At 46.0% G+C, this 144,179-nt stretch overlaps 3 protein-coding genes across 6 annotated transcripts in view; 2 read left to right on the forward strand and 1 right to left on the reverse strand.

Moving 5' to 3' along the window:
- Nucleotides 1-2,270: 2,270 nt before the first annotated feature.
- Nucleotides 2,271-74,323, forward strand: DNM2 (dynamin 2). 4 transcript variants are annotated; one of them, XM_069767123.1, is made up of 21 exons: nt 2,271-2,517; nt 16,151-16,224; nt 19,632-19,781; nt 31,349-31,552; nt 31,716-31,814; nt 42,308-42,468; nt 43,394-43,536; nt 43,766-43,901; nt 44,193-44,260; nt 44,337-44,475; nt 49,028-49,114; nt 49,413-49,483; nt 52,558-52,609; nt 53,110-53,121; nt 54,544-54,657; nt 56,277-56,386; nt 57,036-57,147; nt 59,615-59,779; nt 59,862-60,097; nt 60,181-60,432; nt 73,311-74,323. In XM_069767123.1, the coding sequence occupies exons 1-21, from the start codon at nt 2,357-2,359 to the stop codon at nt 73,351-73,353; spliced, it is 2,589 nt and encodes an 862-aa protein (XP_069623224.1). In that variant the 5' UTR covers nt 2,271-2,356; the 3' UTR covers nt 73,354-74,323. The 4 variants fall into 4 exon arrangements, with proteins under 4 accessions (XP_069623224.1, XP_069623222.1, XP_069623225.1 ...); XM_069767121.1 differs by lacking the exon at nt 73,311-74,323 and adding an exon at nt 61,387-62,671; XM_069767124.1 differs by lacking the exon at nt 53,110-53,121.
- Nucleotides 74,324-79,672: 5,349 nt separating this feature from the next.
- On the reverse strand, nt 79,673-93,321 carry TMED1 (transmembrane p24 trafficking protein 1). Its single transcript, XM_069767125.1, has 4 exons — nt 93,099-93,321; nt 90,782-90,879; nt 81,739-81,922; nt 79,673-80,798 (listed from the first exon to the last, which is right to left on the reverse strand). Exons 1-4 carry the CDS (start codon nt 93,258-93,260, stop codon nt 80,580-80,582), a joined length of 663 nt encoding a protein of 220 aa, XP_069623226.1. The 5' UTR covers nt 93,261-93,321; the 3' UTR covers nt 79,673-80,579.
- A 32,078-nt stretch (nt 93,322-125,399) lies between these two features.
- C4H19orf38 (chromosome 4 C19orf38 homolog) overlaps nt 125,400-144,179 on the forward strand; it is a 19,268-nt gene continuing 488 nt past the window's right edge. Inside the window, exons 1-8 of the mRNA XM_069767127.1 lie at nt 125,400-125,490; nt 127,427-127,462; nt 135,956-136,258; nt 138,656-138,742; nt 139,418-139,442; nt 142,840-142,880; nt 143,109-143,146; nt 144,164-144,179. The exon at nt 144,164-144,179 is cut by the window's right edge and continues 488 nt beyond it. Coding sequence (XP_069623228.1) covers nt 125,469-125,490; nt 127,427-127,462; nt 135,956-136,258; nt 138,656-138,742; nt 139,418-139,442; nt 142,840-142,880; nt 143,109-143,146; nt 144,164-144,179 — 568 coding nt within the window. The 5' untranslated portion in view covers nt 125,400-125,468. The remainder of the gene's footprint in view (nt 125,491-127,426; nt 127,463-135,955; nt 136,259-138,655; nt 138,743-139,417; nt 139,443-142,839; nt 142,881-143,108; nt 143,147-144,163) is intronic.

Raw genomic sequence — 144,179 nt, forward strand, 5'->3', positions numbered from 1 at the left:
AATCACCAGTTCATAACACAATTCTGCATTGAAAAAGTCAAACGGCGCTCCTTCACTTCTAAGTTCTGCGGTGCGCCCAAAAAGTGGTTTACCCCCACATATGGGGTATTGGCATATTCAGGAGAAATTGCATAACAAAATTTATGGTTACATTTCTGTTTTTACACTTGTGAAAATAAAAAAAAGGTTCTGAATTAAGATGTTTGCAAAAAAAAGTTAAATGTTCATTTTTTCCTTCCACATTGTTTCAGTTCCTGTGAAGCACGTAAAGGGTTAATAAACTTCTTGAATGTGGTTTTGAGAACCTTGAGGGGTGTAGTTTTTAGAATGGTGTCACACTTGGGTATTTTCTATCATGTAGACCCCTCAAAATGACTTCAAATGTGATGTGGTCCCTAAAAAAAAATGGTGTTGTAAAAATGAGAAATTGCTGGTCAACTTTTAACCCTTATAACTCCCTAACAAAAAAAAATTTTGTTTCCAAAATTGTGCTGATGTAAAGTAGACATGTGGGAAATGTTATTTATTAACTATTTTTCGTGACATATCTCTCTGATTTAAGGGCATAAAAATATAAAGTTTTGAAAATTGCAAAATTTTAAAAATTTTCGCCATATTTCCGTTTTTTTTCATAAATAATCGCAAGTAATATCGCAGAAATGTTACCACTATCATGAAGTACAATATGTCACGAAAAAACAATCTCAGAATCAGCGGGATCCGTTGAAGCGTTCCAGAGTTATAACCTCATAAAGTGACAGTGGTCAGAATTGCAAAAATTGGCTCGGTCATTAAGTACCAAATTGGCTCTGTCACTAAGGGGTTAAAGCAATATGTCTCCAAAACAGGGAATGCACAACAAAACAAATGAGGAACGAATGGGTGGAATCTGGAGTCAACGTCTGTGACCGAACTGTAAGAAACTGCCTAAAGGAAATGGGATTTACATACAGAAAAGCTAAACGAAATCCATCGTTAACACCTAAACAGAAAATACAAGGTTACAATGGGCTAAGGAACAGCAATCGTGGACTGTGGATGACTGGATGAAAGTCATATTCAGTGATGAATCGCAAATCTGCATTGGGCAAGGTGATGATGCTGGAACTTTTGTTTGGTGCCGTTCCAATGAGATTTATAAAGATGACTGCCTGAGGAGAACATACAGATTTCCACAGTCATTGATGATTTGGGGCTGCATGTCAGGTGAAGGCACTGGGGAGATGGCTGTCATTACATCTTCAAAAAATGCAGAAGTTTATGTTGATATTTTGGACACTTTTCTTATCCCATCAATTGAAAGGATGTTTGGGGAAGATGAAATCATTTTTCAAGATGATAATGCATCCTGCCATAGAGCAAAAACTGTGAAAACATTCCCTGAAGAAAGACACATAAGGTCAATGTCATGGCCTGCAAATAGTCCGGATCTCAATCCAATTGGAAATCTTTGGTGGAAGTTGGAGAAAATGGTCCATGACAAGAATCCAACCTGCAAAGCTGATCTGGCAACAGCAATCAGAGAAAGTTGGAGCCAGATTGATGAAGAGTACTGTGTGACACTCATTAGTCCAGGCCTCAGAGACTGCAAACTGTTATAAAAGCCAGAGGTGGTGCAACAAAATACTAGTGATGGTTTGGAGTGTTTTTTGTTTGTTTGTTTTTCATGATTCCATAATTTTTTCCTCAGAATTGAGTGATTCCATAATTTTTTCCTCAGAATTGAGTGAGTCCATAATTTTTTCCTCAGAATTGAGTGATTCCATAATTTTTCCCCTATTCTTGGTTATAATAAGTAACCATTACTGACTACCACATTGTTTGTTCTTGATTTCTTTTAGAAAGTTGCCATTTGAAATGACTGTAGTTTTGTGCCAGGTCTGCGATCTGCTTTTTTTTCTACAAAATTAAACAACTGACTGAACATCCTCCATCATTTTTGCCGCCAGCGGGTGTATAAGTCTCAGCATTCCCTCAGCATAGTTGGACTCCAGCTGGAAACATAGTCACTTTTAGTTTCCGGGTGTCTAACAATGGGTTAAGGCTACACATCACGTGCTTTGAGTGACAGCTGACTTTATCCAATCAGATCTGTTCCTGTCGTTGACGGACAGCGCAGCGCTCACCAATCAGCGCCCGTGAGTCTGCCCTTTCTGCACGGCACCGCCTTCTGGCTTCTCCGCCCTTCGTTGGTGATGACGTATGAAATGCTAGACCAATCAGAGAGGCGGAATTTTTTCACTGGCATAATTATTGACCAATAGGCATTGCCGGGTGGCGGCCGTTGGGTTGTGTGTGGATGCCTGGCAGAGGAAGCAGAGCGGTAACGGAGAGCTGCCGGAGACCGTGAGCAACCATGGGGAACCGGGGGATGGAGGAGCTCATTCCCCTCGTTAACAAGCTCCAGGACGCGTTTAGTTCCATAGGCCAGTCCTGTAACCTCGACCTGCCGCAGATAGCAGTGGTTGGAGGGCAGAGCGCCGGCAAGAGTTCCGTGCTGGAAAACTTCGTAGGCCGGTAAGTAGTGCCGGCACCGCCTGTCATCGCGGCGTCTGCGGCGTTCCCGAGTGGCGTTTGGTATTCACAGCAGCACTCTGCGCACTTTACGTAGTTTTTCCTGCAGGCTTCTCAATGGGTGACGTCACCGCTCTGCGCTCGGGCTCCTGACACCGGCGGCGGCGGCGGAGCTGTTACCCCAGAGGTGGCCGCTGTCTTCTGTCTCCTCCGGGCGCGGTGCGGTGTATACAGCGCTGTACAGGCTCCATGGACGTCACTGCGCTCCAGCAGATGGGGAACTACAACTCCCAGCATGCCCTGACTGCCAGGTCTATCGGGGGACGCTGGGAAATGTAGTTTTCCTGCTGCTGGTGCAGAGCCTTGCTGTATACAGTGTATCGTGTGTTATCGGCCGGGTGGAGACAGCAGATAATTATATGTATCCTACCTCCACCTGCCTGATCCGCCCGGGTGCCGGCTGTTCCCAGCATATGGCGGGGCTTGGCACATGCCCCTGGTACTTGGCGCACTGTGGGGGGCTCCCGGCACACGGAGGGGCAGTGGCGGCTCTGGTGGGAGGGTACAGGTTCACCTTCCTTGTGCGAGGGGGTCTGGTGGGCACCTGGTTGGTTTGATGTGAATCTGGCGGCAGCGGTGGGACCGGTGTGGATTTGGCGGTACGCGGTTGGTTTGTGGGGGCGCTGGTGTCATGCAGCTGGTCTGTTGGGGAGCTGGCGGCTGCCCTCGGTGGGTCTGTTGGGGAGCTGGCGGCTGCCCTCGGTGGGTCTGTTGGGGAGCTCGCGGCTGCCCTCGGTGGGTCTGTTGGGGAGCTGGCGGCTGCCCTCGGTGGGTCTGTTGGGGAGCTGGCGGCTGCCCTCGGTGGGTCTGTTGGGGAGCTGGCGGCTGCCCTCGGTGGGTCTGTTGGGGAGCTGGCGGCTGCCCTCGGTGGGTCTGTTGGGGAGCTGGCGGCTGCCCTCGGTGGGTCTGTTGGGGAGCTGGCGGCTGCCCTCGGTGGGTCTGTTGGGGAGCTGGCGGCTGCCCTCGGTGGGTCTGTTGGGGAGCTGGCGGCTGCCCTCGGTGGGTCTGTTGGGGAGCTGGCGGCTGCCCTCGGTGGGTCTGTTGGGGAGCTGGCGGCTGCCCTCGGTGGGTCTGTTGGGGAGCTGGCGGCTGCCCTCGGTGGGTCTGTTGGGGAGCTGGCGGCTGCCCTCGGTGGGTCTGTTGGGGAGCTGGCGGCTGCCCTCGGTGGGTCTGTTGGGGAGCTGGCGGCTGCCCTCGGTGGGTCTGTTGGGGAGCTGGCGGCTGCCGGCTGTCGCGGGGCTCTCGTGGCGCCTCGCTGGCGGCTGCCCTCGGTGGGTCTCGTGGCGCCTCGCTGGCGGCTGCCCTCGGTGGGTCTCGTGGCGCCTCGCTGGCGGCTGCCCTCGGTGGGTCTCGTGGCGCCTCGCTGCCGGCTGCCCTCGGTGGGTCTCGTGGCGCCTCGCTGCCGGCTGTCGCGGGGCTCTCGTGGCGCCTCGCTGCCGGCTGCCCTCGGTGGGTCTCGTGGCGCCTCGCTGCCGGCTGTCGCGGGGCTCTCGTGGCGCCTCGCTGTCGGCGGTCTCTGTTGGAGTCTGGGCAGTGACGGCACGGAGCATGAAGGGTGTACGCAGCTTTTGGCCGGTGGTTTCAATATTGTGGCTGATTGGTGTTGTAAATTAATAAAATAATCCTCATTACTTGGATGTGCCAGGTTATCAAATGTTGCGGATTATTAGCCAGTCGTTTTTGCGCTGTATAGCCATTAATACTTTTGCACCATAAAGAGTTCATTATCTACAGCTCTCCGCAGACGTATGTGTCTCCATGGTAACAGGCAGCAAACAAACGGCAGTGAACCCTGCCGTCTGTCTCCCTGACACTGGGTAGAGGCTTGTTTCCATGGAGATGCATTGGCCTGCACTGGAGCTGTACTTGTTATGGCTGTCCGAGAACAGGGACCCCCGCACTATCCCGGACCCCCGCACCGTCAGGAACATGATGCCGTCCTGTTCTCCATCTGGTCACATGATGCTCTGCGGCCATGCTGAGCCTTATGGCAGTGACGCTTGTCTGTCCGGCGTCCAGTATGTGCAGCCATTGCTGACTCCCTGGGTAGGAAACCGTGCACTAAGGATCACACTCACTTCAATAGTCCCTGATCTGCAGTACCAAGAATGGCCACTACACGGTGTATGGCGCTCTGGTGGTCCTGCTCCGTGCAGATGATGGGTGGGGGTCCTGGGTGCTGGACCACCACTGATCTGATATTGCCTATTCCAATGACAGGTCATCTAGGCCGCGAGCCTGGAGATCCCCTTTAATGCCCCCGGCAGGTGAAGGTGGCCATTACCCCGCCTGCTCCGTGCCCATATCGGACCCCCTGGAGTCGCCTCATGTGCCGTCCTGTGAGTGACGCGGCTGTTTGTGGTGGTCTGTACTCTGGCCCTGGCTGCCCGTATTCTGATGGGACGGGGGAATATCAGGGCCATTAATGTGATGGGCTCCGAGCTTTCCTGTGTGCGGATGAGCAGACCCCGCTGTGTACCCGCTCCCCCTGTATCTGGTGCACGCGGCATTGTGCCAAGTCCTGCCCTCCTCTGTGTACAGTACGCTGCACTCACGGGGGTGATGGGACCCGGCCATACAGAGGGGGCGCCATCCGCACCGCACGGTGTGACTGACACAGCCGAGACCACAGGGAAGTGACTGTCGTCCGCTCCTCGCAACGTGCAGCCCCATCAGCAAGCCCCCCATTACTGGCCTGTGTATGACGCAGACCACGGCCCCTGTAAGAGCGAGCTACAGCCTCATCTGTGCAGGGGTCAGTCTACACTGGTATGAACCAGGAGGCCCAGGATGGAGAGACCTGTGCGTCAGTGCAAGAAATCATTAAGGGACGTCATGTATGTACGCAGTGACTGCACCAGCAGAATAGTGAGTGCAGCTCTGGGGTATAATACAGGATGTAACTCGGGATCAGTAATGTAATGTATGTACACAGTGACTGCACCAGCAGAATAGTGAGTGCAGCTCTGGGGTATAATACAGGATGTAACTCGGGATCAGTAATGTAATGTATGTACACAGTGACTGCACCAGCAGAATAGTGAGTGCAGCTCTGGGGTATAATACAGGATGTAACTCGGGATCAGTAATGTAATGTATGTACACAGTGACTGCACCAGCAGAATAGTGAGTGCAGCTCTGGGGTATAATACAGGATGTAACTCGGGATCAGTAATGTAATGTATGTACACAGTGACTGCACCAGCAGAATAGTGAGTGCAGCTCTGGGGTATAATACAGGATGTAACTCGGGATCAGTAATGTAATGTATGTACGCAGTGACTGCACCAGCAGAATAGTGAGTGCAGCTCTGGGGTATAATACAGGATGTAACTCGGGATCAGTAATGTAATGTATGTACACAGTGACTGCACCAGCAGAATAGTGAGTGCAGCTCTGGGATATAATACAGGATGTAACTCAGGATCAGTAATGTAATGTATGTACACAGTGACTGCACCAGCAGAATAGTGAGTGCAGCTCTGGGATATAATACAGGATGTAACTCAGGATCAGTAATGTATGTACACAGTGACTGCACCAGCAGAATAGTGCATGCAGCTCTGGGATATAATACAGGATGTAACTCAGGATCAGTAATGTAATGTATGTACACAGTGACTGCACCAGCAGAATAGTGAGTGCAGCTCTGGCGTATAATACAGGATGTAACTCGGGATCAGTAATGTAATGTATGTACACAGTGACTGCACCAGCAGAATAGTGAGTGCAGCTCTGGGGTATAATACAGGATGTAACTCGGGATCAGTAATGTAATGTATGTACACAGTGACTGCACCAGCAGAATAGTGAGTGCAGCTCTGGGATATAATACAGGATGTAACTCAGGATCAGTAATGTAATGTATGTACACAGTGACTGCACCAGCAGAATAGTGAGTGCAGCTCTGGGATATAATACAGGATGTAACTCAGGATCAGTAATGTATGTACACAGTGACTGCACCAGCAGAATAGTGCATGCAGCTCTGGGATATAATACAGGATGTAACTCAGGATCAGTAATGTAATGTATGCACACAGTGACTGCACCAGCAGAATAGTGAGTGCAGCTCTGGGATATAATACAGGATGTAACTCAGGATCAGTAATGTAATGTATGTACACAGTGACTGCACCAGCAGAATAGTGAGTGCAGCTCTGGGATATAATACAGGAGGTAACTCAGGATCAGTAATGTATGTACACAGTGACTGCACCAGCAGAATAGTGAGTGCAGCTCTGGGGTATAATACAGGATGTAACTCAGGATCAGTAATGTAATGTATGTACACAGTGACTGCACCAGCAGAATAGTAAGTGCAGCTCTGGAGTATAATACAGGATGTAACTCAGGATCAGTAATGTAATGTATGTACACAGTGACTGCACCAGCAGAATAGTGAGTGCAGCTCTGGGATATAATACAGGATGTAACTCAGGATCAGTAATGTAATGTATGTACACAGTGACTGCACCAGCAGAATAGTGAGTGCAGCTCTGGGATATAATACAGGATGTAACTCAGGATCAGTAATGTAATGTATGTACACAGTGACTGCACCAGCAGAATAGTGAGTGCAGCTCTGGGATATAATACAGGATGTAACTCAGGATCAGTAATGTATGTACACAGTGACTGCACCAGCAGAATAGTGCATGCAGCTCTGGGATATAATACAGGATGTAACTCAGGATCAGTAATGTAATGTATGCACACAGTGACTGCACCAGCAGAATAGTGAGTGCAGCTCTGGGATATAATACAGGATGTAACTCAGGATCAGTAATGTAATGTATGTACACAGTGACTGCACCAGCAGAATAGTGAGTGCAGCTCTGGGATATAATACAGGAGGTAACTCAGGATCAGTAATGTATGTACACAGTGACTGCACCAGCAGAATAGTGAGTGCAGCTCTGGGGTATAATACAGGATGTAACTCAGGATCAGTAATGTAATGTATGTACACAGTGACTGCACCAGCAGAATAGTAAGTGCAGCTCTGGAGTATAATACAGGATGTAACTCAGGATCAGTAATGTAATGTATGTACACAGTGACTGCACCAGCAGAATAGTGAGTGCAGCTCTGGAGTATAATACAGGATGTAACTCGGGATCAGTAATGTAATGCATGTACACAGTGATTGCACCAGCAGAATAGTGAGTGCAGCTCTGGGGTATAATACAGGATGTAACTCAGGATCAGTAATGTAATGTATGTACACAGTGACTGCACCAGCAGAATAGTGAGTGTAGCTCTGGAGTATAATACAGGATATAACTCAGGATCAGTAATGTAATGTATGTACACAGTGACTGCACCAGCAGAATAGTGAGTGCAGCTCTGGGGTATAATACAGGATGTAACTCAGGATCAGTAATGTAATGTATGTACACAGTGACTGCACCAGCAGAATAGTGAGTGCAGCTCTGGAGTATAATACAGGATGTAACTCAGGATCAGTAATGTAATGTATGTACACAGTGACTGCACCAGCAGAATAGTGAGTGCAGCTCTGGAGTATAATGCAGGATGTAACTCAGGATCAGTAATGTAATGTATGTACACAGTGACTGCACCAGCAGAATAGTGAGTGCAGCTCTGGGGTATAATACAGGATGTAACTCAGGATATGTAATGTATGTACACAGTGACTGCACCAGCAGAATAGTGAGTGCAGCTCTGGGGTATAATACAGGATGTAACTCAGGATCAGTAATGTAATGTAATGTATGTACACAGTGACTGCACCAGCAGAATAGTGAGTGCAGCTCTGGAGTATAATGCAGGATGTAACTCGGGATCAGTAATGTAATGTATGTACACAGTGACTGCACCAGCAGAATAGTGAGTGCAGCTCTGGGGTATAATACAGGATGTAACTCAGGATCAGTAATGTAATGTATGTACACAGTGACTGCACCAGCAGAATAGTGAGTGCAGCTCTGGGGTATAATACAGGATGTAACTCAGGATCAGTAATGTAATGTATGTACACAGTGACTGCACCAGCAGAATAGTGAGTGCAGCTCTGGGGTATAATACAGGATGTAACTCAGGATCAGTAATGTAATGTATGTATACAGTGACTGCACCAGCAGAATAGTGAGTGCAGCTCTGGGGTATAATACAGGATGTAACTCAGGATCAGTAATGTATGTACACAGTGACTGCACCAGCAGAATAGTGAGTGCAGCTCTGGGGTATAATACAGGATGTAACTCAGGATCAGTAATGTAATGTATGTGCACAGTGACTGCACCAGCAGAATAGTGAGTGCAGCTCTGGAGTATAATACAGCATGTAACTCGGGATCAGTAATGTAATGTATGTACACAGTGACTGCACCAGCAGAATAGTGAGTGCAGCTCTGGAGTATAATACAGGATGTAACTCAGGATCAGTAATGTAATGTATGTACACAGTGACTGCACCAGCAGAATAGTGAGTGCAGCTCTGGAGTATAATACAGGGTGTAACTCAGGATCAGTAATGTAATGTATGTACACAGTGACTGCACCAGCAGAATAGTGAGTGCAGCTCTGGGGTATAATACAGGATGTAACTAAGCTTTGCTCCTATTATACTGGGGAAGTTCCTTGGTGTTTATAGACTATACAATCCTATATAAAAGTCCACACATCATTTAACTATAGTTTAAAAGGTATTTACCCCGCCCCCTTAAGACCAGCAGCAGTTATGACACGTTGGGGTGTTTGGATCCCCCGGCTCCTATCAGTATATGCACACCTATGCGATGTAGTGCACATTCACCATTACTCAGCCGTTTCGCCCCTATAGACTTTCCTCCGTTGCTCTCTGTGCCGCCGGTCGGATCCTGTTCCTGGTGTGAACTTCCTCCCTGGTATCTCCGGGCTTTTGTCAGGAATGTTGTGATTTGTCTTCATTCCTGCTGCTTGATAACGATATGGATGGAGGCCATCTTTATTAGAATTCAATGGGATTGAAAAATTTGAGTTGCAGGTGGAAGTGTCCTCAGCTGGTTTTGTAGACCTGAAAACGTCTACAGCCAAGGTCTGCTCTGCTGCATATAGACGTATAGCTAAAAATACCGCCACCATTGCTGCAGTGTATGATAACATGTATTGTGAGGGTGGAAACAGTCAGCAGTGGAGATTACAGAAATTGGAGAATTAAACTACTATGATACTTCCCCTATGTACAAGAGCATAGTAGTTATATTCTTGTACATAGGAGCAGTATTATCTACTATATAATTGTCTAAGGGTCACTTCCGTCTGTCTGCCCTTCTGACTGTCACGGATATTCATTGGTCGCGGCCTCTGTCTGTCATGGAATCTAAGTCGCTGATTGGTCTCGCCAGCTGCCTGTCATGGCCCGGCGCCCACTCCATACTCCCCGCAGTCACCGCTCACATAGGGTTAATGCCAGCGGTAACGGACCACGTGACATACGTGGCTGGGCAATATACTACGTGGCTCTGTGCTGTAGACTACGTGACTGGGCAATATACTACGTGGCTGGGCAATATACTACGTGGCTCTGTGCTGTAGACTACGTGACTGGGCAATATACTACGTGGCTGGGCAATATACTACGTGGCTCTGTGCTGTAGACTACGTCACTGGGCAATATACTACGTGGCTCTGTGCTGTAGACTACGTCACTGGGCAATATACTACGTGGCTGGGCAATGTACTACGTGACTGGGCAATATACTACGTGGCTGGGCAATGTACTACGTGGCTGGGCAATATACTACGTGGCTGGGCAATGTACTACGTGGCTGGGCAATGTACTACGTGACTGGGCAATGTACTACGTGGACATGCATATTCTAGAATACCTGATGCGTTAGAATCGGGCCACCATCTAGTCTACTATATAATTGTCTAAGGGTCACTTCCGTCTTTCTGTCTGTCCTTCTGTCTGTCACAGATAGTCATTGGTCGCGGCCTCTGTTTGTCAAGGAATCCAAGTCGCTGATTGGTCGCGGCAGAACGCCCACGACCATTGCCACGACCAATCAGCGACAGGTGCAATCCGGCGGCAACATGGCCACTCCTTCCTCCCCGCAGTCAGTGCCCGCTCCGTACTCCCATGCAGTCAGCCCTCACACAGGGTTAATGGCAGCGCTAATGGACCGCGTTATGCCGTGATGTAACACACTCCATTAACGCTGCTATTAACCCTGTGTGACCAACTTTTTTACTATTGATGCTTCTTGTGCAGTATACTACGCGGGCTGTGCAGTATACTACGCGGGCTGTGCAGTATACTACGCGGGCTGTGCAGTATACTACGCGGGCTGTGCAGTATACTACGCGGGCTGTGCAGTATACTACGCGGGCTGTGCAGTATACTACGCGGGCTGTGCAGTATACTACGCGGGCTGTGCAGTATACTACGCGGGCTGTGCAGTATACTACGCGGGCTGTGCAGTATACTACGCGGGCTGTGCAGTATACTACGCGGGCTGTGCAGTATACTACGCGGGCTGTGCAGTATACTACGCGGGCTGTGCAGTATACTACGCGGGCTGTGCAGTATACTACGCGGGCTGTGCAGTATACTACGCGGGCTGTGCAGTATACTACGCGGGCTGTGCAGTATACTACGCGGGCTGTGCAGTATACTACGCGGGCTGTGCAGTATACTACGCGGGCTGTGCAGTATACTACGCGGGCTGTGCAGTATACTACGCGGGCTGTGCAGTATACTACGCGGGCTGTGCAGTATACTACGCGGGCTGTGCAGTATACTACGCGGGCTGTGCAGTATACTACGCGGGCTGTGCAGTATACTACGCGGGCTGTGCAGTATACTACGCGGGCTGTGCAGTATACTACGCGGGCTGTGCAGTATACTACGCGGGCTGTGCAGTATACTACGCGGGCTGTGCAGTATACTACGCGGGCTGTGCAGTATACTACGCGGGCTGTGCAGTATACTACGCGGGCTGTGCAGTATACTACGCGGGCTGTGCAGTATACTACGCGGGCTGTGCAGTATACTACGCGGGCTGTGCAGTATACTACGCGGGCTGTGCAGTATACTACGCGGGCTGTGCAGTATACTACGCGGGCTGTGCAGTATACTACGCGGGCTGTGCAGTATACTACGCGGGCTGTGCAGTATACTACGCGGGCTGTGCAGTATACTACGCGGGCTGTGCAGTATACTACGCGGGCTGTGCAGTATACTACGCGGGCTGTGCAGTATACTACGCGGGCTGTGCAGTATACTACGCGGGCTGTGCAGTATACTACGCGGGCTGTGCAGTATACTACGCGGGCTGTGCAGTATACTACGCGGGCTGTGCAGTATACTACGCGGGCTGTGCAGTATACTACGCGGGCTGTGCAGTATACTACGCGGGCTGTGCAGTATACTACGCGGGCTGTGCAGTATACTACGCGGGCTGTGCAGTATACTACGCGGGCTGTGCAGTATACTACGCGGGCTGTGCAGTATACTACGCGGGCTGTGCAGTATACTACGCGGGCTGTGCAGTATACTACGCGGGCTGTGCAGTATACTACGCGGGCTGTGCAGTATACTACGCGGGCTGTGCAGTATACTACGCGGGCTGTGCAGTATACTACGCGGGCTGTGCAGTATACTACGCGGGCTGTGCAGTATACTACGCGGGCTGTGCAGTATACTACGCGGGCTGTGCAGTATACTACGCGGGCTGTGCAGTATACTACGCGGGCTGTGCAGTATACTACGCGGGCTGTGCAGTATACTACGCGGGCTGTGCAGTATACTACGCGGGCTGTGCAGTATACTACGCGGGCTGTGCAGTATACTACGCGGGCTGTGCAGTATACTACGCGGGCTGTGCAGTATACTACGCGGGCTGTGCAGTATACTACGCGGGCTGTGCAGTATACTACGCGGGCTGTGCAGTATACTACGCGGGCTGTGCAGTATACTACGCGGGCTGTGCAGTATACTACGCGGGCTGTGCAGTATACTACGCGGGCCGTGCAGTATACTAGAATACCCAATGCGTTAGAATCGGGCCACCATCTAGTAGTAGTTATGTTCTTGTACATAGGGAGCAGTATTATAGTAGTTATATTCTTGTACGTAGGAGGCAGTATTATAGTAGTTATATTCTTGTACGTAGGAGGCAGTATGATAGTAGATATATTCTTGTACGTAGGGAGCAGTATTATAGTAGTTATATTCTTGTACGTAGGAGGCAGTATTATAGTAGTTATATTCTTGTACGTAGGAGGCAGTATTATAGTAGTTATATTCTTGTACGTAGGAGGCAGTATGATAGTAGATATATTCTTGTACGTAGGGAGCAGTAGCATAGTAGTTATATTCTTGTACGTAGGGGGCAGTATCATAGTAGTTATATTCTTGTACGTAGGGGGCAGTATGATAGTAGTTATATTCTTGTACGTAGGGGGCAGTATCATAGTAGTTATATTCTTGTACGTAGGGGCAGTATTATAGTAGTTATATTCTTGTTTATTGGGGGAGTATGGTTATTTTAATTTCTGAAACTTTACTGATAAGCCTTTTTTGTGTCGTAATTGCTAGGAAATAATTGTATCTCTCCTGTATGAGATGCATTGAATAGTTTATTAACCCTTGATGCATTGGTGACTAAGTTCTCTTCTATGGGAACGTTGCTCATCATCTTGTGTACAATTCCCAGTAGAATTATAGGGGAAGTTTTGCTTTTCTTTGGCAGTCGCCTGTTGGAGCCTCAGACAGAAGTTCTGTATCTGCCGTATTCCTGTAGTTTGGCCACACGCCAGCAATGTGTGGATCCTCCTTATACACTAAGTGGAGAGAAGTATGTGGCCCCCGTCACTTTATTCTACAGGAGCTTTACCACCGTCCCGTTCTATATTCATAGACGCTAATATGGAGTCGGCCCCTCTGCAGATATAACGGCTCCCGCTCTTCTGGGAAGGATTTCTATAAGGTTTTGGAGCATTTGTAGGGTCAGACCCTGATGTTGGGGGAGGTCCGGCTCATATTTCCTTTATAGGTGTTGGATGGGGCTGAGGTCCGGGCTCTGTGCGGCCCGTCATGTTTTTCCTCTCCATGTCTGTGTGGACCTTGTGTACTGGGCACAGTCATGGGGAACAGAAGGGTCTTCCACAAAGCTGGAAGCTACAATTATCCACAATGTCGTGTACTGAAGAATTAAGATTTCACCTTCGCTAGAACTAAGGGCCCAATGCCGACCCCTGATAACAGCCCATAGCATTATGCTCCTCCACCATATGTACAGTGGACACAATGCAGTCAGGGGGTAACGTCCTCCTGGAATCGCCAAACCCAGACCCCTCCATCAGAAGCAGATAGAGAAGTGTGATCACTGCCCAGTGGTGGCGGCTTTACACCACTGCGTCCGACGGCATTGTGCTTGGTGATGTGCGGTCGGAGGTTATGGGGGATGATGGGGACTGATATTATACATCGGGGACAATGGGACGGAATATAACACCTGAGTTAGGTGATTATGGCGTGAGCCCCAATACTTTTCTCCGTATTGTCGTTGTGTAGGTCCTGTAACATGGCCGCCCCTCGTGATCAGCTGGGAATGTTTTCTGATGTTTGCTGAGCTTCTCCTGCAGCGTCCGATAAGCAGAATGTTACCGGTCACACCCTTCCCAGAATAGCCTGCAGTGGGATAGGTGACGGCTGCGGTATTACATCACAAGTGATAAGAGGGGGGGGAGCCATCACTGCGCAGGGGAGCTGTGAACACTGCGCTCACTGGAGGCATAGTTCTGCCATTATGTGCTCATGTGATGATGAGTCAGCTCCATTATGTACTCTGCAGAGATCAGTCAGCGGCAGCTTGTTGACTGTTTCCACGAAGATGCTGGATTTTAGCTCTGGCAGGTGAAATCCTTGGAGCATCCATGTCCGCTTCGCCGGTCTTATACTTTGTCCTCGGAGGAGAATCATTTACCCTAGCCGGGTGCACACTTTGCTCTTAAAGGGACGGCGACTATGAGCCCTCATTGTCCTCCTTATCGGAGATATGTCTCCCGTACATGTGGTTTCGGCTGCCGGGGTTACACACGGGGGGTCTCGTGGGCTGCAGAGAGGTCACATGACATCCTGTGCAGAGAGCAGCCGTCTGTCGCTTTGTTCTGGGGGGTAAAGTGCTGAGCTCGTGTGTACAGCGCAGCGCGGCTCATTCGCCGCGGGGCGACACAATGCCGCTCCTATGTGTCTGCGTTGGCTTCCTGTTGGTCCGCTGCCCGGCCGGACAATGGACGTAGTGCACTGATGGCCGGGGGCCTGACGCAGCACATGCCTCCTCACCAGGCCGCTCCGCTCCTCACAATCTCCTGACTTCTGTTTCCTTCCTCTCCAGCAGCTAAAAATATATATATTTATAAGAAATGGTACGAGCGTCACGTCTCCTCCTGTGCTGACCGGTTGTCAGGAATGGCGGGGGGGATCCTGCTTTTCAGAAATGGCGGGGTTGGGGGGGATCAGGTGATCGGACGGATGTGTAATGGGGGGGGGGGGATCATGATAAATGCGTGATCATTGAGACCCTACAATCACTAGGAGCCCCCTCCTCCTCGCTGAGGAAGCGTTGGGAATGTAGAATGCAGAGGGGGGCTCGGGACCCCATTCTGATGAACTTCAGGGGTCCAAGCGATCACACAACTGTCATAGGTTTGTCTTCAATTCGTTGTGTGAAGAAGAATAAGTGTAGAATAAATGTTCTCTACTCCGGAGCTGTATTCATAATTCTGCCAACTGTTAAGGGGGCAGTCAGGGACTTCACAAATAATGGCCTGGGGATAAGTGATCAATATGCAACCGGTGGTCTCCGTCGGCCCCTGACCACGTGCTCAGGACACACCGTGCACATTTCTATGACATAATGCACATCGGGAGCAATAAAACCTATAAATAAAGCAATAAAACCTCTGGGTACTATCTCGCTGCCGTCACCGGCCTGGAAATCGCCCTTTGATCCCCTTTTACCAGCATCTACACCGGCGATTTCCCGGCTGTTGGGGGCGTGACAACCAGTTTACTGACTGCTTCCAATAACAACCAGCGGAGTTTCATAAATTTGCCGTTTTTTTGTGGTTCTGAGCGTCCAGTCAATTCTTGCTGACTCGTATTGTACAGTATAAGCGAGTTCCAGCATTGAGGAGGGCTTCAGAGCTGAAATCCGCCGGGCAGCCATTACTGGTTGGACGTGGGGCTTTACCCATGGAGCTCTCTGCGGGTTCTCGCTTTTCTCAGCCCGTGGCGCTGCAGTGACAGCGGTCCCGGGGCGCGTTCACATGATGACATACATGTTTGTGGAGTGTGTGCTCCGGGATCAGGCGGTGACACGCGGAGGGCGAGCGTCCTGTATGTTCATGGCTGGTGAAGAGTCAATAAACAGGGATTAGTCACTTCCCATAAAGGGCCGACGGGTGGGTGGGCGAGGCTGTGTGCGCTGCCCCATGGCCATGATGGGGGGGCTGCCAATGACTGCACACTCTTCCTCCCATGTCCGCTAATGGCGGGACCCCCGTCCTGTCCTATACATACATGTTGTGATCTGACTGTCCCTTTTTCTCTTTCCTTGCAGAGACTTCCTGCCCCGTGGCTCCGGCATCGTCACACGTCGCCCCCTCATCCTCCAGCTCATGTTCAGTAAAACAGGTTGGTGCCTTGTACTGCTTCACTGTGACTGCGAGGGTCACGTCATTTTCACTTGACTGCTGCAGACGATCACCGATTGGCTGCAGCGATCTTGTGACATAACAAGATCACATGACGGCGCCAGAGAGATGACCACAGCAGAGTTGTCAGCCATTGGTAGCGTACTACTCCTCGAAGCCACTCCAAAATTTTCAACTGTTAGTCTCCGTTTTACTTAAAGGGGTGTTCCCATTTCCAAGATCCTATCCCAGTATGTAATAATATTAGCAAATAACTTAAATTCGAATGTAGTGTAGTTCTTCTGATTCTCTCTGTCGCTTACCCCATATGCAGTGCATTATAGTAGCTTAGGTATCCATGGTTACGACCACTCTTCTAGTGACAGTTGTTAGTGGTCGCAGCCATGGATACCTTAGCAATTGGAGTCAACAGCATAGCTAATCAGAAGAACTATAGTGCATTTGTAATTAAAGGTATTTGCTTATAGTATTACTTATTGGGATAGGATCTTGCAGATGGGAATACCCCTTAGTATTCCTCATGCGAGGAGGAATCGTGTTACTCCGTTACTCCTCCTGGAAATGTTTAAACACATTGATAACTTGCAGTTACTATTTCCCACAGAAATGTGACCCTACTGGCCTGGACTGGGAACAGTCAGTTTTCATTTTTTCCATACATTTCCAGGAGGATTAACAGAGTGACAATGTTCTGAGAAGATGATTGATTTCCATGGGGCAGGAATTGTGTGCCCCGGAGTTGTCCCTTGTGAACGGCTGTCGGGCAGGTGTTGCGCGGGTGGCTGTCGGGCAGGTGTTGCGCGGCTGTCTGTCGGGCAGGCAGGCGTTGCGCGGGTGGCGGCTGTCTGTCGGGCAGGCAGGCGTTGCGCGGGTGGCGGCTGTCTGTCATGCAGAGGCGTTGCGCGGTTGGCTGTGTGTTGGGCAGGCGTTGTGCGGGTGGTGGGTGGCTGTCGGGCAGGCGTTGCGCGGTTGGCTGTCTCTTGGGCAGGCGTTGTGCGGGTGGTGGGTGGCTGTCGGGCAGGCGTTGCGCGGGTGGTGGGTGGCTGTCGGGCAGGCAGGCGTTGCGCGAGTGGCGGCTGTCTGTCTGTCGGGCAGGCATTGCGCGGGTGGGGGCTGTCTGCCGGGCAGGCAGGCGTTGCGCGGTTGGCTTGCAGCCGGTCGTCTCCTATGTTGCGTCTCTTCTCTCCAAACAGCAGGGATTACCATCAGACAGTCGTTCTCACCGAGCCGCCTGCCTTCCAGCTGATGCGTATCTGCCCTGCCTGCTGGAACTTGTAGTTCCAGAACCGCCCGGATGTCGCACAGTGGCCATTCCTGTTCTGGGGCGAGAATCCTAAACCTTCACCTTTCGTCTGCTTCCAGCAGGCAATTAAGGGCATCTCCTACAGGTCCGACCTGTCCGACAGTTTCCCGGCGGCTTTTAATAATTCTTTTGGTGACTCAGGTGTAAATTTAGTAACACATTAACAGGAGGAAGCTACCTGCCCTCCGGCTGTTGTGACACTACAGCTCCCAGCATGCCCTGGCTCGGTCTGGTATTACAGCGCAGTTTTCACTTAGGTGAATAGGATGGGGCTGCAATACCACACGTAACCAGCAGGCAGGTGTGGTGCTGTTTGCCTTTCTCTAATATTCTCTCTATACTTCGTGCCTGGGGTGCTGCCTGTACTCGGGGAAACTTCCATGATTGCTGTTTTCTTCTTCCCACCTGTCCGTGTCCCTGCGCTTGCGTCATCCTGCCACTTTCACACCTTGCCGGCCCTAAGGAGTGAGGAGTGGCCGGGTGACAGCGAGGGTCTTCTGACTGGCGATGACACTGGGGCAGGGATACAGATTGATGTCTGTTACCCGGCGGCGGGCAGTGTGTGCAGCCTGTGGTCGGAGGCTCTGTGCCGCCCGCTCCGGGCTCGCCTCTGTGTGCACAGCCACTAGGTAAACACACAGAGCTGCGTGGCATCACTGCCATCACGCGGACATGGCTGCCACCTCGCCATCGGCATGCTTTATTTACTGTCTCGCTCCTCACCGTCCTCCGGTTGTGCTTGCAGTCAGTGAATGAGAGCTCTTTACATTCAGAAGCCACAGGTGCCACATGTCTCTGCTGAGGGCAGCGCTGGCCACGGCCTGGACACGAAGGCTTGTGATGAAGCTCTCTGAGCGAAACGCGTCAGCAGCCGCACAAATCTCTCTCCACTAGTTTGCTACAATGTGTTAATCAGGAGTTTAGCTCACAGAGCATTGTTCACACTGGGACAACCGTGTCCGCTTCTCAGCGGAGAGCAGTGCTAGCTGTGTGCGGGCTACTGCCAGGCATGGAAGTAGGCTTCATCCGCTGGCTGCAAGCACAGACACTGAAAAAATGTATGGAGCCTGCTCATCTCAACACAGGGAGATGTCAGGAGGGAGGAGCTATGTGACAGGGAGACTTCAGGAGGGAGGAGCTATGTGACAGGGAGACTTCAGGAGGGAGGAGCTATGTGACGGGGAGACTTCAGGAGGGAGGAGCTATGTGACGGGGAGACGTCAGGAGGGAGGAGCTATGTGACGGGGAGACGTCAGGAGGGAGGAGCTATGTGACAGGGAGACTTCAGGAGGGAGGAGCTATGTGACGGGGAGACTTCAGGAGGGAGGAGCTATGTGACGGGGAGATGTCAGGAGGGAGGAGCTATGTGACGGGGAGACGTCAGGAGGGAGGAGCTATGTGACAGGGAGACTTCAGGAGGGAGGAGCTATGTGACGGGGAGACTTCAGGAGGGAGGAGCTATGTGACGGGGAGACTTCAGGAGGGAGGAGCTATGTGACGGGGAGACGTCAGGAGGGAGGAGCTATGTGACGGGGAGACTTCAGGAGGGAGGAGCTATGTGACGGGGAGACTTCAGGAGGGAGGAGCTATGTGACGGGGAGACTTCAGGAGGGAGGAGCTATGTGACGGGGAGACGTCAGGAGGGAGGAGCTATGTGACAGGGAGACTTCAGGAGGGAGGAGCTATGTGACGGGGAGACGTCAGGAAAAAGGAGCTATGTGATGAGGAGACTTCAGGAGGGAGGAGCTATGTGACGGGGAGATGTCAGGAGGGAGGAGCTATGAGATGGCGAGGAGCTATGTTCCAGGGAGATGTCAGGAGGGAGGAGCTATGTGACAGGGAGACGTCAGGAGGGAGGAGCTATGTGACAGGGAGACATCAGGAGGGAGGAGCTATGTGACAGGGAGATGTCAGGAGGGAGGAGCTATGTGACAGGGAGATGTCAGGAGGGAGGAGCTATGTGACATGGAGTTTGCCCTGCCTCCCACATAGTGACCAATGAGAGGAACTATGTGTTATGGAGTCTTCTCCCACCACAAGGTAATGGCTGCTGTACAGTAACCCGGACTTTCCATTTTCTACAGAATATGCAGAATTCCTACATTGCAAATCCAAGAAGTTTACAGACTTTGATGAGGTTCGTCAGGAAATCGAAGCAGAAACAGACAGAGTAACTGGAACAAACAAAGGCATCTCGCCTGTGCCCATCAATCTGCGGGTGTATTCTCCAAATGGTGAGTGCCCAATGCATCTGCTCATCCGCAGGCCATCTCACTAATGAAAAAGCAGCTCTTCACAGGAAGCTTCCCTGTGCACCACATTCTAATGCACACATACTATTATAGCAGTTATATTCTTGTATATAGGGGCAGTATTATAGCAGTTATATTCTTGTACATAGGAGCAGTATTATAGTAGTTATATTCTTGTACATAGGAGCAGTATTATAGTAGTTATATTCTTGTACATAGGGGCAGTATTATAGCAGTTATATTCTTGTACATAGGAGCAGTATTATAGTAGTTATATTCTTGTACATAGGAGCAGTATTATAGTAGTTATATTCTTGTACATAGGGAGCAGTATTATAGTAGTTATATTCTTGTACATAGGAGCAGTATTATAGTAGTTATATTCTTGTACATAGGGAGCAGTATTATAGTAGTTATATTCGTGTACATAGGGGCAGTATTATAGTAGTTATATTCTTGTACATAGGGGCAGTATTATAGTAGTTATATTCTTGTACATAGGAGCAGTATTATAGTAGTTATATTCTTGTACATAGGAGCAGTATTATAGTAGTTATATTCGTGTACATAGGGGCAGTATTATAGTAGTTATATTCTTGTACATAGGGGCAGTATTATAGTAGTTATATTCTTGTACATAGGGGCAGTATTATAGTAGTTATATTCTTGTACATAGGGGCAGTATTATAGTAGTTATATTCTTGTACATATATGGCAGTATTATAGTAGTTATATTCTTGTACATAGGGGGCAGTATTATAGTAGTTATATTCTTGTACATAGAGGCAGTATTATAGTAGTTATATTCTTGTACATAGGGGCAGTATTATAGTAGTTATATTCTTGTACATAGGGGCAGTATTATAGTAGTTATATTCTTGTACATAGGAGCAGTATTATAGTAGTTGTATTCTGTACACAGGGGGCAGTATTATAGTAGTTATATTCTTGTACATAGGGGGCAGTATTATAGTAGTTATATTCTTGTACATAGGAGCAGTATTATAGTAGTTATATTCTTGTACATAGGGGCAGTATTATAGTAGTTATATTCTTGTACATAGGGGGCAGTATTATAGTAGTTATATTCTTGTACATATGGGCAGTATTATAGTAGTTATATTCTTGTACATAGGAGCAGTATTATAGTAGTTATATTCTTGTACATAGGGGCAGTATTATAGTAGTTATATTCTTGTACATAGGGGCAGTATTATAGTAGTTATATTCTTGTACATAGGGGCAGTATTATAGTGGTTATATTCTTGTACATAGATGGCAGTATTATTATTATTTATTTATATAGCACCATTGATTCCATGGTGCTGTACATGAGAAGGGGTTACATACAAGTTACAAATATCACATACAGTAAACAAACTAACAATGACGGACTGATACAGAGGGGCGAGGACCCTGCCCTTGCGGGCTTACATTCTACAGGATTATGGGGAAGGAGACAGTAGGTTGAGGGTTGCAGGAGCTCCGGTGTTGGAGAGGTGGTAGCTCCGATAGTGATGAGGCAGCAGCGGTGTCAGTGCAGGCTGTAGGCTTTCCTGAAGAGATGGGTTTTCAGGTTCCGTCTGAAGGATCCGACTGTGGTTGATAGTCGGACGTGTTGGGGCAGAGAGTTCCAGAGGATGGGGGATATTCGGGAGAAGTCTTGGAGGCGATTGGATGAGGAGCGAATAAGTGTGGAGGAGAGAAGGAGGTCTTGGGAGGATCGGAGATCACGTGACTGAAGATATCGGGAGATTAGTTCAGAGATATATGGAGGAGACAGGTTGTGGATGGCTTTGTAGGTCAGTATTAGCAATTTGAACTGGATACGCTGAGGGAATGGGAGCCAGTGAAGAGATTTGCAGAGGGGGGAAGCGGAGGAGTAGCGAGGAGAAAGATGAATTAGTCGGGCAGCAGAGTTAAGGATGGACTGGAGAGGTGCAAGGGTGTTAGCAGGGAGTTATATAGTAGTTATATTCTTGTACATAGGAGCAGTATTATAGTAGTTATATTCTTGTACATAGGGGGCAGTATTATAGTAGTTATATTCTTGTACATAGGAGCAGTATTATAGTAGTTATATTCTTGTACATAGGAGCAGTATTATAGTAGTTATATTCTTGTACATAGGGGCAGTATTATAGTAGTTATATTCTTGTACATAGGGGCAGTATTATAGTAGTTATATTCTTGCACATAGGAGCAGTATTATAGCAGTTATATTCTTGTACATAGGAGCAGTATTATAGTAGTTATATTCTTGTACATAGGGGCAGTATTATAGTAGTTATATTCTTGTACATAGGGGGCAGTATTATAGTAGTTATATTCTTGCACATAGGAGCAGTATTATAGCAGTTATATTCTTGTACATAGGAGCAGTATTATAGTAGTTATATTCTTGTACATAGATGGCAGTATTATAGTAGTTATATTCTTGTACATAGGAGTAGTATTATTGTAGTTATATTCTTGTACATAGATGGCAGTATTATAGCAGTTATATTCTTGTACATAGGGGCAGTATTATAGTAGTTATATTCTTGCACATAGGAGCAGTATTATAGCAGTTATATTCTTGTACATAGGAGCAGTATTATAGTAGTTATATTCTTGTACATAGGGGTAGTATTATAGTAGTTATATTCTTGTACATAGGAGCAGTATTATAGTAGTTATATTCTTGTACATAGGGGCAGTATTATAGTAGTTATATTCTTGTACATAGGGGGCAGTATTATAGTAGTTATATTCTTGTACATAGGGGCAGTATTATAGTAGTTATATTCTTGTACATAGATGGCAGTATTATAGCAGTTATATTCTTGTACATAGGGGCAGTATTATAGTAGTTATATTCTTGTACATAGGGGCAGTATTATAGTAGTCATATTCTTGTACATAGATGGCAGTATTATAGCAGTTATATTCTTGTATATAGGGGCAGTATTATAGTAGTTATATTCTTGTACATAGGGGCAGTATTATAGTAGTTATATTCTTGTACATAGGGGCAGTATTATAGTAGTTATATTCTTGTACATAGATGGCAGTATTATAGCAGTTATATTCTTGTACATAGGGGCAGTATTATAGTAGTTATATTCTTGTACATAGGGGGCAGTATTATAGTAGTTATATTCTTGCACATAGGAGCAGTATTATAGTAGTTATATTGTATATAGGGAGCAGTATTATAGTAGTTATATTCTTGTACATAGGGCGAAGTATTATAGTACGTACATTCTTTTACATAGGGGGCAGTATTATAGTAGTTATATTCTTGTACATAGGGGGCAGTATTATAGTAGTTATATTCTTGTACATAGGGGGCAGTATTATAGTAGTTATATTCTTGTACATAGGGGCAGTATTATAGTAGGTATATTCTTGTACATAGGGGCAGTATTATAGTAGTTATATTCTTGTACATAGGGGGCAGTATTATAGTAGTTATATTCTTGTACATAGGGGCAGTATTATAGTAGTTATATTCTTGTACATAGGGGCAGTATTATAGTAGTTATATTCTTGTGCATAGGGGCAGTATTATAGTAGTTATATTATTGTACATAGGGGGCAGTATTATAGTAGTTATATTCTTGTACATAGGGGCAGTATTATAGTAGTTATATTCTTGTACATAGGGGCAGTATTATAGTAGTTATATTCTTGTACATATATGGCAGTATTATAGTAGTTATATTCTTGTACATAGGGGGCAGTATTATAGTAGTTATATTCTTGTACATAGAGGCAGTATTATAGTAGTTATATTCTTGTACATAGGGGCAGTATTATAGTAGTTATATTCTTGTACATAGGAGCAGTATTATAGTAGTTGTATTCTGTACACGGGGCAGTATTATAGTAGTTATATTCTTGTACATAGGGGGCAGTATTATAGTAGTTATATTCTTGTACATAGGGGCAGTATTATAGTAGTTATATTCTTGTACATAGGGGCAGTATTATAGTAGTTATATTCTTGTACATATATGGCAGTATTATAGTAGTTTTATTCTTGTACATAGGGGGCAGTATTATAGTAGTTATATTCTTGTACATAGGAGCAGTATTATAGTAGTTATATTCTTGTACATAGGGGCAGTATTATAGTAGTTATATTCTTGTACATAGAGGCAGTATTATAGTAGTTATATTCTTGTACATAGGAGCAGTATTATAGTAGTTATATTCTTGTACATAGGGGCAGTATTATAGTAGTTATATTCTTGTACATAGGGGCAGTATTATAGTAGGTATATTCTTGTACATAGGGGCAGTATTATAGTAGTTATATTCTTGTACATAGGGGCAGTATTATAGTGGTTATATTCTTGTACATAGATGGCAGTATTATTATTATTATTATTTATTTATATAGCACCATTGATTCCATGGTGCTGTACATGAGAAGGGGTTACATACAAGTTACAAATATCACATACAGTAAACAAACTAACAATGACGGACTGATACAGAGGGGCGAGGACCCTGCCCTTGCGGGCTTACATTCTACAGGATTATGGGGAAGGAGACAGTAGGTTGAGGGTTGCAGGAGCTCCGGTGTTGGAGAGGTGGTAGCTCCGATAGTGATGAGGCAGCAGCGGTGTCAGTGCAGGCTGTAGGCTTTCCTGAAGAGATGGGTTTTCAGGTTCCGTCTGAAGGATCCGACTGTGGTTGATAGTCGGACGTGTTGGGGCAGAGAGTTCCAGAGGATGGGGGATATTCGGGAGAAGTCTTGGAGGCGATTGGATGAGGAGCGAATAAGTGTGGAGGAGAGAAGGAGGTCTTGGGAGGACTGGAGATTACGTGAGGGAAGATATCGAGAGATTAGGTCAGAGATATATGGAGGAGACAGGTTGTGGATGGCTTTGTAGGTCAGTATTAGCAATTTGAACTGGATACGCTGAGGGAATGGGAGCCAGTGAAGAGATTTGCAGAGGGGGGAAGCGGAGGAGTAGCGAGGAGAAAGATGAATTAGTCGGGCAGCAGAGTTAAGGATGGACTGGAGAGGTGCAAGGGTGTTAGCAGGGAGTTATATAGTAGTTATATTCTTGTACATAGGAGCAGTATTATAGTAGTTATATTCTTGTACATAGGGGCAGTATTATAGTAGTTATATTCTTGTACAAAGGGGCAGTATTATAGTAGTTATATTCTTGCACATAGGAGCAGTATTATAGCAGTTATATTCTTGTACATAGGAGCAGTATTATAGTAGTTATATTCTTGTACATAGGGGCAGTATTATAGTAGTTATATTCTTGTACATAGGGGGCAGTATTATAGTAGTTATATTCTTGCACATAGGAGCAGTATTATAGCAGTTATATTCTTGTACATAGGAGCAGTATTATAGTAGTTATATTCTTGTACATAGATGGCAGTATTATAGTAGTTATATTCTTGTACATAGGAGTAGTATTATTGTAGTTATATTCTTGTACATAGATGGCAGTATTATAGCAGTTATATTCTTGTACATAGGGGCAGTATTATAGTAGTTATATTCTTGCACATAGGAGCAGTATTATAGCAGTTATATTCTTGTACATAGGAGCAGTATTATAGTAGTTATATTCTTGTACATAGGGGTAGTATTATAGTAGTTATATTCTTGTACATAGGAGCAGTAATATAGTAGTTATATTCTTGTACATAGGGGCAGTATTATAGTAGTTATATTCTTGTACATAGGGGGCAGTATTATAGTAGTTATATTCTTGTACATAGGGGCAGTATTATAGTAGTTATATTCTTGTACATAGATGGCAGTATTATAGCAGTTATATTCTTGTACATAGGGGCAGTATTATAGTAGTTATATTCTTGTACATAGGGGCAGTATTATAGTAGTCATATTCTTGTACATAGATGGCAGTATTATAGCAGTTATATTCTTGTATATAGGGGCAGTATTATAGTAGTTATATTCTTGTACATAGGGGCAGTATTATAGTAGTTATATTCTTGTACATAGGGGCAGTATTATAGTAGTTATATTCTTGTACATAGATGGCAGTATTATAGCAGTTATATTCTTGTACATAGGGGCAGTATTATAGTAGTTATATTCTTGTACATAGGGGGCAGTATTATAGTAGTTATATTCTTGCACATAGGAGCAGTATTATAGTAGTTATATTGTATATAGGGAGCAGTATTATAGTAGTTATATTCTTGTACATAGGGCGAAGTATTATAGTACGTACATTCTTTTACATAGGGGGCAGTATTATAGTAGTTATATTCTTGTACATAGGGGGCAGTATTATAGTAGTTATATTCTTGTACATAGGGGGCAGTATTATAGTAGTTATATTCTTGTACATAGGGGCAGTATTATAGTAGGTATATTCTTGTACATAGGGGCAGTATTATAGTAGTTATATTCTTGTACATAGGGGGCAGTATTATAGTAGTTATATTCTTGTACATAGGGGCAGTATTATAGTAGTTATATTCTTGTACATAGGGGCAGTATTATAGTAGTTATATTCTTGTGCATAGGGGCAGTATTATAGTAGTTATATTATTGTACATAGGGGGCAGTATTATAGTAGTTATATTCTTGTACATAGGGGCAGTATTATAGTAGTTATATTCTTGTACATAGGGGCAGTATTATAGTAGTTATATTCTTGTACATATATGGCAGTATTATAGTAGTTATATTCTTGTACATAGGGGCAGTATTATAGTAGTTATATTCTTGTACATAGGGAGCAGTATTATAGTAGTTATATTCTTGTACATAGAGGCAGTATTATAGTAGTTATATTCTTGTACATAGGGGCAGTATTATAGTAGTTATATTCTTGTACATAGGAGCAGTATTATAGTAGTTGTATTCTGTACACGGGGCAGTATTATAGTAGTTATATTCTTGTACATAGGGGGCAGTATTATAGTAGTTATATTCTTGTACATAGGGGCAGTATTATAGTAGTTATATTCTTGTACATAGGGGCAGTATTATAGTAGTTATATTCTTGTACATATATGGCAGTATTATAGTAGTTATATTCTTGTACATAGGGGGCAGTATTATAGTAGTTATATTCTTGTACATAGGAGCAGTATTATAGTAGTTATATTCTTGTACATAGGGGCAGTATTATAGTAGTTATATTCTTGTACATAGGGGCAGTATTATAGTAGGTATATTCTTGTACATAGGGGCAGTATTATAGTAGTTATATTCTTGTACATAGGGGCAGTATTATAGTGGTTATATTCTTGTACATAGATGGCAGTATTATTATTATTATTATTTATTTATATAGCACCATTGATTCCATGGTGCTGTACATGAGAAGGGGTTACATACAAGTTACAAATATCACATACAGTAAACAAACTAACAATGACGGACTGATACAGAGGGGCGAGGACCCTGCCCTTGCGGGCTTACATTCTACAGGATTATGGGGAAGGAGACAGTAGGTTGAGGGTTGCAGGAGCTCCGGTGTTGGAGAGGTGGTAGCTCCGATAGTGATGAGGCGGCAGCGGTGTCAGTGCAGGCTGTAGGCTTTCCTGAAGAGATGGGTTTTCAGGTTCCGTCTGAAGGATCCGACTGTGGTTGATAGTCGGACGTGTTGGGGCAGAGAGTTCCAGAGGATGGGGGATATTCGGGAGAAGTCTTGGAGGCGATTGGATGAGGAGCGAATAAGTGTGGAGGAGAGAAGGAGGTCTTGGGAGGATCGGAGATCACGTGAGGGAAGATATCGAGAGATTAGTTCAGAGATATATGGAGGAGACAGGTTGTGGATGGCTTTGTAGGTCAGTATTAGCAATTTGAACTGGATACGCTGAGGGAATGGGAGCCAGTGAAGAGATTTGCAGAGGGGGGAAGCGGAGGAGTAGCGAGGAGAGAGATAGATTAGTCGGGCAGCAGAGTTAAGGATGGACTGGAGAGGTACGAGAGTGTTAGCAGGGAGTTATATAGTAGTTATATTCTTGTACATAGATGGCAGTATTATAGTAGTTATATTCTTGTACATAGGGGCAGTATTATAGCAGTTATATTCTTGTACATAGGGGCAGTATTATAGTAGTTATATTCTTGTACATAGGAGCAGTATTATAGTAGTTATATTCTTGCACATATGGGCAGTATTATAGTAGTTATATTCTTGTACATAGGGGGCAGTATTATAGTAGTTATATTCTTGTATATAGGGGCAGTATTATAGTAGTTATATTCTTGTATATGGGGGGCAGTATTATAGCAGTTATATTCTTGTATATAGGGGCAGTATTATAGTAGTTATATTCTTGTATATAGGGGGCAGTATTATAGTAGTTATATTCTTGTACATAGGGGACAGTATTATAGTAGTTATATTCTTGTACATAGGAGGCAGTATTATAGTAGTTATATTCTTGTACATGGGGCAGTATTATAGCAGTTATATTCTTGTATATGGGGGGCAGTATTATAGCAGTTATATTCTTGTATATGGGGGGCAGTATTATAGTAGTTATATTCTTGTACATAGGGGCAGTATTATAGAAGTTATATATTGTTGTACATAGGGGCAGTATTATAGTAGTTATATTCTTGTACATAGGAGCAGTATTATAGTAGTTATATTCTTGTACATAGGGGGCAGTATTATAGTAGTTATATTCTTGTACATAGGAGCAGTATTATAGTAGTTATATTCTTGTACATAGGGGGCAGTATTATAGTAGTTGTATTCTTGTACATAGGAGCAGTATTATAGTAGTTGTATTCTTGTACATAGGAGCAGTATTATAGTAGTTATATTCTTGTACATAGGAGCAGTATTATAGTAGTTATATTCTTGTACATAGGGGGCAGCATTATAGTAGTTATATTCTTGTACATAGGGGGCAGCATTATAGTAGTTATATTCTTGTACATAGGGGGCAGTATTATAGTAGTTATATTCTTGCACACGGGGCAGTATTATAGTAGTTATATTCTTGTACATAGGAGCAGTATTATAGTAGTTATATTCTTGTACATAGGAGCAGTATTATAGTAGTTATATTCTTGTACATAGGGGGCAGTATTATAGTAGTTATATTCTTGTACTTAGGGGGCAGTGTAGTGGTAGTGGTTAGTAGTAGTAGTATCTGACAGTGAGAACAGAATGGATCTTCCCCAGAATACAGAGAAGTTTGTGTCCTGAGGATGCTGCAGGAATGTATTACGGTTTTCTGGATTTGTGTGTTACAATCGTGTTCCTTTGTTTCGCTCGGAGCCTCTGGATGTGTCTTGTGTGCTCTGCTGACCTCGGCCTTCCAGTATCCTCTGACTAATGGACATTGTGGGCTGAACAGATTTGTCCTCGGGGAGCGGATAGAATCCATTATTCGCGTCCTGTCCTCTCGGCGTCGCTCGCTCCGCGCCGTCTGGTGAATACATGGGTTTCCCTGAGCCTCTGTCCTGATGTTGAGTTGCCACAACCAGGTGCATTAAAGGGATAAGTGAAAGTGTAACTATAAAATCTGGTGTCGTGTATAAGTTGTCCATCTGTAAGGTGAGGGGATCCCTCCATCAGATTTGACGTCTGCGGCTCTGCGGACCCCGCCAGAATAGAGCCTCGGTCAGTATCCTCTCTCCTGTGCTAAGGGGAAAACTTATAATACGTGGTACAACCCCTTTAAGGTTGAAAGGGTCGTGTCCCGCACAGTGATTTGTACACTCCTCATACTGGTGTCGAAACGCCGCTGAGAACTCAACCTGGCGATGTGGGGAGCAGGGATTCCCCAATATTTCACAGCCCTAGAGGTGAGGGTCCCGCTGCCTGCCCACCTGGGCCACTGGTTGCTAAAATGAAAGGGGTTGTTCTTGTCATAATTTTTTTTTTTTCCTTTAAGCTCTTAGTAATTTAAAAAAAAAAAAATCTCACTCTCCCCAGGTCCAACACTGAGTCTCTGCCGCTGTACTCAGTGCTTTTTTTTTTTTTTTTTTCTTTACTGCAGCACTGACGTCATTGGCAGTCAGGCAGCCAATCGGTGGGCTCGGCAGCTCTGAGCGCCTTCTGATGTCACCGCTGCGCTCGAGAAGCAGCAGCAGAGACACAGCAATGGACCTGGGGAGAATGATTAACCCCTTACCGGCATCGGACGTACTATACCGTCCGATGCCGGCTCCCCTGCTTTGATGCAGGGCTCCGCGGTGAGCCCGCACCAAAGCCGGGACATGTCAGCTGTTTTGAACAGCTGACATGTGCCCGTAATAGGCGCGGGCAGAATCGCGATCTGCCCGCACCTATTAACTAGTTAAATGCCGCTGTCAAACGCAGACAGCGGCATTTAACTACCGCTTCCGGCCGGGCGGCCGGAAATGACGTCATCGCCGACCCCCGTCACATGTCCGGGGGTCGGCGATGCGTCTCCATTGTAGCCATAGAGGTCCTTGAGACCTCTATGGTTACTGATTGCCCGTCGCTGTGAGCGCCACCCTGTGGTCGGCGCTCACAGCACACGTGCAATTCTGCTACATAGCAGCGATCAGCAGATCGCTGCTATGTAGCAGAGCCGATCGTGCTGTGCCTGCTTCTAGCCTCCCATGGAGGCTATTGAAGCATGGCAAAAGTTAAAAAAAAAAGTTTAAAAAAATGTGAAAAAAATAAAAAAAACATAAAAGTTTAAATCACCCCCCTTTCGCCCCAATCAAAATAAATCAATAAAAAAAATATCAAATCTACGCATATTTGGTATCGCCGCGCTCAGAATTGCCCGATCTATCAAATAAAAAAAAGTATTAACCTGATCGCTAAACAGCGTAGCGGGAAAAAAACTCGAAACGCCAGAATTACGTTTTTTTGGTCGCCGCGACATTGCATTAAAATGCAATAACGGGCGATCAAAAGAACGTATCTGCACCGAAATGCTATCATTAAAAACGTCATCTCGGCACGCAAAAAATAAGCCCTCAACCGACCCCAGATCACGAAAAATGGAGACGCTACGAGTATCGGAAAATGGCGCAATTTTTTTTTTTTTTTTTTAGCAAAGTTTGGAATTTTTTTTTCACCACTTAGATAAAAAATAACCTAGTCATGTTTGGTGTCTATGAACTCGTAATGACCTGGAGAATCATAATGTCAGGTCATTTTTAGCATTTAGTGAACCTAGCAAAAAAGCCAAACAAAAAACCAATGTGGGATTGCACTTTTTTTTGCAGTTTCACCGCACTTGGAATTTTTTTCCCCGTTTTCTAGTACACGACATGCTAAAACCAATGATGTCGTTCAAAAGTACAACTCGTCCCGCAAAAAATAAGCCCTCACATGGCCAAATTGACGGAAAAATAAAAAAGTTATGGCTCTGGGAAGGAGGGGAGCGAAAAACGAACACGGAAAAACGAAAAATCCCCCGGTCATGAAGGGGTTAAAGGACAGATTTTTTTTATTTTATTTTTTTACTACTAACGCATTTAAAGGAAAAAGGTTTTCGACAGGTGACAACCCTTTTCAGTCTCCTTCTCCCCAATATGGCGGCTTTCCCTTGGTGTTATATTGCACAGTGCTGTAATACTGAGCCTGCATTTGTTCCTCCCTCAGTTCTCAACTTGACCTTGATTGACCTTCCGGGTATCACCAAGGTGCCCGTCGGCGACCAACCCCAAGACATCGAGTACCAGATCAAGGACATGATCCTGCAGTTCATCACCCGGGAGAGCTGCCTGATCCTGGCAGTCACCCCGGCCAATACTGACCTGGCCAACTCCGATGCCCTGAAAATGGCGAAGGAGGTGGATCCACAAGGTAAGATGGCGGCGATGATGATACTTACACTGCTCCTAGGTTGTGATGGCGGCACTATCTGCAGGACAAACCGAAGAAGAACATCCCAGGAACTGAACATCCGCGACTGTCGCTGGTTGTCTTAATAACTCAAAAAGCGTTAATATCCGTCTCTATGTTCCAGGGTTACGGACTATCGGCGTCATAACCAAACTGGATTTAATGGATGAAGGCACCGACGCCAGAGACATCCTGGAGAACAAACTGCTGCCCCTGAGGAGAGGTAAAGGCCATGCACTGTGACTCTACTAATGTACACAGGGGCGGTATTATAGTAGTTATATTACTGTACATAGGGGGCAGCATTATAGTAGTTATATTCTTGTACATGGGGCAGTATTATAGTAGTTATATTACTGTAAATAGGGGGCAGTATTATAGTAGTTATATTCTTGTACATGGGGCAGTATTATAGTAGTTATATTCTTGTACACGGGGCGGTATTATAGCAGTTATATTACTGTACATAGGCAGCAGTATTATAGCAGTTATATTCTTGTGCATAAGGGCAGTATTATAGTAGTTATATTCTTGTACATAGGAGCAGTATTATAGTAGTTATATTACTGTACATAGGAGCAGTATTATAGTAGTTATATTCTTGTACATAGGAGCAGTATTATAGTAGTTATATTCTTGTACATAGGGAGCAGCATTATAGTAGTTATATTCTTGTACATAGGGGCGGTATTATAGTAGTTATATTACTGTACCTAGGGGGCAGTATTATAGTAGTTATATTCTTGTACATGGGGCAGTATTATAGTAGTTATATTCTTGTACATGGGGCAGTATTATAGTAGTTATATTCTTGTACATAGGGGCGGTATTATAGTAGTTATATTACTGTAAATAGGGGGCAGTATTATAGTAGTTATATTCTTGTACATGGGGCAGTATTATAGTAGTTATATTCTTGTACATAGGGGCGGTATTATAGTAGTTATATTACTGTAAATAGGGGGCAGTATTATAGTAGTTATATTCTTGTACATGGGGCAGTATTATAGTAGTTATATTCTTGTACACGGGGCGGTATTATAGCAGTTATATTACTGTACATAGGCAGCAGTATTATAGCAGTTATATTCTTGTACATAAGGGCAGTATTATAGTAGTTATATTCTTGTACATAGGAGCAGTATTATAGTAGTTATATTCTTGTACATAGGGGCAGTATTATAGTAGTTCTATTCTTGTACATAGGGGAGCAGTATTATAGTAGTTATATTCTTGTACATAGGGGCGGTATTATAGTAGTTATATTCTTGTACATAGGGGCGGTATTATAGTAGTTATATTACTGTACATAGGGGGCAGTATTATAGTAGTTATATTCTTGTACATGGGGCAGTATTATAGTAGTTATATTCTTGTACATATGAGCAGTATTATAGTAGTTATATTCTTGTACATGGGGGCAGTATTATAGTAGTTATATTCTTGCACACAGGGGCAGTATTATAGTAGTTATATTCTTGTACATAGGAGCAGTATTATAGTAGTTATATTCTTGTACATAGGGGCAGTATTATAGTAGTTATATTCTTGTACATAGGAGCAGTATTATAGTAGTGATATTCTTGTACATAGGAGCAGTATTATAGTAGTTATATTCTTGTATATAGGAGCAGTATTATAGTAGTTATATTCTTGTACATAGGAGCAGTATTATAGTAGTTATATTCTTGTACATAGGAGCAGTATTATAGTAGTTATATTCTTGTACATAGGAGCAGTATTATAGTAGTTATATTCTTGTACATAGGGGCAGTATTATAGTAGTCATATTCTTGTACATGGGGCAGTATTATAGTAGTTATATTCTTGTACATAGGGGAGCAGTATTATAGTACTTATATTCTTGTACATAGGGGAGCAGTATTATAGTAGTTATATTCTTGTATATAGGAGCAGTATTATAGTAGTTCTATTCTTGTACATAGGGGCAGTATTATAGTAGTTATATTCTTTTACATAGGAGCAGTATTATAGTAGTGATATTCTTGTACATAGGAGCAGTATTATAGTAGTTATATTCTTGTATATAGGAGCAGTATTATAGTAGTTATATTCTTGTACATAGGAGCAGTATTATAGTAGTTATATTACTGTACATAGGAGCAGTATTATAGTAGTTATATTACTGTACATAGGAGCAGTATTATAGTAGTTATATTCTTGTGCATAGGGGCAGTATTATAGTAGTTATATTATTGTACATAGGGGGCAGTATTATAGTAGTTATATTCTTGTACATAGGAGCAGTATTATAGTAGTTATATTCTTGTACACAGGGGGCAGTATTATAGTAGTTCTAGTCTTGGACGCAGAGGGCGTTATTATATTTCCTTTTTGGATTTCCGCACTGCTGTCATTGAATTTGGCGGCCCATGTGTAATTTGATTCCATGGCTCGTGTTCATTAACATGGTGCTGTAGCTGGTGAGTGTACTGGTCGAGTTCTCGGGTCAGCATCGTCTTCCTTTTCAAAAATGCTGCAGGTCACTGAATAATCAGTGACCTGTCATAGATGCACAGGAGGCAGGGGAAACAGAAGACCCCAGCACCATCCTGATGCACACTACTCGCTGGAAACGTTAGAGGCTGATTAAACAAGAACCACCGGTCGGATTCCTTCACTGCCGGTATAATAATAATCAGTATAGCAGCGCCATTGTGGCCTCTTACTGTATATTGATTTCTGATCTCCTCTTCTCTTTAATAACTTGAGAAATATTTTAGTAATGAAAAAATGTCTTGTTTTCTGTTTAATCCTGATGGGACTCTGGTGATCATTGTGAGATCTGATCTTCACGAATGAGTAGTTTCTGACAATGCTCCCCTCCTTGAATTGGGGGATTAAGTCTTTCAATCATAGAGAACTAATTTGGCACCCCACCCAATCAGCTGTTATCGTTGTCGGTGGCGGCCGCTGATTGGAGGAGTCCTCCCTCGCGGAGCTGCTCCATCTTCTCATAGTGGCCGCCGCAGGGTACTACACATCCGCCTCGATTTGGGCAGATGTCCAGTGCCCATTGTCATCGTTGTTCCACAAACACCATTGAGGGGCGTCCTTGTCCTCCTCCTTTGGTCATAGGGATGTAAAGTGTCGCCGCTTGTACTCTCGGTTGTTTCTCCTGCCAAATATATTTGGAAATAATTTACTTATTTCTTTTAATATCTTCATTGGAAATGCAATGGGAATATTTCAGAATAAATAAAATATCTGGGGGAGTTAAAACATTTTCCCCGATGCTATTCTGCCCCACCAAGAGATATCATGTTTTTTCATACGTAACATGTCGGCTTTTTTTTTTTTCCCCCTTCCTAATTCATTGAAAGCATTTTGTCTAATGAGGGCGTTCACAGTATCCCTAAGTACACAATGCTTTCATTACCACATTTCATGGGATATTTATTTTTAGATCTGTAGAATGTATGATTTAAATTTGGCATTTAGTTTGTAATATGATTCTTTGGTAGAAGGATATTATTTGCATTGCTGTAGGTAGTGATCCTGAAGGATTTGTCAGTGCTAGTATAAACCAATTTTATGTTCCATGTGATATCGTTGGGTGTGACCTCATATTGTTTTTGGGTAGTGATTCAATCACTAGAGCAAATAAAAGCGGTGATAGCGGACACCGGTCTCGTGCCATTACTAATGTAGAATTTGTTTGACATCATTCCGGATACCAGGACCGAAGCTAATGGTTTGGAATATAATAAAATAATGGCTATAGATATGTTACCAGTGAATTCGAATTTGGATAGTACCTCAAATAGGAATCCCCATACATTCAGGATGATATCAACCATCCTTCTTGTGCCGTCAGGTGTTTCTCTGGATTAGGGATGACCGGATCCGTGGAAGTTCAGGCTCTAGTACCCAACCCAAACTTTAGTCCAAAGTTCGATTCAGGTACCAGAACGTCACCCAAACTTGAACCAGAACCCGTTCTCCATTGAAATGTATGAGGACCCGAACATTGGAGCTGGTAAAAATTTGCTCTCTTTCCTGGACTTCCCTTGGTGCAAAGTTCGGAATCCCTCGGAGCTCGAGTGCAAAGTTCGGAATCCCTCGGAGCTCGAGTGCAAAGTTCGGAATCCCTCGGAGCTCGAGTGCAAAGTTCGGAATCCCTCGGAGCTCGAGTGCAAAGTTCGGAATCCCTCGGAGCTCGAGTGCAAAGTTCGGAATCCCTCGGAGCTCGAGTGCAAAGTTCGGAATCCCTCGGAGCTCGAGTGCAAAGTTCGGAATCCCTCGGAGCTCGAGTGCAAAGTTCGGAATCCCTCGGAGCTCGAGTGCAAAGTTCGGAATCCCTGGGAGTAGTCTGTGTTAATAGTTTAGCACCGGACACTAACTTTTAATTTCGTGTTTGTTCCTCTCTACTCTAGATTTGACCAACCCAACTTGGTCTTTATGATGCACCAGGGATGGGATATCCTCTGAAATTCTAGAATTTTAGAATCTAGTTTGAGATCGTTATATTGGCCTGACATTATTCTCGTGATCCGGTGTTGTACCTGGCTTGGGAAGTGGAACTATTGTCGCTTGTATCATTTCATCTGGAATTGTACCTGTTTCAAATAGATTTTGAAAAACAACAGATGTGGAATTAATACTTGATTAGATATGTTAACATATTCAGCAATTATTCCATCAGGGCCTGGAGATTAATAATTTTTAGCCATTCTAATTGCTTGTTTGTATTTCCGTCCGAGTTAAAAAGCCTATGGACGAAGTGCAAGGGCTGCCAAAATTTTGAAGGAGAACTGCAACACCGCCTGGAAGACACGTAGAGGACTGCCTCTGGAAACATTTTTTGATGATTTTAAAAAGATTGTATAAAGAGACAGAATTTGTCAATTTACTCCTGGAACGAAGCAATCATGTTGTGGAGTGCAGAAGAGATTTGTTTGACCACAAGGAACACTCCATTAATGATACTGACGTGAGACAGTGAGAACTAGAACAAGATGGGAAAAATTCAAGACCTTGAATGAAACTTAAGATGGTGGCATGCTGAGTGAAGACTATGTGCAAAGTGGAGATCTTACCACCATTGGTGTATTAAAAATGGAAGAATCGCCCCACATCAACGGTGGGATGGAGATGGCCGTATCCACTGTAACTACCGTAGCGAAGAGCAGAGGGTCAGTTCATTTGGTAAGTGACAGTCAGCGGGCTGGTCCCGGAAGAGAAGGACCTGCGCGCACAGGAAGTGCTTGGCGAGTCACTGTCCAAAAATTACAAGAAGGGACTGCGTGAGGGCCGCATGATGACCCTCTTGATATGGTGGAGGAGGTGGACACGAAATATTAGAAAACAAAAACCGTATACCCTTGTTTGGGTGGGGTGGGATGCATAGGAATACGCCAGGAAAAAAAATAAACATTTTGGTTGACTTTATGTTGCGCTGTTGTAATCCGATGGGGTTGAGAAGTTCGGGCCTATCCACGTCTTATTCATTTTGAGAAGTCAGCTTGTCAGTATTTTCGGTTGACAGGCGGATATGCCTATCAGTTATTATGCCCCTGGCGCCACTAAAATCTTGCTCAGACAATACGCTAGCTGCAGTGCAAGACGTAAAGGGAAAGTCCATGCCACATGTCCAGGTTGGGTACCCAGTAGTGGTACAGCACATAGCAATCACGGAGGACGCTGCTAGTGTCGGCTAGATACTCCCTCACCATCTTCCAAAATTGTTTCCCTCCTTGTCAGAGTAGCCCAAGCATCAAGGGTTGGGCGCTAGAAGGGTCTAATGACACTTTCCCAGACCTAGGATAGTCTTCCCCTGCTTCTGTTGGTCTTGGTGCGTGTCTCCTCCGTCTCTACGTCTCTACTTTTTGGATGTCCAAGGAACTATGACGTCTGGCGCAAGTGTTGTCAGATGGGAATTTTTGTACTGATTGTTTGTCTAAGGCCTTTGGTATTGCACCATTTTACTAGCCTTTTCCGCTGCATGAAGGAAAGATGGAAAGTGCTCCTTGGAGTGTGGATCGAGAAGGGTAAACAACCAGTAATAGGTGGTGCCCAAAATGCATATAATGCGAGGGTCACCGGAAAGGGAGGAACATAAAGTCAACCATGTTTGCCAGACTCCCAACCCGCCAGACTTCCCTGTCCTCACCAGGACGACGAATCTCCATCTACTCCTCTTCCTCCTCCCTCTCCTACTCTTCTTCAGCCCATCCATGCCGAACAGATAAGATGAAGCTAGTGTGGAGGCAACCATCTCCTGTTCCTCCTCCTCATTATCACTAAATCCGGAATGAGAAGGTGAGATGAGGGGAGATGATGCTTGGCTAGGTAGTATCACCCTGTCTTTCATCCTCAATCTCCACCTGGTCCTCATCCAAAACTTTGTCTTATATTGTGAGTAGCGAGTGTTTGAATAGACACCAAAGCGGGATGGTAATGCTGATTATGGTGTCATAGCCGCTCTCCGTCTTAATTAATTCCTTAAAGCTTTGTAGAACCTCACAGATGTCAGACATCCATGCCCACTCTTCATTTATGTGCAGAGGGTGACCGTAATACCAACGGGCATGTTGGAGCTTATATGCAATTACTGCCCTTTGCTGCTTACATAGACTTGCCAACATGTCTAATGTGGAGTTCAAGCTCGTAGAGCCATCGCAAACCAGTCGGTGAGGTGACACTTGCAAACGCTGCTACAGCACTGCTAGACAGACGGTAGCTTTAGGTGACTTGCGGAAATGGGCGCACTTGCGGCGTACCATCACAAGTTGCTCAGGGAAATCTAGGTGGGTTTACAGAAAGCGTTAAACCACTATGTTGACAACATGGGCCATGCGTGGCACCTGTGCGAGCTTTAGAGCCCGCCACCAGAGTGTGGTGGCGGCTCTAGAGACCATCACATTAGACCATGCCTGGTTGTAGAATCAGCGGAGCGAAGATACAGATTAGGTATTAAAAAAAATATTTTTGAAAGTGAGGGTGATCAATGAGTATAAAAGGCTGCCATGAGTTAGTGAGTTCTCCTTCAGTGGAAGCCTTCAGAGGCTGGACAGACATCTGTCTGAGATGGTTTAGTGAATCCTGCATTGAGCAGGGGGTTGGACATGATGACCCTGGAGGTCCCTTCCAACTCTAGCATTCTATGATTAAAGCTTTCAAGAACTCTGGCAGTGTGCTGTTTGTCACCTGAACAAATGAGTTTTAGCAGAGCCGCCTGTTGCAACTTCACTTAGGCAGTGCTTCCAGCTTGTTTTTATGATGGATGACAGTTCGGAGCTGGAGGGGGTGCAGGAGGTGGAGAAAAAAAATGATGAAACTAGGTTCTGCAAGTCTGTGTGTCGGTAGGACATGTGCCGTCTGATGGTCCAACTTGGTCCCAGCCTCTACAAAGTTCACCCAGTGTGCCGTGAGGGAAATGTAGCGTCCCTGGCCACAAGCCCTTGTCCATGTGTCGGTGGTTAAGTGGACCTTCCCAGTAACTGTAATGTTACATAGTTAAATAGTTACATAGTTATTAAGGTTGAAGGAAGACTATAAGTCCATCTAGTTCAACCCATAGCCTAACCTAACTTGCCCTAACATGTTGATCCAGAGGAAGGCAAAAAAAAACCCATGTGGCAAAGAGTAAGCTCCACCTTGGGGAAAAAAATTCCTTCCCGACTCCACATACGGCAATCAGACTAGTTCCCTGGATCAACACCCTATCAAGAAATCTAGTGTATATACGCTGTAACATTATACTTTTCCAGAAATGTATCCAGTCCCCTCTTAAATTTAAGTAATGAATCACTCATTACAACATCATACGGCAGAGAGTTCCATAGTCTCACTGCTCTTACAGTAAAGAATCCGCGTGTTATTATGCCTAAACCTTTTTTCCTCCAAACGTAGAGGATGCCCCCTTGTCCCTGTTTCAGGTCTATGATTAAAAAGATCATCAGAAAGGTCTTTGTACTGTCCCCTCATATATTTATACATTAACATAAGATCACCCCTTAGTCTTCGTTTTTCCAAACTAAATAGCCCCAAGTATAATAACCTATCTTGGTATTGCAGACCCCCCAGTCCTCTAATAACCTTGGTCGCTCTTCTCTGCACCCGCTCCAGTTCAGCTATGTCTTTCTTATACATCGGAGACCAGAACTGTGCACAGTATTCTAAGTGTGGTCGAACTAGTGACTTGTATAGAGGTAAAATTATGTTCTCCTCATGAGCATCTATGCCTCTTTTAATGCATCCCATTATTTTATTTGCCTTTGTAGCAGCTGCCTGACACTGGCCACTGAACATGAGTTTGTCATACACCCATACACCCAGGTCTTTTTCATTGACGGTTTTGCCCAGAGTTTTAGAATTAAGCACATAATTATACATCTTATTACTTCTACCCAAGTGCATGACCTTACATTTATCCCTATTAAAGCTCATTTGCCATTTATCAGCCCAAGCTTCTAGTTTACATAAATCATCCTGTAATATAAAATTGTCCTCTTCTGTATTGATTACCCTGCAGAGTTTAGTGTCATCTGCAAATATTGAAATTCTACTCTGAATGCCCCCTACAAGGTCATTAATAAATATGTTAAAAAGAAGAGGGCCCAATACTGACCCCTGTGGTACCCCACTGCTAATCGCTACCCAGTCCGAGTATGCTCCATTAATAACCACCCTTTGTTTCCTATCCCTGAGCCAGCTCTCAACCCACTTGCACATATTTTCCCCTATCCCCATTGTTCTCATTTTATGTATCAACCTTTTGTGTGGCACCGTATCAAAAGCTTTTGAAAAGTCCATATACACTACATCCACTGGGTTCCTATGGTCCGGTCCGGAACTTACCTCTTCATAGAAACTGATCAAATTAGTCTGACATGAACGGTCCCTAGTAAACCCGTGCTGATACTGGGTCATGAGGTTATTCCTCTTCAGATACTCCAGTATAGCATCCCTTAGAATGCCCTCCAGGATTTTACCCACAGTAGAGGTTAAGCTTACTGGCCTATAGTTTCCGAGTTCAGTTTTTGTCCCCTTTTTTTGAATATTGGCACCATATTTGCTATACGCCAGTCCTGTGGCACAGACCCTGTTATTATGGAGTCTTTAAAGATTAAAAATAATGGTCTATCAATGACTGTACTTAATTCCTGCAGTACTCGAGGGTGTATCCCATCCGGGCCCGGAGATTTGTCAATTTTAGTGATTTTTAGACGCCGCCGCTCTTCCTGCTGGGTTAAGCAGGTGACATTTAATGGGGAATTTTTATCACTTGTCATTTTGTCTGCCATGGGATTTTCTTGTGTAAATACTGATGAAAAAAAGTCATTTAGCATATTGGCTTTTTCCTCATCCTCATCCTCACCCACCATTTCACCCAGACTATTTTTAAGGGGGCCAACACTGGTACTGGTCAGGGCACAGATGATGTTATGGGACACATGACCGGGACGGCACAGCGGGAGAAATAGTGGCGGCTGGGAACTGAATGCCGTGGGATGGCCACACCATGAGTTTGCGGAAAGCCTCCATGTCCACAAGCCTAAACTGCAACATTTCCAAGGCAAGCAGTATAGAAATGTGAGTGGGTAGCTTCATATATCCGCTTGCGTTCCAACAAGAGTCAAGAAAATGGTTGCTGATTGTGCTTGCGAATGTGCAGGGTGAGGGGCATCAGTGCCTGCGTCCAGGACAGATAATTGGCAAGCACATGGCACAGGCGAAGAGGCAGTGGTGTCACCCGCAGACAGTTATTCTGGACCCAAGTGTTTGGCCCACCTTGTCTGGTTCTTGGATGACATGTGCCTGAGCATGCTGGTAGTGGTCAGGCCCTTGGTGATCTTGGTACTAAACAGGTTGCAAATGACCATTTTCTTGTCTTCCGCACTTAATGTAAAAAAAAAAAAAAAAAAGTCAGCGTGAGGAACACCTAATTCTTGGCCTGAGATCTTGCTGCATGTGGGCACTCTGAGGAACAGTTGCTCACCTTCTCCCTCTGACCACCCCACTGCTTCTACCTGTTTCTTGTGGTGGTGCAGAACCCTCTCCCTCTGTGCTGCTGTGCTCGCTCTGCATAGCACCCACCAAGGTTGGGTCAGTGGCTTCATCGTCCACCACCTAGTCTTCCACTTCCACACTCTGGTCCTCCTGGCTCGTTGACTTAATAACATGACTTGTTGGCAACTGTTTCCCACCATCATTTACCTCTTGAGACGCTAATTGCTGTTCCCCTCTATCGTCTTCTTGACAGTGGCTGCTCAAATATTTTGGGCATTGCTAAACACCATCTCCTCATGTCCCTCTTGAAATATGCAGGGTGAGAGGCCAGAATCACTAAATGGATCTGTAAATCACTCCTCGGAGTGTCCGAGTGTAGGATCACTTGTCACCTGGGATTTGCCATGGTGGGAAGGAGGAGGATCAGGGTGAGTATTAGTATTATGTAGTCTAGACTTTTGGCTAGTGGGACTTGAACGTATGTAAGACTGGGTGCGTGGTGCTGGGAAACATACTGGAAGTATCTGCCATACAAGCGACCACCTGTTTGCACTGTTCTGGCTTCAAGAGTGGTGTCCCGCACCCCCCTGAAAACTGGGACAGGAAGCTTGGTCTCGTGGATGAACGTGTTTGTTGTGTTTCTGCAGAAGGCCCAGTATCAGGGTGCACGCAGAGGCCATGGGCAACATCAGGTTTGGAGCATGTTGGATCATAGGACCCGTGTGATTGTCTCCTACGCAGGGTATATTGGAGTGGTGAACAGAAGCCAGAAGGACATAGATGGTAAAAAAGATATCCGGGCCGCCTTGGCGGCAGAACGGAAGTTTTTCCTGTCTCATCCTGGTTACCGCCACATGGCCGAGAGGATGGGCACTCCACATCTGCAGAAGGGCTTAAACCAGGTACAATCCTATCGGCAGCTCTGATTATTTCTTTAGGTTGGGCTGTAATTTGCAGAATTTGCCATTTCTAGCGAAGTTTTGCTGTGTTCAAGGTTGTCCGTAGTTTATGCTTTCACTCAACGATCCTGTGATCCTTGCCAGTCCTGCAGCATAAACGCCCTGTCAGTCAGTCACCTCCCCAGATGCCTCTGTTTGTCACCGCGCCCCACCCTGGGCTTCTCTTTTTGTCCATCCATGTCTTCAAACCCCTCTCCCCCCCCCCATTTTTTCTTTACTGCTCTGCTTGTACTTCCAGGTTCCCCTCTGCCCCGTTCCCAGACTCCTCTGTGTGTCCATCCCCATCTCCCCCCCCCATTCTCGGACTCCTCAGTGTGTCCGTCCCCATCTACACCAGTCCCTGGACTCCTCTGTGTGTCCGTCTACGTCTCCCCCCGGACTCCTCTGTGTGTCCGTCTACGTCTCCCCCCGGACTCCTCTGTGTGTCCGTCTACGTCTCCCCCTGGACTCCTCTGTCTGTCCGTCTACGTCTCCCCCCGGACTCCTCTGTCTGTCCGTCCACGTCTCCCCCCGGACTCCTCTGTGTGCCCGTCCACGTCTCCCCCCGGACTCCTCTGTGTGTCCGTCTACGTCTCCCCCCAGACTCCTCTGTGTGTCCGTCCACGTCTCCCCCCGGACTCCTCTGTCTGTCCGTCCACGTCTCCCCCCGGACTCCTCTGTGTGTCCGTCCACGTCTCCCCCCGGACTCCTCTGTGTGTCTGTCCATGTCCCCTTATTGTAGACCTTTTTAGTCTTTCCATGCAGACTTTTTATCCATAACATATTCTCGGTCAGCGATACTAAGAGGAGCCGCCGTCCGAGTGTCGTCCTCCGGGATCACTTCTCTCCGTCCTGTTCACACTTTATACCTTTTCCTCTCGTGATCTAGCAATTGACCAATCACATCCGGGAGACGCTGCCGGCGCTGAGGAGTAAGCTGCAGAGTCAGATGCTTTCCCTGGAGAAGGAGGTGGAAGAATATAAGAACTTCCGCCCGGACGATCCCACCAGGAAGACGAAAGCTCTCCTCCAGTAAGTGACGCAGCCATCTCCTGCCACTAGGTGGCGCCACAATTCACCTTTTTTTTTCTCTATACAACAGATAATAGCAAAAAACAAAATACAAATGTAAAAAAAAAATGATAAAAATTAAACATCGCAACTCACGGGAAAAATAAAAAAATAATCTGACAAACATTAGCGCATTTAATACTATATGTATAAAAATAAATGCAATGGTTACCGAGCCTTTCCTGTCCAGGATGGTGCAGCAGCTCGGCGTGGATTTCGAGAAGAGAATTGAAGGCTCTGGCGATCAGGTGGACACGCTGGAGCTGTCCGGAGGGGCCAGGATTAACCGCATTTTCCATGAACGCTTTCCCTTTGAACTTGTGAAGGTAACGCCAGGCTCTGATATGGTGGGAATCGCTGGGATTATGAGGGGGTCCCGCAGCCCCCTGTGTGAATGGAGCATATGTGTAGGAGAGGTAGTCACACATCTACTCTACTCCACTGCTTTGCCCATACAGAGGACTGTGGGAACACCGCTCTCAGGATTGGTGGGGGGTCTCTGACAGTTTGGGGGTCCCGCTGGCTTACTTTGAGAGCTCTGCGTTAGCCACCATTGTCCATATCTGAGACCCCCTTTACCATTTCTGTTTAACCCCTTCCTTTTTCTCTTATTGCAGATGGAGTTTGACGAGAAGGATCTGCGAAGAGAAATCAGCTACGCCATCAAGAACATCCACGGCGTGAGGTGAGCGGGCTCCTCGCACCGGTGTCTGGAGCTCCGCCAAACCTCGTCCCCTGAGTCTTCTCTCTCATCCCCACAGGACAGGGCTCTTTACCCCTGATATGGCCTTCGAGACGATCGTGAAGAAGCAGGTGGTGAAACTGAAGGAACCGTGTCTGAAATGCGTGGATCTGGTCATCCAGGAACTGATTAACACTGTGAGGCAATGTACGACCAAGGTGAGCCTGCTGAGGAGTGGTCCTGCGCCATGAGCGAGGGGTGTGCAATTGTGTATGTGTGTTTACGGTATTATATAGTGTGTGTGTATACGGTATTATATAATGTGTGTGTGTGTATATACGGTATTATATAATGTGTGTGAGTCCAGTATTACATAATGTGTATATGGTGTTATATAATGTACAGTATGTGTACGGCATTGTGTGTATACGGTATTATATAATGTGTATATGGTGTTATATAATGTACAGTATGTGTACGGCATTGTGTGTATACTGTATTATATAATGTGTATATGGTGTTATATAATGTACAGTATGTGTACGGCATTGTGTGTATACTGTATTATATAATGTGTATATGGTGTTATATAATGTACAGTATGTGTACGGCATTGTGTGTATACGGTATTATATAATGTGTATGTAGTGTTATATAATGTACAGTATGTGTACGGCATTGTGTGTATACTGTATTATATAATGTGTATATGGTGTTATATAATGTACAGTATGTGTACGGCATTGTGTGTATACTGTATTACATAATGTGTATATGGTGTTATATAATGTACAGTATGTGTACGGCATTGTGTGTATACGGTATTATATAATGTGTATGTAGTGTTATATAATGTACAGTATGTGTACGGCATTGTGTGTATACTGTATTATATAATGTGTATATGGTGTTATATAATGTACAGTATGTGTACGGCATTGTGTGTATACTGTATTATATAATGTGTATATGGTGTTATATAATGTACAGTATGTGTACGGCATTGTGTATATACGGTATTATATAATGTGTATGTAGTGTTATATAATGTACAGTATGTGTACGGCATTGTGTATATACGGTATTATATAATGTGTATATGGTGTTATAATGTACAGTATGTGTACGGCATTGTGTGTATACGGTATTATATAATGTGTATGTAGTGTTATATAATGTACAGTATGTGTACGGCATTGTGTGTATACTGTATTATATAATGTGTATATGGTGTTATATAATGTACAGTATGTGTACGGCATTGTGTATATACGGTATTATATAATGTGTATATGGTGTTATATAATGTACAGTATGTGTACGGCATTGTGTATACTGTATTATATAATGTGTATATGGTATTATATAATGTACAGTATGTGTACGGCATTGTGTGTATACTGTATTATATAATGTGTATATGGTGTTATATAATGTACAGTATGTGTACGGCATTGTGTATATACGGTATTATATAATGTGTATGTAGTGTTATATAATGTACAGTATGTGTACGGCATTGTGTGTATACTGTATTATATAATGTGTATATGGTGTTATATAATGTACAGTATGTGTACGGCATTGTGTGTATACTGTATTATATAATGTGTATATGGTGTTATAATGTACAGTATGTGTACGGCATTGTGTGTATACGGTATTATATAATGTGTATGTAGTGTTATATAATGTACAGTATGTGTACGGCATTGTGTGTATACTGTATTATATAATGTGTATATGGTGTTATATAATGTACAGTATGTGTACGGCATTGTGTGTATACTGTATTATATAATGTGTATATGGTGTTATATAATGTACAGTATGTGTACGGCATTGTGTGTATACTGTATTATATAATGTGTATATGGTGTTATATAATGTACAGTATGTGTACGGCATTGTGTATATACGGTATTATATAATGTGTATGTAGTGTTATATAATGTACAGTATGTGTACGGCATTGTGTATATACGGTATTATATAATGTGTATATGGTGTTATATAATGTACAGTATGTGTACGGCATTGTGTGTATACTGTATTATATAATGTACAGTATGTGTGCGGCATTGTGTGTATATGGTATTATATAATGTACAGTATGTGTGCGGCATTGTGTGTATATGGTATTATATAATGTACAGTATGTGTGCGGCATTGTGTGTATATGGTATTATATAATGTACAGTATGTGTGCGGCATTGTGTGTATATGGTATTATATAATGTACAGTATGTGTGCGGCATTGTGTGTATATGGTATTATATAATGTACAGTATGTGTGCGGCATTGTGTGTATATGGTATTATATAATGTACAGTATGTGTGCGGCATTGTGTGTATATGGTATTATATAATGTACAGTATGTGTGCGGCATTGTGTGTATATGGTATTATATAATGTGTATATGGTGTTATATAATGTACAGTATGTGTGCGGCATTGTGTGTATACGGTATTATATAATGTGTATATGGTGTTATATAATGTACAGTATGTGTGCGGCATTGTGTGTATACGGTATTATATAATGTGAGTCCAGTATTATATGATGTACAGTATGTGTATGGCATTGTGTGTGTAAACGGTATTATATAGTGAGTACAGTATTACATAATGTGTTGCTGTATGGTATTATGTAATGTGCGGTATGCGTACGGTATTTTATAGATCTCAGCAATCGGAGATCTAGAAAATCAAGTTATAGACGTGTGTGTGTCGATAGATATATAGAGAGAGCTGTCCCGCTGGGTCTTGGCCCCATATAACTCTTGCTTGCTGTCAGTGAATAGTAATCTTCCCGCAGGCGAGGGTCCTGTCCCTGGCGTACGGCTCTGTCCTCTCGTGCAGCTGTGTGCGCAGGACGTGGTCAGGACAGGTTTTCCATCTCCTGTGTTGGAGAGTGCATAGTGATGGCAGCCATATTGTCCCCTCAGGCTGTTTCTGTAGTCTGCGCTCCCGTGTGTCGCCCTGCAGGCTGTTTTCCTTGGGTCGGCGGTGCCGCCTCAGGCTGATCTCCACAAGCGGCGGCCGTTCTGTAATGTCCGCTCTCTTTCCTTCTTCCTCCCCGTCACTCTCATGTAATGGAGGTGTGGGGTCATTGACCGGACGTGACGTCCCCATCTGTATTGGGCCCAGGGGTCCGGACAAAGCAGATCAGTGCGATCGTGTTCTGCTCTCCTGAGGGGTTAATGCAATGAATAATGAAGGTGTGGTGTTTGGCGTGGGGTGGATGAGTGGATCCTACTGATATTAACCTCTTCTTTACTTCTCCCTTCTCTGTGCCGGCGGCGCCTCAGATGGAGGGTAAATTAATCTGTGGTCTCCATCTTCAGAACACATTGAGGTATATGTATGAAGACGTATGTACGGCCTCTGCCCTCTAGGTGGCAGCCTCCAAGCCCCGGCCGTAATGCTGGGCTGGCATCCTGTGTAGCCCACCACCATCCCGTATACAGAGGGGCAGTGGTATCGGCCGCCCGCGTTTGTCTTCATACATATATTTGCCATTAAGCAACCATCCGTCCCCATACACAGCCGCCTGTGTGGCTCCAGCATCCGCTAATCATTCATTCACGCCACTTAGGGGGGAAAATGGCGCCACTCCTGTCCAACTCCTGCATCTGGTATTGTAAGTAGCCGGGCAGCCAGTGGACTCGTCCGAGTACTGACCACCTCACCACCATGCTATGGATGAAGAGACTGAGGCACTGAGTTATCTCCCCCCTTCTAAGTAGTTCTGTGCGTAGCTGCGCCCCAAATACAGCGATGCCCCATTGCTGGGGTCTCAGCGGCAGCCCCTTCCATCGAGCCTTACACAACCGTCTCCTGCCAGGAGAGTGCTCAAAGCATCGATTGGGGGAGTCACCATTGTGCCGCATTCTCACCCTCCCCAGGTCCGACGCCGAGTCTCCACTGTCTGTTATTGTCTGCAGGGTTGACGTCATACGGCCAGCGCTGCTGCCAGTCTGTGAGCTCAGCAGCTCCGACTGTGAGAGGGGTTTTCATTAACATTGACATTTTTGTGCTTTTAAGGTTTTTTTTTTATTGTTTTTTTTTTGTACGGGAAAAGTTGTAGTCTTAATTGGTGCCATAAATGTTACCATACAATGCACAGAAAAACGGAAGGGGGGAAAATCCAAGTGCAACTCTGCCGGAGTGTTCTAGCTTTATGGCACTCATTGACCCGGCAGCGCCATTCTCCGGGTTGGTGCGATTGGGCCGGTAACAGACTTATCTGGTCATTTTATTATTGAGGAAAATGTGGGGTTTTTTGGGGGAGGATTCTGCGATATTAGTGCGAAGAGCAGCCACCTAGAGACGTGTAATACTTTATTCTCCCTGCGGGGGCAGTGTAGGGAAATGGAACACTTGCTACCAGAGTTCCCCATGAATTAAAGAGGTTGTAGTGCCATCTGCTGGCTGCTGCCTGGTATTGCAGCACCACTCCTATTTAAAGTCACAGGCATGTTGGATCTTTACCCGTCATCAGCAGCATCCACCTGGACAACCCCTTTAAATCTGATCCTGCAAGCAGGCAGTCGCCTTGTGATCTCCTTGTTTTTCACCCTTCTGACCAGTAGGCTTGTGCAACCCCCTTAAAATAAGCCGGCGCTTGATGTTTCTGTTCACTAGCCGCCATCCATCATGTCACCCATGCATGCTGGCACGGCTGAGTGTCCGCTCCCTGGTACCCGCACACACGACTGAGTCCACGTGATTCTGATCATCGCCATCTTTTCCTCCTGTTTCGCGTAGCTGGCTTCTTACCCCAGACTTCGAGAAGAGAGCGAGAGGATCGTCACGACGTACATCCGAGAGAGGGAAGGAAAAACTAAAGAGCAGGTATGTTCTCCCAGGATCTCTCTTCTCTGGGGGGGTACGTCAGCCATATTTGTAAAGGTTTAGGAAGAGGAGAAGTTAGCTACTTCCCGTCACCTATTTGCCACTCACTTCTGTGCTTGCGTCTCCATTTTGGACGGTAGCAGATATCCCCTTGAAATAAACCAATCAGAGGAGGAGGGATCTCCAGCTGATCCCTTTGTTGACCGGGTGACAGAAAAGATAGCCAATATGGCCGACAATGACAGTTTTATCGTTTTGGGTGTTGCACTTTCTGCTCACGTTTGTGTTGTGTCCGCAGATTCTCCTACTGATAGACATCGAGTTGTCTTACATCAACACTAATCATGAAGATTTCATCGGGTTTGCCAAGTAAGTGCCCCTTCCTCACCTGCTCGTGTCCTGGCTCAGACCCCGATGGGTGAGGTGACCGCATGGGTTTGCTGCTGTCCATAACCTTTCTTACTGTCTACTCGCTCTGTCAGAAAGTCCTCAGTAAATAAGTGTCTGAGAGGGTCCGTACCCAGCCCCTGCTTCTAGCCATTCAGGAGACCAGGACCGCTGCCAACCATTACTGGTGAGCCGGGGCTGGAACAGCGCTCACAGTACTGACCCACCTGTTGGACCGGGTCTTGTGTCACCTCGTACCATCTCTATGCACTTCAGACCAGGGTTCTGACCTGTTGTTGGGGGTCTCAGCACCTGGACCCCCACCGAAAGGCAACACATAATATATTATTATTTTTCAATGATGGTTACTCTTTAAAGCCCCTGTAATTAGGCCCCGGAAGACAAGGTAAAAGCACAGCGGGGGACAGGTCAGACCCCCGGAGATAATGGAGCGATGTGCCGCCTCATACTGAGCTAGAAATGCCGCCCTTATACCACCCTACCCTGATGACCTCGCGGGTGGGTGGATTGTGTCACTAACACGTGTGTTTTTTCCCCACATTGCACGTTGTGTCCAGATGACGCCTCATCGCACGGTCTGACGTCTCGTAATTCACCAGTACAGAATGGTGTGTGTCCGCGTGTCCCCGGCCGTCTGCAGCCTGGGCTGTCCTACCAACTACACCCCCAGCATGCCCTGACCGCCCAGGCTGCGGATTATTAGCATTGTCCTGCTTTTAGGGCTGGTGTAATGCCGCCATGTCGTCTCCATGTTCTCCGGCCTCCTCGTGCTTGTGTTGTCTCGTCTCCTGGTTTTCTTCTCGCTGTCACTTTTCACCTGCACCTTCTCTCTCTCTTTCTCCATCCTCACGGCCGTCGCTCTCTTGCTCCCTCATTCTGTCACATCCCAGCTGTTATACCGAGCAGCTCGTTCCAGGGTGGGTATATCACGTGTGCCACCTGAGTGTGGGGGTCTGTCCGAGTGTTGTGGGGGTCTGTCTGTCCTAGTGTCGGGGGTTGGGTGTGGGGGTCTGTCTGTCCGAGTGTCGGGGGGGTGTGGGGGTCTGTCTGTCCTAGTGTCGGGGGTTGGGTGTGGGGGTCTGTCTGTCCGAGTGTCGAGGGGGTGTGGGGGTCTGTCTGTCCTAGTGTCGGGGGTTGGGTGTGGGTGTCTTTCCGTCCGAGTGTTGGGGGGTTGGGTGTGGGCATCTGTCTGTCCTAGTGTCGGGGGTTGGGTGTGGGTGTCTTTCGGTCCGAGTGTTGGGGGGTTGGGTGTGGGCGTCTGTCCGTCCGAGCGTCAGGGGTGTGGGTGTCTGTCCATCCGAGTGTCAGGGGTGTGGGTGTCTGTCCATCCGAGTGTCGGGGGTTGGGTGTGAGGCTGGGATCTGTCCGTCCTAGTGTCGGGGGCATGGGTGTCTGTCCGTCCGAGCGTCAGGGGTATGGGTGTCGTCCGAGTGTCAGGGGCGTGAGCGTCTGTCTGTCCTAGTGTCCGGGGCGTGGGCCTCTATCCGTCCGAGTGTCAGGGGTGTGGGTGTCGTCCGAGTGTCAGGGGTGTGGGTGTCTGTCCATCCGAGTGTCGGGGGTTGGGTGTGGGGCTGGGCATCTGTCCGTCCTAGTGTCGGGGGCATGGGTGTCTGTCCGTCCGAGTGTCAGGGGTGTGGGTGTCGTCCGAGTGTCGGGGGTTGGGTGTGGGTGTCTGTCCGAGTGTCTGGGGTGTGGGCGTCCGTCTGTCCTATTGCAATACCACAGACAGCCATTGGTCAGTTTCAGCGCTGGTTCTGTTTTTCCGATCCTGGACAACCATCTTGAAGGAGTTTTTGATTTAGTAAACTTATAGTATCTCCCTAGGATATGGCATTGTTTCATGATTGGTGGGTCCTGACCTCTGGGACCCCCACTTATCCAGAGAATGAATGAGGACCTCCCTTTATTTTTTACCGTGCACATTGGCGCCCTCCCCTGGTTGTCTGGCTGTGCAGAGATTTGCTACATCGCCCCATGTGCTTGAGCGAGGTCGTACTACAAGATCCTGGGGCGCTGCTCTGCAGGGAAAAGCTGTTTATGGCCCCCAGTACTAAGTCAAAACTGTGCCCCCGTCATTTTAAAGAACGTCTAGGGTTGAAAGTAGTGCGATGTTCCTACCTGCAGCCACCACTAGAGGGAGCTGCTTGTATAAAATGTATACAGGGAGCTCCCTCTAGTGGCAGCTGCAGGAATACAGAATCCTATAGTTTTTGTCTGCGCAGGGGATTTGGAGCTCTGTATCAAAACAAAAAAAAAACCCTATAAAGCGAAGTTATGAGAAATAAAAAGGAAAGTTGGACCAATAAAACCTGTGATGATAAAAAGGTAAAATGGTTTTGTGAGATATAGAGGACTGCCATTTGCGTGATGGGGGTGGGAGGGAGGTGAATATATACGAGCCCGACACTATTAATTTATAATTGTTCTTTAGTAAAAAATGTTGTACCCTAGTCTAGTATATTGGCTTTTAAGGGGGAACTCCAAAATTGGTGACCTCCATGTGTCTGAAGGGGCTGCAGCTCTCCTCTGATCCATTCATTGGGCACAGTGCCAGGTTTCTAGTAGTGGCCATGTCCGGTATTGCATCTTCGTGTGAATGGGACTGAGTTGTAATACCGGATACGACCACTACTACTTTAAAAAAAAAAAAAAGTCTTTAGCACTTCAGGATTTTTATTTTTTTTTTTTTAAATGGAGGCATAAATTGCTTGCCAGCAGCTCCATGGGTCCAGCACAGGAATGCCTGCTCCAATCGGAAGTCTCAGGACCACTGCAGTCTGTGACAGGCAGCAGCGGGCAGGTGACTAGAAGAGTATGCCATCCGCCAGTCATCTGCCCACTGCTTTGACTTAAGACTGGAGCAGACATCGGAGAGGCCTGCTCTGGATCCACAGTGCCCTTGGCACGTGATCATGCCTCCAATTTTTTTTTATCCTAAGAGCCTTTATATGTCTGTCTTCCCCTCCTGCTCGTTGAGCTCCGGCCATTCGCCTCTCACCTGCTGTATGTTGTTTTGTTTTTTTCTTTTCCTGTAGTGCACAACAGAGGAGCACGCAACTGAACAAGAAGCGGGCCGTCCCCAACCAGGTAACTGTCCGGGCATTATCACACCTGTCAGGGCCGGGTCCCCCATGTCCGTCATCCCTGACTGTGCAGGATCCCTCTCATTCATTCTTGCACCGCCCACTCTGTGGCTGTTGTGGAACTACAACTCCCAGGCCACGGGTCTCTTCTCCCCCACTGTTCCCAGGAACTGCCGGCTCGCCCTCTGTCCTGTCTCTGCGCCCGCGTCCTCTGCGCACCGTGCATGTGCATCTGTGAGATCACGATTCGCATGGACACATAATTTCGCCACTGACCTGGTTGTTGTTTGGGGATGATGGGAGTTTTAATATTAACTGTATATTAATTGCATGTAATTTTCTCCCCCTCTTCTCCTTCTTTTTTTGTTTTTTTGCTGCTGTTTCATCCTGTTTTACTTCTCTCCATTTCCCTTCATAACTCTCTCTCTGGCCATAATCTCCCCCCTCGTCCTGTCCTGCGCTCTCGCGCCCCTAATCTTGTGACTGCTGCTATACTTAACTCAGGGAGAGATCTTGGTAAGTACGTGCTGCGTGTGAGAGCGGCCATGCTTTGCCCATGGAATGGAAACCACTGCATCACTGGGGTACGTAACATTGGGGGGGGGGGGGGGACAAGCACACGCTCGTGTACCCTACAACCAAAGGACTTCAGGCTTCGCCTGCCGGTGGAGGCGTCAAGGTGACCATTCATGACTCTGATGGAAACCTGCCACCGCCCGCCGGAAGAAGCAGCCATGGAGGACATCGGCAGCACTATGGAGGAGCGCCACTCCATGGTCCGTTAGGTGAGCGTGGGCTTTTTATATTTTTAAAGTAAAACTATTACAGAGGACCCCTTTAATGGTCTCCTCCATGCCCAATCAGGGTTATCCATACCAGTGCGTGATGGTTTCCTTTCTTGGCCAAGGAATGGTTCCTTTTTTTTTTTTGCAAAATGGAAATTGGAACTGCTTTGACTGTGCGGCTTCTTCTTGGCTTACGTCCCCCTCTCCCCCTCGCCTTTATATCCATTCACTCTGTGCCAACCGTCCGATTGGTGGTCTGATAATCAGACGGGCAGTGCCCTGCATGCTTCACAAGGACAGTGTGGGCATCACTGATTCTACGGGAAGGGTGTGTGGGATCCGCCATCCACTCAGGTGCAGGAAGGGGCGAATGTGATGGGCGCGGTGCCGGGTGCTAGATTTATGCTCCGTCCCGGTTGGTGTGCCAGGAATGGCCGTAAGTGATCATGCGCTTGATTGGCCGGTCATGTGCTCCTCCGTCAGCTGCACTCTGCGGCGTAACAGGTTTGGAAAGTACGGTAAGTGCCGTCAGTATCACGGGGCTCTTATAGACCAGACCCCCACCAATTCTGGGTCACCTCTACCGTGGTCGTCCACTTTCCCAGACTCCTGAATGGCGATACACTGACACATCTGTGGAGTCATGTCATTCCAGCTAGCTCTCCTCCAGTAGGAAGGAGAATGCCCTACTTTGCTTCCTTCTGGAGGACAGCTTTACTAGGCTGCCATTCAGGATCCTGGTACAGTTTGGTGACAAGTGTCGCTCCAGCAGAGGCCTCGTACGTCAGAGCCGTCCTGCATAAACAGCCATTTTCTTGCCTGTTGCGTCCAATCAGAGATCACTTCTGTGATCTTGGAAAGCTGAGCTCTGATTGGCCGCCACGGCTAATGAGGGGCATCGTCTAACTTCACCCCAGACCCCCGTCTAGTGTTTGGTGTCTGTGGTGTAGGACTTGTGAACTTACCCGCACCGGCGTTCAGGTCACCCATCACTGGGTATACGACAGAATGGCCGCCCGTGTCCTAGAGCCTTTTGTGTAAGCAATGCTCCCCCCTCCAACTGCCTAGGACCCCCAAGTGATGTTTCCTTTTTCCCCATCCCCCCATCTTCCACTTTTTTTTTCCCCCCCCTTCCCCCTTTTTCTCTCCGCAGGTCATCAGGAGGGGCTGGTTGACCATCAATAACATCAGCATCATGAAGGGGGGCTCCAAGGAGTACTGGTTCGTGCTGACGGCGGAGTCCCTGTCCTGGTACAAGGACGAGGAGGTACAAATCAGACGGGGAAGGAGTAGAGGGAGGGGGGTGTACACATTTTTTTTTTTTTTTTTCTTTATTTAAAATCCATATGGTTTCCATCAGTGACACAACGTGTGCACAATCCCGGTGGGCGGCGCGAGCCTCGTCCTCATCCTCTGCGCTCCTCCGTCCCAGTTTAACCAGTGTGTAGACTACTGTTCACTCTGTGTCCAACGAACACGTAGTCTGAACACTGGGAGAACGGGGTCGGAGACTATCCACGTCGGTCATTCCACAGGGGGCTTCTCGGGGTCGATTCCTCACACACAGACACCAGCACCTAGAGCCTGACCAAAAGTGACAGAAGGCTGTGGTTAACCCTTTATAAGCCATGCCCAATTTGCCCTCCCAGAAAAATGCAAATGCAATCATACTGATTTCCCCTTGTTAATTATTGGCATTGTCCTTCCCTCCTCTGCAGTGTGCCCACCAGCGCACCGTGCTCATCTCGTCGTGCCCACCAGCGCACCGTGCTCACCTCGTCGTGCCCACCAGTATGCAGTGCCCACCAGTATGCAGTGCCCACCAGCGCACCGTGCTCCCCTCGTCGTGCCCACCAGTATGCAGTGCCCACCAGCGCACCGTGCTCCCCTCGTCGTGCCCACCAGTGTGCAGTGCTCTCACCAGCGTGACGTGCTCCCCTTGTCGTGCCCACCAGTGTGCAGTGCTTTCACCAGCGGGACGTGCTCCCCTCGTTGTGCCCACCAGTGTGCAGTGCCCACCAGCGCACCGTGCTCCCCTCGTTGTGCCCACCTGTGCGCCATGCTCCCCTCGTTGTGCCCACCTGTGCGCCATGCTCCCCTCGTTGTGCCCACCTGCGCGCCATGCTCCCCTCGTCATGCCGACCTGCGCGCCATGCTCCCCTCGTCGTGCCCACCAACACGCCGTGCTCCCCTCGTCGTGCGCGCCGTGCTCCCCTCGTCGTGCCCAGCAGCGCACCGTGCTCCCCTCGTGCCCACCAGTGTGCAGTGCTCTCACCAGCGCGCCGTGCTCCCCTCGTTGTGCCCACCAGCGCGCCGTGCTCCGCTCGTCGTGCCCCCCAGCGCGCCGTGCTCCCCTTGTCGTGCCCATCAGGTCTAAACGCTATTTTCTGCTGCCCACCTCTCATCTGTAGTCGCAGATGTCGCCAATCCTCGGTTGAGCCGGAGAGCGGCCGCAGGGTCGTCCGGGCTGCCCATGACGTGGCATCGTACTGCTCCGAGGTTCGGGAACACATTTGTGGCTCTGCAGGAAGTGCGGGAGGAGGGGTTAGGAGGCCGCTGGTGGGGGGACCCACCGCCTCCATCACCCTTCACGGGGCCAAAAATCCTCCCAGACACTTAAACTGTTCCAGATGTTTCGTCTCCAGCCCAAACATATGCTCCCTTTCCCTTAACCCCTCGCGCTCCATCCCGGGAATGCTCACATTGGGGAACACCAATAACCTTCTGCACAAGTGTTGGTTTTGTTTTTACCATTTTATTAAAAGTTAAAGAAAAACTAAAAACGAGTAAGTTTCCCGCCAGCGCTGAGCAATGAGGCTCCACATTGTTCCACGCCGCCGTCATGTCTGTGCCGTACCGTGACCGGCTCTTCCGTGCCCCCTGCAGGAAAAAGAGAAGAAGTACATGCTGCCGCTGGACAACCTGAAGATCCGAGACGTGGAGAAGGGCTTCATGTCCAATAAACACATCTTTGCTATTTTCAACACTGAGCAGCGGTGAGTGGTAGATAGGAGGAAGGCGAAGCGATTGTTGCTGCCCATCAATCCGGAAAGGGTCATGGAGCCATATCGCAAAAAAACTACTTGGAGTCCATCATACAGTGATAACGCCAAGTGGGAGAACACTCAGGAGTGGACGTCCCAGCAAATTCAGGCGTGCAATGCTCAGAAATTGCAAAAACAAACAAACCCAAGAGCTATTGCTCAGACTCTAAAGGCCTCAGTTTTCCACCTGCTGCTTCTGTGTGTTTATCTAGATTTTGGTTAATAAGTAATGACATGGTGTCATCGTTATATGATGATGTTTGATGGAGGTTATAGTTACCGATTTGTAAGACAAGACCTTCTAAGGAGCAGATGGTTTTGTTTTTTTTCTATGTTCCGAGAGATAAAACCAAAGAATTTGTAGCATTTTCACAGGACTTTATGTTGCTCCAGCACATCTAAACTAAAAAGTGAAGCAGCTTGATTAAAACGCTCCTGCCGCTTTGTGTATGCAGCCCCTATGCAGACCCCTGTGTTCCCATGGTTGCGGAGTACATGCCCTGTGGTGTCTGACCCTGCAGTTGTTGCTCTTCGGTGGGACCTGAGGGGATGAGGGGTCTCTGCACAGGAGGCTGAACTTCTTCCTCCGCTGCCTTTCCAGGAACGTGTACAAGGACCTGCGTCAGATCGAGCTCGCCTGCGACTCACAGGAGGACGTGGACAGCTGGAAAGCCTCGTTCCTCCGAGCCGGGGTCTACCCCGAGAAAGACCAGGTGAGCCGCCCGCAACCTCTCACCCCACCTGACTGAGGGCGGCACTGTCACATTGGGCGATTCCCTGTACATGCTGTGGGTAGTAGTCCTCTCACATTGGGGCAGTAGTCTGGATGCTGTGGGTAGTAGTCCTGTCACATTGGGGCAGTAGTGTGGATGCTGAGGGTAGTAGTCCTGTCACATTGGGGCTGTAGTGTGGATGCTGAGGGTAGTAGTCCTGTCACATTGGGGGCAGTAGTCTGGATGCTGAGGGTAGTAGTCCTGTCACATTGGGGCTGTAGTGTGGATGCTGAGGGTAGTAGTCCTGTCACATTGGGCGCAGTAGTGTGGATGCTGAGGGTAGTAGTCCTGTCACATTGGGGGCAGTAGTGCGGATGCTGAGGGTAGTAGTCCTGTCACATTGGGGGCAGTAGTGCGGATGCTGTGGGTAGTAGTCCTGTCACATTGGGGGCAGTAGTGTGGATGCTGAGGGTAGTAGTCCTGTCACATTGGGGGCAGTAGTGTGGATGCTGAGGGTAGTAGTCCTGTCACATTGGGGGCAGTAGTGCGGATGCTGTGGGTAGTAGTCCTGTCACATTGGGGGCAGTAGTGTGGATGCTGAGGGTAGTAGTCCTGTCACATTGGGGGCAGTAGTGCGGATGCTGTGGGTAGTAGTCCTGTCACATTGGGGGCAGTAGTGCAGATGCTGAGGGTAGTAGTCCTGTCACATTGGGGGCAGTAGTGCGGAAGCTGAGGGTAGTAGTCCTGTCACATTGGGGGCAGTAGTCTGGATGCTGTGGGTAGTAGTCCTGTCACATTGGGCGCAGTAGTGTGGATGCTGAGGGTAGTAGTCCTGTCACATTGGGGGCAGTAGTGTGGATGCTGAGGGTAGTAGTCCTGTCACATTGGGGGCAGTAGTCTGGATGCTGAGGGTAGTAGTCCTGTCACATTGGGCGCAGTAGTGTGGATGCTGAGGGTAGTAGTCCTGTCACATTGGGGGCAGTAGTGCGGATGCTGAGGGTAGTAGTCCTGTCACATTGGGGGCAGTAGTGCGGATGCTGAGGGTAGTAGTCCTGTCACATTGGGGGCAGTAGTGCGGATGCTGAGGGTAGTAGTCCTGTCACATTGGGGGCAGTAGTGCGGATGCTGAGGGTAGTAGTCCTGTCACATTGGGGGCAGTAGTGCGGATGCTGAGGGTAGTAGTCCTGTCACATTGGGGGCAGTAGTGCGGAAGCTGAGGGTAGTAGTCCTGTCACATTGGGGGCAGTAGTCTGGATGCTGTGGGTAGTAGTCCTGTCACATTGGGCGCAGTAGTGTGGATGCTGAGGGTAGTAGTCCTGTCACATTGGGGGCAGTAGTGTGGATGCTGAGGGTAGTAGTCCTGTCACATTGGGGGCAGTAGTCTGGATGCTGAGGGTAGTAGTCCTGTCACATTGGGCGCAGTAGTGTGGATGCTGAGGGTAGTAGTCCTGTCACATTGGGGGCAGTAGTGCGGATGCTGAGGGTAGTAGTCCTGTCACATTGGGGGCAGTAGTGCGGAAGCTGAGGGTAGTAGTCCTGTCACATTGGGGGCAGTAGTGCGGAAGCTGAGGGTAGTAGTCCTGTCACATTGGGGGCAGTAGTGCGGATGCTGAGGGTAGTAGTCCTGTCACATTGGGGGCAGTAGTGCGGATGCTGAGGGTAGTAGTCCTGTCACATTGGGGGCAGTAGTGTGGATGCTGAGGGTAGTAGTCCTGTCACATTGGGGGCAGTAGTGTGGATGCTGAGGGTAGTAGTCCTGTCACATTGGGGGCAGTAGTGTGGATGCTGAGGGTAGTAGTCCTGTCACATTGGGGGCAGTAGTCTGGATGCTGAGGGGGTAGTAGTCCTGTCACATTGGGCGCAGTAGTGTGGATGCTGAGGGTAGTAGTCCTGTCACATTGGGGGCAGTAGTGCGGATGCTGAGGGTAGTAGTCCTGTCACATTGGGGGCAGTAGTGCAGATGCTGAGGGTAGTAGTCCTGTCACATTGGGGGCAGTAGTATGGATGCTGAGGGTAGTAGTCCTGTCACATTGGGGGCAGTAGTCTGGATGCTGTGGGTAGTAGTCCTGTCACATTGGGCGCAGTAGTGCGGATGCTGAGGGTAGTAGTCCTGTCACATTGGGGGCAGTAGTATGGATGCTGAGGGTAGTAGTCCTGTCACATTGGGGGCAGTAGTGCGGATGCTGAGGGTAGTAGTCCTGTCACATTGGGGGCAGTAGTGCGGATGCTGAGGGTAGTAGTCCTGTCACATTGGGGTCAGTAGTGCGTAGTCGGGTGGCTGGGGTCTGTGGACGGCTGTGACGTGGGGATGTCTCTCCACATAGTAGGACGGGGCCCATTAACCTCTGGCTCTCCGGCTGTAGTGAGACTACACGTCCCATCATGCTGACCCCCGTGCTTGGCACGTGATGACGTATAGAGGGTCCGGGGTGAACTGATTATTTCTTTTCTCCATTCTGACCTTCAGACCGAGAATGAAGACGATGTCCAGGAAAACACGTTCTCCATGGACCCTCAGCTGGAGAGACAGGTGGAGACCATCCGAAACCTGGTGGACTCGTACATGGCGATTATCAACAAGTCCATCCGGGACCTGATGCCAAAGACCATAATGCACCTCATGATCAACAACGTGAGTCGGCGCGGAGGGACAGGCGGGCAGCGGCCTCCATCGCTCCCCTGGGATAAGTCACCTGTTTCATTGTCTCCTGCAGACAAAGGATTTCATCCACTCGGAGCTGCTGGCGTTCCTGTACTCCTCCACCGACCAGAACAGCCTGATGGAGGAGTCTGCGGACCAGGCGCAGCGCAGGGACGAGATGCTCAGGATGTACCATGCACTGAAGGAGTCCCTGAACATCATCGGGGACATCACCACCAGCACCATCACCACCCCAGTGCCCCCGCCGGTGGACGACACCTGGCTGCAGAACTCCAGCAGCGGCCACAGGTCCGGGCCGGGCTCACGCGTGGCACAAAGCTTCTGTGCTAGAACCTCACAAGTAATGTCTTTCCTTTTATCCTTTCCCACAGTCCGAATGTACAGAGGAGACCGGTTTCCACCATTATGCCCCCAAGCCGCCCGCCCGCAGTTAGAGGTCCGACTCCCGGGCCGCCGCTTATCCCCATACCTGCAGGAGGCAACATGTATCCACCCATCCCGTCCCGCCCAGGGCCCGCGGCCGCCGCCTTCCCCACGGCTAACAACGACCCATTCTCTGCACCTCCACAGATCCCAAACCGGCCGGCTCGTATACCCCCGGGTGTGCCCCCCGGAGTGCCAAGGTGAGTAGCGCCCCCTCTGTTTTCTATGCTGTGCCTGCTGATTGCTGCAGCGCGGCTTCTCTGTAGATGAATGATCTGCTGATTATCTATACACCGGGGGTCTCGGAGAGCAGCGGGTCCACCATCCAGTAGCCACACCTCCCTCCTTGCGAGGACAGTAGCTTTGTAGTTCCCTACGCTGCCCGGAGGGGTGTAGTGAGACTACAACTCCCATCATATCCTGGAGAGGTGGAGGACATGGGTCCACCAAACAAAAGCCACCCCTTAGCCTATATTAAAGGGCCCTATAAAGGGCATCCCCCTTTATGACATCATGCTTTTTTTCTGATGCTGCCCCATTAACTATTACACGATGTAGCGGGTGTATGATTACACCGCCAGCTTTCCTCTAATTGCCGCTAAGGCTGCTGCCAGTCCCTTAAATGCCTGCTGCCCCAGGGGTGCATGAAGCGCCCCTCGGCCCTTACTCTGCCTGATCGGGGGGGTTGCGATGGGACGTGAGCAGCTGGGGCAATGGTGAAGACCCTCTGTGTAATTTTACGGCCAGGTCGAGCATCCTAGAAGACACATACCTTTCCCTGTATAGTGCAGTACTATAGATCTATAGCAGTGCTGTAAAATAAAAAAAATGTCATCTGCACGGTAAAAAAAAAATTGAACCCCCGTAAATTGCCATTTTGTGGTTATGCCCCTTCCCCCTCCAAAAATGGCTTTGTAAGAAAGGGTCCTGAAGGGGTTAATGGCCATATATAAAGGGGTCCCTGTATTTGGGCCGCGCACCCGTGGGGCACAGAGATGATTCATGTACAGAGAGCTGCAGTCCGTCCTCGTGACCTGCATGGAATCCGTCTTCCACACCCTAACCATATCTTTCTTTCGCTTTCACATCCCTAAAACCTCTTTTTTTTTTTTGCCCCTTTTTCTTCCCTTTTTTCATTTTTTTTCTTTTTGCAGCCGGAGGCCTCCCGCCGCCCCAAATCGGCCCACCATTATTCGACCTGCAGAGCCCTCCCTACTAGACTAAGCCTCGGGAGGGGGAGATTAGAGCAAAGTTTTCCGCGGTTGCAATCCTTGTTCGGGAGCCGGGGATTTTCGCGCAGAGCGCACAGACACTGTAACGCCACCCTGGTGCCTAATCTGTCCCCGCTGTCGTCACCACCAACGCTGCCGCCGACCAGTCTGCTAGGACTAGACTTCATACACCTCCACGTGATCCCTGACTGGCACTGGCTTCCCGAAAATGGCGGCCGACCGGTGTCTATTACGCACGCATTTGTCACCTGACGGCTCTTCAGTTGTTGGAGGCAACTACAACTCCCAACACGCTGCGTTGTAGTTTCCTCCTAACAGGTGAATGGCCCCAGGCAGCGGCCCGTACGCTCTGCAAGGGTTAAATGAGAAGCAAAATGTATGATCTGATGTCAGATAAGAGAAATACAGGGTTAAATTCAAGGTGGGGGGGAAAAGTGGAACGTAAAGACCCCCAGTAAGTCCTGATGTGCCCCCCACTCAGGCCCTGCCTATTCCGAGCGCGGGCTGGGATGTTTCTATCCTCATGTACAGTTTTTGGATCTTTCCCCCCGAAAAAAAAAATTTGCATTAATTTTCGTATATATTTAACAGTCGCTATAAAACCTTATATTCTCCGAAGATTTTTTTTTTTTTTTCCTCGAGACTTTAGAGTTGAGATTCTCTATAAATCAGTGCCTTGTATGCTTTACGGGTGAGGGGGCGGAGAGGCGGGCATGGTGCGGAATCCTCCTCATGGGGGCGCTGGTGGTATAAAACTTTACAGACTGCTAGGAGCTGGATATGGCGGCATAATGGGGGCAAGGACTGGGAAGTGTCCCCTCCAAAAGTGACAAATCCTGCAGTCCCCCCTTCCCCCCGTACAAGCAGTCTGTAGAGTAATAGCCAAGTGCAAATGTCCGCTGTACACATTGGGGGCAATATATAGAGAGGGGCATGTAGTACCAGGCCCGGAATAGGTACAGTGCCAGGGGGCACCGAGGGGTCAGGTCACACGCTGCCCCACTGAGGAGGCTCCGATCATGTCTGCATCTCATCGCCCGCAGGAAGAGAGGAAGCGTCATGGACTCTGTGACTGATCTTTTTATAGTCGTAAGGAGCAGCTGGTTTGTTACCACCGAGAAAAACTGTACAATATTCTACCTTCCCGAATCTGTACCTTATTAATAAACTAAAATAAAGGGAACTTTATTCTCCTGGTGATCGGTGATTTCTCTTCTGGGTGTCTGCCTCTTTACTATGGGTGTGTAATTATTGTCTCCTATTACTGTATTCTGTTACTCCATATATCCCCCTATATCTCCTCCTATTACTCCATATATCCTCCCTATATCTCCTCCTATTACTCCATATATCCTCCTATATCTCCCCCATTACTCCATATATCCTCCCTATATCTCCTCCTATTACTCCATATATCCCCCCTATATCTCCTCCTATTACTCCATATATCCCCCTATATCTCCCCCATTACTCCATATATCCTCCCTATATCTCCTCCTATTACTCCATATATCCCCCTATATCTCCTCCTATTACTCCATATATCCTCCCTATATCTCCTCCTATTACTCCATATATCCCCCTATATCTCCCCCATTACTCCATATATCCTCCCTATATCTCCTCCTATTACTCCATATATCCCCCTATATCTCCTCCTATTACTCCATATATCCCCCTATATCTCCCCCATTACTCCATATATCCTCCCTATATCTCCTCCTATTACTCCATATATCCCCCCTATATCTCCTCCTATTACTCCATATATCCTCCTATATCTCCTCCTATTACTCCATATATCCCCCTATATCTCCTCCTATTACTCCATATATCCCCCTATATCTCCCCCATTACTCCATATATCCTCCTATATCTCCTCCTATTACTCCATATATCCTCCTATATCTCCTCCTATTACTCCATATATCCTCCCTATATCTCCTCCTATTACTCCATATATCCTCCCTATATCTCCTCCTATTACTCCATATATCCCCCTATATCTCCTCCTATTACTCCATATATCCCCCTATATCTCCTCCTATTACTCCATATATCCTCCTATATCTCCCCCTATTACTCCATATATCCCCCTATATCTCCTCCTATTACTCCATATATCCCCCTATATCTCCTCCTATTACTCCATATATCCTCCTATATCTCCTCCTATTACTCCATATATCCTCCTATATCTCCTCCTATTACTCCATATATCCTCCCTATATCTCCTCCTATTACTCCATATATCCTCCCTATATCTCCCCCTATTACTCCATATATCCTCCCTATATCTCCTCCTATTACTCCATATATCCTCCCTATATCTCCTCCTATTACTCCATATATCCTCCCTATATCTCCCCCTATTACTCCATATATCCTCCCTATATCTCCTCCTATTACTCCATATATCCCCCTATATCTCCTCCTATTACTCCATATATCCCCCTATATCTCCTCCTATTACTCCATATATCCTCCTATATCTCCTCCTATTACTCCATATATCCCCCTATATCTCCTCCTATTACTCCATATATCCCCCTATATCTCCTCCTATTACTCCATATATCCTCCTATATCTCCCCCTATTACTCCATATATCCTCCTATATCTCCTCCTATTACTCCGTATATCCTCCTATATCTCCCCCTATTACTCCGTATATCCTCCTATATCTCCTCCTATTACTCCGTATATCCTCCTATATCTCCTCCTATTACTCCGTATATCCTCCTATATCTCCTCCTATTACTCCGTATATCCTCCTATATCTCCTCCTATTACTCCATATATCCTCCTATATCTCCTCCTATTACTCCATATATCCTCCTATATCTCCCCCTATTACTCCATATATCCTCCCTATATCTCCCCCTATTACTCCATATATCCTCCTATATCTCCTCCTATTACTCCATATATCCTCCTATATCTCCTCCTGTTACTCCATATATCCTCCCTATATCTCCTCATGTTACTCCATATATCCTCCCTATATCTCCCCCTATTACTCCATATATCCTCCCCTATATCTCCTCATGTTACTCCATATATCCTACCCTATATCTTCTCCCCTACATCTCCACATCGCCTCCTGTTACTCCACATCTCCCCTACATCGCCTCCTGTTACTCCACTTCTCTTCCCCCTACATCGCCATCTGTTACTCCACATATCCTCCCCTAAATCGCCTCTTGTTACTCCACATCTCCTGCCCTACATCGCCTCCTGTTTCTCCACATCTCCTCCCCTACATCGCCTCCTGTTACTCCACATCTCCTGCCCTACATCGCCTCCTGTTACTCCACATCTCCTCCCCTACATTCGCCACCTGTTACTCCACTTCTCTTCCCCTACATCGTTCTTCCCCCACATCGCTCTTCCCCTACATCGCCTACTGTTACTCCACATCTCTTCCCCTACATCGTCACCTGTTTCTCCACATCTCTTCCCCCTACATTGCCTGTTACTCCACATCTCCTCCCCTACATCGCCACCTGTTACTCCACATCTCTTCCCCTACATCACCTCCCGTTACTCCACATCTCTTCCCCTACATCACCTCCCGTTACTCCACATCTCTTCCCCTACATCGTCACCTGTTTCTCCACATCTCTTCCCCCTACATTGCCTGTTACTCCACATCTCCCCTCCCCTACATCGCCACCTGTTACTCCACATCTCTTCCCCTACATCACCTCCCGTTACTCCACATCTCTTCCCCTACATCACCTCCCGTTACTCCACATCTCTTCCCCCTACATCGCCTCCTGTTACTCCACATCTCCTGCCCTACATCGCCACCTGTTACTCCACATCTCTTCCCCTACATCACCTCCCGTTACTCCACATCTCCTCCCCTACATCGTCTCCCGTTACTCCACATCTCTTCCCCCTACATCGCCTCCTGTTACTCCACATCTCCTGCCCTACATCGCCTCCTGTTACTCCACATCTCCTCCCCTATATTCGCCACCTGTTACTCCACTTCTCTTCCCCTACATCGTCACCTGTTACTCCACATCTCCTCCCCTACATCGCTCTTCCCCCTACATCGCTCTTCCCCTACATCGCCTACTGTTACTCCACATCTCTTCCCCCTACATCGCCTCCTGTTACTCCACATCTCTTCCCCTACATCGTCACCTGTTGCTCCACATCTCTTCCCCCTACATTGCCTGTTGCTCCACATCTCCTCCCCTACATTCGCCACCTGTTACTCCACATCTCCTGCCCTACATCGCCTCCTGTTACTCCACATCTCCTCCCCTACATTCGCCACCTGTTACTCCACTTCTCTTCCCCTACATCGTCACCTGTTACTCAACATCTCCTCCCCTACATCGTTCTTCCCCTACATCGCTCTTCCCCTACATCGCCTACTGTTACTCCACATCTCTTCTCCTACATCGTCACCTGTTTCTCCACATCTCTTCCCCCTACATTGCCTGTTACTCCACATCTCTTCCCCTACATCGCCACCTGTTACTCCACATCTCTTCCCCTACATCACCTCCCGTTACTCCACATCTCCTCCCCTACATCGTCTCCCGTTACTCCACATCTCTTCCCCCTACATCGCCTCCTGTTACTCCACATCTCCTGCCCTACATCGCCTCCTGTTACTCCACATCTCCTCCCCTATATTCGCCACCTGTTACTCCACTTCTCTTCCCCTACATCGTCACCTGTTACTCCACATCTCCTCCCCTACATCGCTCTTCCCCCTACATCGCTCTTCCCCTACATCGCCTACTGTTACTCCACATCTCTTCCCCCTACATCGCCTCCTGTTACTCCACATCTCTTCCCCTACATCGTCACCTGTTGCTCCACATCTCTTCCCCCTACATCGCCTCCTGTTACTCCACATCTCTTCCCCTACATCGTCACCTGTTGCTCCACATCTCCTCCCCTACATTCGCCACCTGTTACTCCACTTCTCTTCCCCTACATCGTCACCTGTTACTCAACATCTCCTCCCCTACATCGTTCTTCCCCTACATCGCTCTTCCCCTACATCGCCTACTGTTACTCCACATCTCTTCCCCTACATCGTCACCTGTTTCTCCACATCTCTTCCCCCTACATTGCCTGTTACTCCACATCTCTTCCCCTACATCGCCACCTGTTACTCCACATCTCTTCCCCTACATCACCTCCCGTTACTCCACATCTCCTCCCCTACATCGTCTCCCGTTACTCCACATCTCTTCCCCCTACATCGCCTCCCGTTACTCCACATCTCCTGCCCTACATCGCCTCCTGTTATTCCACATCTCTTCCCCCTACATCGCCTCCTGTTACTCCACATCTCTTCCCCCTACATCGTCACCTGTTGCTCCACATCTCTTCCCCCTACATTGCCTGTTACTCTACTTCTCTTCCCCCTACATCGCCTCCTGTTACTCCACATCTCCTCCCCTACATCGTCACCTGTTACTCCACATCTCTTCCCCCTACATCGTCACCTGTTACTCCACATCTCTTCCCCCTACATCGCCACCTGTTACTCCACATCTCCTCCCCTACATTCGCCATCTGTTATTCCACTTCTCTTCCCCTACATCGCCTCCTGTTACTCCACATCTCCTTCCTTGCATCGTCACCTGTTACTACACATCTCTTCCCCCTACATCGCCACCTGTTACTCCACATCTCCCCTACATCGCCTCCTGTTACTCCACATCTCCTCCCCTACATCGTCACCTGTTACTACACATCTCTTCCCCCTACATCACCTCCTGTTACTCCACATCTCTTCCTCTACATTGTCACCTGTTGCTCCACATCTCTTCCCCCTACATCGCCTCCTGTTACTCCACATTTCCTCCCCTACATTCGCCATCTGTTACTCCACATCTCCCCTACATTCGCCACCTGTTACTCCACATCTCCTCCCCTACATTCGCCATCTGTTATTCCACTTCTCTTCCCCTACATCGCCACCTGTTACTCCACATCTCCCCTACATCGCCTCCTGTTACTCCACATCTCCCCTACATCGCCTCCTGTTACTCCACATCTCCCCTATATCACCTCCTGTTACTCCACATCTCCTCCCCTACATCGCCACCTATTACTCCACATCTCCCCTACATCACCTCCTGTTACTCCACATCTCCTCCCCTGCATCGTCACCTGTTACTCCACATCTCTTCCCTCTACATCGCCACCTGTTACTCCACATCTCCCCTACATCGCCTCCTGTTACTCCACATCTCCTCCCCTACATCGTCACCTTTTACTCCACATCTTTCCCCTACATCCCCTCCTGTTACTCCACATCTCTTCCCCCTGCATCGCCTCCCGTTACTCCACATCTCCTCCCCTACATCGTCTCCCGTTACTCCACATCTCTTCCCCCTACATCGCCTCCTGTTACTCCACATCTCCTGCCCTACATCGCCTCCTGTTATTCCACATCTCTTCCCCCTACATCGCCTCCTGTTACTCCACATCTCTTCCCCCTACATCGTCACCTGTTGCTCCACATCTCTTCCCCCTACATTGCCTGTTACTCTACTTCTCTTCCCCCTACATCGCCTCCTGTTACTCCACATCTCCTCCCCTACATCGTCACCTGTTACTCCACATCTCTTCCCCCTACATCGTCACCTGTTACTCCACATCTCTTCCCCCTACATCGCCACCTGTTACTCCACATCTCCTCCCCTACATTCGCCATCTGTTATTCCACTTCTCTTCCCCTACATCGCCTCCTGTTACTCCACATCTCCTTCCTTGCATCGTCACCTGTTACTACACATCTCTTCCCCCTACATCGCCACCTGTTACTCCACATCTCCCCTACATCGCCTCCTGTTACTCCACATCTCCTCCCCTACATCGTCACCTGTTACTCCACATCTCCCCTACATCACCTCCTGTTACTCCACATCCCTTCCTCTACATTGTCACCTGTTGCTCCACATCTGCCCTACATCACCTCCTGTTACTCCACATCCCTTCCTCTACATTGTCACCTGTTACTCCACATCTCCCCTACATCACCTCCTGTTACTCCACATCCCTTCCTCTACATTGTCACCTGTTACTCCACATCTGCCCTACATCGCCTCCTGTTACTCCACATCCCTTCCTCTACATTGTCACCTGTTGCTCCACATCTCTTCCCCCTGCATCGCCTCCTGTTACTCCACATCTCCTCCCCTGCTTCGTCACCTGTTACTCCACATCTCCCCTACATCACCTCCTGTTACTCCACATCTCCTCCCCTACATCGTCACCTGTTACTACACATCTCTTCCCCCTACATCGCCACCTGTTACTCCACATCTCCCCTACATCGCCTCCTGTTACTCCACATCTCCTCCCCTACATCGTCACCTGTTACTACACATCTCTTCCCCCTACATCGCCTCCTGTTACTCCACATCTCTTCCTCTACATTGTCACCTGTTGCTCCACATCTCTTCCCCCTACATCGCCTCCTGTTACTCCACATCTCCTCCCCTACATTCGCCATCTGTTACTCCACATCTCCCCTACATTCGCCACCTGTTACTCCACATCTCCTCCCCTACATTCGCCATCTGTTATTCCACTTCTCTTCCCCTACATCGCCACCTGTTACTCCACATCTCCCCTACATCGCCTCCTGTTACTCCACATCTCCCCTACATCGCCTCCTGTTACTCCACATCTTTCCTACATTCGCCACCTGTTACTCCACATCTCCTCCCCTACATTCGCCATCTGTTATTCCACTTCTCTTCCCCTACATCGCCACCTGTTACTCCACATCTCCCCTACATCGCCTCCTGTTACTCCACATCTCCCCTACATCGCCTCCTGTTACTCCACATCTCCCTTACATCGCCTCCTGTTACTCCACATCTCCTCCCCTACATCGCCACCTATTACTCCACATCTCCCCTACATCACCTCCTGTTACTCCACATCTCCTCCCCTGCATCGTCACCTGTTACTCCACATCTCTTCCCTCTACATCGCCACCTGTTACTCCACATCTCCCCTACATCGCCTCCTGTTACTCCACATCTCCTCCCCTACATCGTCACCTTTTACTCCACATCTTTCCCCTACATCCCCTCCTGTTACTCCACATCTCCCCTACATTGCCTCCTGTTGCTCCACATCTCCTGTCCTACATCGCCTCCTGTTACTCCACATCTCCCCTACATCGTCACCTGTTACTCCACATCTCCTCCCCTACATTCGCCACCTGTTACTCCACCACTCCTTCCCTACATCGCCACCTGTTACTCCACATCTCCTCCCCTACATTCGCCACCTGTTATTCCACTTCTCTTCCCCTACATCGCCACCTGTTACTCCACATCTCCCCTTCATCGCCTCCTGTTACTCCACATCTCCTGCCCTACATCGCCTCCTGTTACTCCACATCCCTTCCTCTACATTGTCACCTGTTGCTCCACATCTCTTCCCCCTACATCGCCTCCTGTTACTCCACATCTCCTCCCCTGCTTCGTCACCTGTTACTCCACATCTCCCCTACATCACCTCCTGTTACTCCACATCTCTTCCCCCTGCATCGCCACCTGTTGCTCCACATGTCCTCCCCTACATCGCTCTTCCACATCTCTTCCCCTACATTGCCTCCTGTTACTCCACATCTCCATCATGTTACTCCTACATGCAAAAATCCTTTACTTTGTGAAGTCTTTTATTAGAGATATCCACTTCTTTCTCCTTCTGGACTGAATTCTTTCTCAATTCTTGGGAAAAATCATTCCTTTGAAAGCAGGTTCTCTTTACTGAGACAAGAGATGACAGTTGATGCTAATAAGTTTCTATGGATACCTTAACTCATTTCAAGAGAGCTTTCAGCAGGATGTCTGTCTGTCTCTAGCTCATCTACTCTCCGTAGAATTTTAAAAGCACCAACTGTCATCTTCTTTCTCCGTAATGGGAAAATCTGTGTTTCCTGAAAATATTTTACCACTGAATTTAAGTAGAAAATGAATCCTGGAGGAGAAAGAAGATTTCTCTTATTAAAATATATTACAAAGCTTCTCATTTTGACGTTTAGTATTGATTTATACCGTAAAAATAAGATGCTTGCTCTTTTACCCCATCTATGTAAGTGCAATACTAGTCTCTACCTCAGCCACATGGCGGTGAAGGGTTCCTTATTGATTATTTTCCAGCTCTCTGCTTACTCTTGTATGGTGCCCATCGTAGTGATGTCCCCAAAGGCAGAGTGAAGGACACAGAGGTGTGATTTGTAATAGTTTTTTCACCTTGGTTGTACATTAACCAAAAACTCCACCCAGTGCAGTGAGCATTATTTAAATACATCTCTGGCAAAAATTAAGAGACCACTGCAAAATGTTCTGTTTGTCTGATTTTTCTCTTGATAAGTATATTTTGAGTAAAATGTAAATTCTTTCATTCTATAAACTTCTGACATGGCCGAAGTTCCAAACTATAAATTTTGTATTTCTTTTCTGGCAAAGAAAAATGGTCAAAATAAAAAAATAAAAAAGTGCATTCAGATCTCAAATAATGCAAAGAAAACAAGTTCATAATCATTTAGAAACAACAATACTAATGTTTTAACTCAGGAAGAGTTCAGAAATCAATATTTTGTGGAATAACCATGATTTTTAATCACAGCTTTCATGCATCTTGGCATGCTTTCCACCAGTCTTTCACACTGCTTGTCGCTCAAAAATGTAAGCAGTTCTTCTTTGTTTGATGGCTTGTGACTATCCATCATCCTCTTCATTACATTCCAGAGGTTTTCATTGGGGTTCAGATCTGGAGATTGGGCTGCCCATGACAGGGCTTTGATGTGGTGGTCTCTTAAATTTTTTTTCCAGAGCTGTAGTGTGACATTTACTCACCCCTTGTAACATTTTCTATTTGGCCTCATCCTGTTTACTTCTTAGAAGGGTCCTGGTCACACAATGTCCTACTACTGGCGATCAGCTGGTTCTAAGTGTTCAGTTTCCCAACAGCTCCTCCACAGGACACGTGACGAATTACACAGGTATCAATGGATCGAGTTCTCCAGGGCTATTGAGATAGCCCCCTTCTTTAACATTTAGAAACATAGAAAGAAACCTTAAGATCTCTAGCCAATAAGTTCTTGGTAAATGTCTAACTATTTGCCATGACGATATGGTCTCAAGGGTTTGGATTGAATATGGCAATGATTTGCATAGCCAGGCTGTTTTCGGATACCTACTATTTTTTCTTGGGGCCATATCCTTAAAAATATATGCAGTCCACTAAAGTCTGTTCTTCAAACGGTCAGGAGGCCCTCATCGATTTTGGGCTAATATGTATGGTGGCCCTTTGGCATCTCCCAAGGCTCATTAATGGGTCGGACGTTGGCTCGCAGGCTCAAATGGTTTGAAAGATTCCTTCCCATGAGGGGACACCATTCCTGTTTTTGAGCTAAATGCAGCTTTTAGATATTACTGTAAAATAAACTGGGTCAGCCTATAAAAAAAAAAATGACCGGACAATGGATGAACTAGCAAGTGAGACAACAAGAAGAACTCTTACGAGCCCGAAGGATCTACAAAATTCCTTGTCCAAAACGCAAGAGCTTGCCCGTAATGCGTTTACAGTGGGATTTCATTCTTCACAAATCCTCACCAGACCCGTCCTTGGGTTCTGTCTGGTATTTCCCTTCCATCGTTGCCAAGTAAGGGAATGGGACTGAGCTGTAATAGACCCGATCTGACACGTTGGTCCTGAGATAAAACCGCCTGATCTACCAATTTTGTCTTACAAGTTGCTCCTTGGATCGAACTTGTTTTTCCAGCGCATCCCACAGTCGGATCGAGATCTGGGAATTTGGAGACAACTCAACATTTTTCTAGTCAAATCTTCCACTAATTTCTAAAAAAAAAAAAAACCTTAGAAGATAAGAATAGCTTTCCTATGTTGAAATTCCCTGCTCCTCGGGGGCGGGGTCTAATCATAAATTTCATATAAGAAATTATTTTTCAATTTTAGGAAAGAACTTCATGGTATGAACACAGGTGGATATGTCCAATGCTAAATTAACCAGTTCTTCCACTTACTTGTGTCTATAGTTAATTAAGATGGTGTTAAGTAGCTTGCAGGACCTGTAAGTACCGTAATCAGTTCTCACCAAACCGGTGTCCTGCATTCCCGACTTCTCTTTTGATTATCTGACCTGACCCAATGCCAATGTTGTGGAATGACACCCATGAGAATTAATTGGCACCATCTCTACTTCTTAACTCCACTGACTATCGAGGGTCTTCACAAGCGGACTTCCATTCCAATATGTTATTTTCACAAATTGACCATGCAACACAGCTGTACCTAGTTAAACTTCTCAAGAGTTACCGCTGCATTGTCCAACTATTAACCTTCCCTGATGGCCCAAATTCTGACCCCTTTCATGGGGGAACGAAGGTCTCTGATAGGATCCTGTCTTGGTCGTCACAAAAAAGAAAAAAGGGGTTAGTATCACAAATTTGTGACATTGGCCTTCTAGGAGTAAATACAATATTAAGATGCCAACAATCCCCCTCTCCCCTACGTAAAAATGTAGAGATACCATTTGTGATCAGACATGTAAGACTTTACATGACCACCATGATCCCAGAGGCAACACCAAATATGCAGTCCTAAAATTAAGGACTATCTGGAATTCCAGATTCAAACTATTACATTGTCATAACCCAACTGTAAAATTACAATACAGAAAAATATTTTAAGCAAATGCAGCTCCTCGTGGGCGGGGTCTAATAAACATGTTTCTTGTAAAAACAGGAATTTGCACTTATTACATTCATGGTTTGTGCTTGATACAATTATAAGTCTCCATTTTTGTTTCCATGCAGACGACCACCTCCGACAGCCCCAGCCAAGTCTCAGTTCTGGTGACAGCCTCCTCTTGCGTGGGATACACGGGGCCTCACACCCAGGTCCATGGACTTGCCTTGCTACTTTATTAGCCTTCCACTATTCACAAAATGGATTCACAGGAAACTCAGTCCAAAGGATTGGATCAATTTAGGACCAACACTTAAGTTCCTAAGTGGCATCAAAGTTGCCCAAGATAAGGTGTTAGAGAACGGGGCCTGTCATGTGTGGTAGTCACCAAGGTCTACAAGACGTCATAGTAAGGAGGTCTAGCGTTGTCTACTTCTGCCTGTAGGCATGATGTTTTCATCTGTACACTGTATATTTGGGGGGCTCAAAACGGACACATTCTCTAAAGGCTGCCTTTATGGTGCAGCCTAAATTGGGGTGGGATCCGTAAATTGAGATGGGATTTACCCTGTATACTAAGAGTATTTTATAATGCTGTATTTAGTCCTTAGAGAATCTTTTCTGGCTTTCGGAGACCTGGGCTTTGGTTCTTTTTCCAAAACAGATGTAAAGAATAGCCAAAAGTTGATTGACCTTAGAAGACCACAAAGACCCAATGGTGCTAATTCACCAAGACTGGAATTTTGAACTTCAATCTTGGTGCAGGAGTAACATGCACCAAATTCGTTAAGAGGTGGAGATATTCTCCACTCTTGGCGTAATTATGATTTTTTTTTTTTTTTTTCAGGATGGGCTCTAACCACTTCTCAAAAAGTTGTCTGAGCTGGCAATTTGTACAGTTTTACTCCAGTTTTGATTAATCCGACCTCAATGTCTATACTGGTGGTCTCCAACAGGTGGATCTTTAAGTGTTGCTGACTCCAAACATGGGTGGAAGACCACCAATCCTTCTTGTAGTTGAAAAGATTATATTATGAGAATCATGGGGAGAAGATGCTTGTACAAACTAACGGAAATTCTGTATGATGTGTAAGATGGTTAAATTAGAGAATCTCCTCTTAATAAAATCTTTTAACCACAATCTGTTCTGTTCTTATGGCGTCTTCTAACCATTGAGGATTGTGGCCTCCAAGTCTTCGATTTGCCTTCCATCAAGTTTATTCAAATTCTAGTGGCCAAATCCATCATTTATGATTTATTGAAGTCCCTTTTCATTTGTCTTTTGTTCGCTGATGTTTTTTTTGCCAAATTCTTCAAAACGGAGAAGCATGCCCCGATTCCTCGTTGTTATAAGTGCTTGACATGTGACCTCAGTCCAGGGAACTGGATCAATTATTTTGGACCAACACTTGAGGTCCTGAGTAGTTCCAAAGTTGCCCAAGACAAGGAGTCGGGGAGATCAGACTGGGTCATACATGGTAGACACCAAGGTCTACAAGAAGTTCGACCCTCAACTCTAGGGACTCCTTTTCCTGACAGGCTTTATGTGTTATGCTATGGCATTCTATGGGAGTTGAAAAAGTAACTTTTATAGAAGTCATCAGAGGGAAATAAGCCCAGTCCAAATCGGCAAACTATTCAAGTGCACGTTCCACCTTCAGTACTCTCACCATCAGACATTTACTGCATTCTGAAAAATGTATAAGATGTGAATACGCCCTTAATCCTATCTGTTCTTAGTTATGTGCTGAGACAACCTGTATGGCCACCATAGAGGATGGTTTATTACTCGAGAGATGTTTTTGGGGGGATTTTTTTTCTATTTTTGATAAACATTCCTTATAGGAACACTCCAAGCTTATGAGGAGGTGAGACATGACACATCCTTTGGTATTGTTAAAGGGACTTCCAGTTTTGGGAAACCCCTTTCTCCCTGCTGCACTTAGTGTGACATCACCATTCTTAAACACTTAGAAGCTTATGGTCATCTTGAAGTTGAGGATATTAAAAATCAGGATTTAGGGTCCTCCCTGGCTAAATCTGGTGAGGTCCCATAAAACAGGTTCATCAAAGGAGGAATGGTGCTGTCATACAATGAGACATCATCTGATTAGGACTGGTGATGTCACAGCAAGGAGGCGGGGTTATCAGGAGAGCTGGTGATGTCACAGCAAGGAGGCGGGGTTATCAGGAGAGCTGGTGATGTCACAGCAAGGAGGCGGGGTTATCAGGAGAGCTGATGATGTCATGCAATGACACAGAATCATCTAGAGCAGAGGTCCCCAACTCCAGTCCTCAAGGCCCACCAACAGGTCATGTTTTCAGGATTTCCTTAGTCTTGCCCAGGTAATAATTGCATCACCTGTGCAATGCAAAGGAAATCCTGAAAACATGACCTGTTGGTGGGCCTTGAGGACTGGAGTTGGGGACCTCTGATCTAGAGGACTGAAGGTATCTGGGTTCAGGACTCGGGTCACACTGGGACCAGGGGACCCTACAACTGCACTAGTAGAACACAACACTACCTAATGACTAAACTAGTTACTTGGTGACTTCCTAAGGGATAGGGAGACTTTTACACAGGATGGCTCCCAGCAATTAGCTGACAGCCTATCAGCAGGTGAACCTGTTATGCTAAATACCTCTCGGCAACAGGCTGAGGGCAGTTAGCAATTATTATTATTAATTATAGCGCCATTTATTCCATGGCGCTTTACATAATATGCAATATGCATGTGCTGCCCCTCTATGAGCAGGGGAGCGTGTACGTGCACACATATTAGGTGTGCCGCTGGGAACTGCAGCGCGTAGTATAATGAGAAACGGGGATCATGCCGGGGGCGGTAAGCCGGCATCCCTGCATGGAGGGACGCCGGCCATAGCACTACAGCATGGTCATCTATGGAGGTCTGGTGATGTCTTACAATGAGGAGCAGTTGTCTGGTGAGGGTGCGATTGTCTGGTTCCTAATTCTTAGTGCTCTGTGGCTAGAACGGATTATGTCACATTAAGGAGACATGGTTATCTTGTGAACTGATGAAGTATCAGGATTTAGGGTTCCCTGACTAAATCTGGTGGTCATATAAAAACAGGTTCACCGTAGGACTGGTGATATCATAAATTGGCATCTTGTTAGGAGTGATGTCACCAGCACAACTTTTATGAGGACTGATGTCACAGCGAGGAGGCGGGGTTATCACGAGAGCTGGTGATATACCTTGTAATAGAACCGATTATGTCACAGTGAGGAGGCGGGGTTATCATTTCATGCTACAGGACTGATGTCACCACGAGGAGGCAGGCTTAGTTAGAGGACTGATGATGTCACAGCAAGGAGGCGGGGATATCAGGCCATGTTTCAGGACTGATGATGTCACAGTGAGGAGGTGGGGATATCAGGCCATGTTTCAGGACTGATGATGTCACAGTGAGGAGGCGGGGATATCAGGCCATGTTTCAGGACTGATGATGTCACAGTGAGGAGGCGGGGATATCAGGCCATGTTTCAGGACTGATGATGTCACAGTGAGGAGGTGGGGATATCAGGCCATGTTTCAGGACTGATGATGTCACAGTGAGGAGGCGGGGATATCAGGCCATGTTTCAGGACTGATGATGTCACAGCGAGGAGGCGGGGATATCAGGCCATGTTTCAGGACTGATGATGTCACAGTGAGGAGGCGGGGATATCAGGCCATGTTTCAGGACTGATAATGTCACAGTGAGGAGGCGGGGTTATCATTCCATGCTACAGGACTGATGTCACCACGAGGAGGCGGGGTTATCAGGAGAGCTGGTGATGTCACACTGAGGAGGCAGGGTTATCAGGAGGACTGGTGTCACAGTGAGGAGGCGGGGTTATCAGGAGAGCTGGTGATGTCACACTGAGGAGGCAGGGTTATCAGGAGGACTGATGTCACAGTGAGGAGGCGGGGTTATCAGGAGAGCTGGTGATGTCACAGTGAGAAGGCGGGGTTATCAGGAGAGCTGGTGATGTCACAACAAGGAGGCAGGGTTATCAGGAGGACTGATGTCACAGTGAAGAGGCGGGGTTATCAGGAGGGCAGGTGATGTCACAGTGAGGAGGCAGGGTTATCAGGAGGACTGACGTCACAGTGAGGAGGTGGGGTTTTCAGGAGAGCTGGTGATGTCACAGTGAGGAGGCGGGGTTTTCAGGAGAGCTGGTGATGTCACAGTGAGGAGGCGGGGTTATCAGGAGAGCTGGTGATGTCACAGTGAGAAGGCGGGGTTATCAGGAGAGCTGGTGATGTCACAGTGAGAAGGCGGGGTTATCAGGAGAGCTGGTGATATCACAGTGGGGAGGCGTGGTTATCAGGAGAGCTGGTGATGTCACAGTGAGGAGGCTGGGTTATCAGGAGAGCTGGAAATGTCACAGTGAGGAGGCGGGGTTATCAGGAGGACTGATGTCACAGTGAGGAGGCGGGGTTATCAGGAGGACTGATGTCACAGTGAGGAGGCGGGGTTATCAGGAGAGCTGGTGATGTCACAATGAGGTGGGGTTATCAGGAGAGCTGGTGATGTCAGTGAGGAGGCGGGGTTATCAGGACTGATGTCACAGTGAGGAGGTGGGGTTTTCAGGAGAGCTGGTGATGTCACAGTGAGGAGGCGGGGTTATCAGGAGGACTGATGTCAGTGAGGAGGCGGGGTTATCAGGAGAGCTGGTTATGTCACAGTGAGGAGGCGGGGTTATCAGGAGAGCTGGTTATGTCACAGTGAGGAGGCGGGGTTATCAGGAGAGCTGGTTATGTCACAGTGAGGAGGCGGGGTTATCAGGAGAGCTAGTGATGTCACACTGAGGAGGCGGGGTTATCAGGAGAGCTGATTATGTCACAGTGAGGAGGCGGGGTTATCAGGAGAGCTGGTAATGTGACAGTGAGGAGGCGGGGTTATCAGGAGAGCTAGTGATGTCACAGTGAGGAGGCGGGGTTATCAGGAGAGCTGGTAATGTGACAGTGAGGAGGCGGGGTTATGAGGAGAGCTGGTGATGTCATGCCCTGTTACAAGACTGATGTCACAGTGAGAAGGCGGGGTTATCAGGAGAGCTGGTAATGTGACAGTGAGGAGGCGGGGTTATCAGGAGAGCTGGTGATGTCATGCCCTGTTACAGGACTGATGATGTCACACAATTTATAGTTATGTTACAGCCAAGAACACCATTCTCTTTCCTTTACATAACTGTCTTTTAATCCCCATTTTCCTGGCCGGATACACACAATACCAAATATACTGCACCTGCGGATCACATCTTCTCCACACATAATACAACACAGTAAACGTCACGTAGATGTTTTATCGCTTCTCAAAACCCACATTAAAAACAAAAACCTATTGTGGGCTGAGCAGGCACTGAGAGGAGTAACTATAAAAATACAAAATTCCTTCATAGCAGCAATATGGTTTATGGTAATATAAAAAGGATCCCCAGATGCTGCCACTCTGCCCCGACCACCCCCTGACTTTTTTATGGCAGCATGAACATAAAATAAAGGTTGCATAAGACAAGGCGAGAACAATCAATTAAAACGCAGTTTATATTAAAAAAAAAAAAAAATCTCATAATTGCAGCATCTCAGGATCTAAAGAATAGCTGATCGGTGAGATTTATCTGCAGTACTGCTGGTGGCCCCTCGGGGGCGCAACCTCACATCCTGAGGCATCTGCCTTTTATGGCTGGTGACGGGATCTGCAGATATGGAAAGGAAGGGGGAGGGGAGCCTCGTTTTCTTATTGCTATTGTAGGAAGCTGCTTACATTGGACTTTGCTGAAATACTCAATGCTGCTGTGGGTGCACAACCCTCTGATTGTTCTCTATTCATGACAAGAACCTGTTATACGCAGCACTGTTGTGCATTTGTGTAAATACATAGTTAAAAAAAAAAGTACCGCAAAACTGCAGTGTACAAAATAATATTACTGCAAACCCCTCTCCAAACAGAACTATCTTTTGGATTCTTTCTCTTGTGTAGTGTTACTCATTGCCAAATTGTACCCTGAGGCCTAGGAGGACTATTCCTGGCGAGGCGGGGAGGCGATGAGGGCGGAGAGGCGAGGCGACGAGGGCGGAGAGGCGAGGGCGGAGAGGCGAGGCGACGAGGGCGGAGAGGCGAGGCGACGAGGGCGGAGAGGCGAGGCGACGAGGCGAGGCGACGAGGGCGGAGAGGCAAGGCGACGAGGGCGGAGAGGCGAGGCGACGAGGGCGGAGAGACGAGGCGAGGCGACGAGGGCGGAGAGGCGAGGCGACGAGGGCGGAGAGGCGAGGCGACGAGGGCGGAGAGGCGAGGCGACGAGGGCGGAGAGGCGAGGCGACGAGGGCGGAGAGGCGAGGCGACGAGGGCGGAGAGGCGAGGGCGGAGAGGCGAGGCGACGAGGGCGGAGAGGCGAGGCGACGAGGGCGGAGAGGCGACGAGGGCGGAGAGGCGAGGCGACGAGGGCGGAGAGGCGAGGCGACGAGGGCGGAGAGGCGACGAGGGCGGAGAGGCGAGGCGACGAGGGCGGAGAGGCGAGGCGACGAGGGCGGAGAGGCGAGGCGACGAGGGCGGAGAGGCGAGGCGACGAGGGCGGAGAGGCGAGGCGACGAGGGCGGAGAGGCGAGGCGACGAGGGCGGAGAGGCGAGGCGACGAGGGCGGAGAGGCGAGGCGACGAGGGCGGAGAGGCGAGGCGACGAGGGCGGAGAGGCGAGGCGACGAGGGCGGAGAGGCGAGGCGACGAGGGCGGAGAGGCGACGAGGGCGGAGAGGCGAGGCGCAGCCTTTGTGGAATTGAGATTGTGCTGGGACTTCTTGCTGGGAAAGGGGAAGGCAAAGTAAGAGCTGCATCATTTACAGCCTAGAGAACACAGAGCCGCTCGAGAAAGCTGTGAAAGGAGAGACAATCCTGACCTGTTTTCAAAGGCCAAGTACTAAAAAAAAGATTAACATTAAAGCGACTGGTTTGGGGTCAGACTATGGCAGGAGCAGCGGGGAGGAAGAGAGGGAATGGAAACCCTCAAAAACTGCAAAATGCTTAGATCATCTCTACGCAATGGCGCCGGGCATATGTCTATGGCCATTCACGAGGCATCTTCCAGTTGATGGCGTTACTTTTTGATCCTGTGGCTCATGTGATAAGCAACATTTGAGGAATCATTGGTTAATGTTTCACAGCGATGAAATGAGAAGACCTCTTAAAGTCAACAGTAAAGACGAGAAAGACCTAGACTGCATCTCGTCAAGGTCATGACCACCAGCCCAGATATTCTTGTGCTCTTTAGCAACTTTTTTTTTTTCCTAAGTTTTACATCGATCTGGTTGCGTAAGCCAGGAGGTCGTCCTTGGCTCCGATGGAAGACTGTAGAAATCACAAACGACCGGATGGCGGGTGGAAGATCTTCCTCGTACTACGTCCGAATCCTCCGCTTGTCGTCAAAAAGGCTCTTCAGCATGTAAACCTGGAGGAAGGCCACAACGACAAGCACCCCGAGATTCACGGCCGACCAGAAGGTCACCCTGTCCAGGTTGCTCTCTTGAAGGTTGCGGTCTCTGGCTTCGAAGGCTCGGAGGACGGTCTGCATCTGCATGCTGCGCTCCAGCCTGGACTTCATACTCTCGATGGAGTCCTACCAGGAAACGAGAAGATGATGAGGTCACACAGGAGGAATAATTTTTTTAAGCAAGAATATACCGTATATACTCGAGTATAAGCTGAGATTTTCAGCCCATTTTTTTTTGGGTGAAAGAGCCGATCTCGGCTTATACTCGAGTCATGGTCAGCGGGTGAGGGGGAGCAGCGGCTGTCACATACTCACCTGCTCCTGGCACAGGTCCCTGCATGTCCCATGGTCTCCGGCGCCGCAGCTTCTTCCTCTGTTCAGCAGTCACGTGGTACCGCTCATTAAAGTAATGAATACGGACTCCACTCCCATAGGGGTGGAGCCGCATATTCATTAATGTAATGAGCGGTACCACGTGACTGCTGAACAGAGGAAGAAGCTGCGGCGCCGGAGATCATCTGTCTGGAAGAAGCTGCCAGGGACCGCGCGCGGGAACAGGTGAATATTTCATATTCACCTTTCCCCATTCCACCGCCGCTCCGTCTTCCACATCCTCTGCAGTGACTGTTCAGGTCAGAGGGTGCGATGACGTGTTCGTGTGCGCGCCGCCCTCTGCCTGAACAGTCACTGCGGAGAGACGGGACGCTGAGGAGCAGCGGGCAGCAAGAGAGGGGAGTATGTCATTTTTTTTTATTGCAGCAGCAGCATTATATGTGGCACATTGTTATATGGAGCATCTTATGGGGCCATAATGAACTGCATGGAGCATTATATGGGGCTCCTGATTCAATATGGATATTCCAAAACACAACCTACTGATGTCTCAATTTTACTTTTATTGGTATCTATTTTTATTTTTGACATTTACCGGTAGCTGCTGCATTTCCCACCCTAGGCTTATACTTGAGTCATTAAGTTTTCCTAGTTTTTTTTTGTGGCAAAATTAGGGGGGGGGTCGGCTTATACTCGAGTCGGCTTATACTATATATGGTAGTTTTAGCTTTACCTTTATATCTTCTATCTTTATATCCAAGAGCTCATCCGGCTCCACCATATCCGCCCAGCTGTCCGGCTCGTCGTCTCCCTGCTGAGTGTCAAAGATCAACTCGAAGAAAACCAACTTCTCCGAGATGGTGCTGAACGAGTTATCGAAGCAAATCATGTAGTCTCCGGCCTCTGTGGGCTCCACCCTGCAAAAAAATGACACGTTCCATATAAAAAAAAAAAAAAAAAAAACTATCGCTCCAAATATATAAAAATATACAAGTGCTTCTCACAAAATCATCAAAAAGTTAATTTATTTCAGTTCTTCAATACAAAAAGTGAAACTCATTCTATATAGTCATTACAGAGTGATCTATTTCATGTGTTTATTTCAGTTAATGTTGATGATTATGGGTTACAGCCAATGAAAACCCAAAAGTCATTATCTCAGTAAATTAGAATACTTTATAACATCAGCTTGAAAAATGATTTTAAAATACGTAATGTTGTCCTATTGAAATGTATGTTCAATTAATGCACTCAATACTTGGTCGGGGCTCCTTTTGCATCAATTACTGCATCAATGCGGCGTGGCATGGAGGCGATCAGCCTGTGGCGCTGCTGAGGGGTTATGGAAGCCCAGGTTGCCTTCAGCTCGTCTGCATTGTTGGGTCTGGTGTCTCATCTTCCTCTTGAAAATACTCCATTGATTCTCTATGGGGTTACGGTCAGGCGAGTTTGCTGCCAATCAAGCACAGTGATACTGTTGTTTTTACACCAGGTATTGGTACTTTTGGCAGTGTGGACAGGGGCCAAGTCCTGCTGGAGAATGACATTTCCATCTCCAAAAAACAGTAATTAGACCTACTGGTAATTGTATTTCCAGGAATCCATCCTGACAGAACACTGGAGGACGTCCTTCTTATCCTTGATGGGACAGGAACACGAGAGGTTAAAAGGACCCTCCCCCTACCATCCTTCAGTGCTTTTCCAAAGTAACACATCTGGATGGATGCAAAAACACAGGTTTATTCCAACAAAATAATCAATCATACAAATGTTATATCACGAGTATAAAGATCATACATTAGGGAGGGAACTAATAGTGCTGTCAGGATGGATTCCTGGAAATACAATTACCAGTAGGTCTAATTACTGTTTGCCAGTTCACCACCTGACAGCACACTGGAGAAATACCAAAGGAGAATGGTATTTAGGGAGGGACCACCGCTTGCAGTACCTTTCTACCGAAAGCCAACTGTGGTGACACTACATCTAACTTATAGTGTTTAGAGAAGGTACTAAGGCTAGACCATGACGCAGCTCTGCAGATCTGATCTGCCGTCACCCCCCCTCTCTCCGCCCATGACGTGGCCATGGCCCTAGATGAATGGGCTTTAATGTTAACCGGGGAATCTTGTCCTCTAGCTTTATAAGCTAAACTGATTGTGGATTTTATCCACCGTGCGATAGTCGCTTTAGACGCCTTTCTCCCTTTATTTGGACCCCTGAACTGGACGAACAAATTGTTGTCCCGTCTCCAGGGTCTGGATAAATCGAGGTACCTGAGAACCGAGTCTCTTACGTCTAGGTTGTGGTAAAAACTCTCCTTCTGATTTTTAGGGAACTGGCAAAATGATGGTAAAACAATCTCTTGATTCATATTGGAATCTGACACAACTTTAGGGAGAAACGCCGGATCGAGTCTGAGTACTAATTTGTCCTCGAATATCTGCAGATATGGATTCTGCACCGACAGACCCTGTAGTTCCCCCAATCTTTTTGCCGACGTGATCGCAACTAAAAATGCAGTTTTAAGGGAGAGTTTATCAATTCCTATATCCCCTGTTACATCCCACGCCTGTTCACATAGGAAATTTAGAACCAAGTTCAGATCCCACGGCGGGACTGACTTTCTAATTAATGGTTTTAATCTCTGGACTGCTCTAGAGAATCTACTAATCCAGGGATGGGCAGACAGGGAAGAATAAAAGAATACACTCAGGGCCGCTATCTGGACCCTTAATGTACTTGGTCTAAGACCTTTTTGAAACCCTGACTGCAGAAAGTCAAGAATTTTGGGGATGTTTGGATGGTCAGTGTCAACTGTCGTCTCTCCGCAAAACCCACAGAATCGCTTCCATATTTTGGTATAGATAGCCGATGTCACCGGCTTCCGGCTGGCTTGAAGGGTAGAAATGACCTCCTCTGAAAGCCCTTTTGCTCTTAAGACCTTCCGTTCAGGATCCAGGCCGCCAGCTGAAGTGCTCCCGGATTCTGGTGTAGAACTGGACCTTGCAGAAGAAGATCCTCTCTTTCTGGTAACAGGAGGGGTTCTTCAACTGACAGTTTCCTTAGCAATGGAAACCAACTCCGTTTCGGCCAGTGAGGAGCTATGAGTATGACTTTGGCCCCGTCCTCGCAGATCTTTCTGAGTGCCCTCGGGATCATCGCTAGAGGAGGGAATGCATACAGAAACCCCTGGTTCCAGGGTTGCGTGAAGGCATCGATCGCGGCTGGATTCTCCCAAAGGTTTAGGGAATAGAATATCTTGAGCTTCGCGTTTTCTTTTGTAGCAAATAGGTCCACCGTCGGTCTCCCCCAACGATGACACAGATCCTTGAACACCTCGTTGTTTAGTTCCCACTCTGTGGGGGGATACGTTTTTTCTGCTGAGGAAATCTGCCAACTGGTTCTTGGAGCCCTCCAGGTGGATCGCCGAGATGGACAGAACCGACCTTTCTGCCCACTGGAATATGCGTTCCGCCAGGTTTTGTAACGCCAGATGTCTTGGACCGCCTTGATGCCGCAGGAAGGCTACCGTTGTCGTGTTGTCTGAGAAGACCTTCATGTGTTTGTTCTGCAGCAGATGCTGCGCCGCCGTCAAGACCTCCCAAACCGCCTGTAGCTCTCTGTGGTTTGATGACTGGTTGCTGTCTTCCTTTCCCCAGCGACCTTGAAAATATCTTCCCAGTATATGACCTCCCCAACCGAGCTGACTGGCATCTGTTGTAACTGATATGCTTGGTGTCTGAAGCCATGGCACCCCCAGTTGGAGGTTTCTGGAAAGAGTCCACAACACCAGAGATCTTTTGACTTGCGGAGTAAGGCTCAGGGTCCGGTTCAGTGAGTTCTGTCTTCTGTTCCAGCTCCTCAGAACTCCCCTCTGAAGCTGTCGGGAATGAAACTGGCTCCATCTCACGCAGGGAATACAGGCCGTCATCAGACCTAGTATTTTCATCCCGTCTCTGATCGTATGTCGACCCCGAGAAAAGTGACGGATCTTCTGTATTATGCCCTTCAGCCTTTCTTCTGGAAGAAATGACATTCTTGCTTGTGAATCGAGCATGACTCCCAAGAATTTTATTCTGGGTTTTGGGATTAGATCTGACTTCTCCCAATTTATAATCCATCCCAGATTCTGCAATGTTGAGATGAGAGACTGACAATTGACCCTGAGCTGGACTTCTGAGTCTGCTGCTATTAAGAAGTCGTCTAAGTAGGGAACCACCATTATATCCTGATTCCTCAGGAAAGCGACCACTTCCACCATAAGTTTTGTAAAAACCCTGGGAGCGGAAGCCAGGCCGAAGGGGAGACAGCGGAATTGGAAATGGAAGACCTATCCTTCCAAGATTACCGCGAACCGCAGGAACCTCTGATGATTTAGATGGATGGGTACATGGTAATATGCACTCTTTAAGTCTAGAGTGCACATCACCATGTCTTTTCCCAACAGGGGGATGGTGGACCGAATCGACTCCATCTTGAACCTTTTGTAAAGGACCCAATTGTTCAGATGTTTTAAATTTATAATGGTTCTCGATTCCCCCGATGGTTTTGTTACCGAGAAGAGATTGGAGTAGTGACCCCTGCCCTCTTCCTGAGGGGGTACTGGGACAATGGCCGCCATTTTTAGAAGGTCCTGAATGTCTGACCACATGGGGGATGACAGTTTTAGATGGGAGCTGGATACCAGGAATCGGGATCGGGAGGAAGGGATGTGAATTCTATTTTGTATCCCTGGGATACTATTTGTAAGACCCATGGACTTGATGTGATCTTCCTCCAACCTCCCAGAAATCCTGTCAGACGAGACCCCACTCTGATGGCATCATTTTCTGCGGTAACTGGACCCCGGTCCAGAGTAGCTTGTTTCTTTATTTTTAGGCCTGTTATCCCCCCCTTTTTGGTAGCTCCATCTACCCTGCTTTCCCTTACCCCTATAATCGGGTTTTTGATTATAGCGGGGCCTCCGAAAGGGCTGGAATTTTTTAGGCTTCTCTTCCGGAAAACCTTTCTTGACATCTGCCGCTTTCTCTAAGATATCGTCGAGGACCGGTCCGAAGACCTTGCCCCCGGAAAAGGGTATAGAACACAATTTATTCTTAGAATGCATGTCCCCTGACCAGCTTTTAAGCCAGATGGCTCTACGGGCTGCATTCGATAGAGACTGACCCCTAGCTGCGAACCTAACCGATTCTGCAGATGCGTCTGCCAAGAAGGTAGTTGCTAGTTTTAGCAAGGGTAGGGATTTTAGAATAGTATCTCTGGGAGTTTTAGCTAGCAATTAATCTTTAAGATCATTTAGCCAAAGGTCCATGGAGCGGGCTACTGATGTCGCTGCAATATTAGCTCCAATAATTGCCGAGGAGCTTTCCCAGGTCCTTTTTAGAAGGCCATCTGCTTTTCTGTCCATGGGTTCTTTCAAATTGGACGAATCCTCGAACGGGATCGCCGTCCTTTTGGAGACTTTAGCCAAGGGTATGTCAATTTTTGGTACATCGACCCACTCCTTAACTTCCTCTGGGTTGAACGGCAAGCGAAGTCTGAAGTCCTTAGGGATAGTCAGTCTCTTCTCGGCTTCCTCCCATTCCTCCAGAATCATAGATCTGATATGGGAGTTAACAGGGAAGACTTTAGATGTCTGTGAGTGCAAGCCTCCAAACATTTCGTCCTGAACGGAGCAAGATGGCTGCGGCTCCTCCACCTGCATGGTGTGCCGTACTGCTTCCAACAGTTCTCCAGTGTCCACAGCAGAGAACAGATATCTTCTCCCTTTCTCCGGGGGATCTCTACTCTCATCTTCCTCCTCTACCTCCGACCCACAGGATGATGAGTCTGTGGAAGAGTACTCGACCCTTGGTCTTTTCCTCGGCCTCTCCGAGGATGAAGGTGAAGGTGAGACTTGAGGGAGTACGAGACTTGAGACTGAAGCCTGAACTTCCTCCCTTATCATGGCTCTCATATTAGACATAAGAGACGCCTGTTCCTCTCCTATGACTTTGCAGGTGCACGCTTCACATAGGGGTTTCTGCCAGGAATCCTTTAGCTTAACCGCACAGATAGGACACTTCTTATTCCTACTGGGTTTCTTTACCGATTTCTCAGATAGGGAGGCTGCCTATGGAGAAATATATATATATATATATATATATATATATATATATATATATATATATATATATATATATATATATATATATATATAGTATAGCAAACACTAGCGTTGTTTTTTTTTTTTTACCCAGGGCCTCTACTTACTAGCGCTGCTGACTCCTGACACTCCGCTCTAGCTGCGTCCTCCATGATGCTCTAGAGATCACTACTGCCCCTTGCACATACCCTTTATTCTGTTCCTCACTTCAAAATGACGCTCCAGCGTTCTCCACCGCTCTTTCCTCTGCACTTCCTGTAGCAGAGACGCCGTCCATCCCCCTCAGCCGCAAACCGGAAGTGACGTGCGGCCGGAAAGAGAGGAAGGTGCGCGTTGAACTGGTTCCCCCAGCGGCCGCATGGAGACGCCGACGTCAGCAGAGGCCGCCGCTGAGCCGCACACACCAGGGGACAGACGGAGAGATCGAGAGCCCCCGCCAGGAGGAAGCGATCCCCAACCCAGGAGCAGCGCTACACTGGTAGGCTGAGGGACCCTCGGGCGGGTGTCAGGCTGAGCCCCCCCGATCCACATCCCCCCCGCACAGAACGGCAGATCCTCTCGTCCATTCCTATCCCTGATGGGACAGGAAAAACACTGAAGGGTGGTAGGGGGAGGGTCCTTTTAACCTCTCGTGTTCCTGTCCCATCAAGGATAAGAAGGACGTCCTCCAGTGTGCTGTCAGGTGGTGAACTGGAAAGCTTGTCGGCAGAGGGAAGCATGAAGTGCTCTAAAATTTCCTGGTAGATGGCTGCGCTGACTTTGGTCTTGATAAAACACAGTGGACCTACACCAGCAGATGACATGGCTCCACAAACCATCACTGATTGTGGAGACTTCACACTAGACCTCCAGCAGCTTGGATTGTGGCCTCTCCACTCTCCCTCCAGACTCTGGGACCTTGATTTCCAAATGAAATGCAAAATTTACTTTCATCTGGAAACAACAGTCATGCTGATGTAGTGCAGTATAGCGCAACCTCCACCAGGGGGAGCTGGTGGGGGAAGGGAGTCAGGACACACAGCGAAGCACCACAGAGCAGCAGCACAGGCGCCACCGAGTGGCAAGAGAGTGGTAAAAAAAAAAAACACTCAGGGGCAGAAGTACCAGAGGTTGCAGCAGTACACGTGGTCAGGAACAAGCCAGGGGTTCAGCAATGGTTGGATGCGAACAAGACAAAGACAGAAGGCAGAAGCGAGTTCGAACGCAAGCCAAATCTAAACCAGGGAATCAAACAAACTTACAGGGAAACACTGGAAAGGGACACACAGAGGGAGTCAACAGACAAGGGGCAAATCAAGATCTCCCAGAGTCAGGCACACACGCAGATTGCAGAACTATAGCCGACACTGCCAGCAGGATGCATTGGAGCTAAATAGCAAACCCGAACCCAGAATAAGGCACAGCAAAGTTAACCCTTGACATGATCAGCCCTGGAAAAGGGCAGACAGGACTAAAACCCGGAACAGATCATGACAAACATTGGACCACTGACAACAGTCCGGTTCTCCTTGGCCAGGTAAGACACTTCTGGCGTTGTCTATGGGTCCTGAGTGGCTGACACAAGGAATGTGACACTTGTAGCCCATGTCCTGGATACGTCTGTGTGTCGTGGCTCCTGAGGCAATGACTCCAGCAGCAGTCCACTCCTTGTGACTCTCACTCAAATTTTTGAATGGTCTTTTCTTAACAATCCTTTCAAGGCTGCAGTTATCCCAGTTACTTGTGCACCTTTTTTCTACCACACTTTTCCCTTCCACTTTCCAGTAATATGCTTGGATCCAGCGCTCTGTGAACAGCCGGCTTCTTTAGCAATGACCTTCTGTGGCTTCCCCTCCTTGTGGAGTGTGTCAGTGACGCCTTCTGGACATCTGTCAGGTCAGCAGTCTTCCCCATGATTGTGGAGCCTACAGAAACAGACTAAAGGAAGTTTATAAACACTTAGGAAGCCTTTACAGGAGTTTTTTGTTAATTATTCTAATTTACTGAGATAATGACTTTTGGCTTTTCATTGGCTGTAAGCCATAATCTTCAACATTAACAGAAATAAACACTTGAAATAGATCACTCTGTAATGACTCTATATACTTTTTGTATTGGAGAACTGAAATAAATTAACTTTTGATGATATTCTAATTTAGTGAGAAGCACCTGTATATAAAAATATTACATTCCAACACCTATAATAACACAAATACCTGCACTGGGAAAGTGTCAGCAGAAATCCACCTATTGTTACATCAGGGGTTAATGTTAAACATAATATATAAATTAAGTCAACAAAAAAATTTATCTATAAAGAAAAAAAAACATGCACAAAAATAAAACACAAATCTTGCAATTCTCATGACGGACACTAGGTGTAAAACTAGACTCACATGTCCTGTCCAGAAACATTTTCATTAGTCTCATCACAAACAGGATAACAATGACTAATAACACAGGATCCACAATAGGTGATGTCACAGCTCACCTCCTCCTCCTCCTGTACAATAACTGAATACACCTCTATATACAGTAGATCACACAGGATCCACCATTCACAATAGGTGATATCACAGCTCACCTCCTCCTCCTGTACAATGACTGATAACACCTCTATATACAGTAGATCACACAGGATCCACCATTCACAATAGGTGATATCACAGCTCACCTCCTCCTCCTCCTGTACAATGACTGATATCACCTCTATATACAGTAGATCACACAGGATCCACCATTCACAATAGGTGATGTCACAGCTCACCTCCTCCTCCTGTACAATGACTGATAACACCTCTATATACAGTAGATCACACAGGATCCACCATTCACAATAGGTGATGTCACAGCTCACCTCCTCCTCCTCCTGTACAATGACTGATATCACCTCTATATACAGTAGATAACACAGGATCCACCATTCACAATAGGTGATGTCACAGCTCACCTCCTCCTCCTCCTGTACAGTGACTGATAACACCTCTATATACAGTACAGCTGAGCTCCTACTCCCCCACATAATCAGCTCTTCCCATAATCCTGAGATACCAGTTGCCCCTGCAGAGGATTATGGACGGGGGTCATCCCAACAAGTATTTCAAGATTAAAGGAACTGTCACACTCAGCGGCGCTGCAGCGATATAGACAATGAGCCGATCGCTGCAGCGTCGCTGTTTAGGTCGCTGTAGAGACGTCAAACACAGCAGCTCCAGAACGATGCAGGAGCGATCCTGTGACGTAACGGCGACTCACTTCTCGTTCTCGCTGGTTGTTCGCTCCATGTAAAACATTGCTGGCATCGTTGCTTTTGCTGTCAAACACGACGATACACGCCGACCTGACGACCAAATAAAGTTCTGGCCTTCTAGCACCGACCAGCGATATCACAGCGGGAGCCAGATCGCTGCTGCGTGTCAAACACAACGAGATCGATATCCAGGACGCTGCAACGTCACGGATCGTTGTCGTTCTGGTTGCAAAGTTGCTGAGTGTGACGGCACCTTTAGGAGTGAGACCCATCGCAGAAGCAAACACAGAAGGTCCAGGGCCGGGGTCAGAGGTGAGTGATGTGTGGCCAGTCTAAGGGTCAGATAACAAGTCACGTTTGATTTTTTTTGAAAAGTAAAAGCAGTAACTGATCACTTACGTGTGAACGCCATCAGATCTCCTCCTCTCCATAATCAGAAGGATCCCAGACGGGGTGGTGACCGAGAAATCCACGTCCAGGCCAGCTCCTCCAATCACCTGGGAGAGAAGGGACGACGTCATCTCACAAATCATAGTAAGGCTACTTTCACACTGGCGGTTTTTTTTTTTTTTTTAATACGTCGCAATGCGTCGTTTAGGGGATAAAACGCATCCTGCAAAGTTGTTTGCAGGATGCGTTTTTGCCCCATAGAGTTACATTACTGACGCATTGCGACGCATTGACACACGTCCCAAAGAATTACGTTAGAGCGGGCACCATCCAATATAAGGATATGGGATCACCTATTGCATACTCACATAAGATACAGCAAGTAGAGAAAAGGTATGCAAAAAAAAGGGATCACCAACACAATAAAATACCAAGTAACAATTTATTTATTGAAAACACACAAAGCACATTAAAAACATTTAAAAGGCCTCCACCACATGAGTAGTGGTGGCGGGTCCACTCTACAATTTAGCAAAAACAATATATTGCACAGAAAATACACTGATGGGCCATATATACTAACAATAGTCCATGACCACAATTGACACTCTTGTTAGGTCAGAATAACCGTACATGGTAATACAGGTGGATACACATATAGTAAATGCCAAGAAAAATACAAGCACACAAAGAGTAGTAAGAGATCTAGTTAAACAGCCCCATAAGCCTCATAGGTTGCGCCGTGTTGTGGCGGACCGCCGGGAGCAAAAAACGTTAAATGTAACGTTTTTTTTGCAGCCGACGGACCACTTTTTCCGACCGCGCATGCGCAGCTGGAACTCCGCCCCCACCTCCCCGCACCTCACAATGGGGCAGCGGATGCGCCGGAGAAATGCATCCGCTGCCTCCGTTGTGCGGCACAACAAACACTAGCGTCGGAATCTCGGCCCGTCGCATTGCGTGAAAGTAGCCTAACAGATCCAGACCCAGAGTGCAGCTCCTGAGTATAATACAGGGTGTAACTCAGGATCAGTAATGTAATGTATGTACACAGTGACTGCACCAGCAGAATAGTGAGTGCAGCTCTGGGGTACAATACAGGATATAACTCAGGATCAGTAATGTAATGTATGTACACAGTGACTGCACCAGCAGAATAGTGAGTGCAGCTCTGGAGTATAATACAGGATGTAACTCAGGATCAGTAATGTAATGTATGTACACAGTGACTGCACCAGCAGAATAGTGAGTGCAGCTCTGGAGTATAATACAGGGTGTAACTCAGGATCAGTAATGTAATGTATGTACACAGTGACTGCACCAGCAGAATAGTGAGTGCAGCTCTGGAGTATAATACAGGATGTAACTCAGGATCAGTAATGTAATGTATGTACACAGTGACTGCACCAGCAGAATAGTGAGTGCAGCTCTGGAGTATAATACAGGATGTAACTCAGGATCAGTAATGTAATGTATGTACACAGTGACTGCACCAGCAGAATAGTGAGTGCAGCTCTGGGGTACAATACAGGATATAACTCAGGATCAGTAATGTAATGTATGTACACAGTGACTGCACCAGCAGAATAGTGAGTGCAGCTCTGGAGTATAATACAGGATGTAACTCAGGATCAGTAATGTAATGTATGTACACAGTGACTGCACCAGCAGAATAGTGAGTGCAGCTCTGGGGTATAATACGGGATGTAACTCAGGATCAGTAATGTAATTTATGTACACAGTGACTGCACCAGCAGAATAGTGAGTGCAGCTCTGGAGTATAATACAGGATGTAACTCAGGATCAGTAATGTATGTACACAGTGACTGCACCAGCAGAATAGTGAGTGCAGCTCTGGAGTATAATACAGGATGTAACTCAGGATCAGTAATGTATGTACACAGTGACTGCACCAGCAGAATAGTGAGTGCAGCTCTGGGGTACAATACAGGATATAACTCAGGATCAGTAATGTAATGTATGTACACAGTGACTGCACCAGCAGAATAGTGAGTGCAGCTCTGGGGTATAATACAGGATGTAACTCAGGATCAGTAATGTAATGTATGTACACAGTGACTGCACCAGCAGAATAGTGAGTGCAGCTCTGGGGTATAATACAGGATGTAACTCAGGATCAGTAATGTATGTACACAGTGACTGCACCAGCAGAATAGTGAGTGCAGCTCTGGGGTATAATACAGGATGTAACTCAGGATCAGCAGAATAGTGAGTGCAGCTCTGGGGTATACCAGTGGGCAGTCCTGATGTGGTACCCCCCCACACCTGCCTACTACCCCAGCATGCACCTTTGCCCCGCACATACCTGGTACTCCACCTCCATGCTGGCATTGTACAGCGCCGGCTGGTAGAAGCACTCCTGTCTCCCGGCCGGCAGCAGGAAGGTGAGCTCCGAGTCCTGCGGTTGGTTGAGCCCCGCAGATATCAGCGGGAGCAGCAGCAGCACCAGGCCGCGTACAGAAGCCATAAGCTCGGCTGGTGCTCGGCTCTGACTCCGAGGCGGCTTCCGCCCACACCGCTCCGTCACTCATTGCTTCACAGCCCTCAGTGACTTCACACTGGCTCCTCATTGGCCCAGGGAGCCATCGCTCTTCATGTCTCCTCTTCCTATTGGATGTCATAGACAAGCCCCGCCCCCCAAGTGATCATCCATGTAAGGGCAAGAAGCTGACCTGTACCAATGAGATTGGTGGGCCTGTACCTGCCTGACCTCCGACCTCTGCCCGGGAGGGGGGTGCGTGCGTGTTTCCCATTGAGATGAATGGCATTTTTGTGGGGGATGTTCGGAGCTGCCCAGTTGGAGCACAGCCTGACATTCCCATGTGCCCGCTGTTCACCAGGTGAACTGTCCTCCTGTCGCCTCTCTGGCTCAGCAGACACCGACAAGAAAAGTAGACTGGAGGCTTTGCTGGAGAAATGGCGTCCAAACCGTCGCCACTGTCAGATATTGGTCGTCATTGTAAGGGCTCCAAAACCCTGTACATACAAGAGGCGAAATAAAAAGGAAAAATGTACATGAAATATAGAAATGCCTGTTAGAAGAAGCGATCTAGGCCGATAAATGGCGGCGACCGATCAGATAGATGAAAGTCAGCGATTTACTGGCGGACGAACATTCTACAGGGAGCATTCTGTCACCGAGCACTCTGGTCACGGCGTCCTAGGAACCCAGAGTGACAGCTCAGCCGCTCTGTGGGGTCGGGGCCTGCTGGGCCGTCAGTATCGTAAGCGACAGCCCAGCTGTCCAATCTGGCCAGACCTGGGGGGCTTCCTCCAAGTGTCCCCCGCTCAGCGGGATTACCTGGCTATTTAGCTGGCTGGATATGGTTAGACCGTTGCCAGTTGTAGCCTTGCTCACTGATATGTTAGCTCTCTGCCCTCTGTCCTCATTCTCTAATCTTTGTTGCCGAGCATTCCATTACCGAACATTCTAATATCGAGCAGTCTATTACTGAGCATTCTAATACCGAACATTCTAATATCGAGCAGTCTATTACTGAGCATTCTAATACCGAACATTCTAATATCGAGCAGTCTATTACTGAGCATTCTAATACCGAACATTCTAATATCGAGCAGTCTATTACTGAGCATTCTAATACCGAACATTCTAATATCGAGCAGTCTATTACTGAGCATTCTAATACCGATAATTCTAATACTGAGCATTCTATTATTGAGCATTCTAATACTGAGCATTCTAATACCGAACATTCTAATATCGAGCATTCTATTATTGAGCATTCTAATACCGAACATTCTAATACTGAGCATTCTATTATTGAGCATTCTAATACTGAGCATTCTATTACTGAGCATTCTAATACTGAGCATTCTATTATTGAGCATTCTATTACTGAGCATTCTATTACTGAGCATTCTATTACTGAGCATTCTATTATTGAGCATTCTAATACTGAGCATTCTATTATTGAGCATTCTATTACTGAGCATTCTATTATTGAGCATTCTATTACTGAGCATTCTATTACTGAGCATTCTATTACTGAGCATTCTATTATTGAGCATTCTAATACCGAACATTCTAATACTGAGCATTCTATTATTGAGCATTCTAATACTGAGCATTCTATTACTGAGCATTCTATTACTGAGCATTCTATTATTGAGCATTCTAATACTGAGCATTCTATTATTGAGCATTCTATTACTGAGCATTCTATTATTGAGCATTCTATTACTGAGCATTCTATTATTGAGCATTCTATTACTGAGCATTCTATTACTGAGCATTCTATTACTGAGCATTCTATTATTGAGCATTCTAATACTGAGCATTCTATTATTGAGCATTCTATTATTGAGCATTCTATTACTGAGCAGTCTATTACTGAGCATTCTATTACTGAGCATTCTATTACTGAGCATTCTATTATTGAGCATTCTATTATTGAGCATTCTATTACTGAGCATTCTATTACTGAGCATTCTATTACTGAGCATTCTATTATTGAGCATTCTATTACTGAGCATTCTATTATTGAGCATTCTATTATTGAGCATTCTATTATTGAGCATTCTATTACTGAGCATTCTATTATTGAGCATTCTATTATTGAGCATTCTATTACTGAGCATTCTATTACTGAGCATTCTATTACTGAGCATTCTATTATTGAGCATTCTATTACTGAGCATTCTATTACTGAGCATTCTATTATTGAGCATTCTATTATTGAGCATTCTATTACTGAGCATTCTATTACTGAGCATTCTATTACTGAGCATTCTATTATTGAGCATTCTATTACTGAGCATTCTATTGAGCATTCTATTACTGAGCATTCTATTATTGAGCATTCTATTATTGAGCATTCTATTACTGAGCATTCTATTATTGAGCATTCTATTACTGAGCATTCTATTACTGAACATTCCATTAAGGTACCGTCACACTGAACGATATCGCTAGCGATCCGTGACGTTGCAGCGTCCTGGATAGCGATATCGTTCAGTTAGACACGCAGCAGCGATCAGAATCCTGCTGTGATGTTGTTGGTCGCTGCAGAAAGTCCAGAACTTTATTTCGTCGCTGGACTTCCTGCTGACATCGCTGAATCGCCGTGTGTGATGCCGATTCAGCGATGTCTTCGCTGTTAACCAGGGTAAACATCGGGTTACTAAGCGCAGGGCCGCGCTTAGTAACCCGGTGTTTACCCTGGTTACCAGCGTAAAAGTAAAAAAAAAAAACACTACATACTTACCTTCCGCTGTCTGTCCCTTGGCGCTCTGCTTCTCTGCCCTGTGTAAGCACAGCGGCCGGAAAGCAGAGCGGTGACGTCACCAGCGACCAAACAGCGACGCTGCAGCGATCCGGATCGTTGTCGGTATCGCTGCAGCGTCGCTTAGTGTGACGGTACCTTTACTAAACATTCCATTACTGAACATTCTATTACTGAACATTCTATTACTGAGCATTCTATTACTGATCATTCTAATACTGAGCAATCTATTACCGAGCATTCCATTACCAAGCATTCTATTACTGAGCATTCAAATACCAAGCATTCTATAACTGAGCATTCTATTACCGAGCATTCTATTACTGATCATTCTAATACTGAGCATTCTATTACCGAGCATTCCATTACCAAGCATTCTATAACTGAGCATTCTATTACCGAGCATTCTATTACTGATCATTCTAATACTGAGCATTCTATTACCGAGCATTCCATTACCAAGCATTCTATAACTGAGCATTCTATTACCGAGCATTCTATTACCGAGCATTCTATTACTGAGCATTCCATTACCGAACATTCTAATACCGAGCATTTTATAACTGAGCATTCTATAACTGATGTAAGATTGCACTTACCAAATGTATTGGGGGACACTCGCTTGGCACGGGATTAACGTACACGGGCACGGTTTTTTCAAACAAAACAGTCACTTTGGTTTATTAAAGACTCATAAACCATATCAGGAACAGTCCATTACACATTCCATCAGGATATGACATTAAGTCTGCGGCAACTAAACACGCTGGTCCTCCTGACCAGTTGCCGTGGGTTACCACACAGTTCATATAACATAGCAAGTAATTAGCACCAACAGTCTATGGTACCTTCTGGGAGCTCCTGCTCCACCTGCTGACTCCTTGTCAGTCCTCACTTTTGGGAAGGCTGCCAAACGGGGATCACCGACTTGCCTGGTCGGCACACATAAGTCAGTCCAGACCCTCCGAAGGACTGTAGCTTCCCCACACAGTAGCTGACACTGGCTCTGCAGATCCCGGTCCTCACCTCGTGCTATTCAGGGATCCGGTCCTACTCCCAGGACCTCCCAACACCCAGGTTACACAGGATCACACAGGCGGCCATTCTGGGTACTATTCAGGACGTCTATCCCCAGCTGGGACCGTCCAATACCCAGGCCACCAGGTCTGAAGCCCCACCATGTGCTATTCAGAAAGCCTCCTCCCAGGTCTTCCAACACAGGCTCACACAGGTCACTCACAGCGACCATACACAGGCACTCCATGTGACCCACACCCTGGTCACATTATATACCTTGAACCACTCCCCTGGGTGGGAGTGTGGGTGTGTGGCTAGTTTGTCCCGCCCATCTCACATAACTAGCCCTGCCAAACCTCCCATGACTATTATACAACATGCATACTTGTGGGACTACAGGTCCCAGAACACCATATCGCTTCAGGCTGGCAGCGCAGAGTCCCCTCCTCTGCGACACATATATCGGCCATTCACCACAATGCCGGACTTTGTCACATCATCACATCCATGCCTGTGATTCCCATGCACTCTCACGGCCTCAATACACCTCTGTGCGCATACTGGGGAGACTATGCAGCACCCCCTACCTGTTACAGGGGTCACTGCATCACACTGAGCATTCCATTACCGAGCATTCCATTAGTGAGTATTCTATTACTGAGTATTCTAATACAGAGCATTCTATTACCGAGCATTTTTTTTACGTTCCAACATGACAACGATCCAAAACACAAGGACAAGTCGACCTGTCATTGGCTTCAACAGAACAAAGTGAAGGTTCTGGAGTGGCCATCTCAGTCTCCTGACCTCAATATCATTGAGCCATTCTGGGGAGATCTCAAGTGCGCAGTTCATGCTAGACAGCCCAGGAATTTACAGGAACTGGAGGCTTTTTGCCAGGAAGAGAGGGCAACTTTACCATCTGAGAAAATAAAGAACCTCATCCACAACTACCACAAAAGACTTCAAGCTGTCATTGATGTTAGAGGGGGCAATACATCATATTAAGAAATGGGGTACGTGAACTTTTGATCAGGGTCATGTGGATGTTTTGGGTTGTCATTATGATCTAAAAAGAGAAAACACAGTGGTCTGACAATAAATGGCTTCACCCAACCACTAACCATGAGTGGAGAAAAACTTTTGGTGTTATCATTCATTTTCTCTTAAAAAAAAAGGTCAATAAAGCAAAAATTCTGCAGCAGGATGTAAACGTTTGAGCACAAATGTAGTTACTTAGCTACTTTTAGCAGCTGTAGCGGAGCACGGAGCCGCCAGCTCCATACTCCATCACTTACTCCTGAAGGCCTTATGTTGCTTTCTGCCTGCTGGATTCCGGCCCCACATGGGTGTAATCCTGCAGCGCAATGATGTTACTATATCGCAACCCTGACATTTACTACAAAACAGGATTGAGGAAGAGACAGTGGCTGCAGTGGAAGCAAGGGCTGGATTGGGTGTTAGTATTTATTTATTTTTTGTGTTCACTGTGATGCCAATAATACTGTGTGGTAGATCATTGTACTACATAAGGGCCTGTGAAGTGGACCATCATACTATATGGAAAGCTGTGGGGCACCAGTATACTATACAGGGGCCTATGGGTGGGGCAATCATACTATATGAAAAGCTGTGGGGGATCATTAAACTATATAGGGGCCTGCGGGGGAACCATCATACTATCTGGAAAGCTGTCGGGGACAATCATACTATATATGGGTCTGTTGGGTGACCATCATACTATATAGGGGTCTGTTGGGGGACCATCATACTATATAGGGGCCTGTGTGGGGAAGATCATCATACTATATAGGGGTCTGTCGGGGGCAAACATATTGGGGTCTATGGGGGACCCTCATACTGTATTGGGGCTGTGGGAAACCATCATACTATATAGAGGCCTGAGGGGTGACTATAATAATATATAGGGGGTTATGATCATATTGTTTCAGGGCTATGGGGGCCATCATACTATATGGGGGGACTATGGAGGGAAAATCATACCATACGGAAGATACGGGGGTCTATCGTACTGGATTGGGGCTTTGGGGGAGGAATATACTATGTGGACGGATGTGGTGTGATGGTCATACTGTATTGGGACTGTGTGGGACCTATTGTACTATATGGGGGGCTGTGGAGGACTGTCATTCTATATATAAGGCTGTGGGGGGACCATCAAACTGTATTGGGGCTGTGGGGGACCAATATACTATATGGTAAGATGTGGGTGGACCATCATCCTGCATTGAGTCTGTGGGGACACGTAATACTGTGTGGGGGTTCCACAGGGCCGGCGTCAGCACCCGGCATCTCGGGCAAATGCCGGGGCCCTGGGGAGAGAGGGGGGCCCACTGTCATAGATACAGCTGGGAGAGCAGAGCAGGAGATAACATGCTCTCTCCCCCCACAAAGTCACTGCTGGCTGCGTTCTCTTAACCCCTATGTGCCAGCTCTGACACAAGCATCTTCTCACTCAGTCAGTGCAGCCAGGCAGGCACACATAGGGGTTAACAGAAGGCAGCCAGTGTGACATTGTGGGCGGAGAGAGCGTTCTCTGCTCTCCCCCCTGGGTGGCTGCAGACAGTGCTGAAGTTTATCAGGCAGATTCCGGAGGAGCTCCTACCAGTGCCTGAGTGAGTGCAAAGGTATCCAGCAGTGGTTGCAGTTGTGGCTCAGTCTGCTGCTGTCTGTCTCCGCTGCCTAAAAATGTGGGTGATGTCTGGAGGAGCAGCTGGTGGGGTGCAGCCTGTAGCCGCCCAGCTCACCTAGAATACATGCATGCTGCACCAAACCTGCACCAGTGGGGTAGGAAGAAGCTTAACCCCTTCCCATCTGTATGAAGGTTGTTGCTGAACCTTAAAGATAACAATCCGACCCGCATAAATGGGGTTAACCAGATGCCAGGAGGAAGGGGAGCTGCTGCCATGGATAAATCTGAGCTGTGGGCTGTAGGTTGGGGCCCCGTGGCCCCAGGCTGGTGACTGGAGGGACTCTGCCCAGTGCTGGCATGTGGGTGATTTCTGCTCCGGAGTCTCAGCTTCTCTCCTCCAGGTCACACTGTGCAGTCACAGCAACATTGGTTGTGTCTGTCCAGGTCCCAGCAGCTGCCACTGCTCCCACCAAGGACATGGCATCACTTAACCCTTCCCCTGCAGCCACCGGCAACAAATCCACATTATTCCTTGATTAAATCAGGTTCCAACCCAATAGAGGAGCAGACATTTCCTGCTGCCATTAGGGCCCGGGAGGGGGTGACGTTGGCTGCCCTGCTACTCTGTAGTGGGGGGTGACAAGTGTAACATGGGGTAACGATGACGGAGAAATGCACAGGATAATAGCGCGACAGAGGGCAGTGTATGGTTTGGAGCAGTCAGGGGGTGGGCTGCAGGATCCCCCCATACTGTACATGACTGCTCGGGACAGGGAGGCGTTTAATGAGGTTCTAATACGAAAAGGTTATTTGGCGTGCACTCAGCCTAAGTAAAGAGAGGTGCTGGTGTAATGGACCAGAGGTCCGAATATAGAGAATAAGTAATTTCACCGCACTCTCTTTTGGATAAGTTACAAAGTTGTGTCAATTTTATTAATGTGAACTGGGAGCGAAACAGAATATTTACAGCATATGCGATTTAACCAACGTTTCGGCTCAACCAGAGCCTTTGTCACGTACTCGCTTGTTCCAGTTAACAGATAATGTGCAGAGACGGGGTAGAAAACCCCAGTGGTGAGACGCAAGTTCTTAAGTAATGCACTAGGTACACTATTAGGGGCTCCCTTAGGCTGGTATAGACCTGTGGTATATGGGTATAGAGCGGCGCTCCCGCGCTGTGCTCTGGTGCAGCGTGTATCAGGTCTGGACAAGCGAGTACGTGACAAAGGCTCTGGTTGAGCCGAAACGTTGGTTAAATCGCATATGCTGTAAATATTCTGTTTCGCTCCCAGTTCACATTAATAAAATTGACACAACTTTGTAACTTATCCAAAAGAGAGTGCGGTGAAATTACTTATTCCCTAATGAGGTTCTAATGACAGGGCACTAATTGGGTCATTAGGGTTTGTGGAAAGGATTCAGCATCAGGTCCCTCATTAATGCCCGAGCCGCCTGTTACTTTGTAGCACAGATCTGTTGGGGCCGCAAAACCAAACAACGTTGTTTATGTAGAAAAGTCTTTGTTTCATAGAAAAACTCAAAACAGAAAAGCACCTCTCCTGTATATATACACTGCACAGCACCTTTCCTCCTGTATATATACACTGCACAGCACCTCTCCTGTATATATACACTGCACAGCACCTTTCCTCCTGTATATATACACTGCAGAATCTACAATAGCTGTCACTCATGTAAGAAGCAAAATCTGGCATTGTACTATACATTTCTCTGCCGTATCTGTGCATCATAAATCGGGGTATGTGTTAAAGGGGGGGGGGGGGCCCACTGAGACTCTTTCGCCCGGGGCCCTCGAAAACCTGGAGCCGGCCCTGGGGTTCCATCACACTGTATTGGGGTTGTGGGTGGACTATCATATACTATATAGGGGCCTGTGGAGGACCATCGTATTATACAGTGGTGTGGGGGGACCATCATACTATATGGGGGTATTGGGGAACCATCATATTGTACTGGAACTGTGGGGAACCATCATGCTGTACTGGGGCTTTGGAGGGCCATCATACTATGTAAAGGGCCATGCTGGGACCACTACTATGTGGGGGGATCATCATACTATATGGAAGGCTGTGGCGGGGACCTCCATAATGGTGTGATGACCATCATACTGTGTGTAGTGACCATTAAGCTGTTTTGGGGGGGCTGTGGGTTAACCATTATAATGTGTGGGGGAACCATCATACTGGGGTTTCGGAGATCATCATGCTATGTAGGGACCATCATACTTGGGGAGGGGGAGGTAGGGGTGACCATCTTACTGTGTGGTGTATGTGGAGGAATATGGGAACATTCTGTGTTGGGGCATTTTTTTGAGTATCATACTTCATTGCGGTAATGGAAAGGAAAACATAGTGGGCAGGAACACTAAGGAGATTGAATCCGTTTGCTTTTCCTAAAGTTGGAAAATCTGCACTGCTGTGATTGAGCCTATGGTCCGTGATAGGACTTTTGCAAAGGGATCCTGTGATTTCTATGGGCACCCCTGCTCAGGGGCAATGTTTTAAAGGGAACCTGTCACCAGGTTTGGCCGATAAGAGATACGGCCACTGACTTTCAGGCCTGATATACAGTATTCTTTAATGCTATATATCTGCCCCCACCCCAACCGGCAAGAGAAGAAACATAACTTATTAGACTCACCTGCGAGGCGGTCCATCCGATGGGCAGGAGGAGGCAGATGGTGGCATTATTACTATAGGGTGCTGTGTAACTGTAAGGAGGGGCATTGTTATATGAGGAACTCCAGAGGGAATATTATTACTGTATAGCGATGCAGAGGGGCTACTGCTATTGTGTGAGGCAAAAAAGGAGAGTAATATTACTGTACCAGGCACAGAGGGGAATTATTAGGGCACTGGTTATAGCACTATGGGGCTTGTGTAGAGGTGGGGAAATGTGAGGAGGGGGCTGTGTTCCATGTTTCAGGAATGAGTTATGGATGGAAGAAGAGGTCATGGCGGTCTGGGCAGTATGAAAAAGGAAAATGAATGACAACAATCATTAAAAATATAACAGGTGAGAACCTCTACAGGACACATACTGTATGTATGATCTGCAGAGCACGGGTGTAGATCTGATATGGTCATTGTATAGTGGTAATATCAGCTCTAGTACAGAGGTTTTGGTTACTGATCAGTATGGTACTATTGTTATATTGCAACTAGATGGTGGCCCGATTCTAACGCATCGGGTATTCTAGAATATGCATGTCCACGTAGTATATTGGCCAGTCACGTAGTATATTGCCCAGTCACGTAGTATATTGTCCAGCCACATAGTATATTGCCCAGTCACGTATTATATTGCCCAGCCATGTAGTATATTGCCCAGCCACGTAGTATATTGCCCAGCCACGTATTATATTGCCCAGCCATGTAGTATATTGCCCAGCCACGTAGTATATTGCCCAGCCACGTAGTATAGTGCCCAGTCACGTAGTATATTGCCCAGCCACGTAGTATATTGCCCAGTCACGTAGTATATTACCCAGCCACGTAGTATATTGCCCAGCCATGTAGTATATTGCCCAGTCACGTAGTATATTGCCCATTTCAAAAACCTGACCGGCACATCCAAACATAGACTAAGTGTGAACAGGTGCTGAACCTAGAGTCGCCAACTCGTATATAGTTAAGTAAACAAGGCAGCACACTGCAGCGCTAGAACATGCAAACTTGAAAACACGAAATTTGAACTGCATTACTGCACTAGAAATATGAAAAATGAGAGCGTTTAGCACATAAAAATGGCCAATTTTATGTGTACCTGGTAGCCCCTTTACGGCATCTCTCTTATACCAGGTCCTAAACTTGCCTTACCTCGCTGAGAATAAACGTCTCCATCTGAACGGGTACATGTGAAACCTCTTCTTAGACTAAAATTCTCTCTCTCTGTGGAGGGGTATCGGACCTGCTGTAATTAAAACACCTGAAACTAGGAGGCGGAGTGCACGATCAGAAGGCTAAAGAATACATTTCAAAAACCTGACCTGCACATCCAAACATAGACTAAGTGTGAACAGGTGCTGAACCTAGAGTCGCCAACTCGTATATAGTTAAGTAAACAAGGCAGCACACTGCAGCGCTAGAACATGCAAACTTGAAAACACAAAATTTGAACTGCATTACTGCACTAGAAATATGAAAAATGAGAGCTTTTAGCGCATAAAAATGGCCAATTTTATGAGTACCTGGTAGCCCCTTTACAGCATCTCTCTTATACCAGGTCCTAAACTTGCCTTACCTCGCTGAGAATAAACGTCTCCATCTGAACGGGTACATGTGAAACCTCTTCTTAGACTTAAATTCTCTCTCTCTGTGGAGGGGTATTGGACCTGCTGTAATTAAAACACCTGAAGCTAGGAGGCGGAGTTCACGATCAGAAGGCTAAAGAATACATTTCAAAAACCTGACCTGCACATCCAAACATAGACTAAGTGTGAACAGGTGCTGAACCTAGAGTCACCAACTTGTATATAGTTAAGTAAGAGAGATGCCGTAAAGGGGCTACCAGGTACACATAAAATTGGCCATTTTTATTTAATTACAGCAGGTCCAATACCCCTCCACAGAGAGAGAGAATTTTAGTCTAAGAAGAGGTTTCACATGTACCCATTCAGATGGAGACGTTTATTCTCAGCGAGTTAAGGCAAGTTTAGGACCTGGTATAAGAGAGATGCCGTAAAGGGGCTACCAGGTACACATAAAATTTGCCATTTTTATGCGCTAAACGCTCTCATTTTTCATATTTCTAGTGCAGTAATGCAGTTCAAATTTCGTGTTTTCAAGTTTGCATGTTCTAGCGCTGCAGTATGCTGCCTTGTTTACTTAACTGTAGTATATTGCCCAGTCACGTAGTATATTGCCCAGCCACGTAGTATATTGCCCAGCCACGTAGTATATTGCCCAGCCACGTAGTATATTGCACAGTCATGTAGTATATTGCCCAGCTACGTAGTATATTGCCCAATCACGTAGTATATTGCCCAGTAACGTAGTATATTGCCCAGTCACGTAGTATATTGCCCAGTCACGTAGTATATTGTCCAGTAACATAGTATATTGCCCAGCCACGTAGTATATTGCCCAGCCACGTAGTATATTGCCCAGTCATGTAGTATATTGCCCAGCCACGTAGTATATTGCCCAGCCACGTAGTATATTGCCCAGCCACGTAGTATATTGCCCAGTGACGTAGTATATTGCCCAGCCACGTAGTATATTGCCTAGCCACGTAGTATATTGCCCAGCCACGTAGTATATTGCCCAGTCACGTAGTATATTGCCCAGCCACGTAGTATATTGCCCAGCCACGTAGTATATTGCCCAGCCCATGTAGTATATTGCCCAGCTACGTAGTATCTTGCCCAGTCACGTAGTATATTGCCCAGTCACGTAGTATATTGCCCAGTCACGTAGTATATTGCCCAGTCACGTAGTATATTGCCCAGTCACGTAGTATATTGCCCAGCTACGTAGTATATTGCCCAGTCATGTAGTATATTGTCCAGTAATGTAGTATATTGCCCAGTCACGTAGTATATTGCCCAGTCACATAGTATATTGCCCAGCCACGTAGTATATTGCCCAGCCACGTAGTATATTGCCCAGCCACGTAGTATATTGCCAAGCAACGTAGTATATTGCCCAGTCCATGTAGGATATTGCCCAGCTACGTAGTATATTGCCCAGTCACGTAGTATATTGCCCAGTAACGTAGTATATTGCCCAGTCACGTAGTATATTGCCCAGCTACGTAGTATATTGCCCAGTCACGTAGTATATTGCCCAGCCACGTAGTATATTGCCCAGTCACGTAGTATATTGCCCAGTCACGTAGTATATTACCCAGTAACGTAGTATATTGCCCAGCTACGTAGTATATTGCCCAATCACATAGTATATTGCCCAGTAACGTAGTATATTGCCTAGTCACGTAGTATATTGCCCAGTCACATAGTATATTGCCCAGTCACGTAGTATATTGCCCAGCTACGTAGTATATTGCCCAGCTACGTAGTATATTGGCCAGTCACGTAGTATATTGCCCAGTCACGTAGTATATTGCCCAGTCACGTAGTATATTGCCCAGCCATGTAGTATATTGCCCAGTCACGTAGTATATTGCCCAGCTACGTAGTATATTGCCCAGTCACGTAGTATATTGCCCAGTCACGTAGTATATTGCCCAGTCACGTAGTATATTGCCCAGTCACGTAGTATATTGCCCAGCTACGTAGTATATTGCCCAGTCACGTAGTATATTGCCCAGTCACGTAGTATATTGCCTAGCCACGTAGTATATTGCCCAGCCACGTAGTATATTGCCCAGTCACGTAGTATATTGCCCAGCCACGTAGTATATTGCCCAGCCACGTAGTATATTGCCCAGCCCATGTAGTATATTGCCCAGCTACGTAGTATCTTGCCCAGTCACGTAGTATATTGCCCAGTAACGTAGTATATTGCCCAGTCACGTAGTATATTGCCCAGTCACGTAGTATATTGCCCAGTCATGTAGTATATTGCCCAGCTACGTAGTATATTGCCCAGTAACGTAGTATATTGCCCAGTCACGTAGTATATTGCCCAGTCACGTAGTATATTGCCCAGTCACGTAGTATATTGCCCAGCCACGTAGTATATTGCCCAGTCATGTAGTATATTGCCCAGCCACGTAGTATATTGTCCAGTAACGTAGTATATTGCCCAGCCACGTAGTATATTGCCCAGCCACGTAGTATATTGCCCAGTGACGTAGTATATTGCCCAGCCACGTAGTATATTGCCTAGCCACGTAGTATATTGCCCAGCCACGTAGTATATTGCCCAGTCACGTAGTATATTGCCCAGCAATGTAGTATATTGCCCAGCCCATGTAGTATATTGCCCAGCTACGTAGTATCTTGCCCAGTCACGTAGTATATTGCCCAGTAACGTAGTATATTGCCCAGTCACGTAGTATATTGCCCAGTCACGTAGTATATTGCCCAGCCACGTAGTATATTGCCCAATCACGTAGTATATTGCCCAGTAACATAGTATATTGCCCAGCTACGTAGTATATTGCCCAGTCACGTAGTATATTGCCCAGCCACGTAGTATATTGCCCAGTCACATAGTATATTGCCCAGTAACGTAGTATATTGCCCAGCTACGTAATATATTGCCCAGTCACGTAGTATATTGGCCAGTCACGTAGTATATTGCCCAGCCACGTAGCATATTGCCCAGTCACGTAGTATATTGCCCAGCTACGTAGTATATTGCCCAGCCACGTAGTATATTGGCCAGTCACGTAGTATATTGGCCAGTCACATAGTATATTGGCCAGTCACGTAGTATAATGCCCAGCTACGTAGTATATTGCCCAGTCACGTAGTATATTGCCCAGTCACGTAGTATATTGGCCAGTCACATAGTATATTGCCCAGTCACGTAGTATAATGCCCAGCTACGTAGTATATTGCCCAGCTACGTAGTATATTGCCCAGTCACGTAATATTTTGCCCAGCTACGTAGTATATTGCCCAGCCACGTAGTATATTGCCCAGCCACGTAGTATATTGCCCAGCCACGTAGTATATTGCCCAGCCACGTAGTATATTGCCCAGCCACGTAGTATATTGCCCAGCTACGTAGTATATTGCCCCGCCACGTAGTATATTGCCCAGCCACGTAGTATATTGCCCAGCCACGTAGTATATTGCCCAGTCACATAGTATATGCCCAGCTACGTGGTATATTGCCCAGCTACGTGGTATATTGCCCAGCTACGTGGTATATTGCCCAGCTACGTAGTATATTGCCCAGCCACGTAGTATATTGCCCAGTCACGTAGTATATTGCCCAGCCACGTAGTATATTGCCCAGCGACGTAGTATATTGCCCAGTCACGTAGTATATTGCCCAGTCACGTAGTATATTGCCCAGTCACGTAGTATATTGCCCAGCTACGTAGTATATTGCCCAGCCAAGTATTATATAGCAGAGCCACGTAGTATATTGCCCAGTCACGTAGTATATTGCCCAGCCACGTAGTATATTGCCCAGTCACGTAGTATATTGCCCAGTCCCATAGTATATTGCCCAGCTACGTAGTATATTGCCCAGCCACGTAGTATATAGCAGAGCCACGTAGTATATTGCCCAGCTACGTAGTATATTGCCCAGCCACGTAGTATATTGCCCAGCTACGTAGTATATTACCCAGCCACGTAGCATATTGCCCAGCAACGTAGCATATTGCCCAGCCACGTAGCATATTGCCCAGCTACGTAGCATATTGCCCAGTCACGTAGTATATTGCCCAGTCACGTAGTATATTGCCCAGCAACATAGTATATTGCACAGCCACGTAGTATATTGTCCAGCCACGTAGTATATAGCAGAGCCACGTAGTATATTGCCCAGCCATGTAGTATACATACCTTTGTATGGTGCACACGGCAGCTTCCGGTGCCAGGGTTGGTATGACTATGAGCGCAGGACCTGTGATGACGTCGCGGCCACATGACCGTGACGTCATGGCAGGTCCTTCTCCCATATCATCCTTAGCACCGGAACCTGCCGGCGGACAGGACGCACGTCGGAGGGTGAGAATAACGTTTTTTTTTTTATTATTATTATTTGTAACATTAGATCGTTTTACTATCGTTTTACTATTGATGCTGCATACGCAGCATCAATAGTAAAAACTTGGTCACACAGGGTTAATAGCTGCGTAACCGGAGTGCGTTACACCGTGGCATAACGCGGTCCCTTAATGCTGGCATTAACCCTGTGTGAGGGCTGACTGGATGACTGGAGCGGAGTATGGAGCGGGCACTGACTGCAGGGAGGAAAGAGCGGCCATATTGCCGCCGGACTGTGGCCGTCGCTGATTGGTCGTGGGCGTTTTGCCACGACCAATCAGCGACTTGGATTCCATGACAGACACAGGCCGCGACCAATAAATATCCGTGCCAGAAAGACAGACGGAAGTGACCCTTAGACAATTATATAGTAGGATGTTATTAAATCTTACATGAAGTTCTTATTGGAAATATAGATAGTAGTTTTGATTTCCTGTAGGGAGGGTGCTATAAGTAATAGAGACCTCAATCTGGGGAAGGTGGTGGGTACGGCATGGGCCTGTATGCTTTCAAATGCCAGGGCTGAATTTTAGTCCCAGGCCGTCTCTGCCAAGCAGTCTATTACTGAGCAGTCTATTACTGAGCAGTCTATTACCGAGCAGTCTATTACTTAGCAGTGTATTATCGAGCATTCTATTACTGAGCAGTCTATTACTGAGCAGTCTATTACTGAGCAGTCTATAACTGAGTATTCTATTACTGAGCAATCTATTACTGAGCATTCTATTACCGTTTACATAGTGTACTATGATTCCGAGAGCGATTATTTTTGTGCCTACACTTTCCCGGAAAAGCAAGTGTTTTGCAAGTTCATCTGGTGATTTCCGGCCTTTTTATACAGACTGATAGTCTGGAACCAGCGTTCCCACAAATACTCGTTCGTTGAGTATTGGCTCATCTAAATGGGCCATCAGTGTGCAAATTTTGTGAGGAATTTAGTAACACAGTGTAGTGAAATATGTATAGGTATATATGTGTAACCAGCAGTAGTTTAACATCTGCCCTGAAACTGCAGGTCTCACAAAGGTCACAATGTATGTATCTTCACAAGGCAGTCTACTGTCTTCAATCTTGCCAGGGGGTCTTGCTGGGAACAAGATAGAAGGGGAAACATTTCACACCTTCTAGCTCTTTTGAAGAGAGATGTCAATTACAGCCTAATACTATCTATCTGTGGGAAACTTTACACCAAGAATTTCAGAGAAAATAATATATTCATTGGTGGAGTGGCCATGGGCCAATTAAAAAAACAAGCAATTATAATATTAGCCTGAGAGGCTGGACTAGAAATCTGACCTCCAGGGTGACTCTATAAATCAGGACTGTATACATAGAATCGTGTTCACAGATTGAGGGCAGCCAAGCTGATGTGATCCAATCCATCCACTCCCCACTCAGGGAGCAGAAAGCAGACTACAAAGTTAGCTATTTATGTAAGTTTTCTCCTGTTTATTTTTATAACTTTTGCATATTTGTGTGTCTTTTTATTACCATATTTTTATACCATTTTCTTTATTGTAAGCACTGTACCTTTTTGTATTAAAGCATAAAACTTTAACAAGTTGAACCTTGAACCTTGTATGTTCGAAAGAATCCATAGCCTTGAAGTGTTTAATCCTTATGATTGGCAGACAGTAGTAGTAATATTTCCGGGACTCATCGCCCGTGTGTTCGGGGAGTGGTGGCAGCATGCATGAGCGGGTGTGTGACCTGGGTCTGTGTGTGATTTATGCTCCCATTACAGTATAGGACAGAGGTTGAATGCTGGACTGAGAGAGGGGAGATAGATTAACCCTTGCAGGCGCAACCCCAAGTCGCGTGCTGAGAGCGGGTACGTAACAATTGGTGGCAGCATGGTCGGATCCGTGACACACAGTTTTAATCCAAATTATAATGGGTACTATGCTCCCAATTTATTTATTGGTGGTCCTTGTGCATCAAAATAGCAAATATGTGCCAGTCTTAAAGCTGTTATCCAAGACTATTACATTTTTTCACAATGGGCCAAAGAATTAACAGGCAGGTGTTCGTGTCCGCCTACGTCAAGTCGACAGTGCAGCGAATTCTCATCCCCTCTGCTCTATTGACGGGGCATGACTGCCGATGTCATGTTGATGCTGCCTAACTGCTGCTCTGTTGAGAAAGAGTTGCTCTGTTGACGTGCAGCAGCTGAATCGTCGGCAGGAGCGTCCGGTGACCGCTCTGTTGTTGTGAATTCTGTGGCTGAATTCACTCCTGTGGTCACAAGTGGTACTGCAGCTTCTGAGCTTCCTCTCTCAGGTGTTCTGGTGAGCTCGTTGGCTGCTTTGTTATTTAACTCCACCTGATTCTGTCTTCCTTGCTCCTTGTCAATGTTCCAGTGTTGGATCTGAGCTTCTGGATCTTTCCTGTGGCCTGCTGCTCTGCTTAGATAAGTGCTTTTTGCTTTTGTTGCTACTTTTTCTGTCCAGCTTGTCATTTCGTTTTGCTGGAAGCTCTGAGACGCAAAGGGTGTACCGCCGTGCCGTTAGTTCGGCACGGTGGGTCTTTTTGCCCCCTTTGCGTGGTTTTTTGCTTTAGGGTTTTTTGTAGACTGCAAAGTTCTCTTTGCTATCCTCGCTCTATCTAGAATATCGGGCCTCACTTTGCTGAATCTATTTCAGCAAAACCAGGGATTCAAGCTTCAGGAGGCTAATTTGCATATTCCAGGTGCCTTCTGGGAGAAGCGAAGTCTCCCTAAGCTAGAAGATCGTTGGGTACAGCCGGGACCAGCTGCTTCGAAAGCATCACCAAACCAGGGATTCAAGCTTCAGGAGGCTAATTTGCATATTCCAGGTGCCTTCTGGGAGAAGCGAAGTCTCCCTAAGCTAGAAGATCGTTGGGTACAGCCGGGACCAGCTGCTTCGAAAGCATCACCAAACCAGGGATTCAAGCTTCAGGAGGCTAATTTGCATATTCCAGGTGCCTTCTGGGAGAAGCGAAGTCTCCCTAAGCTAGAAGATCGTTGGGTACAGCCGGGACCAGCTGCTTCGAAAGCATCACCAAACCGCGCGCCGTAATTTTGCCTGTAGGACATTATTGCAAGAGAGCTTGGCTGAGTAGATTACACAAGAAGGAAAACACACAGCAAGTCAGCAGGATCTAGGAGCAACATGGCAGATGTGACAACCTACATGGTGAGCTGCAGCATGTGCTACATGTTCACAGATCGACCAGAAGAAGAATCCAATTTCACCTGTCAGAAGTGTAGACTAGTGGCCCTTTTAGAAGAAAAGGTGCGGGGTCTGGAAGAAAGAATAGCAACTTTGAAACTCATCAAAGAGAATGAAGACTTTCTAGACAGAACAGAAGCATCTCTACTGGTCACAGAAGGTGCAAAAAGTGTCAGAGAACCTCCAAAAGCAGATGAGTGGAAGCATGTGACCAAAAGAAGCAAGAAGACCATGGAGAAATCACCAACCACACAACTGAAGAACCGATATCAAATCTTTGTAGAGGATGAAGATGGCACACCTAAGAATGAAGCAATACCAGCAAGCAAAAAAGAAAAGGGCACACAGCAACAAGTGACAGCAAAAAGTACAGCCAAGAAGCAACGAAGAGTGGTGGTGGTGGGAGACTCACTACTGAGAGGCACCGAAGCAGCCATCTGCAGACCGGACATAACTGCAAGAGAAGTATGCTGCCTTCCAGGTGCGATGATCAAGGATGTGACCGATAGGATACCAAAGCTCTTCAGCTCCAAGGACGTCCACCCATTTCTTCTGATACATGTTGGCACCAATGACACGGCAAGGAAGGACCTACCGACAATCTGCAAGGACTTTCAAGAGTTGGGGAAGAAAGTAAAGGAACTGGATGCACAGGTAGTTTTTTCTTCTATCCTTCCAGTAGACGGGCATGGCACCAGGAGATGGAACAGGATCCTTGATGCAAACAACTGGCTAAGACGATGGTGCAGACAACAAGGATTTGGATTCCTGGACCACGGTGTGAATTACTGGTATGATGGACTCCTCGCCAGAGACGGACTACACCTCAACAAACCTGGGAAACACACATTCGCCAGAAGACTCGCTACACTCATCAGGAGGGCGTTAAACTAGAAGAAGAGGGGACGGGAAGAAAAACATTAGACTCGAACAAAGACGACCCAGGAAAACATACTCAGAAGGGAGGTAAGAACATTTCTAAAACAATCCACAGTGAGGAGATTGGAACAAAACAAAATCCTCTAAACTGCATGCTCGCAAACGCCAGAAGCCTGACAAACAAGATGGAAGAACTAGAAGCAGAAATATCTACAGGTAACTTTGACATAGTGGGAATAACCGAGACATGGTTAGATGAAAGCTATGACTGGGCAGTTAACTTACAGGGTTACAGTCTGTTTAGAAAGGATCGTAAAAATCGGAGAGGAGGAGGGGTTTGTCTCTATGTAAAGTCTTGTCTAAAGTCCACTTTAAGGGAGGATATTAGCGAAGGGAATGAGGATGTCGAGTCCATATGGGTCGAAATTCATGGAGGGAAAAATGGTAACAAAATTCTCATTGGGGTCTGTTACAAACCCCCAAATATAACAGAAACCATGGAAAGTCTACTTCTAAAGCAGATAGATGAAGCTGCAACCCATAATGAGGTCCTGGTTATGGGGGACTTTAACTACCCGGATATTAACTGGGAAACAGAAACCTGTGAAACCCATAAAGGCAACAGGTTTCTGCTAATAACCAAGAAAAATTATCTTTCACAATTGGTGCAGAATCCAACCAGAGGAGCAGCACTTTTAGACCTAATACTATCTAATAGACCTGACAGAATAACAAATCTGCAGGTGGTTGGGCATTTAGGAAATAGCGACCACAATATTGTGCAGTTTCACCTGTCTTTCACTAGGGGGACTTGTCAGGGAGTCACAAAAACATTGAACTTTAGGAAGGCAAAGTTTGAACAGCTTAGAGATGCCCTTAATCTGGTAGACTGGGACAATATCCTCAGAAATGAGAATACAGATAATAAATGGGAAATGTTTAAGAACATCCTAAATAGGCAGTGTAAGCGGTTTATACCTTGTGGGAATAAAAGGACTAGAAATAGGAAAAACCCAATGTGGCTAAACAAAGAAGTAAGACAGGCAATTAACAGTAAAAAGAAAGCATTTGCACTACTAAAGCAGGATGGCACCATTGAAGCTCTAAAAAACTATAGGGAGAAAAATACTTTATCTAAAAAACTAATTAAAGCTGCCAAAAAGGAAACAGAGAAGCACATTGCTAAGGAGAGTAAAACTAATCCCAAACTGTTCTTCAACTATATCAATAGTAAAAGAATAAAAACTGAAAATGTAGGCCCCTTAAAAAATAGTGAGGAAAGAATGGTTGTAGATGACGAGGAAAAAGCTAACATATTAAACACCTTCTTCTCCACGGTATTCACGGTGGAAAATGAAATGCTAGGTGAAATCCCAAGAAACAATGAAAACCCTATATTAAGGGTCACCAATCTAACCCAAGAAGAGGTGCGAAACCGGCTAAATAAGATTAAAATAGATAAATCTCCGGGTCCGGATGGCATACACCCACGAGTACTAAGAGAACTAAGTAATGTAATAGATAAACCATTATTTCTTATTTTTAGTGACTCTATAGCGACAGGGTCTGTTCCGCAGGACTGGCGCATAGCAAATGTGGTGCCAATATTCAAAAAGGGCTCTAAAAGTGAACCTGGAAATTATAGGCCAGTAAGTCTAACCTCTATTGTTGGTAAAATATTTGAAGGGTTTCTGAGGGATGTTATTCTGGATTATCTCAATGAGAATAACTGTTTAACTCCATATCAGCATGGGTTTATGAGAAATCGCTCCTGTCAAACCAATCTAATCAGTTTTTATGAAGAGGTAAGCTATAGACTGGACCACGGTGAGTCATTGGACGTGGTATATCTCGATTTTTCCAAAGCGTTTGATACCGTGCCGCACAAGAGGTTGGTACACAAAATGAGAATGCTTGGTCTGGGGGAAAATGTGTGTAAATGGGTTAGTAACTGGCTTAGTGATAGAAAGCAGAGGGTGGTTATAAATGGTATAGTCTCTAACTGGGTCGCTGTGACCAGTGGGGTACCGCAGGGGTCAGTATTGGGACCTGTTCTCTTCAACATATTCATTAATGATCTGGTAGAAGGTTTACACAGTAAAATATCGATATTTGCAGATGATACAAAACTATGTAAAGCAGTTAATACAAGAGAAGATAGTATTCTGCTACAGATGGATCTGGATAAGTTGGAAACTTGGGCTGAAAGGTGGCAGATGAGGTTTAACAATGATAAATGTAAGGTTATACACATGGGAAGAGGGAATCAATATCACCATTACACACTGAACGGGAAACCACTGGGTAAATCTGACAGGGAGAAGGACTTGGGGATCCTAGTTAATGATAAACTTACCTGGAGCAGCCAGTGCCAGGCAGCAGCTGCCAAGGCAAACAGGATCATGGGGTGCATTAAAAGAGGTCTGGATACACATGATGAGAGCATTATACTGCCTCTGTACAAATCCCTAGTTAGACCGCACATGGAGTACTGTGTCCAGTTTTGGGCACCGGTGCTCAGGAAGGATATAATGGAACTAGAGAGAGTACAAAGGAGGGCAACAAAATTAATAAAGGGGATGGGAGAACTACAATACCCAGATAGATTAGCGAAATTAGGATTATTTAGTCTAGAAAAAAGACGACTGAGGGGCGATCTAATAACCATGTATAAGTATATATGGGGACAATACAAATATCTCGCTGAGGATCTGTTTATACCAAGGAAGGTGACGGGCACAAGGGGGCATTCTTTGCGTCTGGAGGAGAGAAGGTTTTTCCACCAACATAGAAGAGGATTCTTTACTGTTAGGGCAGTGAGAATCTGGAATTGCTTGCCTGAGGAGGTGGTGATGGCGAACTCAGTCGAGGGGTTCAAGAGAGGCCTGGATGTCTTCCTGGAGCAGAACAATATTGTATCATACAATTATTAGGTTCTGTAGAAGGACGTAGATCTGGGTATTTATTATGATGGAATATAGGCTGAACTGGATGGACAAATGTCTTTTTTCGGCCTTACTAACTATGTTACTATGTTACTATGTTATTTCATCCCTACGTTTGTCTTTTCATCTTGCTAACAGTCATTATATGTGGGGGGCTGCCTTTTCCTTTGGGGTATTTCTCTGAGGCAAGTCAGGCTTGTTTTTCTATCTTCAGGCTAGTCAGCTCCTCAGGCTGTGCCGAGTTGCATAGGTAGTGTCAGGCGCAATCCACAGCTGCCTTTAGTTGTGTTTAGGTTAGGTTCAGGTATTGCGGTCTACAGAGATTCCACGTCTCAGAGCTCGTTCTATTGTTTTTGGGTTATTGTCAGATCACTGTATGTGCTCTGATTGCTGGCACACTGTGTCACTGGATTGCCTACATAACAGTACAAGGAGCCATCCTAATGATTCTCAATAGAGGGAAAAAAGAAGTTCTGACATCATTTTTTTTTCTCAGCTCTGTGTTCAGTCTTTTTTTTCCCCTAGACATTTGGGTGTTTCAGGACACAGGTGTGGACATGGATATTCAGGGTCTGTGCTCTTCAATGGATAATCTCGTTACACATGTACAAAGGATTCAAGATACTATTGATCAGAAATCTATGTTAGAACCAAGAATTCCTATTCCTGATTTGTTTTTTGGTGATAGAACTAAGTTTCTTAATTTCAAAAATAATTGTAAGCTATTTCTGGCCTTGAAACCTCATTCTTCTGGTAATCCTATTCAACAGGTTTTGATTATTATTTCTTTTTTGCGCGGCGACCCTCAGGACTGGGCATTTTCTCTTGCGCCAGGAGACCCTGCGTTGAGTAATGTCAATGCGTTTTTCCTGGCGCTCGGATTACTTTATGATGAGCCTAATTCAGTGGATCAGGCTGAGAAAAATTTGCTGGCTTTGTGCCAGGGTCAGGATGATATAGAAGTATATTGTCAGAAATTTAGGAAGTGGTCAGTACTCACTCTGTGGAATGAATCTGCGCTGGCAGCTTTGTTCAGAAAGGGTCTCTCTGAGGCTCTTAAGGATGTCATGGTGGGTTTTCCTATGCCTGCTGGTTTGAATGAGTCTATGTCTTTGGCCATTCAGATCGGTCGACGCTTGCGCGAGCGTAAATCTGTGCACCATTTGGCGGTATTGTCTAAGATTAAACCTGAGCCTATGCAGTGCGATAGGACTATGACCAGAGTTGAACGGCAAGAACACAGACGTCTGAATGGTCTGTGTTTCTACTGTGGTGATTCCACTCATGCTATTTCTGATTGTCCTAAGCGCACTAAGCGGTTCGATAGGTCTGCCGTCATTGGTACTGTACAATCCAAATTCCTTCTGTCCATTACCTTGATATGCTCTTTGTCATCGTATTCTGTCATGGCGTTTGTGGATTCAGGCGCTGCCCTGAATCTGATGGATTTGGATTATGCTAAACGTTGTGGGTTTTTCTTGGAGCCTTTGCGGTGTCCTATTCCGTTGAGAGGAATTGATGCTACACCTTTGGCCAAGAATAAACCTCAGTACTGGACCCAGCTGACCATGTGAATGGCTCCTGCACATCAGAAAGTTATTCGCTTTCTGGTGCTACATAATCTGCATGATGTGGTCGTGTTGGGGTTGCCATGGCTGCAAACCCATTATCCAGTATTGGATTGGAACTCTATGTCGGTATCCAGCTGGGGTTGTCAGGGGGTACATGGTGATGTTCCACTTTTGTCTATTTCGTCATCCACTCCTTCTGAGGTCCCAGAGTTCTTCTCTGATTATCAGGATGTATTTGAAGAGCCCAAGTCCGATGCCCTACCTCCGCATAGGGATTGTGATTGTGCTATCAATTTGATTCCTGGTAGTAAATTCCCTAAAGGTCGATTATTTAATTTATCCGTGCCTGAACACGCCGCTATGCGCAGTTATGTGAAGGAATCCCTGGAGAAGGGACATATTCGCCCATCGTCATCACCACTGGGAGCAGGGTTCTTTTTTGTAGCCAAGAAGGATGGTTCGCTGAGACCGTGTATTGATTACCGCCTTCTTAATAAAATCACTGTTAAATTTCAGTACCCCTTGCCATTGTTATCTGACTTGTTTGCTCGGATTAAGGGGGCTAGTTGGTTCACTAAGATAGATCTTCGTGGTGCGTATAATCTGGTGAGAATCAGGCAAGGAGATGAATGGAAAACTGCATTTAATACGCCCGAGGGTCATTTTGAGTATCTAGTGATGCCGTTCGGACTTGCCAATGCTCCATCTGTGTTTCAGTCTTTTATGCATGACATCTTCCGTGAGTATCTGGATAAATTCCTGATTGTTTACTTGGATGACATTTTGATCTTCTCTAATGATTGGGACTCTCATGTGAAGCAGGTCAGAATGGTTTTCCAGGTCCTGCGTGCTAATTCTTTGTTTGTGAAGGGATCAAAGTGTCTCTTCGGTGTGCAGAAAGTTTCATTTTTGGGGTTCATCTTTTCCCCTTCTACTATCGAGATGGATCCGGTTAAGGTCCAAGCCATCCAGGATTGGACTCAGCCGACATCTCTGAAAAGTCTGCAAAAATTCCTGGGCTTTGCTAATTTTTATTGTCGCTTCATCTGTAATTTTTCTAGCATTGCCAAACCATTGACCGATTTGACCAAGAAGGGTGCTGATTTGGTTAATTGGTCTTCTGCTGCTGTGGAAGCTTTTCAGGAGTTGAAGCATCGTTTTTGTTCTGCCCCTGTGTTGTGTCAACCAGATGTTTCTCTTCCGTTCCAGGTCGAGGTTGATGCTTCTGAGATTGGAGCAGGGGCGGTTTTGTCACAGAGAGGTTCTGGTTGCTCAGTGCTGAAACCATGTGCTTTCTTTTCCAGGAAGTTTTCGGCTGCTGAGCGTAATTATGATGTGGGCAACCGAGAGTTGCTGGCCATGAAGTGGGCATTCGAGGAATGGCGTCATTGGCTTGAAGGAGCTAAGCATCGCGTGGTGGTATTGACTGATCATAAGAACCTTACTTATCTCGAGTCTGCCAAGTGCTTGAATCCTAGACAGGCCCGTTGGTCGTTATTTTTTGCCCGCTTCGATTTTGTGATTTCGTACCTTCCGGGCTCTAAAAATGTGAAGGCGGATGCTCTGTCTAGGAGTTTTGTGCCCGACTCTCCGGGTTCATCTGAGCCGGCGAGTATCCTCAAGGAAGGAGTCATTGTGTCTGCCATCTCCCCTGATTTGCGGCGAGTGTTGCAAAAATTTCAGGCGAATAAACCTGATCGTTGTCCGGCGGAGAAACTGTTCGTCCCTGATAGGTGGACTAGTAAAGTTATCTCTGAACTTCATTGTTCGGTGTTGGCTGGTCATCCTGGAATCTTTGGTACCAGAGAGTTAGTGGCTAGATCCTTCTGGTGGCCATCTCTGTCACGGGATGTACGTACTTTTGTGCAGTCCTGTGGGATTTGTGCTAGGGCTAAGCCCTGCTGTTCACGTGCCAGTGGGTTGCTTTTGCCCTTGCCGGTCCCAAAGAGGCCTTGGACACATACTGTATTTCGATGGATTTCATTTCTGACCTTCCCGTTTCTCAAAAGATGTCAGTCATTTGGGTGGTCTGTGATCGCTTTTCTAAAATGGTCCATCTGGTGCCCTTGGTTAAATTGCCTTCCTCCTCTGATTTGGTGCCTCTGTTCTTCCAGCATGTGGTTCGTTTGCATGGCATTCCTGAGAATATTGTTTCTGACAGAGGTTCCCAGTTTGTTTCAAGGTTTTGGCGAGCCTTTTGTGGTAGGATGGGCATTGACCTATCTTTTTCCTCGGCTTTCCATCCTCAGACTAATGGCCAGACCAATCAGACCTTGGAAACATATCTGAGATGTTTTGTTTCTGCAGACCAGGATGATTGGGTGTCCTTTTTGCCGTTGGCTGAGTTCGCCCTTAATAATCGGGCCAGCTCGGCTACCTTGGTCTCTCCGTTTTTCTGCAATTCTGGGTTCCATCCTCATTTCTCTTCAGGACAGGTTGAGTCTTCAGACTGTCCTGGTGTGGATTCTGTGGTGGACAGGTTGCAGCAGATCTGGACTCAGGTAGTGGACAATTTGACCTTGTCCCAGGAGAAGGCTCAACTTTTCGCTAATCGCAGACGCCGTGTGGGTCCCCGACTTCGTGTTGGGGATCTGGTTTGGTTATCTTCTCGTCATATTCCTATGAAGGTTTCCTCTCCTAAATTTAAACCTCGTTTTATTGGTCCGTATAGGATTTCTGAGATTCTCAATCCTGTGTCTTTTCGTCTGACCCTCCCAGACTCCTTTTCCATACATAATGTATTCCATAGGTCGTTGTTGCGGAGATACGTGGCACCTATGGTTCCTTCTGTTGAGCCTCCTGCCCCGGTTTTGGTGGAGGGGGAATTGGAGTATATTGTGGAGAAAATTTTGGATTCTCGTGTTTCTAGACGGAAACTCCAGTATCTGGTTAAATGGAAGGGTTATGCTCAGGAAGATAATTCCTGGGTTTTTGCCTCTGATGTCCATGCTCCAGATCTTGTTCGTGCCTTTCATGTGGCTCATCCTGGTCGGCCTGGGGGCTCTGGTGAGGGTTCGGTGACCCCTCCTCAAGGGGGGGGTACTGTTGTGAATTCTGTGGCTGAATTCACTCCTGTGGTCACAAGTGGTACTGCAGCTTCTGAGCTTCCTCTCTCAGGTGTTCTGGTGAGCTCGTTGGCTGCTTTGTTATTTAACTCCACCTGATTCTGTCTTCCTTGTCAATGTTCCAGTGTTGGATCTGAGCTTCTGGATCTTTCCTGTGGCCTGCTGCTCTGCTTAGATAAGTGCTTTTTGCTTTTGTTGCTACTTTTTCTGTCCAGCTTGTCATTTCGTTTTGCTGGAAGCTCTGAGACGCAAAGGGTGTACCGCCGTGCCGTTAGTTCGGCACGGTGGGTCTTTTTGCCCCCTTTGCGTGGTTTTTTGCTTTAGGGTTTTTTGTAGACTGCAAAGTTCTCTTTGCTATCCTCGCTCTATCTAGAATATCGGGCCTCACTTTGCTGAATCTATTTCATCCCTACGTTTGTCTTTTCATCTTGCTAACAGTCATTATATGTGGGGGGCTGCCTTTTCCTTTGGGGTATTTCTCTGAGGCAAGTCAGGCTTGTTTTTCTATCTTCAGGCTAGTCAGCTCCTCAGGCTGTGCCGAGTTGCATAGGTAGTGTCAGGCGCAATCCACAGCTGCCTTTAGTTGTGTTTAGGTTAGGTTCAGGTATTGCGGTCTACAGAGATTCCACGTCTCAGAGCTCGTTCTATTGTTTTTGGGTTATTGTCAGATCACTGTATGTGCTCTGATTGCTGGCACACTGTGTCACTGGATTGCCTACATAACACTCTGTCCCAGCACCAGGCAAGTATTTGACTCTGTTATAATCTTCCTGCCTGTTAGATTTTAGGCCAATAGCAAAAAATGTAAAATGGTCCTCAACAACCCCTTTTAGTTTCCTTCAATTTCCAACTCAAGTTATGGTAAATTTGGCAGAAAACGAGAGACCTGACCCCTTCAGAAGAATGTGGCCTAATTATCGGAAGAAGCTCAAAATAGCAGAAAAAAAGGGAAAAGTTATATACATACCGTATATACACAAATTTTGTTTTTTGTTTGACAACAGAAAATTGTTGAACAGGCCCCGATAGATTCTCTCCTAAATGATACTACATGTAGAGATACTCTACCATCATCACACTATTGTTACTTATGCCATGTCTCAACTGAAGGAGGTTATACATATTGTGAGGCAGTGACCTGTGTGCTACCCCCCAGGATGCGCACAGAGGCATATTGAGGCCATGGGAGTGCATTGCAGTCATAGTGTTTTTGGTTTTACCATTCTCTTTTGTGTCTTCAGGTTTCTTGGTGGTGTGTGAACATGTTCTTACAGACTTGTTCACTGTGCAAGTGGCCCGTGTGTTCCTGTTTCCATGGTTGTTCTCTTGTGTCTACAAGACTGGGGAGTTCCACCACTCCTCTTGGGCTATCTGCACAAAAGCTGTTCTACCCTGTATGCACACATGGATTTTTCCTCTCTGAACCCTGTTCACACAGGTAATATACAGATGATCAGGTTTTTAAATACATCAGATAGGGATTGCATACATTAGTTAGGACTGCTCTGATATGGGTATACCGTGAAGATTGGTAGAGCAGCTTAGTATACATTTTTTGCAAAAAACGTATCAACCAAATACCCTGTTATTTACATCTTTTACTAGCAGTTGCGGATTACTGCAAACATTTTTTCAAACTGAGTGTTTTTGGTTTTACCATTCTCTTTTGTGTCTTCAGGTTTCTTGGTGGTGTGTGAACATGTTCTTACAGACTTGTTCACTGTGCAAGTGGCCCGTGTGTTCCTGTTTCCATGGTTGTTCTCTTGTGTCTACAAGACTGGGGAGTTCCACCACTCCTCTTGGGCTAGCTGCACAAAAGCTGTTCTACCCTGTATGCACACATGGATTTTTCCTCTCTGAACCCTGTTCACACAGGTAATATACAGATGATCAGGTTTTTAAATACATCAGATAGGGATTGCATACATTAGTTAGGACTGCTCTGATATGGGTATACCGTGAAGATTGGTAGAGCAGCTTAGTATACATTTTTTGCAAAAACGTATCAACCAAATACCCTGTTATTTGCATCTTTTACTAGCACTTGCGGATTACTGCAAACATTTTTTCAAACTGAGTGTTTTTGGTTTTACCATTCTCTTTTGTGTCTTCAGGTTTCTTGGTGGTGTGTGAACATGTTCTTACAGACTTGTTCACTGTGCAAGTGGCCCGTGTGTTCCTGTTTCCATGGTTGTTCTCTTGTGTCTACAAGACTGGGGAGTTCCACCACTCCTCTTGGGCTAGCTGCACAAAAGCTGTTCTACCCTGTATGCACACATGGATTTTTCCTCTCTGAACCCTGTTCACACAGGTAATATACAGATGATCAGGTTTTTAAATACATCAGATAGGGATTGCATACATTAGTTAGGACTGCTCTGATATGGGTATACCGTGAAGATTGGTAGAGCAGCTTAGTATACATTTTTTTCAAAAAACGTATCAACCAAATACCCTGTTATTTACATCTTTTACTAGCACTTGCGGATTACTGCAAACATTTTTTCAAACTGAGTGTTTTTGGTTTTACCATTCTCTTTTGTGTCTGAAGGAGGTTATACATATTGTGAGGCAGTGACCTGTGTGCTACCCCCCAGGATGCGCACAGAGGCATATTGAGGCCATGGGAGTGCATTGCAGTCACAGGCATAGCTGTGATTGCAATGCGGAATTAAAAGTAGGTATTGGTCTTAGGCATGCTATGTGTCCAGAGCAGAGTTAAGAAAACCTACATGGGCTTTTGAGTTTTGAAATGGACTACAGGATGGTGGTGGTGCAGTCCATTTCATTCCCAGCCCGGGTTTTACATGTGGCCCATGGCCACAGATTCAAGTTAAAATCCCTGCAGAAAAGGGTTTGGGTGTGTCAGGGTCAGAGTCAGTGTGGTTTTGTAGAGTGCAGAGCAGTTGGCTCTGCAGAGCTCCACCTGTGTGAGGCAACACAGGCAAGCGGAGCCAAACAGCCAAGGGAACTGAAAGGCCTAGCACCTCACAGCGTGCACAGCGGTGCAGTCGCCCACTGCAACTGGTCTCGGAGGTGGACTGGCATGTTTATCAGATGCAATCCAGAGGATATCGTGCGCGGTGGTTTTTTGTGAGTTGGACATTAAAGAGACTTTTGTTTTGAACTTTGCTGGATCACTGCCTCATAACTGCATAGTGTGCTACCACGGCACTACATATGGGTGAAGAATGCGTAGCAGTGGAACTGAGGCATACCCCAAAGCATGCTGCATGTCAGTGATTTTTAAGCCTGCAACGCTACAGCTCAAACTGGCTGACAAAATGGAGGAGCTTTTGAAGCAGCGGGTTCTCTATCAGCAGCGGCAGCAGCAAAAAAGGCACTGCAGTTACAGCAGAAGCATCAGCGACAGCAGCAGGAGCTTCAGCAAGAGGTGCTGCAGTTTCAGCGGCAGCAGGAGCAATTGCAGTTACAGCGGCAGCAGCTGGAGCAGTACAATCATCAGCAGCAGCTGTTGTATCAGAAGCGGCACAAGAATAATGAGCTGATTCTGCAGCAGGTTGCAGCTATGTGAAAGGCACCCTCCACAGTGGCCCCGATCCGTTCTGAGGCCCAGTACAATATCCGGATAGCGCTGAGGAAAATGAGTCCTGAGGACGACATGGAGGCCTTCCTCACCGTCTTTGAACGCACTGACAGGACATGCCCAGAAGGCTTACCTAGAACTCAGTCGAGAGGATGCCCTGGACTATGAGAAGCTGAGAGGTGAGATCCTTGCCCGACTGGGGGTTAATACATACGTGCGGGCTCAGCGGGTGTACCAGGGGTCTTTTGTGGTGTCTCGTTCCGCCAAGTCTCAGGCATATGACTTGCAGCTGGTAAAAAAAATGGCTCCAGCCTGAGACCTTAACTCCGTTCCATATGGTAGAGAGGGTGGTGGTCGACCGGCTGGTGAGGGTCTGCCAGCGGCCATACAGTGTTGGGTGGGACAAGGGGATCAGGGCACTCTGGACCAGGTGGTTGGACTGGTAGAGCGGTATACAGCCACTCAGGACTTTATACGGGACACTGCTCCACTTCAGCTGTCACGTAAGACCCTACCAGCCCAGAAGCCGGGGAAAAGTCCACAAACCTCTGTTGGGGCTAACCAGGACCGGGCCCAGGATGAGCGGGTAACCCAATGTAAATGTGACAAAAGTCCCATCTTCCATAAAACGGCCCCAAGATATAGTCGTGCTGCATCGATCAAGTGTTGGTGGTGCCAAGGGCCCGGACATGTGGCTGCCAACTGCCTCCTGATATCTGAACCCATGGACTGTGGGTATACTCGCCGTATGTCTATGTATGCCGAGCTAGTCGGTTCCGCCACTCCAGGCACTGCCGACAGCGAACCCCAGCTGTGCCAAGTACTCATGAAAGGGTACCAAGCAGAGGCTCTCCTGGACTCGGGAAACTTAGTGACTTTGGTCCATAGGTCCCTTGTTGCTAAGGACAACCCCAAAGAACGGAAAGTGGAGGTGATGGGTATCCATGGGGAAATCCGGGAGTACCCAACCGCGGAAGTTAATTTTTCCACAGTGTGTGGGGACATTAAACATGTGGTTAGGAGTAGTCAAGACCCTCCCGTATGGGACTGTGTTGGGAAGAGACTTGCGTCTGTTCTGGTCCCTGTGGGAGACCAGGGTCTGCCCTCCTATGGAAAATGGTGTTCCGGGCGCAGAACCCGAAGATCCTGAGTCAGGGATACCTGCTATAGGGGTTGCCAACCTAGAGACAGAGTGTAACCCCGATAGGTTCCCCCTAGAGGTTGTGGCAGGAGACCCCACCGATCCCTGAGCTGGAAATGTCCCCTGGTAAGTTTGGGACAGTTTGGTTCCAGGGTCCCACGCAGAGAGCCCGGAGGAACCAGGAATGTGTGGTTACGGAGGTGGACTGGCGTGTCTATCGGCAGCAATCCGTAGGATATTGTGTGCTGGGTTTTTTTTTGTGAGTTGAACATTAAAGAGACTTTTGTTTTGAACTTTGCTGGGTCACTGCCTCATTAGTGCATAGTGTGCTACCGCGGCACTACAATATATAGTGTAATTAGTGATAAGGAAAGAAATAATATAAAATCTAAAAAAAAATCTATAAAAAAATATTGATTGTTGCCATATTTATGAAGAAAATATACACAAGTAAATGCGCAAAAAATACTGATAAAAAGTATTGATAATTCCATAATACAAAACTTGAAAGTAAAAGAACAATTGAAAGAAAAATGCAAATGAAAACATGAATTCATGTTAAGTAAGAGAAACCCATGCAGAGGGTGAGAAGGGCTTTCTGGTACAGTGGGTGCCCTCGTGGTGGCGCCGCCTATGTGGTATTGTGTCAGACATATCGACGCCATTCTCCAAATCGTAGTTTCCTGATGAGTTTGTGGTCACCTATAGTTCCCTATTTCAGGGTGTGGTGACAAAGACATCAATAGTCACTTCTCAGCGACAGCAGAGCTATGGAGCTGCTGATATTTTTAGGTAAGGTTCTACACAGGGACCAGTTTATACTGGCTGTGACCAGTAAGGAGGTCGGAGGGACCAGTTTATACTGACTGTGACCAGTAAGGAGGTCGGAGGGACCAGTTTATTTTGGCTGTGACCACTAAGGAGGTCGGAAGGACCAGTTTATATTGGCTGTGACCAGTAAGGAGGACGGAGGGACCAGTTTATATTGGCTGTGACCACTAAGGAGGTCGGAGGGACCAGTTTATTTTGGCTGTGACCACTAAGGAGGTCGGAGGGACCAGTTTATATTGGCTGTGACCAGTAAGGAGGTCGGAGGGACCAGTTTATACTGGCTGTGACCAGTAAGGAGGTCGGAGGGACCAGTTTATATTGACTATGACCAGTAAGGAGGTCGGAGGGACCAGTTTATATTGACTATGACCAGTAAGGAGGTCGGAGGGACCAGTTTATACTGGCTGTGACCAGTAAGGAGGTCGGAGGGACCAGTTTATATTGACTATGACCAGTAAGGAGGTCGGAGGGACTAGTTTATATTGACTATGACCAGTAAGGAGGTCGGAGGGACCAGATTATATTGGCTGTGACCAGTAAGGAGGTCGGAGGGACCAGTTTATATTGGCTGTGACCAGTAAGGAGGTCGGAGGGACCAGTTTATATTGACTATGACCAGTAAGGAGGTCGGAGGGACCAGTTTATATTGACTATGACCAGTAAGGAGGTCGGAGGGACTAGTTTATATTGACTATGACCAGTAAGGAGGTCGGAGGGACCAGATTATATTGGCTGTGACCAGTAAGGAGGTCGGAGGGACCAGTTTATATTGGCTGTGACCAGTAAGGAGGTCGGAGTGACCAGTTTATATTGACTATGACCAGTAAGGAGGTCGGAGGGACCAGTTTATACTGGCTGTGACCAGTAAGGAGGTCGGAGGGACCAGTTTATATTGACTATGACCTGTAAGGAGGTCGGAGGGACCAGTTTATATTGGCTGTGACCAGTAAGGAGGTCGGAGGGACCAGTTTATATTGACTATGACCTGTAAGGAGGTCGGAGGGACCAGTTTATATTGACTATGACCAGTAAGGAGGTCGGAGGGACCAGTTTATATTGACTATGACCTGTAAGGAGGTCGGAGGGACCAGTTTATACTGACTGTGACCAGTAAGGAGGTCGGAGGGACCAGTTTATTTTGGCTGTGACCACTAAGGAGGTCGGAAGGACCAGTTTATATTGGCTGTGACCAGTAAGGAGGTCGGAGGGACCAGTTTATATTGACTATGACCAGTAAGGAGGTCGGAGGGACCAGTTTATACTGGCTGTGACCAGTAAGGAGGTCGGAGGGACCAGTTTATATTGACTATGACCTGTAAGGAGGTCGGAGGGACCAGTTTATATTGGCTGTGACCAGTAAGGAGGTCGGAGGGACCAGTTTATATTGGCTGTGACCAGTAAGGAGGTCGGAGTGACCAGTTTATATTGACTGTGACCAGTAAGGAGGTTGGAGGGACTAGGTGAGGTTATGTGGTGTACAGTGGGAAGTAATGACTCGGCCATATTATCTCGCTTGTGGTAGGATGGTGGGATGAGTAGTATTTCTGTTCTGTGATGAGTGGCAGCATTGGGCTATGATTTATTACACCGATATGGATGGCACGTATGTACCCCAGCTGGTAATATATGGGTAAGAGGGAGGCCTGGGTGTTATATTCCCTGACATATACTGGTTTGTACTATCTCTGGGTGTCTGGGCCTCTTATAGCAGCTGGATATTACCGTCACCTGTGGCTGAGTAGCCCGTGTGGTCCGCAGCCCTAGGGCCACAGGCACTAATACCACTGCAACCTCATTTACTGCACTGCTGCGTTACATGTGTGTATAAGACTTGATTGTGAAAAAAGTGATACCTCTGTGATCGGCATCAGATTATATACTTCTGTTCTTCCTTCAGGGCTGATTGTGATGGAGCTGCTCGCGGTGACCTCAGGTAAGATCTGGGACATAACTAAACACATGTCATTGTTGGCCATAAATAATCTAGCGATAGAGAATTTGCCGCTGATGGAGAAAGGGAGAAGCTGACGGATCTTAGGATTTTCCCAACCTTTATAACTGTGTAACTTGAAACAGGGGCCCGGAGTCGGCGGGGTTTATGTTTTGGGTATGAATGTTAGTACGGGACGTGGGGATCAATAGAGGAGGATAATTGTGCACCATATAAGGGGGAATGTGGATTGTTTGGGTATATATTCCAGTTTGTAGTCTGGTTAGGTGACTGTGTGGTGAAAGATCAACATAGGTGACATCTCACAACCACAGTCTTCTAACCACGCGGGTCCTGCCCATATTGTGTGTGGAGTTATTTCGAAAAGTTCCGGAAGAGGCAATAGGGTTCCTGCACACGTAGATAACATTCAGATCCACAAGAAGGCACAGAATGGTGGATGTAGGATGAGGACCTATAATACAATACATATCGTATATATACAGTATTATACTCCAGAGCTGCACTCACTATTCTGCTGGTGCAGTCACTGTGTACATACATTACATTACTGAACCTGAGTTACATCCTGTATTATACCCCAGAGCTGCACTCACTATTCTGCTGGTGCAGTCACTGTGTGCATACATTACATTACTGATCCTGAGTTACATCCTGTATTATACCCCAGAGCTGCACTCACTATTCGGCTGGTGCAGTCACTGTGTACATACATTACATTACTGATCCTGAGTTACATCCGGTATTATACCCCAGAGCTGCACTCACTATTCTGCTGGTGCAGTCACTGTGTATATACATTACATTACTGATCCTGAGTTACATTCTGTATTATACTCCAGAGCTGCACTCACTATTCTGCTGGTGCAGTCACTGTGTACATACATTACATTACTGATCCTGAGTTACATCCTGTATTATACTCCAGAGCTGCACTCACTATTCTGCTGGTGCAGTCACTGTGTACATACATTACATTACTGATCCTGAGTTACATCCGGTATTATACCCCAGAGCTGCACTCACTATTCTGCTGGTGCAGTCACTGTGTATATACATTACATTACTGATCCTGAGTTACATTCTGTATTATACTCCAGAGCTGCACTCACTATTCTGCTGGTGCAGTCACTGTGTACATACATTACATTACTGATCCTGAGTTACATCCTGTATTATACTCCAGAGCTGCACTCACTATTCTACTGGTGCAGTCACTGTGTACATACATTACTGATCCTGAGTTATATCCTGTATTATACTCCAGAGCTGCACTCACTATTCTGCTGGTGCAGTCACTGTGTACATACATTACATTACTAATCCTGAGTTACATCCTGTATTATACTCCAGAGCTGCACTCACTATTCTGCTGGTACAGTCACTGTGTACATACATTACATTACTGATCCTGAGTTACATCCTGTGTTATACTCCAGAGCTGCACTCACTATTCTGCTGGTGTAGTCACTGTGTACATACATTACATTACTGATCCTGAGTTACATCCTGTATTATACCCCAGAGCTGCACTCACTATTCTGCTGGTGCAGTCACTGTGTACATACCTTACATTACTGATCCTTAGATACATCCTGTATTATACCCCAGAGCTGCACTCACTATTCTGCTGGTGCAGTCACTGTGTACATACATTACATTACTGATCATGAGTTACATCCTGTATTATACCCCAGAGCTGCACTCACTATTCTGCTGGTGCAGTCACTGTATACATACATTACATTACTGGTCCTGAGTTACATCCTGTATTATACCCCAGAGCTGCACTCACTATTCTGCTGGTGCAGTCACTGTGTACATACATTACATTACTGATCCTGAGTTACATCCTGTATTATACCCCAGAGCTGCACTCACTATTCTGCTGGTGCAGTCACTGTGTACATACATTACATTACTGATCCTGAGTTACATCCTGTATTATACTCCAGAGCTGCACTCACTATTCTGCTGGTGCAGTCACTGTGTACATACATTACATTACTGATCCTGAATTACATCCTGTATTATACTCCAGAGCTGCACTCGCTATTCTGCTGGTGCAGTCACTGTGTACATACATTACATTACTGATCCTGAGTTACATCCTGTATTATACTCCAGAGCTGCACTCACTATTCTGCTGGTGCAGTCACTGTGTACATACATTACATTACTGATCCAGAGTTACATCCTGTATTATACTCCAGAGCTGCACTCACTATTCTGCTGGTGCAGTCACTGTGTACATACATTACATTACTGATCCTGAGTTACATCCGGTATTATACCCCAGAGCTGCACTCACTATTCTGCTGGTGCAGTCACTGTGTATATACATTACATTACTGATCCTGAGTTACATTCTGTATTATACTCCAGAGCTGCACTCACTATTCTGCTGGTGCAGTCACTGTGTACATACATTACATTACTGATCCTGAGTTACATCCTGTATTATACTCCAGAGCTGCACTCGCTATTCTGCTGGTGCAGTCACTGTGTACATACATTACATTACTGATCCAGAGTTACATCCTGTATTATACTCCAGAGCTGCACTCGCTATTCTGCTGGTGCAGTCACTGTGTACATACATTACATTACTGATCCTGAGTTACATCCTGTATTATACCCCAGAGCTGCACTCCCTATTCTGCTGGTGCAGTCACTGTGTACATACATTACATTACTGATCCTTAGATACATCCTGTATTATACCCCAGAGCTGCACTCACTATTCTGCTGGTGCAGTCACTGTGTACATACATTACATTACTGATCATGAGTTACATCCTGTATTATACCCCAGAGCTGCACTCACTATTCTGCTGGTGCAGTCACTGTATACATACATTACATTACTGATCCTGAGTTACATCCTGTATTATACCCCAGAGCTGCACTCACTATTCTGCTGGTGCAGTCACTGTGTACATACATTACATTACTGATCCTGAGTTACATCCTGTATTATACCCCAGAGCTGCACTCACTATTCTGCTGGTGCAGTCACTGTGTACATACATTACATTACTGATCCTTAGATACATCCTGTATTATACCCCAGAGCTGCACTCACTATTCTGCTGGTGCAGTCACTGTGTACATACATTACATTACTGATCATGAGTTACATCCTGTATTATACCCCAGAGCTGCACTCACTATTCTGCTGGTGCAGTCACTGTATACATACATTACATTACTGATCCTGAGTTACATCCTGTATTATACCCCAGAGCTGCACTCACTATTCTGCTGGTGCAGTCACTGTGTACATACATTACATTTCTGATCCAGAGTTACATCCTGTATTATACCCCAGAGCTGCACTCACTATTCTGCTGGTGCAGTCACTGTGTACATACATTACATTACTGATCCTGAGTTACATCCTGTATTATACTCCAGAGCTGCACTCACTATTCTGCTGGTGCAGTCACTGTGTACATACATTACATTACTGATCCTGAGTTACCTCCTGTATTATACCCCAGAGCTGCACTCACTATTCTGCTGGTGCAGTCACTGTATACATACATTACATTACTGATCCTGAGTTACATCCTGTATTATACCCCAGAGCTGCACTCACTATTCTGCTGGTGCAGTCACTGTGTACATACATTACATTACTGATCCAGAGTTACATCCTGTATTATACCCCAGAGCTGCACTCACTATTCTGCTGGTGCAGTCACTGTGTACATACATTACATTACTGATCCTGAGTTACATCCTGTATTATACTCCAGAGCTGCACTCGCTATTCTGCTGGTGCAGTCACTGTGTACATACATTACATTACTGATCCTGAGTTACATCCTGTATTATACTCCAGAGCTGCACTCGCTATTCTGCTGGTGCAGTCACTGTGTACATACATTACATTACTGATCCTGAGTTACATCCTGTATTATACTCCAGAGCTGCACTCACTATTCTGCTGGTGCAGTCACTGTGTACATACATTACATTACTGATCCTGAGTTACCTCCTGTATTATACCCCAGAGCTGCACTCACTATTCTGCTGGTGCAGTCACTGTATACATACATTACATTACTGATCCTGAGTTACATCCTGTATTATACCCCAGAGCTGCACTCACTATTCTGCTGGTGCAGTCACTGTGTACATACATTACATTACTGATCCAGAGTTACATCCTGTATTATACCCCAGAGCTGCACTCACTATTCTGCTGGTGCAGTCACTGTGTACATACATTACATTACTGATCCTGAGTTACATCCTGTATTATACTCCAGAGCTGCACTCGCTATTCTGCTGGTGCAGTCACTGTGTACATACATTACATTACTGATCCTGAGTTACATCCTGTATTATACTCCAGAGCTGCACTCGCTATTCTGCTGGTGCAGTCACTGTGTACATACATTACATTACTGATCCTGAGTTACATCCTGTATTATACTCCAGAGCTGCACTCGCTATTCTGCTGGTGCAGTCACTGTGTACATACATTACATTACTGATCCTGAGTTACATCCTGTATTATACTCCAGAGCTGCACTCGCTATTCTGCTGGTGCAGTCACTGTGTACATACATTACATTACTGATCCTGAGTTACATCCTGTATTATACCCCAGAGCTGCACTCACTATTCTGCTGGTGCAGTCACTGTGTACATACATTACATTACTGATCCTGAGTTACCTCCTGTATTATACCCCAGAGCTGCACTCACTATTCTGCTGGTGCAGTCACTGTGTATATACATTACATTACTGATCCTAAGTTACATCCTGTATTATACCCCAGAGCTGCACTCACTATTCTGCTGGTGCAGTCACTGTGTACATACATTACATTACTGATCCTGAGTTACATCCTGTATTACACCCCAGAGCTGCACTCACTATTCTGCTGGTGCAGTCACTGTGTACATACATTACATTACTGATCCTGAGTTACATCCTGTATTATACTCCAGAGCTGCACTCGCTATTCTGCTGGTGCAGTCACTGTGTACATACATTACATTACTGATCCTGAGTTACATCCTGTATTATACTCCAGAGCTGCACTCACTATTCTGCTGGTGCAGTCACTGTGTACATACATTACTGATCCTGAGTTACATCCTGTATTATACTCCAGAGCTGCACTCACTATTCTGCTGGTGCAGTCACTGTGTACATACATTACATTACTGATCCTGAGTTACATCCTGTATTATACTCCAGAGCTGCACTCGCTATTCTGCTGGTGCAGTCACTGTGTACATACATTACATTACTGATCCTGAGTTACATCCTGTATTATACTCCAGAGCTGCACTCACTATTCTGCTGGTGCAGTCACTGTGTATATACATTACATTACTGATCCTGAGTTACCTCCTGTATTATACCCCAGAGCTGCACTCACTATTCTGCTGGTGCAGTCACTGTGTACATACATTACATTACTGATCCTGAGTTACATCCTGTATTATACCCCAGAGCTGCACTCACTATTCTGCTGGTGCAGTCACTGTGTACATACATTACATTACTGATCCTGAGTTACATCCTGTATTATACTCCAGAGCTGCACTCACTATTCTGCTGGTGCAGTCACTGTGTACATACATTACATTACTGATCCTGAGTTACATCCTGTATTATACCCCAGAGCTGCACTCACTATTCTGCTGGTGCAGTCACTGTGTACATACATTACATTACTGATCCTGAGTTACATCCTGTATTATACCCCAGAGCTGCACTCACTATTCTGCTGGTGCAGTCACTGTGTACATACATTACATTACTGATCCTGAGTTACATCCTGTATTATACCCCAGAGCTGCACTCACTATTCTGCTGGTGCAGTCTCTGTGTACATACATTACATTACTGATCCTGAGTTACATCCTGTATTATATCCCAGAGCTGCACTCACTATTCTGCTGGTGCAGTCACTGTGTACATACATTACATTACTGATCCTGAGTTACATCCTGTATTATACCCCAGAGCTGCACTCACTATTCTGCTGGTGCAGTCACTGTGTACATACATTACATTACTGATCCTGAGTTACATCCTGTATTATACCCCAGAGCTGCACTCACTATTCTGCTGGTGCAGTCACTGTGTACATACATTACATTACTGATCCTGAGTTACATCCTGTATTATACCCCAGAGCTGCACTCACTATTCTGCTGGTGCAGTCTCTGTGTACATACATTACATTACTGATCCTGAGTTACATCCTGTATTATATCCCAGAGCTGCACTCACTATTCTGCTGGTGCAGTCACTGTGTACATACATTACATTACTGATCCTGAGTTACATCCTGTATTATACCCCAGAGCTGCACTCACTATTCTGCTGGTGCAGTCACTGTGTACATACATTACATTACTGATCCTGAGTTACATCCTGTATTATACCCCAGAGCTGCACTCACTATTCTGCTGGTGCAGTCACTGTGTACATACATTACATTACTGATCCTGAGTTACATCCTGTATTATACTCCAGAGCTGCACTCGCTATTCTGCTGGTGCAGTCACTGTGTACATACATTACATTACTGATCCTGAGTTACATCCTGTATTATACTCCAGAGCTGCACTCGCTATTCTGCTGGTGCAGTCACTGTGTACATACATTACATTACTGATCCTGAGTTACATCCTGTATTATACCCCAGAGCTGCACTCACTATTCTGCTGGTGCAGTCACTGTGTACATACATTACATTACTGATCCTGAGTTACCTCCTGTATTATACCCCAGAGCTGCACTCACTATTCTGCTGGTGCAGTCACTGTGTATATACATTACATTACTGATCCTAAGTTACATCCTGTATTATACCCCAGAGCTGCACTCACTATTCTGCTGGTGCAGTCACTGTGTACATGCATTACATTACTGATCCTGAGTTACATCCTGTATTACACCCCAGAGCTGCACTCACTATTCTGCTGGTGCAGTCACTGTGTACATACATTACATTACTGATCCTGAGTTACATCCTGTATTATACTCCAGAGCTGCACTCGCTATTCTGCTGGTGCAGTCACTGTGTACATACATTACATTACTGATCCTGAGTTACATCCTGTATTATACTCCAGAGCTGCACTCACTATTCTGCTGGTGCAGTCACTGTGTACATACATTACTGATCCTGAGTTACATCCTGTATTATACTCCAGAGCTGCACTCACTATTCTGCTGGTGCAGTCACTGTGTACATACATTACATTACTGATCCTGAGTTACATCCTGTATTATACTCCAGAGCTGCACTCGCTATTCTGCTGGTGCAGTCACTGTGTACATACATTACATTACTGATCCTGAGTTACATCCTGTATTATACTCCAGAGCTGCACTCACTATTCTGCTGGTGCAGTCACTGTGTATATACATTACATTACTGATCCTGAGTTACCTACTGTATTATACCCCAGAGCTGCACTCACTATTCTGCTGGTGCAGTCACTGTGTACATACATTACATTACTGATCCTGAGTTACATCCTGTATTATACCCCAGAGCTGCACTCACTATTCTGCTGGTGCAGTCACTGTGTACATACATTACATTACTGATCCTGAGTTACATCCTGTATTATACTCCAGAGCTGCACTCACTATTCTGCTGGTGCAGTCACTGTGTACATACATTACATTACTGATCCTGAGTTACATCCTGTATTATACCCCAGAGCTGCACTCACTATTCTGCTGGTGCAGTCACTGTGTACATACATTACATTACTGATCCTGAGTTACATCCTGTATTATACCCCAGAGCTGCACTCACTATTCTGCTGGTGCAGTCACTGTGTACATACATTACATTACTGATCCTGAGTTACATCCTGTATTATATCCCAGAGCTGCACTCACTATTCTGCTGGTGCAGTCACTGTGTACATACATTACATTACTGATCCTGAGTTACATCCTGTATTATACCCCAGAGCTGCACTCACTATTCTGCTGGTGCAGTCTCTGTGTACATACATTACATTACTGATCCTGAGTTACATCCTGTATTATATCCCAGAGCTGCACTCACTATTCTGCTGGTGCAGTCACTGTGTACATACATTACATTACTGATCCTGAGTTACATCCTGTATTATACCCCAGAGCTGCACTCACTATTCTGCTGGTGCAGTCACTGTGTACATACATTACATTACTGATCCTGAGTTACATCCTGTATTATACCCCAGAGCTGCACTCACTATTCTGCTGGTGCAGTCACTGTGTACATACATTACATTACTGATCCTGAGTTACATCCTGTATTATACTCCAGAGCTGCACTCAATATTCTACTGTTGCAGTCACTGTACACAAACGTTAATTACAGTATCCCTGAGCTGTGACATCATTGTGACTGCGTATTATGTAATTTAATTCAATATGTAAATTAAGTAAGTTGAGAACTGACCTGAAAATAATTTTCTATACACATCACACAGAAAATTTACCGCCACCACATCTATCCTTGATGACATCAGGAACCATCTATATGGGAGACACCGTGGAACTACAATGCGCAGCACCAGCGAATCACCCTGAAGGCACCTTCTACTTGTACTTAAACAGCACTGGACAATGTCTGCAGCAAAAAGCAGCTCCTGAGACAAAGAACATTGTGAAGTTCACTATCTCAAGCCCATACACCATGAAGTCTATGGAATATAGCTGTATGTACAAAAGCTATGTAGGGAGTGAGCTCCAGTTATCTGAAGTCAGTAATGTTCTCTCCCTGACTGTTAATGGTAAGTGCTCTGCCCCCTATGTACAAGCATTAATATAATATGGCCACTATGTACAAAAAAATAGCTACTATAATAATGTTCCCTGTGTACAAGAATATAACTACTATAATACTGCCCCCTATGTACAAGAATATAACTACTATAATACTGCCCCCATGTGCAAGATTATAACTACTATAATACTGCCCCTATGTACAAGAATATAACTACTATAATACTGTCTCCTATGTACAAGAATATAACTACTATAATACTACCCCTATGTACAAGAATATAACTACTATAATACTGCCCCCATGTGCAAGAATATAATTGCTATAATACTGCCCCTATGTACAAGAATATAACTACTATAATACTGCCCCTATGTACAAGAATATAACTACTATAATACTGCCCCTATGTACAAGAATATAACTACTACAATACTGCCCCTATGTACAAGAATATAACTACTATAATACTGTCTCCTATGTACAAGAATATAACTACTATAATACTACCCCTATGTACAAGAATATAACTACTATAATACTGCCCCTATGTACAAGAATATAACTACTATAATACTGCTCATATGTACAAGAATATAACTACTATAATACTGCCCCTATGTACAAGAATATAACTACTATAATACTGCTCATATTTACAAGAATATAACTACTATAATACTGCTCCTATGTACAAGAATATAGCTACTATAATACTGCCCCTATGTACAAGAATATAACTACTATAATACTGATCCTATGTACAAGAATATAACTACTATAATACTACCCCTATGTACAAGAATATAACTACTATAATACTGCTCCTATGTACAAGAATATAACTACTATAATACTGGCCCTATGTACAAGAATATGACTACTATAATATTGCTCCTATGTACAAGAATATAACTACTATAATACTGCTCCTATGTACAGGAATATAACTACTATAATACTGCTCCTATGTACAAGAATATAACTACTATAATACTACCCCCTATGTAGAAGAATATAACTACTATAATACTGCTCCTATGTACAGGAATATAACTACTATAATACTGCTCCTATGTACAAGAATATAACTACTATAATACTGCTCATATGTACAAGAATATAACTACTATAATACTGCCCCTATGTGCAAGAATATAACTACTATAATACTGCCCTTATGTACAAGAATATAACTACTATAATACTGCCCTTATGTACAAGAATATAACTACTATAATACTGCCCTTATGTACAAGAATATAGCTACTATAATACTGGCCCTATGTACAAGAATATAACTACTATAATACTGCCCTTATGTACAAGAATATAACTACTATAATACTGCCCCTATGTACAAGAATATAACTACTATAATACTGCCCCCTGTGTACAAGAATATAACTACTATAATACTGCCCTTATGTACAAGAATATAACTACTATAATACTGCCCCTATGTACAAGAATATAACTACTATAATACTGCTCCAATGTACAAGAATATAACTACTATAATAGTGCCCCTATGTACAAGAATATAACTACTATAATACTGCTCCTATGTACAAGAATATAACTACTATAATACTGCCTCCTATGTACAAGAATATAACTACTATAATACTGCCCCTATGTACAAGAATATAACTACTATAATACTGCTCCCTATGTACAAGAATATAACTACTATAATAGTGCCCCTATGTACAAGAATATAACTACTATAATACTGCTCCTATGTACAAGAATATAACTACTATAATACTGCCTCCTATGTACAAGAATATAACTACTATAATACTGCCCCTATGTACAAGAATATAACTACTATTAAAATGCCCCTCTCTATAAGAATACTTGAAAGAGTGTACAATTTATCATTTATCCTCCAGATAGGCGATTGATATCTTATCCTTTGAGGTGCCACCTAGTATAGAAACACGGGTTCTGTATCTCCAGTTTTAGAAGTGTGGCATCTAGCATGATGCAGTTGCTCCATGCATTGTGTATGGGAATGCCACAGATTGTCCAGTTCCGCACACGTAGCTGTAGAATGAGCTCCTGTATCGAACTTGGGATGAGAAGAACCAATAGCTCGTGTCTAGTTGTCGGTGAGGGCCATAACGGTGCAACCTTCAGTGGTCAGATATTTCTCGCTGTTCTAATTCTATGCATTATACCGTATGTCAGGCCGTGTAAATGATCAGATCTGTACAGATATCAGAGATTGTTATGTCCTTTCTCCCCTTTAGTCATAGCAGGGTATGAGCACAGGCCTAGTCCATGCTTGGATGTTGGATGGATGGATCTACGTATGGTGTACACGACCCAGAAATTCAGTGTTTTTGTATTTTTACAACCACCTAACGTGGTGAACGTTGTCCATGTTGTCTTACAGTTCCAGTGTGGGTCTTTGTCTTAGTCGGACTGGTTGGTCTTCTGATCCTCGTGGCTGCAGTGTTGGTGACCTACCTGGTGAGAAGAAGTAAGTAGATATAGTCTATCAACTGGTCTACAACGTAGGGGTTGGAGCAGCACTTGCTGGACATTGTCAACTACAAGGAACCTTTGATGAAGAGCCACAAAGACCGGGTGGGACCAGGCTTCTGATTTCTGCGGGCCCTTAGGTGACGCAGTCCCTCTTCCCATTCCATTTTTCCTCTTCTCCTTCCAAGAGTTAGACTTTTTTGACATTTTTCAGTGTAGAGGGATGTACCAGAGCTTGTTTTTTCTCCGTTGCGAGTTGCCGTTTTTATCATTACCATTTTGGAGGCCACATAACTTTCTCTTATTCTCTTATTATTCCATTTTTGGTTGGGAGGCAAAGTGACCAAAAAAAATTGGCTGGCTGTGTAGATGGTTATTATTAGTGTAGATGTTAGTGCATATTTGGGTTTTGAATTTGCCTATGGCATCTTTGTCCCTCGTTTTGTGGATTTTCTGCACCTTTCTTGACTTGTAGTTATGTATTTTTACATGTTTTATATATGACTTTAATAAATTGTTATTTTTATCTAGTACCATAGTGTGGATCATTTCATTTTTCTGGTCACACTGTATGTGAGGGACATATGTAAATTTTATGACAGTGGGTCTCCTCCAACTGCGATCTGCCTCCAGAGATGCATATTCTGTCTATAATCTGTGTCTTTTCTTACAGGTAAAAAGAAGAAAAAGGAACAAAGGTAAGAAAAGTTTTAAAGTGGCTTTTGTATATCAAAACTGTCTTTGTTTCCCATAGCAACCAATCAGCGCGCAGCTTACATATTCCGAAGGCAGTATAAAATATGAAAGCTGGGCTCTGATTGGTTTCTAGGGGAAACTAAGATCGTTGTTCTTTTATGACAGTTTTGATAAATGAGGCCCAAGTGTCATTATCCACTTCCGGTGTCACGGGGCTACCGTGACAGAGAGGTTCCAGAGAACCGCAGCGCTCTGGGCCTCGTTCACACACAGTGAACAGAAGCTCTTCACCTGTATTCTGACCTAGCTGCTATGTGCCAGCAGTGCAGGAGTTAACCTTATTGCTAAGTTGCTGAGAGCTGGGTCTCTCAGCTGAAGTGGATTTTGTAATCTGATCCTCTATATAGACCCAGTCCTGACTTCAGCTAGTGTCAGTGATCAGTTCTACTGCCTGGCTTGGAGGTTGAAGGAGCGTAGTGTTGGTGTTGGAGGTTTATTTACAGAGATTGGTGTCTGCAGTTTTGGTTGCATGTTAAACCTGTTTTCCTTCCTAGTTTATTCCTTCTCTTCCCTTCTCTGTGTTTCCTCTGTGGTTGTGTGAGCATTTGGTGAGTTTGAGACTTTTAGTTACCTTGTCTGTATACCCTGTTATTTGTTGTATTATTACACTGGTGCAGTCCACCTCCTTTAGGGGGAGAGGGGGACCCTGATAGGGCCTGCACAGGAGACAGGGATATGCTGGCGGCTCGGGCCTCCTAACCATCATAGTACCGAGATAAGGGAAAGCCAGGGTCCCATTTAAGTGGTAGGGACCGGTGCGGGTTCAAGTACGCCGTTCTGCCCCTTTATCGCCGTTTACGGCGTGACATCCGGTCTGTGATAACTGCCCGCATTGTGGAGACCGGGGGTGATCTCTCTATGTGTGTGTCTGGTGGTGTCCTTACGTGGAAAAAATAGGCACACAAGCTCCTTAAAAATGTACTTAAAGAGCTAGTGTAATTAGTGATGTCATCGCTACGCGCGTCCTGTATTTTGGACCGGTAATGTCATTTCTACAGTTGTGTCATGAATAGGTGATCTCTCGACACATGTCTTGCGGTATAGATGAGTAATAGCATGTCTGCAGATGTGTCTTGTTTTATGGATTGTTGGCTTCTTATGTTATGGATCGGTGATGTCATATCTGCCCATATCTTGAGTAATGGATACATGATGTCATCTCTACTTGTTTCTTATGTTATGGATCGGTGATGTCATCTCTGCCCATATCTTGAGTTATGGATCCATGATGTCATCTCTACTTGTTTCTTATGTTATGAGTCAGTGATGTCATCTCTGCACATATCTTGAGTTATGGATCGGTGATGTCATCTCTGCACATATCTTGAGTAATGGATCCATGATGTGATCTCTACTTGTTTCTTATGTTATGAGTCAGTGATGTCATCTCTGCACATATCTTGAGTTATGGATCCATGATGTCATCTCTGCCCATATCTTGAGTTATGGATCGGTGATGTCATCTCTGCCCATATCTTGAGTTATGGATCCATGATGTCATCTCTACTTGTTTCTTATGTTATGGATCGGTGATGTAATCTCTGCCCATATCTTGAGTTATGGATAGGTGATGTCATCTCTGCACATATCTTGAGTTATGGATCCATGATGTCATCTCTACTTGTTTCTTATGTTATGGATCGGTGATGTAATCTCTGCCCATATCTTGAGTTATGGATAGGTGATGTCATCTCTGCACATATCTTGAGTTATGGATCGGTGATGTCATCTCTGCACATATCTTGAGTTATGGATCGGTGATGTCATCTTTACATGTTTCTTATAGTACAGAATTGTAATGTCATCTCTACGTTTCTCATTTTATGGAGTTATGATGCAATATCCTGTGTTACGGTTTGGGTAGGTGTCCTCTTACCGAGTCTCATGTTGTGGATTAGTGATGTCATCTCTACTCATGTTTTGTTTCCCAGGTTGGTGACCTACTCTCTACAGATGTGTCTTATGTTATAAATTGTTCGTTACATGTTTCTTCTGTAAGGGATTGGTGATTTCATCTCTATCTGCGTTTTGAGTTGAGGATCCATGATGTCATCTCTTCATGATTCTTTTTTTGGGGATTTAGTGATGTCATCTCTACTCATGTTTTGTTTCCCAGGTTGGTGACCTACTCTCTACAGATGTGTCTTATGTTATAAATTGTTCGTTACATGTTTCTTCTGTAAGGGATTGGTGATTTCATCTCTATCTGCGTTTTGAGTTGAGGATCCATGATGTCATCTCTTCATGATTCTTTTTTTTTGGATTTAGTGATGACATCTCTACCTGTTTCTTATGTTTTTTTATTAGTAAAGAAATCTTGACATGTTTCTTATGGTATGGATTGGTGATTAGGAATGGGTTTACCAGCAAAAGTTCAGGTTCTGGTACCTGACCCAAACTTTTTAAAAAGTTCAGTTCGGGTACCAAAACAGTACCCAAACTTCCACCGGAACCCGAACCCCATTGAAAAGAAAAAAATATCTCTGTCTCTCCTCCGCGGACGTACCCATAACACTGCATCGGACTTCAGCAGAAAGTTCATGTTCGGTGTTCAGTCCGAAACAGTGACTGTTCGGTACAAATGGGTTCGCCCATCACTATTGGTGATGTCATCTCTACAGTTTTCTTATTTTATAAAGTGGTGATGTCATTTTTATATGCGTCTTGAGTTATATACTGCTGATGTCATCTCTACATGTCTCTTGTGTTATGGATTGGGGATGTCATCTTTATATGTTTCTTTCGTTATGGATTGGTGATGTCATCTTTATGTTTCTTATTTTATAAGGTGGTGATTTTATTTCTACATGTGTCTTGAGTTATGGATTGGTGATTTCTTGTATATATATGTCTTGTGTTATAGATCAGTGATGTCATCTTGCTATGTTTCTTATTTAATGGAATAATTATGTAATTTTTACATATGTCTTGAGATATGGATTGTTGATGTCATCCTTATATGTTTCTTTTGTTATGGATTGGTGATGTCATTTCTATACGTCTTGAGTTATGGATTGGTGATGTCATCTTAATATGTTTCTTTTGTTATGAATTGGTGATGTCATCTTTATATGTTTCTTTTGTTATGAATTGGTGATGTCATCACTACATGTTTCTCATTTTATAGAGCTGCAATATCATTTCTACATTCGAATTGTGTTTTTGCTATGTTTCTTATTTAACGGAGTCATGATGTCCCTTTTACATGTGTTATGGATTAGTAATGTACTCTCTTCCTACCTGCTTTATGGCATGTGAGGGAGGTTGGTGATACCCTTGATGCAGATGTGCCCTGCAGGATATATGAGTAACACTAAGGTTGTCTTTTCTGCTCTTCAGGGATAAAGAGTCGATCTGGATTGCCCAAGATATGACAAAAGGTCTTTATAAAAGTTTGGTTCCTGTAAATGTTTCTCTTTTTTCCGATCATCGCTCACATTTCATCATCTCAATGATCACAGACTCTGCAGTTCTGCTTCTTCCTCCCTCACGTTTCTTGCTTTTCCCCAGATCTTCTCTCCTTTCCTACATGTCTGCTATCCCTGCTTTTGAATAGTTTTTTTTTTGTTTTTTGAGATGCCTATGTAAGGTTTCATCTCTCTCCACAGAATGGCCAACTGGTAGCGATAACATGGTCTATAATTCGGTGAGTTATTAGTCTATCAGTATATAAACCCCAGTCCTTTGCAAGTAGACTTGATTACAAAATTATCCAACTGTTTTGTGTATACAGCCCCTAGGCAGACTTATGTGTATCTAAGCAAGCCCCATAGTGTAATGTGATCCTGAAGTCATGTGTTACTCTACTCTCTTAGACCACCAGGGATTAACATGTCCTATTCTCTAAAGCACCAAGAAGGCCGACATTAACCCTTCCTCTACTCAAAACACCTCCAAGGGAACTGGAGTTAACAATTCTACTTCTCTACACCACCGGCACAGCTGACATAAAATCAGTCATTACCCTAGACCACCAGGATTGCTCACATTAAGACAAATAAGGAAGTTGGCAATAGCTCATTTAATTCTCTAGACCACCAAGAAAGCTGACACTAACCCTTTCTTTACCCTAGACCATCATGGAAATTAACATATGCACATGTCTTGCCCGACAGGACAGCTGATATTGAATCAGTCACTCCCATAGACTACCACGAAAGATGGCATTAGCTCTTTTACTTTCCTGGACCACAAACACAGACGGAATTAACATTCTACTTCTTTAGACCACCAGGATCGCTGACATTAAATCAGTCACAAAACTAGATCACCAGGAAAAATAACATTAACTTTTGCATGGGGTGAAGAAATCCGTCCTGTGGTTCTTGTGTAATTATGCTAGACAACGAGACAAGCTAGTATTAGCTTATTTACTTCCCTACACCATCATGGAAGCTATAATGAACATTTCCATTTCTTTAGACCACCAGGATAGCTGACATTACATCAGACATGACCATAAACCACCAGGGAAGCTGACAATAGCGCCTTTACTTCCTTAGACTGCTAAGACGTTGATATTAATCAAAGCCCTAGACCACAGGGAATCTGGTGTTAATTCCTAGCCAAGACCACCGGAAAATTGGGAAAATTACTACTAAAACGTTCTACTGTAGAATGTTTCGTGACTAACTGACATGTATTTTCTTTCTCATTGGGTCAGAATTCCACCTCCAACA

Source organism: Ranitomeya imitator, chromosome 4 (assembly GCF_032444005.1).
Source record: "Ranitomeya imitator isolate aRanImi1 chromosome 4, aRanImi1.pri, whole genome shotgun sequence".
Classification (NCBI taxonomy): domain Eukaryota; kingdom Metazoa; phylum Chordata; class Amphibia; order Anura; family Dendrobatidae; genus Ranitomeya; species Ranitomeya imitator.

Coding starts and splice junctions, on each gene's coding strand:
- TMED1 (XM_069767125.1), bottom strand. CDS start 93,260: ATGGCTTCTGTACGCGGCCTGGTGCTGCTGCTGCTCCCGCTGATATCT. Junction 81,923..90,781: donor AGATCTGATGGCGTTCACAC/GTAAGTGATCAG, acceptor ATTTTTTTGCAG/GGTGGAGCCCACAGAGGCCG. Junction 80,799..81,738: donor TAAAGATAGAAGATATAAAG/GTAAAGCTAAAA, acceptor GTTTCCTGGTAG/GACTCCATCGAGAGTATGAA.
- DNM2 (XM_069767121.1), top strand. CDS start 2,357: ATGGGGAACCGGGGGATGGAGGAGCTCATTCCCCTCGTTAACAAGCTC. Junction 44,261..44,336: donor AAGAACATCCACGGCGTGAG/GTGAGCGGGCTC, acceptor TCATCCCCACAG/GACAGGGCTCTTTACCCCTG. Junction 56,387..57,035: donor ATTTTCAACACTGAGCAGCG/GTGAGTGGTAGA, acceptor CTGCCTTTCCAG/GAACGTGTACAAGGACCTGC.